Here is a 144,179-nt window from a genome sequence, read left to right as displayed (position 1 = left end):
CGTCTCTTTGGCACGACCTCTTAGTAACGCATTGCGTGCTTCTGGCACGCATTGTGTAAGAATTCGGTGTGATCACCACGCAAACAGCCTTCACTGAAAGTCAATTAGGATCCGTTCCGTGGCGGACACACGCATTGTCAGCTTCAAAGACGTCACGCTGTAGGTGTTGTTTCATCGATCCCGTAAGTGCAAATGTAGTTTAATCGATATTCTGAAGAAAGATCTGATTATTAGCCATAACGTTGTAACCAACCAAGGCAGACTGTGTAACGATAGTATGTGCTTCTGTCGAGTCCATATCCCTGTGTAATATCAACTTTATTTAAAAAAAACACGTATTATTTCCAACGTCATATCACGGAGAAGCACTACATTACCCATAATCCTCATGTCTATCAGCGACGTGTCTGATTGGTCGAATTGAATGAATGGTGCTTTATTGTTAAAATTCAACAATAAAAGTGAAAGTTGAAAGTTGGCTTGAATTTTGACTTCTTTTTTTTCTTTTTTTCATAATTTTCACCAGCATCTTTCTGGTCCACATCACATCACATTTAATGTAATTTTTAATTCAATGAGTGAAATTTAATTTTTTATCTGAAAAACATTATTATGAATTCAAGGGTCAGAGGTCACTGATTAGTGTTAAATTAATAAATCACTTAGACTTTGATGCAGGAAGCTGAGATGAAGATGAGCTTTTAATATTTGTCCCAGAATGTCTAGTAGATTGTGTGTGCAAAAATTCAGAGCTCTGTGACATTCAGAAGGGTCAAAAATAATGCTCCTTTCTCTGACCTCATATTAAAGGAGAAATGTTTCAACAGCAATTCTTTAATAGCTTACAGATGCTTTGGCCTATCAGGCTGAATTTTTAATAAGTGTATCAGGGGGCTAGGGCCACCCACTATGTGCAGATTCAGGCCCGTGTGACCTTCACAAGTGTCAAAAGTCACCGTTTTCTTGGTATTTGACCTTTACGACTGCTCTTTTTTAATATCTCACAAACGCTTTGAGATAGGACCCTGAAATTTCAGTATGTTGCTCGTGAGACGGCCTCTTATCATAAACTTTTGGTCCCGTTGCGATCGGACCCCCGTGAGGCTACTTGGCTACCAACATTGAACCTGATCCTGTCTTAATTGTGCTAGGAGCTTCCGACTCCATATCTGCACTAAGACGGACACAAAGGCAACTTCTTTCCTATGGCCTAATTACAGCCAAAAAATTAATTTTGACGTTCTGGAAGAATAAGGAGTTTCCTACGTTTAAGCTGTGGCTCCAAGAAATGACCGACACCCTCCATCTTGAAAAAATAAGGTGCACTCTGAGGAGCAGAGAATCGCAATTTAACAGGGTTTGGCTGCCCCTCGTCTGTTACCTGAGGAATAACCTATAGTGGACACTCCTTGTACAATTGTCTGTCCACTATTATTTATTTATTTCTTTATTTATCTTTTACCTTTGTTTTTACTTCCTACTGCAACCTTTACTGTCACATACAATGTACTGAGCAGAGGGATGGAGGGGGGGTGGTTTATTAGGCGTGTATTTTTCTTTTGTGTTTATTTATGTTGAACATTATCTCCAGAAATGAGGCCCAACGTATTGCCCCCGACCCTGGTACAAGTCCACTGAATCGTCTATTCGTGCCGGAGGAGGTCCGGTCCCAGGTGTTGCAGTTGGGCCATTCATCCATGTTCACCTGCCACCTAGGAGCTCAGCGGACACTGCAGTTTCTTTGACAGCACTTCTGGTGGCCTGGCCAAGCGAAGGACATGGGTGAGTTTGTGGCGGCCTGTGGGGTGTGCGCCTGGAGCAAGTCATCCCATTGTCCCCCTGCCTCAGGCCCCTGCCTGTCCCCAGTTGTCCCTGGTCCCACATAGCCGTGGATTTTGTCACTGGTCTTCCTCTCTCTGAATTCTCTGAATAGCTGCCAAGACATCAAGAGAAACAGGTGAGCCAATCACTTTCAATGGAAATGCTGTGATGTTTTTTCCCAGATCTGAGTGCAAACCTGGTGAAGCGCAGAAAGGAATACAACCACATTAAGAAGGCGTTGCATGCAAAGAAGCTCCAATTCAGCCTCCTCCATCCAGCGATTTTGAGAGTCGTCCTACCGAATGGAGAGAAAAAGTTCTTCAAATCACCCGAAGCAGTGGCATCTTACGGAGCATTAGAGTCTGGTTATTTGCTGAGGATACTTTCTGATCATTCTCCACTCACTCTATCTATAGTAATGCCTGAGAAAATGCCCAACATGTACAGGTGCCGTTTGAATTTGACCCTCCTTAAAAAATGTGACTTTTGTAAATTTGTCAGGGATCAAATCAAACTATTTTGTGAAACAAACTGTCCTTTCTCCCCTAATAGTTTCATACAATGGGAAACATTAAAAACTTATTTAAGAGGACAAATAATCTCATATACAAAAGGGCTTAAAAAATCATACGTAGCAGAAATGGAAGAATTAGAGAAAGAAATTCTTGGGCTGGAAAAAGACTTTCAACAACATAGGGATAGGAAGATATACAGCTTATTGGTCAATAAAAAACTCAAGTATAATACATTATGCACCTATAGGGCTGAGAAAAATATTTTGAGAACAAGACAAAGGTACTATGAACTGGGGGAGAGAGCTCATAAAGTCCTATCTGTCACACCACGGTGAGGGGTGTCTTGTCTTGGGTTTTTTGTCTCGTGAACTTCCTGTTTTATTTTGAAAAGTAACTCTCCTCTCGTTTCAGGTCACTTGCCCTTCCTCATGTGCCATCTGTCTGACGTCTCCCCTAATTCCTAATTGTTTCCACCTGTGTTCCCTCACCTGATGTGTCTTATAGTCTGCGTCTCCCTTTATTCTGTGCCAGAGTGTTTGTGTTTGATACGCACCCCAGCCCTCGTCCACAGCCTTGATCCAAGCCTCGTTTTTCCAAGTTTGTATTTCTAATACTTTTCCTCTTAAATGAGTGACTTTATGTTTGTAAATTTTTCCAGTAAGATTGTAGATAATTTATTAGTCCTGTTGTTTGCCTCTGTTGGAGTGATTTTGTGTTACTAGTTTTCATAGCCGAGATTGCCAGAGTAGTTAAGTTAGTGTCTTTTGTTTGCCTCCTTTGGAGTGATTTTTAGTTTCCTTCTTTGTTTCTTTGAGGTCCTTTTGCCTCACGTTACGTAGTACTGTTTCATAGCCTACAGAGTATTTAGATGTTTCAAAGCCTATTTGTTTGTCACATCGTTTAAGAGTGTAAGTGAAGAACACAAGTGTCACAATAAAAGCCTGCTCTAATTGCTCCAAATCTGCTCCTGAGTCCTTCCTAGTCCAGGCCTGACACTATCCTGGCAATTAAAGAGTTCAAAAACATTTAACCAAATTGAAGATGAACGTGGCTGTTACACAGAACCCAAAAGAAATAAATGAAACTTTTAAGAAGTTCTATAGTATTTACATAAGTCAGAATAACCAGAAGATCTGTCCATGATAGATACATTCTTAAATAATACTGAGTTACCTAAACTGAATCAGGACGACCAAAGGGATCTAGATTCACCATTTACCTCAAAAGAAATCATGAACTTTCTATCTACACTGCAACCTAATAAATCACCAGGGGAAGAAGGGTTCCCCCCCCCCCCCCCGAATTCTACAAAGAGTTTAAGGATTTGCTTATACCTATTCTTATGGATCTAATTAACCTAGCATCTAAAACACAAAGCCTCCCTGATTCATTTTCAATTGCTATAATTACAGTGATCCATACAAAAACAAAGACCCCTTAAAATGCTCCTCTTTTCGACCAATTTCACTCTTGAATGCGGTAATAAATTGATTTCTAAAGCTTTAGCAAACAGGCTGAGTAAATTCTTACCAAAATTGATAAAGCTAGACCAGGTTGGTTTTATCCAGAAGAGATCCTCCGCCAGTAACGTGTAGGTTACTTAATGTTATTCATATGGAAACCTCCAATACTGGACCTAGTATAGCTGTTACCCTGGATGCTGAAAAGGCCTTTAATAGGCTTGTGTGGCCCTATTTATTCAAGGTTCTATCTAAATTCGGATTTGGCTCTTATTTTATTAATTGGGTCAGAAAGTTTTATAAGAAACCACAAGCCAAAATAATTACTAATGGACAAATGTCCACTGCTTTCCCACTGAATAGATCGAGCAGACAAGGGTGTCCCTTGGGCTCTTTCATTATAGCTGTTGAACCTCTGGCCGAGACAAGACTCAGAGATAAAGGGTGTGAAAGTGGGCCAGACCATACATAAAATTAATCTTATGGCAGATGATATCATTTTGTACTTAACATATCCATTTGATTCCCTTGCTAAATTAAAAACTGTTTTGCATACATTTGGATCTGTTTCTGCATATAAAGTAAATTACGACAAGTGAAATTCTCCCACTCTCAAACTTTGACTATGTTGAACATCAGCAAAGAGGCCCGTTTAAATGGTCTCCAAGTAAGATAAAATACCTTGGAATTACGGTGGATAAAAACCTTAAAAATGTGTACAAACTCAATTACTTACCACTAGTTAGTCAAATAATAGAGGATTTACAGAAATTGATCAATTTACTTGTTACTTTGATTGGCCGAATAAATTGCATTAAAATGAATATACTACCAAGGCTGCAGTACCTCTTTCAGTCCTTACCGATTCCAGTGCCACTCAGCTTTTTTAAAAACCTTAACAAACATATCAGACAATTTATATGGAACGGTAAGACTCCAAGGGTCTCAATAGAAAAACTTATATGGGACTATAAACTGGGGGGTCTTCGACTGCCTAATCTTGAAAAGTATTATTTGGCTGCCCAAATGCGACTTATTTCTTTTCTTTTTGAAGGGAAAAATGTCCCACCCTGGGTTTCAATTGGAATGTATGCTCTTAAAGAAAATATCCCTGCAGACTTTATCTACCCAGTCTTGATTCATATCATCAAAACGTGGCATGAAGTCTGGAAAAATATTGGACTAAAAAATATATTTTCAACCAAAACACCATTGACACAGAATGACTTCATACCTATGTCAGTGGATAATAAGATCCTGGAAATGTTGTATCAGAAAGGGATTCGTCATTTGGAGGACTGCTATGAGGAGGGATCCTTGATGTCCTTTGAGGACCTAAGGAGTAAGTATGATCTGTCCAGCAGAAACTTCTTTGTTATTTACAGTTAAGATAATTTCTTAAATCTGTTTTGGGATCTGAAATGACTTTAACCATGCTCAATGATTTGGAAGAACTGCTTCATGAGGGTAACGCTCCTCGTCTTATCTCAAAAGTGTACTCTCTCTTGCTGGATGGTGCTCCAAAACCAGGTTTACATAAATCAAGGGAGAAATGGGAGTCCAACCTGTGTGTGACAATGGGTACAGAGCTCTGGTCTGAATTGTGTCAAAAAAGTCTAACTGCCACTATTAACTCCAGATACAGGCTGACCTATTATAACTTTCTCCATCAATCCTATCTTACGCCACAGAAATTGCATAAATATAAAGCTGAGATATCCAGCTTGTGTTTTAGATGTGGTATAGAAGAGGGCTCATTCCTGTACTGCACTTGGTTATGCACAAAACTTAACACTTTCTGGCATGATTTTTCTGAAATCATGACAAAACTCCCATCATCATCTCCCATTAGATCCTTAAACCTGCTTATTAGGAGATACTACAAATATTGATGCACGATTAAGAAAAGCTCAAAAGAAATTTCTCTCACTGGCCTTGTGTGTTGCCAGAAAGTGCATCGCCATCACGTGGAAGTCTGACTCCCAACTTTTTATAGGAAGATGGGTTTCAGAAATGAATAGCTGTGTTCCACTTGAAAAGATTACATATACACTCAGGAAAGACTATAATACTTTTACAGAGATGTGGCAGCCTTATTTGGCATATGTGGACACATTGTCGGCTTCTATGGTGGACGGGTTGTAGATTTGCAAGCTCTTTGCCGTCAGTGCTTATTGTTTGTCTATCTTGCCTCTTGACTTTTTTTTTTTCTCTCTTTCTCCCAACCCTAACCCAACCTACTTATCCTCGATGTCTTCCGGCTCCATGGCCTCCCCTCTGACATCGTCTCGGATCGTGGTCCTCAGTTCACATCTCATTCGTTAAGGTATGAGAATGTGTTTGAAATATCAGTTTGAGAGCACATATTGCAAATTAATTTTTCAACAAGCTTCGGCCTCTTGAACCATTGAGTGCCTACTTCCTTTATCTGATTCCCTTATCTGGTACTATTACAGTGATCAGCTAGCAGGTATCAGTCCAGCTAGCTAGCATCGGTGTACTTCCGGCGCCGCAGCGAGTGGCAGCCTGACACAGCAGCTCCTGATCCCTCTTTCCTATTTTTAACTTTTGATCTGTTTTTTTCTAACTCAAGCACTACGCTTCTTGTATTTAAGTATTAGCGAAGATAGACAGTTAAATCTAGTCTTAATTCTTAGGGCTCTTACCAAACAGTTGTGCAGCAACCAACAACGTGCAGGACTACGGACACTGCGACCACCAAACAAAAACAACAAGGGGCCATGGTCTACTCATGAGGAAGAGCTTCTCCAGCACCAGGGTCGACCAGTTGCATGCCTGATGGAGATCCCGAGGGAGCTGAGGATAAGGAGGCGAGGGACCAGAGCAGGAGCGATGATGAGGAATAAGATGATGGAGAGGAGGTGGAGATACAAGCCCCGTCTTCCCTTGGTTATCATGGGGATCACTGCCTAATAAGATGGACGACTTTCGGCCCTAATTAGCGGACAGCATGAGTACCAGGAGTGCAGTGTGTTGTGCCTGACGGAGACATGGTTAACCACTTCAACACCACAACAACAACAGATGTTTCCGGAGGACTACGGTGACGACATTGAGGGTCTCACTCAGTGTGTCACCAGTTACATAAAGTTCTGCGAGGAGAGGGACAATAGGGACATCAAAGCCCAAACCCTCCAGAAGAGGAGAGCTTTCATGGCAGGGGACAATGTGGATGCACAGAAGGAAATTCAGAAAGAGCTGAGGAGGGAACTGAGGAGGGCTAAAGCCTGCTTAGGATAGAGGGGAAGCTGCAGCAGAACAACCCCCGAGAGTTGTGGGTGGGGGTGAGAAACATCACAGGCATGAAAAGGTTGGGAGGAGCAGTGGAGGGGACAAAGGAACGTGCCGACGAGCTAAACCTGTTTTTTAACAGACTTCTCTAGTGCTTTCAACACAGTCCTGCCAGTCTGGCTGGCTGAGAAGCTCTCAGTGATGCAGTTTGATCAGGACCTGGTGGCATGGATCACACCTCACGGACAGGCCGCAGTATGTCAGGCTGCGACACTGCCTGTCAGATGTGGTGACAAGCAACACTGGCACACCCCAGGGAACTATTCTTTCACCTTTTTTTTTCACCCTCTAAACCTCTGACTTCTGCTACAACTCCCGGACATGCCACCTGCAGAAGTTCTTTGACGACTCCTCCATTGTTGGATGTATCACAGACAATAAGGAGGAGGAATACAGGGAACTAGTCAAGAACTTTGTAGGATGGTGTGGCAGAAACCACCTTCAGCTCAACATCGGGAAAACCAAGGAGCTGGTGGTGGACTTCCGGGGCAGGAAGAGCCCCCCAACACCTGTTTCCATAAACGGGGAGGGAGTGAAGATGGTGGACACCTACAGGTTCCTCGGGGTGCATCTGAACAATAAACTGGACTGGTCAGACAACACTGAGGCCCTCTACAGGAAAGGACAGAGCAGGCTGTTCTTTCTGAGGAGGCTCAGGTCTTTCAATGTGTGCACTAGGCTGCTACAAATGTTCTACCACTCTGTGGTAGCCAGTGTCATATTCTTTGCAGCAGTGTGCTGGGGAGGTGGCATCGGGAGCGGTGGTGCCATCAAGCTAGGGAAAGCCAGCTCTGTGGTGGGAATGAAACTGGACAGTGTGGAGGCGGTGACAGAGAGGAGGATGAGAGGAAAGCTGCAAGCTGGACAATCCCTCTCACCCTCTCTATGCCAAGCTGAGGCAACTCAGGAGCACGTTCAGCCACAGACCCATCCAACCATGTGCCTCAAAGCACTTGGGAGGCTCTTTCATACCATCAGCAGTCAGACTACACACCACCACAGCTCCCAACACCTCCTTTCTCTACTGATTAGGACTCAGCCATACACTTCACTGTCACTTAAGGACTGATTTTTTGTTCTGTTGTTATTTATTATCTCTGCAACCCTGCACATTGCACATTGTTGTTATTTAATATCTCAGGAACCCTGCACGTTGCACATTGTTGTTATTTAATATCTCAGGAACCCTGCACATTGCACATATTGCACCGGCACATTTATTATATACTAGTTATAGTATATAGTATGTTTATCTCTATTCTAATAGTTTTTATTATATTTTTTTCAAATTGTTATTTTATTTTCTCCTTATTATTGTCTCTATTTTTTGAGACTTACTCTTGTGCTGCTACTTATTTCCCTCTGTACAGCTGTGTTACCTGTGAATTTCTCCCAAGGGGGATCAATAAAGGAACATCTTATCTTATCAGTCCAGCTAGTTAGCTAGCGTCAGTCCAACTAGCATCTGGACATCCACAAAAAAGATATGCTAACTTTTCTTACTCCTTCCCGGCAACTGCAGGGCAGTCTCCTCCGGCCATGATGTGTTTTTAACAAATGAAATGTGTACATCTTGTATGCATTCTGCAAATGTTGTACATTTGATTTGATCATTTCTTAATCCTATCTCAGCATGGCACATTTCAGGAAATTAGGTGGTTAGTGGATGCTGGTAAATACTGATGATGATGACCACGACAATGATGACTAATATTAATACTGGTATTTGTGTGTTGACACTGATAAGAAGCCAAGATTCTAAGATGACAGTATGTATGGCTCTCTACAGCCTGCGATTCAACCTTGAATGTGTGTGAGTGAATGTCTGTTTGATTGTGCTGCGATTCAGCAGCTTCTTTCGTCCTCCTCTCTTCACACATGCAGTACATACAAACAGCTAGCACCCACACAACACACACACACGCCCACAGTCAAATACATAACAACAATGTGAAGGATAGATTTCAAACAGACAGAGAGGGGCAGAAAGAGTGACACTGTTGGACAGAGAGCTACACGTTCTGCTCTCCCAATAACATTTATATGCATGATAATCACTGTAAGAATGAAAATATAAGGCGGCAGTTGGCTTAATCATTTGCTGGATTTACCCTGCAGTAGGCAAGTTTAAATGTGGGTTTTGTTGTTATGGTCAGTGCATATACAGAACACCATCAACATCTTGTCAGTGAGAAGATAGAGAACAGTGTGCTGTAGCACTTTCCCCTGGAAAATGCAGCTTTTATTCTCATCCATTTGATATTTTGATAAATCCCCAATATGACTGCATTTGGAAAAAACAAGAACCTTATTGACCAGGGCCTATGGGAGACCCTGGCGCAACATGAAAATGAGACTCCCCTCTTCCCATCACCCAAGCAGTGAAGCATTTTTAAGGGTTTTATTTAAAAACACATTTCGCACACAAACATGCTGGTAGTCTGGTTGAGAGAGGAGAGTCCACAGGAACTGGGAAGAGCCGGCCTTTAAACTCCTGGCTTCGAGGCAGGAACCAATCAGCTCCATGGAACACACACACACACACACACACACACACACACAAACAAACAAACAAACAAACAAACAAACAAACATGCTGGTAGCCTGGTTGAGAGAGGAGAGCCCACAGGAACCAATCAGCTCCATGGACAACCTTCAATCACTCAAACACACCTGCAACCAATCACACACACACACTCTCACTCAGGTAACAGAGGGTTATTTAAGCAGAGAGACAAAACATATACGACCTCTGGGGTTGTAACACTCAGTGATAATTGATATGATAATTCAGTTCCAGTGATTTCGACAACTCTTTTTCTGTGATGCTATCAAAAGCATCTAAATGAGGTGAAAAAGGCCAAGGGACATTTAACCAAATATTAGAATTGCTGTATGTATATTTTTGATTTGGTCACATTTTCAGAGGACCTGTAACAAATACATTATTGAACTAAACTCCATGAATGTTTTTTGTGACAAAGCAGAATGTGTCCCACTCATTGCCATCCACAAGCTTCTGGTAGTCCTCTTGTTGAATTTTTAACCACTCATCTTGACAGAACCAGTGAAGTTCAACTAAATGTGTGAGCTTCCTGCTACAGACATTCCAGGACCTCAATTCTATACTGATTTAGCCATTCCTTTACTGCTTTTGATGTGTTTGAGATCACTGTCCCTCTCACCCTCTCTATGCCAAGCTGAGGCAACTCAGGAGCATGTTCAGCCACAGACCCATCCAACCATGTGCCTCAAAGCACTTGGGAGGCTCTTTCATACCATCAGCGGTCAGACTACACACCACCACAGCTCCCAGCACCTCCTTTCTCTACTGATTAGGACTCAGCCATACACTTCACTGTCACTTAAGTGTCACTTAAGGACTGTTGAACGGCTCCAGGGCGGCATTCCGAAGGGCCGCCATTCCGAAAGTTCACTTTCATGTTTCGGAATGCCGGCCCTTAATTATTTTTGAAAGAAGGGCACCATTCCGAACCTGAAACCCTAACCCTAACCCTAACCCGGTCGGAATGGCGGACCGTCGGAATGGCGGTCCTTCGGAATGGGGGTCGCCCCCCTGTTGGAACACCCAACTGCTCTGAAGACCCAATCTTCTGGCAAATGATTTAAGGTTTTCCTGGAGAATTTGGAAATAATTATCCAAATTCCTCTCCTTATTTAGAGCACCAGATCCACCGGTAGCAAAACAGCTCTACACTATAATACTACCACCACCATGCTTGACAGTAGATATGGTGTTCTTGGGGTTAAAAGCCTCACCTTCTCTCCTCAAAACATATTTGCTGATCATTGTGGCCAAACAACTCAATTTTTGTCTCATCTGACCATAGAGATTTCCTCCAGAAGGTTTTTTCTTTGTGTCCATGTGATCAGCAGCAAACCTTTTAGTCTACTTGCCAGGGATGTGAACCCAGAAATGTTGAGTACACCAAAGTTTTATGTTAGAAATGTACAGTATGGGTCCCCAGCATTAAGAAACTGCCGGATGCTAACTTGCATATGTTGGGCAATTAGCATAAGTAGCATAATTAGCATTAATTAGCATAATCGCCTATATGGGCAATATTTCAGCAACTGCTTGGCAGATTTGGACAATATTGGGAGTGGTTTTGGGGGTTATTGAGGATGCTGAATCCCTTTCTGACATTTTCAAAATTCCAAATGGCAGTTTCAACTCCAGGTGGGCCAATTTTGATGAATTTTGAGTCGATTTTGAGGTTATAAAGGACGCCGCATCTATAAATATAAATTGTAGGATATTTATGAACACAATTATCCAAATGATGCAGAATATGTACATTTTAATTTACATAACATTATACTCTGAGGTGACATTGGAGGTAACAAAGGCAAGTATCATATCAAACTAGAATACTATGACTATGGCTAAATAATATAGAGAAAGGAGTATAATACAAGTTACAGGTAGAACACAAGAGTCCTGGAACAGGTTTTAAAACACAAGTATACCCAAAATTATCAGAGCAGAAAACTCTATGTGCACTAGTTACACAACGTGTTACAGCTAGAAAACTTTCATCAAGCAAGAGCGCCTTGCACTTCTGCTACTCTGCACTATATAACCATATCTTCATCATCAACGTCATCGTCTGCTCTGTCTTCATCTTCTTCTTCAGACTCTACATTCTTGTCGTCCTGCTCTTCTTGCTGTGAGTGTGTGAGCGGGTTGCAACATATACTGTCATAGCCTTTGCAGAAGCAGTAGCTGGTACAGGCCAGGCCTGCAGCTGCGCAGCTGCACTTTGTTGTTATACATGGTTTTAACCCAGCTTTGCAGCTACAGCTGATAATGTCCAACAGGTCCAACAATGCCTCACATATGATCTTCCCATTGACCTTCACTCCTTTTGTCTTGAATTTCATTGTCACCACCTTATTTGAGATGGGTGCATGAAATCCCCCAGGAAGCGATGAAGAGAACAGTGTTCTCATGTCCTGCCCGATCTTCAATGCATCTTGCACATTCACCTTTCCATCCGCCACCTGGCCATTTATGATATGGTAGAGGGTAGTAGTCTCTGTGGTGAGTGGGTGAGAGTTTTCTCATAGCACTCTCAGGATTTTAGCCCGGTCCTCTGCGTCCAACTCCCGCCGTCTTTTACCCTCTTCTCTGTGTCTGTTGAGCTTCATTGTCTTTTCCAATGCTTCAGCATCGTCGTACATCTCATCCAATGATTTGGAGAGATGGGAGCAGATGCCGAAAGATTGGATCCACACTGCGACCTGCTCAGGGTTGGTGGAGATGCCCTTCATGACTCCTACTCCCTTCCCTTGCTTGATGCATGTCTGCTCCCCAAACATATCTCCACTCACTGCAGCTGCACCATCTGAGTGGCGGCACACATGGCTTCCGGCAACAAGGTCATCCTTGGCAGTAGCAGGAAGGTGCTGCATGTCGCGCAGATGCCACGTGATCTATCTTGAGTAGTTGTGATGACCAGCAGCAAAGAAATAGGGCAGCATCTCTTCAAGGCATTGTTGTTGTAGCAGCCAGTCACCCTCTCTTTCTGCTCGCCAGAACCTGTGAGCTATTAGGGTTGGGGTGATGAAGCAATCCACCCATAGCCGGCCTGTGGGGCGCTCTCTCGCTTTCTCCAGAAATGCTGTTATCTGCTCGTGCATCTTCTCTCCGTCCACTCAGAAGTCATGAAGAAGAGCAGACACAACCATACGGAAGGCTCGCATAGCCTTGGGCCAGGCCTTCCCATTGAAGATGGATGTCAGGCCTCCAAATGACGCACCTATTAGCTCCTCCACACTGGTTGAATTCATCAGTTCTCCGATTGAGGCGATGAATGACATGAGAGTGTGCATCATCCCAGGTCTGAGCACCACTGATGACCATCTCTGCGGATCACTCCACTTGATCAGGCAAGCGATCACATACAGCTGCATGTCAAACGTTATATGACTGTGACACTTATCGTCTTCAGCTTAGGAGCACTGTCATCACCATTGCGATCTTGCACAACATTGTAGGCCGACCAGTCCAGGGGAAGAGGGGAAGAGTGTAGCTGAAAGAGCCAAGCAGCGTCCTTCTTCTGTGCTCTTGAAACACTCTGTTTGATGGCATCTTGGATAGCATCAGTTCTTGGGATTTTTTTTAGAGCTGGTGGAGTCATCTTTTTGGGGCCTGTATAATGTTCGATGACAAAACTGCTTTTATCTGCAAGACAAAGTTTCCCAGCTTCGAGCTTCGTCAGACGGGGTAGTTTTAGCGACATGACCCCACCACCAGGAGTGGCTCCTCCGGTGAACAGGATACCTGCTGGATTCTGCACAAATTGAGTGGCCATGGCATGAGTCGTGCGGTGACCATTGGGTGTGAAGACCACAAGATCAAAATTATCACCCCAACTGTGGATAGGGCCAATGCGCCTCTCCAAGCCGACTGCACGCAGGTACTTATCTGGGTCCTCAGAAGCATATTTGGCAGCTGACTTCCGGAACCGTAGGACTTCATCATAGGTAGTGACAATGCCATGATCATTTAGGTTCTGAACCAGTTCTGAGCTACCATGCTTATGGTGGAGTTTTACAGCAAGCCCCAGAGTTGTCTGATTCCAGCTTCTACTGATGTGCTGCTGGATGCATTGAGCGAGTGTAAGTGATGGTTTAGTCACTTTTCCTTCCGTGGACACTAGACTGGAGACAAGCTTGAGGAGGGTTGGACTTGTGTCTTGAACGACCTTGTCATGTCGGAAGCTGCCAAGGTCATATTCACCGGGCAAGGGAATATTCCGGACCTCCGCCCGCACTCTCCTAACAAGCTTGGTGACATCATCATCATCATCATCAGTAGAGGTTTCAGCTTGGTTTACTAGTTTGAGTGACTTACCAACACATTGTCTAAAGCCAACAATAGTCAGGCACCCTTCAACCTTCAGTACAACTATAGTGTCACCATAATAATCACACAAGTTGGATAGCATCTGCTTCCTGCAGAGGTCCCCGGAATTAGCGACATATACATCATGTAACTCTGACACAGTCCATGTCACCGACTTGTTCGCATTCATGTGGTCAATGACAGCAGCTAAGCAGCTATCATCTTGTTTACAACTAGCACTTCCACTATCAATAGGCACCTTCCTAAAGTCATTGTGGCACTTGGTGTGATACTGGGCATCAGCTGCAGGCAGGTCCACAACGGCATTCACCCGTAGCTCCACTACCCCAGCCCAGTCATCCTGGTGCTCAGCACATTTAGACAAGATGACGTCTTTGAAGGATGGAATACCTGGTCTCTCTACAGTTTGACATTGTTTGACTGGCTTCCACCTTTCAGGGTGTTTGGGGTCTTTAGGTTCACAAATGAGACCACAGAACAGAGAGTGTTTTGAATACTCAAAGGCAGATACTTGAGAGCGAACAATTCGCTTTCCTGGCTGACTATGAGTTGAGTCCGACTTGCGTTTGGTCACATTTCTAGACACAGAGGTATATGAGCTATAACATGATTTGTGACATAGTCATAGTCATTAGTGTATCATCACCTGAAAATAAGAATTGTTGTGTTTTAACTGTAGTTGTCCTACCGCTTGGAAAGGGAGAGGTGAGGGGCGCAAGTTGCAATCTACAACTTCACCACTCGATGCCACTAAATCCTACACACTGGTCCTTTAAATTTTAAACCCTGATTAACAAAACTAGGACTACATAACTAATCTGTGATTAGTCTGTTAAATTACCCTAGTTACCAGGGTTAGTCAAATGTTATTGAAATAAATTATAACATATCCATTCTGCATGTTATTTCCTTTCTCCTGTGGGAATGCTGCTTTAGTGGCTAGCTAGCTAGCTAGTTAGCTAGCTAATGTCTATTGTCATGTCAACTTTTCCTGTAACATGATTACAAGTTTAAAGTTATAATTTATTTCTAAAACAACATATTCACTTAGCTAGCAAGCTAACTGTGGATCTGGAGAAGAATTCACTAGGTTTTCCTATAACACATTAGCAAAAAGCTAATAAAAATAAATAAATAATAAAATAGTATAATAAAAATGCCTGTTATTGGAGAGGGAGTGATACAGATAACTTACAGATAAGCCTACATGAACCGTCCGCCATCAAGACATCCATCAGTACAGTAACTGTTAGGCATTCCAAATGATGGGGTAGGCTTTGTTTGGTAGTTATGGTAACATTAACTGTTGATGTCTTAATTACTATTTATTACTAATGAAATATGCACTACATACACACTCTAATCGTGGTTATCTGCTTCTATTTGATCAACTTACTTGCATTGAGATGATATGATCCAAATATAAAAAGCTCTTTTTTGTCCGTCTTTCCATCCAGCCAGTATTCCGCCCGACGCAGTAACCACAGCGGCAATGACACAAAGTTGCGCAGCCAAAAAACTCGAGAAGAACTGAAGAAATTTGAAGAAATATTACGTCTCAACATTCACACCAATGACATTGTGCTCTCTTGATTCTGAAATGCAGGTCCAATGTATTAAGCATATAAATAACCTCAAAATCGACTCAAAATTCATCAAAATTGGCCCACCGGGAGTTGAAATATGGTCACTTTGGGTTTAAACTGCCATTTGGAATTTTGAAAATGTCAGAAAGGGATTCAGCACCTCAATAACCCCCAAAACCACTCCAATATTGTCCAAATCGGCCAAGCAGTTGCTGAAATATTGCCCATATAGGCGATTATGCTAATTAATGCTAATTAAGCTAATTATACAAATTGCCCAACATATGCAAGTTAGCATCCGGCAGTTTCTTAATGCTGGGGACCCATACTGAACATTTCTAACATAAAACTTCGGTGTACTCAACATTTCCGGGTTTACAATGGGGCTCTATGGGCTGGCAAATAGACTATTTATCGAGCTACAATTTGAGAAAGATTAGAAAAAAGCTCCCCCCCCCGTTAGCTTTGCCGTTAGCTTTAATCATAACGATCGCTTCCACATTGTGGCTGAAAACTAAACCTGCATGAGCCTCGGACCCAGCTCTGTCCCAGCCGTTGTCTGAGTAGCACCAGACCGCGACACAAACGTGCCCCGTAAACCGTAATCTCTTGTTTATGACAGATAAGACTACACAAATACACACATTGTAACTTGTATATGATAATCCATCATATTGATTTAGCAAAGGCTTCGTTGAAAACAAATTGACAAGACCGGGAGGAGGGTTAGCAAAGCAGTTGAGTAGTGACCGGGCAAGAGGTTTTTATGGAGAAATAAATCCAGACAGGATGTATGAAACCCCAACACGAAGCGGAGGGGTTTCATTCATCCATTCATTCATCTTACTTGCATTACTTGGTGTAAACATGATAGCAATTTTAGCTTACAATGCTAACATAGAGGCTAACGTCTCCATCGAACAAGTAAACAAGTGTTGACAATAATGCAGAGGCAGAAATTGTTTCGACGCCGTCTAATAACACAGAAAAAAAACTAACTGCAGCTTTTACAGTCATAAGCCAGCATCGGCATAAGAGTTATCTGTGCCACAACATCCACAATAAAGACGAAAGATTACCTGCTCAGGGCCAAACAAACCTCTTGCTCGCTTGTAGTTTCAAATGCGGAAGTGGGTTGGGACAAGACGTGACCAGGAGCAGGAGAGTGAGCGAGGGGAACTCTGCAGTTTTGCAGGCGCTAGAGAGAATGGATTTATTTGGTTCCTTTTGCTCTTCAGATTGTGTAGGTCGTACTATTGGGCCATAACCACCATCTAAATAATGTTAATAGTAATGATCAATCTCTCAAATCGTAGACCATAGCTTTAAGGTGCCGTGTCTAGAGCAAGGCCTTCTTTTGCACAGCAGCCTCTCAGCTATGCATAACACGCATGACTGTTGACACTGACACCTGTCTTGCAGCAGCTTCTAATTCATTGCAGACTTGTTTTTTTGGTAATTTTTGGTTGACTCCTGACCATCCTGACCAATTTTCTCTGAGCAGCAGGTGATAGTATGTGTTTTCTTCCTGATCCTGGCAGTGACACAAACAAACAAACTGTGCCATGCAGTTTATACTTACAAACAAATGTTTGCGCAGTTGATCTTGGGTCCTGCAACTGCTCTGATACGCCTGACTTGCTCAAATCAATAATGTGCTCTTTCAGATCAATGCTGTGCTCCTTAGACTTTCCGATTGTAGTGTTTGAGTCTAATGGGTGTATCAAACAAGCCCAATTAAAATGGGCCCAGAAAACTCATCAGCCGTTATCAATCATAATCTTTCAGTATTTAAGAGGCCATGCTACATACCAAATTTGATTCACACAACTTTCTATGTCATCAAAATTGGTCATTTAAGTTGTTTTATGTATATTTTTGACCCAGCAGATTTGGTCAAATTTTCAGAATTCATTATTGAACCAAACTTCATGAACGTTTTTTGTGACAAAGTTAGTATGTGTTCCACTCATTCCATCACAGAAAAATGAGAGTTGTAGAAATAATTGGAACTCAAGACTGCCATGATATACATGTTATCTACAAGTGTATGTAAACTTATGATCATGACTGTAGCTAGTGTGCAGATACCTACCTGCTCAGACCAGATCAAGAAGCATCTGGTATAAAGACGTGGTATTCTGTTTTTGATGAATGAACAGAAAATGAACAGATCCTTTTGCCAGCAGTGTTACAAAAGTAACGCAGTAATATGTTTCTTTTAGCAGTAACTGAGTAATATAACTCATAAAACATGACTTTTCCTGACCCTAACCAAGTGGTTTTTGTGGTCTTGGAATGTAATATTGGGCTATACAAATCAACTTCAAACTTTCATCAACTTTAAAGGTGACTAAACCAACTTTATTCATAAAGGCCAGTTTACTCATTGTGAAAACACGTACATGTTGTCCTCTGTCTCTCTTTATTTGTTTGTCTGTTTGTGTAGCATTGATTTTACTGTGTTAAGCGTCCTTGAGTCTTGTAAAAGGCGCTATATAAATCCAAGCTTTTATTATTATTCTCTGTGGCTTGGGAAAGAGCTTTGTCAAGTATGACCCAAATAAAGCCCTTACATTTTCATGATGAGTTCAGAGACTGCAACAGAAAGCCGAAGTTACAAAATTGGGATGTCAGTTCAAAAGACATGGACATTTTCAAGACAACGAAGACCTCATGAACAGAGGCTATCAAGTAAGGAAGTGTAGAATCTACCTCTAGTTTTTTAAATTATTATTATTGTGCCTAGCCATACTGGGGAATAAAGGTCAAGTTATCTGTTTTTACTTTATTTTAAATCTGTTTTTGTGTGTTCCCCAAGTAAACCACTGGATTTTCCGTAAGAACCATGATCTGTCAATCCATGGAAATGGTTGTATTCTTTCAAGATTAGCCAAACTGTGCGGTTCTCCACTGGCTCGGCTTGGTTCTTATTATTTTAATAACAAGATTATTTTATTCTTTCCTCCATTGAACAGAGGTTGTGCAAGGACCAGAATGATATAGTAATTAGTTTTATCTTGCTGTAAATTTATCATATATTCACTTGTAGCGATTCTGCACCTTCTGCACATGGAAGCGCTATACTGTCTTATGTCACAGGAAGCTTAACATCATGACCCTGTTAGATCACAAAGCATCCTACTGGTGTCAAAGGAAAAAAGTGGTGATCAGATTTGTCATTAAAAGCAATGGCTCACACTACTGCTATTGATAATACATTGCACCAAAACATATTTTTTTCCAACTGTGCTACAGTTATTCTGAGGCCACAATAGCATCAATCTGCTGTCAACCTCATACATAAGAACCTCTTGATCTCACTAGACATTTTGTACAGTGGCATTCTTTGCTAGTTCCAATGACAAACAATATGAAATTACACAATATACTGTGCAGAACTAGTTTTCTTCTTGATCATTTCTTTTATACTGTTGGAATATGGAGGAGCAGGGCGGCTTGGGAAATGCTATGCACCATTTAGATTTTTCTATGGCTCCACTCAATATTATGGATTTCACTATCACGTCATTGTTAGTGGGAGTTAGGGATGGGCAATACCACAAAATTTTGTTTAATCTGATACCAAGTAACAGAAGGCTAATATCACTGGTATCAATACCGATACTTTTTTACAAAAAAACAGGACAGTTTTATAATAACAAACCGTTGGGCTCTTGGGGAATCACCGAGGTAAAATGCCAAAATAATTAGTTCTATAGTCTATGATAGACTACATGTAACCTAAATATAGGAATCCTATACCTTTCACCGGTATATTCAGCCATTTTCATGTTTCAGATTTGAGGTATGTTTTTTTCATTCAGTTTCATCAATGTAATTCCTTTAGATAGCAAGTTTCAATGGGGTGATTATACTATTTGGATGTCTGAATATAGTATGCTATATTTAATAAGTTTGACTAGGATAATTTTTTCACTGTATATGTCTGGATGTTCCCTGCCTCTGAAAAGACTGCCAGTTTATTGTCTGTGGTTTTGGATGCTGATGAGGCATTTCCCTCCTCCTCCCTTCTTTGCTGCAGTTCTGAGTTCTCTTTCTCATGTTTTTTTTTGTGTGTTTAAACACAAACAAAAGTTTTTGGTGTTGCCACAGTAGTGAACAGCCATATACACACACAATTTGCAATGTTTTCATTTACAGCTGTAAAGTAGCTTCAAATAATGCTCTTTCATTTAGCCATCACTGCCAGATGTGGGATTAAACTAGTGGTCAGGGTGCGCACCCGGGGCGAGCTGCGTGTGTTACAATTTGTAGGTGTAGTTGGACCCAGAAGCGGACAACAAGGCAGGGAGTAGTGTAGCAAGGGAATTTATTGAGGCTTCACAGTATGCAGGTATGAGTAGTGACAGGCTCTGGCTGGAGAATCCGCTGGAGAGGAGGAGGAGGAGAGGTAGTCACAGTGGCACTGGAGGATAGCGTGGAGTGTGGAAACTCGGGACAAGGCTGTTGGCTGCAGAGGTGCTGAAGGCTGGGTAACTGGAAACGGAGCCACTGGTAGATGAAACAAGGTAGAACACAGATTGCCAATCTGCTGGTTTAAGGTGTGAGACATGAAACGTGGGATGTACCGGAAGGGATGCAGGTAGCTTGACACGGATGACAGTAGGGTTGATGATCCTGTCCACCTCGAAAGGACCAACAAAGCGCGGAGCCAGCTTGTGTGACTCCACCTGAAGAGGAAGGTCATCTGAAGGCGGAAGACCCATAACAAAATCCACTGCAATATGAGACCAGGGACAACTGGGAACAGGCGGGGGTTGGAGAAGGCCAGCGAGAGGACGATAAGATGCCTTACTCTGGACACACACTGAACAGGCAGCCACAAACTCACTCATATCCTTGGACAGGCTATGCCACCAGAAATGCTGGCAAAGAAACTGAAGCATCCACTGGACTCCGGTTTGACAGGTTAATTTTGACGAATGGCCCCACTGAAGCAACTAAGACCGGACCTCTTCTGGCATGAACAGGCTGTTAGGTGGACCTGTGCCAGGGTCAGGGTGAACACGTTGAGCCTTCTGTACAGCCGTCTCGATCTCCCAGCTTCGACGATCCGGGGATTAGGCACGATGGTCTCTGGGTGAACTGGGAGTGAGTCGGGGGTGTAGAGATGAGAGAGAGCATCTGCTTTATTATTACAAGCCTGGCGGGAGTTGAGCCTTCTGGCAGAATGCAGGTAAGAGAGGTTTTTGTGGTCAGTCCAGATGAGTAACTGCTCCCAGGTGCCCCCCAGCCAATGTCGCCACTCCTGAAGAGCCAAAACCACCACCAAAAGTTCCCGGTGAATGGTGGTTGAGGTTAATTGGGTGAGAGGAGCTGCGACTCGGCTGTAGTCGTGGATAAACCTTCTGTAGAAATAAGCGAACCCCAGGAAACGATGCAGCTGCTTACATGACGTACAGTAGATGTGGGCCACTCCTCCACTGCCCGGATCTTAGCTCGATCTGGCTGAAGTCTCCCCTGAGCCACCATGAATCCCAGGAAACTAACCTCAACGGAGTGGAATTCATACTTCTCTGACTATATAAACAGTTTATTCTCCAGGAGTCTCTGAAGCACAAACCTCATTTGCTCAATGTGATCGTCGTGGGTTCTGGAGAAAATCAGTATGTCGTCCAAGTAGACAAAACAAAATGGTTCAACATGTCAAAGAGTATTTCTTTGAGGGCTTGAAAAACTGCTTGAAAAACTGCTGGGACGTTTTTAAGGCCGAGAGGCATCACTTGATTCTCAAAGTGGCCAAGGGGGGTGTGTCTTCCACTCGTCGCCCTCCCAAATGCGGATGAGATGATAGGCGTTGCAAAGATCCAATTTTGTGACGATCCTAGCATGACAAAGTGGCTCGAAAGAGGGATCAATCAGAGGAAGGGGGTACTTATTTTTCACCGTGATGTCGTTGAGGCCTCGGTAATCAATACAGGGGCAAAGGGTCCCATCCATCTTGCCCACGAAAAAGAAGCCAGTTCTGAGGGGTGAAGTGGAGGGCCTGATCAGGCCAGTAGCCAGGGAATTGTTGATGTACTCCTCCATGGATTCTCTCAGGGTGTGACAGGTTCTACAGGAGACTGGAGGGGAGCGGAGCAGCAGGGAGAAGATCAATTGCACAGTCATATGGGTGGTGAGGTGGCAGAGACAGAGCTAGCTCCTTACTGAACAATTTAGCCAGGTCATGGTACACTTGTGGCACTAGGGACAGGTCTGGATGCTTAAGAGGCATTTACTGTCTTAGAGGCATCAAGGGCTTCAACAGGGATTAGTGCTTGTTTGACCAGGGCAGAGTCAATGAGGCTGTCATCAGCACCGGTATCCACAACAACATGAATGGGAAGAGACTCACGTGACCATTGGAGGGATGCAGGAAGGTTCATGTAAATATGAGAGCTGGAAGTGGAGGAAGTCTTGCTCACCAGTGCACCCTCTCTCACTGCTGGACCTTTTGGCATAGCCGGGCAGGAGGCGAGGAAGTGTCAGGGCTGGCCACAGTAGATGCATAGTTTATTCACCAACCAGCGTTGACGTTCCTCAGGGTTCAGTCGAGTTCCCTGGCGTAATGAAGTCAATCTACTAGCTGTCTCTGCACCCTGTACAGGATGATCAAACACCCTCCGCATCTCATAAACAAAAATGGCGTGTGAATCAAGAACTGCTGAACCCCCCTCCCATAAAGCTGTTCCCCACTGTGCTGCCTTTCCTCTCAACAAGTTCATAGTATAAGCTATCTTGGACTTATGTATTTGATTTACAACCTTCCAGCTACACTACTGATGAGAACACTGTATCAAAAAACGACCCAAAAAGCAAAAAGCTCCTTGGCCATGGGGGGAGGGGGAGATCGGGCAGAGTTAACAACAGGGGGATTACTTATAGCAGAGGGGGGTGCAGGTGGTTGAGAGTTGAGTTGGTGGCTGAGCTGAGAGACATTGGAGCATAACGCTTGGAGAGACTCCATTACCTCCCGGAGCATGTGCTCATGCTTGCCATTGAAGATGCCTTGTGCGTTGAGTGCCTGGTGGAAGGATTCTTGATCGACTCGGTCCATTCTTTCCCAGATGATTCTGTTACGCTTGTAGGTGTAGTTGGACCCAGAAGCAGACAACAAAGCAGGGAGTAGTGTAGCAAGGAAATGCATTGAGGCTTCACAGGGAGAATGCAGGTATGAGTAGTGACAGGCTCTGGCTGGAGAATCCGCCGGAGAGGAGGGGGAGGAGAGGTAGCTCAGGGTGGCTCTTGGTGGATAGCATGGAGTGTGGAACTCAGGGGAAACTCATAGCAAGGCTGTTGGCTGCAGAGGTGCTGAAGGCTGGGTAAGTGGAAACGGAGCCGCTGGTAGATGAAACGAAGTAAAACACTGAAGGCAAAAGAACAAAAACTAAGTTAGATCTCTTAAAAATACACAGAGAAAAACATGTGAAAACTCTTAAAGAGATCTGCACTAGCAGGGGCCACGCAGTACTGAGGAAATCATCTGGCAGCAGGTAGAGCGGAGACCAGGACTTATCGGTAGGCACTGGTTGTCAATCTGCTGCAGATGTGTGTGTGTGTCAGCGGCTCTGGTGAGGGGAAACCCCGCCCAGCCTCTTCTCCCCTCTAGATCAACAATTACATGGGTCCCTGTAGACGTACTATTATAGTCGTTTTGTGATATAGACTTATGAATGTGTGTGTGTGTGTGTGTGTGTGTGTGTGTGTGCCTAAATATAAGGAGATTTACAATGACCAACAGTAAAATATGTCACTGATCCTGAAAAGTTTGTTCAAAAATGGTTCAAGAATGACAATAAATCTGGTTGTATATTTTTACAGACTGTGTGACAAACTGACTGGCCCAATAAATAAAACTGGCACATAGATTAACTATTCATAATGGTAGTCTCTCTCTCTCTCTCTCTCTCTCTCTCTGTGGCCTTATTCAAAGTGCTCTAATTAATCAGCCTTAAATAGATGGACAGACCTACATTACTGACACAACTCCTAATACACCATGTACTATTTAATACACAGATGGCACCACAGGCTGTGGGTTGTGCGTGCGTGTGTGTGTGTGTGCGTGCGTGTGTGTGTGTGTGTGTGTGTGTGTGTGTGTGTGTGTGTGAGAGAGAGAGAGAGAGATAGAGAAAGGAGGGAGAGAGAGAGTACTGCAATCATAAATAAAGACATCATGGAGAGGCTGTACTAATACAAGTTAAACATGGTTGGGCAACTAAGTTGTGTGTCACTAATGCATTGCATTGACATTTTTCTCAGTAATGATTATACAAATTATTGACTTTGATTAAAAAAATAAAATACAAATTACATATACAAATTATTGATTTGACTTTCATATGAATGAAATCCCATTGATTCAGGGGGATACTCATCAAGGTAAGACACTCTGATCACTGATGCCATAATACAGTTCAGCATTGCCAGAAACATGAGCAGTCAGATAGTCAGACAGGCTGGAAACAAGGCAACACTTAAGTCAGATTATCAAAATCACTTATTTTGAGGTAAAATTGGAAGTGAGCGTCCGAAATGTTGCTAACAATCCCTCATTAAAAAAAACTTTGCATGCTCCTCTAAGTACAGTAGGTCAAATGTTACCCAATCATCAGAATTTATGTAAGCTAAGTACATTTCTGCAAAAACACAGTTAAGTTAAAACTGACTGTTTCTTTATGGTGCCACTTTACATTTGTTCAGGTTGAATTCTCTATTTCTCTTTTGTCACAACTGTGCGCTTATGCTCTGGTTAGAGTTAGAAACAAACATCACTTGGTTATGGATAGGAAATGGTTAGGAGATTGTCCTTAAAAAAAAAAAAAAGAAATCCAGTTTTGACGCCACAAAAACGTATGGAAATATCCCAGGGTCTCCTGAAAAATATCCAGTAGTGTGACTCAAACTGCATCAGCCATTTGGCAGCCTTGTTGGTTTGTAATAATGCCTCCACTGTCCCCATCACCTTCTGACATGACTGATGATTAATGAGCATATAATGTGAATGTGATATGCCACATTTGGTACAAATGTCAACCTTGGATGTATTTCCACCCCATGGTATGGCAGGCAGTACTGGCCAAGCCGAGTGCTAGCCAGTTATCCGTCCCTGCTATCAAACCTACTACACCTGTAGCTGCCTTTCCTGACCTTCAGCCAATCCTTAGTGTCCAGGCCTGCCCTGTTCTATGCCTGGATTCTTCTTTGGTCTGGACTTTCTGCCTTTACCTGTAAGTGCATGTCTCGTCCTGACCCTATACCCTTTACCATTTAATCACTAAACTTTTCCTGTCTGCCTAGTTGTCTACATTTGGGTCAGGACCAAATGAAGGCAAGTCTCCCTTTACCTCTGTTTTGGTCTCCAATAACTCCTGAAAAAATCTGCTATCCATCTATTTGAGCTGCAAATTGTTCCACGTTGTTCACCAGCTGGTCACTAACTTTGTTTGCTTTTAGGTTTATCAGAGCTTTTCAGCTAAAAAGAAACCATTAGGACAAGGCTATAAAACCAAAACAATTAACGAAAAGTCACTAAAACACTACAGCTGTAATACAGCTGAGAAAGATTGCAGAGTAATAGAAAACCCTTAGATCCATTGTTAATCTAAAAATGTTGATGACTGTAACTTTAAGCTTTGTCCAGGACTATTTTCTTAAGGCTCTCTTTAACTCATGTATATTGTTGAAGCTGGGTTAAGGTATAGAATTATGGAGGACTAAACATGACTTAAGTATAAATAAATAAATAAATAAATGCATAAATAAATGTATAAATAAATAAAGGAATAAATAAATAAATGCATAAATAAATAAATACATGTATAAATAAATACAGGAATAAATAAATGCATAAATAAATGAATAAATAAATAAATAAATAAATGTATAAATAAATAAATAAAAGAATTAATGAAATAATAAATAAATATATAAATGCTTTATATTTATTTCTACATTTCTGTTCACCTACATTTATTTATTTCTGTATTTCTGTGTCCATATGTTAATGAGGTAGGAGGTCCTAACCTCAGTCAACAGCATGATTGGTTTCAGGAGTGTGCTCGATTCGGGTCGACTACTTCTGCCTTACTAGCGGCGCTGATGTTGTTGGCTACCAGCCCGCCCGCTCAGCTAACCCTTAGCTGCAGTTCTGGTTTAGTAATGGCATTTTTTGTACGAGCGATTGCGAATGAATTACGATCATTAGCGAACAATTTAGAGAACCATGCAACCAACGACTATGTTCAGTTTCGTCTGGATAGATTGATGGATGACTTGGCTCAGCTCAACGCCGATATGGATGTGCAAACTGAGCTAGCAGTGTTAGACGGTCTGGAAGAAGTCGCCCGCCAACTTTACATCCTGTCAGAGACAGAAGAAGGGACCCTTGGACGTCCTCTATCCCACCTTGATAGCATAGACTACGAGCTACAAGGACCAAAACCCCGGTTTTTACAAAAATAAGCCGTCCTCTGAGCTGGATGGACAACAATGATCGCTATGCACAGCCGGCAGCCGGGCGAGTGCGCGGGGACCGTCTGCAAATTGCAATACAAGAGCAAGACGCTGCAAACAAAAATCAATAACTCCACTGTTATGCAGTATTGAGACTCCAAAATCCCTACACACATCAAGGGTCTCCTCATGGTCATACTACAACAGCTGTTTTGGATAAATGTGCCTTTTGCATAATTTTGGTGATTTTTTTATTGGTATTAATCATTAAAAACTTCCAATATTAATCAATAGCTTCATTGTTATACAGTATTGAGACTCCAAAATCACTACACACATCAAGGGTCTCCTCATGGTCATACTACAACAGCTGTTTTGGATAAATATATATCTCCATGGTCCAAATCGGATAACATATGTTTTTATTATTATTATTATTATTGTTGTTGTTATTATTATTATTAGAAGCGAATGTTAGAGAGAGAAAGATTAGAGAGAAATGAAGAGAGAAAGACAAAACCAATAGGCTACATGTCCAAGACACGTCATAACGTCCTCTTGAGGGTCAGGTGGTCTGGTTATATAAGTTGTTTTTTTTTTTTTTGTTTATTTATAATATATTAATTGATTATTGGTTGTGAATGCAGGAGGCATTCACAACATATGTTGTGAAAAATAAAAATAAAGAATTCCGTGCGTAGAAGAACATATGTTGTGAATGCCTCCTGCATTCACAACATATGTTCTTCTACGCACGGAATTCTTTATTTTTATTGGTTGTGAATGCAGGAGGCATTCACAACATATGTTCTTCTACGCACGGAATTCTTTATTTTTATTGGTTGTGAATGCAGGAGGCATTCACAACATATGTTCTTCTACGCACGGAATTCTTTATTTTTATTTTTATTTTTTTTATTATTATATCTTCCGGGTCAGAAAGTTTGGCCCTTAACTCCTTCAACATTTTTCAACGTATTCACTCCATTCAAAAACCAAAATATTCATCTCAATTGGGAATCGACCGCGTCTATTTTTCTCATTCATATCATTCATAGTTTCCGAGATATTCAGCGTTTTCCGGCCATTTTTTCCCATTCAAGCAGATTACGGAATGTTCAAAAAATCCCACATTTCACACTTTTTCAAGCATTTTCAAAACTCATCTAGTCATTCACACTTCAAGATAGAAACTCCATTCAAACTCTGAAATATTCCACTATTTGTCTACATTCAAGCCTGTATTCATCTTTCTCACAGCATTCATACTTTTTGCACAGTCGCAGTTCAAACATCGGTAACGTTTCAGATTTTTGCATTGGTGTGTATTGGGTGGATCACACTTTTTCAAGCATTTTCAAAGCTCAGCTAATCATTCACACTTCCAGATAGAAACTCCATTCAAACTTTGAAATATTCAACTATTTGTCTACATTCAAGCCTGTATTCATCTTTCTCACAGCATTCATACTTTTTGCACAGTCGCAGTTCAAACATCGGTAACTTTTCAGGCAGTTTCAGATTTTTGCATTGGTGTGTATGGGGTGGAATGTTGAGAGCCAGAGTGGAGGAGCCAACTGACAGAGTGTGAAGCACCTCAAAAAAATTCAGAAAATCTCGTCTTCAACTCGCGCTTGCATCCACAATTTTCACTCCAGCAGAAAAATAACCACATCAGCTTGTAGGAAAATTCGTGCCGGTCGCTAGAGTGGTTCTCTGGAGCCAATCGGACAAAAACTCTTGGCTCAGTGGGCGTTTAACTGAAAGCAACACCGACCAACTGCCGCATCAAGTCCCATGTAATTGATAGGAAAAAAATCTGGAGGCAGGCAAACACATCCACTTTTCTGAACTGCTCCAGAAGACACATTTTTGACCACACACACACAAAAATTTCACAAAATGTTGACAAGACTCTCATAGTTTCGACCATATCATTATTTGAGTGATAGCAGTTACTGTTTTGGAGGGAGAAGCATGTTAATGTGAGGTAAACCTCAGCAGAAATCACTATTAAATCAACTCCCACAGTCCGTTGCCGCGACCACCCTGGTTACCGTCACTGTGGCAACCGAGATAGAGAGACAGATTTATCAATGAGTCAGTTTACTACACCCGGTGTATTACATAGTATATTTCCCAACATTTCAACTATATTTAACTATTATCTTTTCATTCATTCAAGCCAGAATCTCTATCTAAATATTGAAATGTTCCCAATCACTGACACATTGACATTTATTTAACTTTTCAGTCCCATTCGGAGTATTTGATCCATTCTCACTGTAACATCTCTTCATACTCCTGTTTGGCTCACAGTTTATATTCTATTTTTAATCCTTCATTCTCACCCAACTATTAGGAAGCTTCATTGTCTTCAGACGAGACTTCAAATAAATTCAAGCCACCAATTCAGTTTGGCCTTAGCTTTTCAACAAACCCTAAATTATTTTACAGTTTTTAGATATTCTGGACATTATTCAAAGTTTTCAAAGCCAGCAGTCCGCATTTGGCGTCAGCTCTTCAAAAACCTTAAAATATTCAATATATTTCATATATTCTGGACATTATTCAAAGTTTTCACAGCCAGCAATCCGCATTTGGCGTCAGCTCTTCAAAAACCTTGACATATTCAACATATTTCATATATTCTGGACATTATTCAAAGTTTTCAACGCCAGCAATCCGGATTTGGCGTCAGCTCTTCAAAAACCTTAAAATATTCTGCATATTTCATATATTCTGGACATTATTCAAAGTTTTCAACACCAGCAATCCGCATTTGGCGTCAGCTTGTCAACAGGGTGCATTCACAACCGCAAGTTCTTCAGGACTTGCCTTCTCTAGTTGGTTGTGAATGCAGGAGGCATTCACAACATATGTTCTTCTACGCACGGAATTCTTTATTTTTATTTTTTTTATTATTATATCTTCCGGGTCAGAAAGTTTGGCCCTTAACTCCTTCAACATTTTTCAACGTATTCACTCCATTCAAAAACCAAAATATTCATCTCAATTGGGAATCGACCGCGTCTATTTTTCTCATTCATATCATTCATAGTTTCCGAGATATTCAGCGTTTTCCGGCCATTTTTTCCCATTCAAGCAGATTACGGAATGTTCAAAAAATCCCACATTTCACACTTTTTCAAGCATTTTCAAAACTCATCTAGTCATTCACACTTCAAGATAGAAACTCCATTCAAACTCTGAAATATTCCACTATTTGTCTACATTCAAGCCTGTATTCATCTTTCTCACAGCATTCATACTTTTTGCACAGTCGCAGTTCAAACATCGGTAACGTTTCAGATTTTTGCATTGGTGTGTATTGGGTGGATCACACTTTTTCAAGCATTTTCAAAGCTCAGCTAATCATTCACACTTCCAGATAGAAACTCCATTCAAACTTTGAAATATTCAACTATTTGTCTACATTCAAGCCTGTATTCATCTTTCTCACAGCATTCATACTTTTTGCACAGTCGCAGTTCAAACATCGGTAACTTTTCAGGCACTTTCAGATTTTTGCATTGGTGTGTATGGGGTGGAATGTTGAGAGCCAGAGTGGAGGAGCCAACTGACAGAGTGGGAAGCACCTCAAAAAAATTCAGAAAATCTCGTCTTCAACTCGCGCTTGCATCCACAATTTTCACTCCAGCAGAAAAATAACCACATCAGCTTGTAGGAAAATTCGTGCCGGTCGCTAGAGTGGTTCTCTGGAGCCAATCGGACAAAAACTCTTGGCTCAGTGGGCGTTTAACTGAAAGCAACACCGACCAACTGCCGCATCAAGTCCCATGTAATTGATAGGAAAAAAATCTGGAGGCAGGCAAACACATCCACTTTTCTGAACTGCTCCAGAAGACACATTTTTGACCACACACACACAAAAATTTCACAAAATGTTGACAAGACTCTCATAGTTTTGACCATATCATTATTTGAGTGATAGCAGTTACTGTTTTGGAGGGAGAAGCATGTTAATGTGAGGTAAACCTCAGCAGAAATCACTATTAAATCAACTCCCACAGTCCGTTGCCGCGACCACCCTGGTTACCGTCACTGTGGCAACCGAGATAGAGAGACAGATTTATCAATGAGTCAGTTTACTACACCCAGTGTATTACAGAGTATATTTCCCAACATTTCAACTATATTTAACTATTATCTTTTCATTCATTCAAGCCAGAATCTCCATCTAAATATTGAAATGTTCCCAATCACTGACACATTGACATTTATTTAACGTTTCAGTCCCATTCAGAGTATTTGATCCATTCTCACTGTAACATCTCTTCATACTCCTGTTTGGCTCACAGCTTATATTCTATTTTTAATCCTTCATTCTCACCCAACTATTAGGAAGCTTCATTGTCTTCAGAAGAGACTTCAAATAAATTCAAGCCACCAATTCAGTTTGGCCTTAGCTTTTCAACAAACCCTAAATTATTTCACAGTTTTTAGATATTCTGGACATTATTCAAAGTTTTCAAAGCCAGCAGTCCGCATTTGGCGTCAGCTCTTCAAAAACCTTAAAATATTCAACATATTTCATATATTCTGGACATTATTCAAAGTTTTCAACGTCACCATTGCGCATTTGGCGTCAGCTCTTCAAAAACCTTCAAATATTCAACATATTTCATATATTCTGGACATTATTCAAAGTTTTCAACGTCACCATTGCGCATTTGGCGTTTGCTTCTCAACAGGGTGCATTCACAACCGCAAGTTCTTCAGGACTTGCCTTCTCTAGTTTTTATTATTATATCTTCCGGGTCAGAAAGTTTGGCCCTTAACTCCTTCAACATTTTTCAACGTATTCACTCCATTCAAAAACCAAAATATTCATCTCAATTGGGAATCGACCGCGTCTATTTTTCTCATTCATATCATTCATAGTTTCCGAGATATTCAGCGTTTTCCGGCCATTTTTTCCCATTCAAGCAGATTACGGAATGTTCAAAAAATCCCACATTTCACACTTTTTCAAGCATTTTCAAAACTCATCTAGTCATTCACACTTCAAGATAGAAACTCCATTCAAACTCTGAAATATTCCACTATTTGTCTACATTTAAGCCTGTATTCATCTTTCTCACAGCATTCATACTTTTTGCACAGTCGCAGTTCAAACATCGGTAACGTTTCAGATTTTTGCATTGGTGTGTATTGGGTGGATCACACTTTTTCAAGCATTTTCAAAGCTCAGCTAATCATTCACACTTCCAGATAGAAACTCCATTCAAACTTTGAAATATTCAACTATGTGTCTACATTCAAGCCTGTATTCATCTTTCTCACAGCATTCATACTTTTTGCACAGTCGCAGTTCAAACATCGGTAACTTTTCAGGCACTTTCAGATTTTTGCATTGGTGTGTATGGGGTGGAATGTTGAGAGCCAGAGTGGAGGAGCCAACTGACAGAGTGGGGAGCACCTCAAAAAAATTCAGAAAATCTCGTCTTCAACTCGCGCTTGCATCCACAATTTTCACTCCAGCAGAAAAATAACCACATCAGCTTGTAGGAAAATTCGTGCCGGTCGCTAGAGTGGTTCTCTGGAGCCAATCGGACAAAAACTCTTGGCTCAGTGGGCGTTTAACTGAAAGCAACACCGACCAACTGCCGCATCAAGTCCCATGTAATTGATAGGAAAAATATCTGGAGGCAGGCAAACACATCCACTTTTCTGAACTGCTCCACAAGACACATTTTTGACCACACACACACAAAAATTTCACTAAATGTTGACAAGACTCTCATAGTCTCGACCATATCATTATTTGAGTGATAGCAGTTACTGTTTTGGAGGGAGAAGCATGTTAATGTGAGGTGAACCTCAGCAGAAATCACTATTAAATCAACTCCCACAGTCCGTTGCCGCGACCACCCTGGTTACCGTCACTGTGGCAACCGAGATAGAGAGACAGATTTATCAATGAGTCAGTTTACTACACCCAGTGTATTACAGACTATATTTCCCAACATTTCAACTATATTTAACTATTATCTTTTCATTCATTCAAGCCAGAATCTCCATCTAAATATTGAAATGTTCCCAATCACTGATACATTGACATTTATTTAACGTTTCAGTCCCATTCAGAGTATTTGATCCATTCTCACTGTAACATCTCTTCATACTCCTGTTTGGCTCACAGCTTATATTCTATTTTTAATCCTTCATTCTCACCCAACTATTAGGAAGCTTCATTGTCTTCAGACGAGACTTCAAATAAATTCAAGCCACCAATTCAGTTTGGCCTTAGCTTTTCAACAAACCCTAAATTATTTCACAGTTTTTAGATATTCTGGACATTATTCAAAGTTTTCACAGCCAGCAATCCGCATTTGGCGTCAGCTCTTCAAAAACCTTCAAATATTCAACATATTTCATATATTCTGGACATTATTCAAAGTTTTCAACGTCAGCAATCCGCATTTAGCATCAGCTCTTCAAAAACCTTAAAATATTCAACATATTTCATATATTCTGGACATTATTCAAAGTTTTCAACGCCAGCAATCCGCATTTGGCGTCAGCTTCTCAGCAGGGTGCATTCACAACCGCAAGTTCTTCAGGACTTGCCTTCTCTAGTTTTTTTTATTATTATATCTTCCGGGTCAGAAAGTTTGGCCCTTAACTCCTTCAACATTTTTCAACGTATTCACTCCATTCAAACACCAAAATATTCGTCTCAATTGGGAATTGACCGGGTCTACTTTTCTCATTCATATCATTCATAATTTCAGAGATATTCAACGTTTTCCGGCCATTTTTTCCCATTCAAGCAGATTACGGAATGTTCAAAAAATCTCAAATTTCACACTTTTTCAAGCATTTTCAAAGCTCTGCTAATCATTCACACTTCAAGATAGAAACTCCATTCGAACTCTGAAATATTCCACTATTTGTCTACATTCAAGCCTGTATTCATCTTTCTCACAGCATTCATACTTTTTGCACAGTCGCAGTTCAAACATCGGTAACTTTTCAGGCAGTTTCAGATTTTTGCATTGGTGTGTATGGGGTGGAATGTTGAGAGCCAGAGTGGGGGAGCCAACTGACAGAGTGGGGAGCAGCTCAAAAAAATTCAGAAAACCTCGTCTTCAACTCGCGCTTGCTTCCACAATTTTCACTCCAAAAATAACCACATCAGCTTGTAGGCAAATTCGTGCCGGTCGCTAGAGTGGTTCTCTGAAGCCAATCGGACAAAAACTCTTGGCTCAGTGGGCCTTTAACTGAAAGCAACACCGACCAACTGCCGCATCAAGTCCCATGAAATTGATAGGAAAAATATCTGGAGGCAGGCAACCACATCCACTTTTCTGAACTGCTCCAGAAGACACATTTTTGACCACACACACACAAAAATATCACTAAATGTTGACAAGACTCTCATAGTTTCGACCATATCATTATTTGAGTGATAGCAGTTACTGTTTTGGAGGGAGAAGCATGTTAATGTGAGGTGAACCTCAGCAGAAATCATCGACTCTCACAGTCCGTTGCCGCGACCACCCTGGTTACCATCACTGTGGCAACCGAGATCAACTGGGCCAACACAGAGAGACAGATTTATCAATGAGTCAGTTTACTACACCCAGTGTATTATATAGTATATTTCCCAAAATTGTAACTATATTTAACTATTATCTTTTCATTCATTCAAGCCAGAATCTCCATCTAAATATTGAAATGTTCCCAATCACTGACACATTGACATTTATTTCACTTTTCAGTCCCATTCAGAATATTTGATCCATTCTCACTGTAACATCTCTTCGTACTCCTGTTTGGCTCACAGCTTATATTCTATTTTTAATCCTTCATTCTCACCCAACTATTAGGAAGCTTCATTGTCTTCAGACGAGCTTTTCAACAAACCCTAAATTATTTCACAGTTTTTAGATATTCTGGACATTATTCAAAGTTTTCAACGCCAGCAATCCGCATTTGGTGTCAGCTCTTCAAAAACCTTAAAATATTCAACATATTTCATATATACTGGACATTATTCAAAGTTTTCAACGTCAGCAATCTGCATTTGGCATCAGCTCTTCAAAAACCTTAAAATATTCAACATATTTCATATATTCTGGACATTATTCAAAGTTTTCAACGTCAGCAATCTGCATTTGGCATCAGCTCTTCAAAAACCTTAAAATATTCAACATATTTCATATATTCTGGACATTATTCAAAGTTTTCAACGCCAGCAATCCGCATTTGGCGTCAGCTTCTCAACAGGGTGCATTCACAACCGCAAGTTCTTCAGGACTTGCCTTCTCTAGTTAATTGTGGTAATTCGATTAGAATCGAGCGGGAATTCTCATGCACCTACGAAGTGATCACGAGCAGAGCATGACCTGAGCAACTGATTAATACCAATAAAAAATCACCAAAAATATGCAAAAGCCTATCTATCCAAAACAGCTGTTGTAGTATGATCATGAGGAGACTCTTGGTGTGTGTCGTGATTTTGGAGTCTCAATACTGTATAACAGTGAAGGTATTGATTAATATTGGAAGTTTTTAATGATTAATACCAATAAAAAAATCACCATAATTATGCAAAAGGCACATTTATCCAAAACAGCTGTTGTAGTATGATCATGAGGAGACCCTTGATGTGTGTAGTGATTTTGGAGTCTCAATACTGTATAACAGTGGAGTTATTGATTTTTGTTTGCGGCGTCTTGCTCTTGTATTGCAATTTGCAGACGGTCCCTGCGCACTCGCCCGGCTGCCGGCTGTGCATAGCGATCAATGTTGTCGGTCCAGCTCGGAGGATGGCTTATTTTTGTAAAAACCGGGGTTTTGGTCCTTGTAGCTCGTAGTCTATGCTATCACGGTGGGATAGAGGACGTCCAAGGGTCCCTTCTTCTGTCTCTGACAGGATGTAAAGTTGGCGGGCGACTTCTTCCAGACCGTCTAACACTGCTAGCTCAGTTTGCACATCCATATCGGCGTTGAGCTGAGCCAAGTCATCCATCAATCTATCCAGACGAAACTGAACATAGTCGTTGGTTGCATGGTTCTCTAAATCGTTCGCTAATGATCGTAATTCATTCGCAATCGCTCGTACAAAAACTGCCATTACTAAACCAGAACTGCAGCTAAGGGTTAGCTGAGCGGGCGGGCTGGTAGCCAACAACATCAGCGCCGCTAGTAAGGCAGAAGTAGTCGACCCGAATCGAGCACACTCCTGTAACCAATCATGCTGTTGACTGAGGTTAGGACCTCCTACCTCATTAACATATGGACACAGAAATACAGAAATAAATAAATGTAGGTGAACAGAAATGTAGAAATAAATATAAAGCATTTATATATTTATTTATTATTTCATTTATTCTTTTATTTATTTATTTATTTATACATTTATTTCAGCATTTATTTATTTATTCATTTATTTCAGCATTTATTTATTTATTCCTGTATTTATTTATACATTTATTTATGCATTTATTTATTTATTCCTTTATTTATTTATACATTTATTTATTTATTTATTTATTTATTTATGTATTTATTTATTTATTTATTTCAGCATTTATTTATACATTTATTTATGCATTTATTTATTTATTTATTTATACTTAAGTCATGTTTAGTCCTCCATAGAGAATAGCCTATACAGTAGAGTTGTGTAATCTAAGCTCTGACTTCTACTTCCCTTAGTAACATGCACAGTATAGAACAGGCTCAAGACAGCTTTGACAGAAACCAAACAGGCCAAAGTGAGTCACCATACACCATCAAGTTTAGTCTTTATTTGTTATTAATGCATTTCAACAAAGCTTGGGAATACAGCACATAATAAGATTTCATATAAATCACCTTTTTCTGCTTAGCAAATTCATCTCAGATCATAGTTCTTAATCACCACTAAGCTTTAACAGTGATCAGCGTTTACATGAAAAGCAAAGTGTTATGCGTCTGGCCTGATATTACTGGATTCTACAGAAGTCAGTGAAGGATGTATGAAGTAATTTTTCCTTAATATATCACAGTGAATCTAGATGTCTTGCCACAGTTTAATGATTTCGTGAAAATCAAAGATCATTTGATTGAGAAAAATTGTACATGGAACGATCTGACTTATCCTTTCCTTTGATCCAATTTGTGATCTTTTAAGTTTCCTGACACAAAAATTTCCTCCAGCAGACAAATAACGCAACAGGGTTAGAACATATGCAGTTATTCCAATAGAAAGCAGGTTTTCTATTGCTACACATCATAATGCCAATTTTCTAATATATTAGGAACAAGCCCACACAGGTTACAGAGGTTAATGAACAGTGTCGTGTAAACAGCCTTTTCAGAATGAGACCTCAGCCAGAGCACAGGGTCTGTGAAAAGTGAGGGCCACCAGACAATTTGTCTATGTAAATGTCCCAAGTCCCATTTCAAGAACAACAAACAGTCAGCTTCAAAAAGCAGTACAGCTCTTGATGCATAATCATATTGAGATGCCAGTGCTGCCAGAGAATCAACAAGACACTGCCTGGAGTCCAACTGTAGAGCTGCAAGGGAAAACTGGCTCTGCTAAAATCAATATAAGGCCACGTTCAAATGCAATCTTTTATATTGAATAAAAGGGAGAAAGAGATCTAAGGTTACATTAGCCAAAATGGTGTCTCTTAAAACACATACTCCCATTTCACGTCTTCATATTGCTCATATGTGAAATGAGTGTCCAAATTATTTGGAATATCTCACTGTGACTGACTCACTTGCTCTAAAGCAATATGGTGCAAGAACATTCAGGGTCCAACTTCATTTAGCTAGATATGGCGGATTATCTGCTGCAAAATGAGGCACACGGTGCAAAAGGTTGTATTTAGACTCCGAATGAGTCATGGTTTGTGTTCCTCTGCTGCTGGACCCTTTGACTCCGCCATTTCAAAATCATCTGTCCCATCGACAACTCTGTTTGACTGGATATGAAAAAACACTGATATTTATGAGGAGGAGGAGGAGGAGGAGTACTGCTTTGTGTGACCTGGGATGGGTCATAAAAATTGGCATTCTGATCAATAGCGGGTGGGATGCAGGTGGAAAAATATGCATGACATTACCTTCAGCGATCCTCCAGCAGATAGAGAATGGTATGTATATCTCTCCCTTAGCACGAACAGTGAATAAACTTTGATTCACTGAACATTGATTGATCAGTTAATAGTTCTTTGTCAGGATTCATACAGTAAAACAGTATGGCATGAAGCAGTAGTCCATCAAAGCTGTCTAAAAATATTTTTTAAAAATTCAGAAGATAAAAGTTTAATTTTGTTTTCTGTCAAGTTAAGAACTAAAGCTTTTAGTTTTGCTGCTTAAATATGCCATGGTATTAATAACAGTGACATTACTGCATTAATGGAAACGTAAGCATGTACAGGCATTGTGAATCCGCCTGTGTAGGCGCATCTTACTATCTGAATAATGTGCTCTTTAAATAGAACGAAAAACACTCTGCCATTGACTTTAGACCAACTTTTTGTTGGTCTGTGGCGCAGTCACATGCGCCTGAGCTCATTTTCAGACCGGCACACCCAGGGGTGCACAGATGGCTGGAAGTACATTTGCTATTTACACAACGTGGGCAAGACAACTGTATTGGTCTGAAACTAGCGATGACAGGCATAAGATAGAGACCAATGTCTCTATTTGTATTTCTACATGTGGTAAATATAAAAGACATATGGGGCCAGAACAGTGACAGTAATTGATGGCATTGAAAATAAAATGTATCATTGCAAACAAAACCTGAACTAATAAAGGAAACACTGGCATTGAAACATTTGTATTTGAAAGTTGTATTGGCACTGAACCAAATATCAAATTTTTTATTCTATTTTGCTAGTTTTGGAGACAGGATTTTTCATGATGTCAGGAATATTACAATGTCACCGATTTTCAATTTCAACTTTTTTTCACTGTTGTAGCATGGATAGGAGGGGAGGGGCAAGGAGAGTGTGATTTGCATATCTGCATACTAATGATGTCTGTGTCTCTCTGCTGTTGTTCTTTCACATAGAACTGGGCTGGATTGAAGTTAATCTTTAACTTTATTCTGGTCTGGCAGTCTGCTTGAAAAAGTTCTGATGTTAGCTAATGTCAGCTGTCACAGCTAATGTTAGCCATTGTCAGCTAACATAGCTAACGTCAGGGTCTATGTGATAAACAACGGCAGAAAGAAATAGGCTTACTATACCCACATTGATGACGACTTTGAATCATGTCTTCAGGAGATTAAAGAAATAGCTGTGAGTCTGAACCACACACCACTTTCATGAGTTCACCTGAAACTCCCAAGCACCGGAAGTTTTTTCTCTTAAAGGTAGACCTGGACATTAGTCACAAACAGTCACAGTGTAGCTCTGTAATGTCTGTTTTCAGTGGTCTATAAGCTGTAGAATTGCTGGTAAACATGCAACCTCTTGGGCCTCCCTCCTGGTCTTCTGCTGCTCCTGTTGGGGTCAATCATCCTCAGAGCCACTGCACTTGTTAGGTAGAGCGGATAGGCGGACTGCTGCGGGGCTGCCCTGCTTCTGCCCTGTCACTTGGCCTGTCTGCTTCACATAACAGTCTACAGACACTGCAGCTGCAACAGCCATAGTGGAGGTTTGTTTACTGGGGCAACTACGGCTCACGGTCCGCTGCATCAGCTTCACCAGTGGCTGTTTCTTTCAAACAACCACAAGAAATACACAAGCACAACCCATTAACACCAGTCAGCCACTGAACATACAGTTAGGAAATAGCACACTAGGTAGCCAATTCTTGTCTCTTTTGTATTCTGATTAAAAACGGTAAATTCATCTTGGCACACTGAGCTCCTGATCTCTGTAAGCATAGCTGACACGTTGTTTTTTCCTAACTGTATGTTCAGTGGATGTCAGGTGGTAAATGGTTGTACTTGCGTTTTTCTTGCGGTTGTTCAAAAGAAACAGCCGGCGGTGGAACTGTTGCAGCTGCGCTGTCTCTGGGCCCTTTAGGTAGAGCTGACAGGCCGGCCGGTGGAGCAGCAGCAGGGCCGCTCCACCTTTTGAGCCCAGTGACACTCTGAGGAGCAGAGGAGGTAGTAGAAGACTAGTGGAGAGGCCAAGAGGACATAAATGGGATCCATAATAATGCTGACATTAGCTATTATGGTTGACGTAAGCTAGCGTTAGCTGTGATAGCTGACATTGCCAACGTCAGACCATGTTCCAGCAGACCTCTTGCAGACTTAACATTCTTGCTGTTTGGGAGTTTCAAGTAAACTCCTGTAAGTGATTGCTGTCATTAGATTTCAGATATGCAATATCTACTTTTCCAATGAGTAACTGATTACAGTTTTAAGTAGCTTGCCCATCACTTCAAGTTTTACATTCCATGATTGTAATGGGAGGCTATTGAACTTTTGTTTATATGGTATAGTGTATGTTGTGTTTTAATTTGTCTGAAATCAAATTACCACAAACGGACACCTGGGGCCTGCTAGGATTATTCCAGCCCCTTATCAGATTAACCCAGCTATGCCAGAATTACCTCAAAGCTCAGTTTACATGTTTTGAAACTGCTGACCTCCAACAAGGATTTGGGTGCTATTAGTAATATCTTGTACATTAAATGCATTTTGACATGGTTAAGAAAATCAGAAGAAGCCAGAGTCTGTGGTCTTTTTAAACCTTCTACAGCCATTAGTTCAGGCCTCATTCACTTCTGAAGACATCCTGACAATCCTGCAGCTTCAAAACTACAGACATGCTAACGAAGCACTTAGTTCCTTTGTGGGTGTGCTTGTAATTCTGTGCCCAAAAGAAGCAGAAAGAAATCTATCACTGAACATGATAGGTGCATGTAGTGCTCCATCAAATCCTGTTGAATTACAAAGAGCATCATAATCAAACATAAGCATGCTAGAGCATTTTACGGTAGATAATGGCAGTTAAAGTTTCACAAGGCAATACGGTTCACCGCTTAAAAACACCCTTTTAAACCCATTAATCTCAATCAATAAATATTGCCACAACATCCCCACAATAGATTTACCCTCCAGATTCTAGTGCAATCACCCTCACACTAAACTCACACACATTTAGTTGACTTGAAATTAGTCATAATTCAACCTCTCACTGCCTAATCTTAAATTCAAGTGCAAATGTAAAATAGCATGACTAAACCTGCTCAGGAAGCGATTTGCCTGCCAGGCCACAACTTCCCACACAACATTTCATAACTACCTCAGACTGTAAAAATAATTATTATTGTGTGACTGACAATTAATTGTTAACCTGCCACCTTCCCTTTGTCACATCTGTAATAGAATAACAATTCTGATACTGTATCACTGTGATCTAATTTAAAGGTGTTACATGTATCATTTTCAACATCAGTAAATGATTACCACGTTCATTTTTAGACATTAGTATAATTACCATACATCAAGACCACTGCTGGGATGATTGGCAGCACCACCAGCCTCCACGCTGCATTGTACATTGTGTGCCACTGACTTGGATTTGGAGGAAAATATTCTGAATTGCTTTACTTTCAGCACAAACAAGCTAAATCTGTCAACTTTTCTCGTTGTGACAGACCGTGGTCTTCAGTAAAGCCAAAGATGCTACAGCGATGAGGAGAGACAGGATGCAAAGGGGATTATGGGATATGAAGTCTTTTGAAAAACACGGGCACTAAAAATAACATAGGTGTGAGACAACAGCTATCAATCATCTCTGCCAGGGTCTTGTTGTTTGTGGTAATTAAACCAAGCTACCTGACGATAACTCGATGTCTATCATATGTAGAACCTCTAAATGACTGTAAGACAGCAATTACAATTAGTATTTGGCTGTATATATAAAATGAAACTCAGCCATTATTTACACATCACTCAGCCAATACTTTCCACATATGAAACACAGAATATAGCATGAATATGTAAGCATATTGCTCAGTAATTACATTCACAAATTCAAATCTATTTGATAAATAAAACATTTAAATTAAATGATATTTCGAAATCCTTCCATTATTTGTTCGCACATTCATCACATGTAAATATTTTGCTCTATAATATCTCAATGTTGATTATTGACACACTGTTAAATACACTGTAAAGTTGGATGTGATTATAAAATACATTGTACATTGTAAAGTTTGACCTTAGTCAGATTTTAAAAATCATTTTTTTAAAGTACATATATGAATTCATATATGTGTCCATAGTTAGTTAGGCATTACATCAAATTACACTTCCTTTACCGTATAATGCCTGAGACACATTTACATGGTTGGATCTTTAGAAACTAATAATACAATGTTGCAGCACGACCCAAATTGTTGGCTCCAACGGTATTTGTTTTTATGTGTTATTGTGGTTCAATTTTAATATTGTAAAAATGTTAAACAAAGGTGATCATTCCAAATTATTTTGAATATCTGATGTGTGAATTCTGTTCAGGGATTCCCTTTTAGTTGTTTATATCCTGTACAGTACATTCAATAGAATAAAACAAAATGGATTCTTCATATTTAATCTTTAGAGAATAATGTCACTGTGTAACTAATAAATCAACTGTCTCCCAAAATTTGACTGTTGTTAATAACCCATTGACACTGTGCATATCTTAACTAAGTGTTCAATCAGTGGCCGTATTTCCACATAATTTCAACCTGATGATTTCTGTTTATCCTGAGTCTCACACTGTCTCAAACTTAAACTGACTATATACGATATTGTGTAGGCTATTATAAGACAACAATTAACTAGTCTTTTATGCAGCCTTTATAAAGTCACAAGAAGGCAATGGCAGCAGCTTGATGCAAGATTAAAAATTTACAGGAAAAAAAACGGTAGTTGTTTCAGCCATCAGTTTCTACAGAATAAGATATTTCTACCTGTCTGCAACCAACTCAGTTTCAGGAGATGAAAGCTCCACCCAAATGGTCAAACAAACCCATTTTTTCACAAATCAACCAGAAGAGGATGACGATGGTGACGATGATGAAGACGATGAAGAAGAAGGGGAAGATCTATAGGTCTCGCCTCCTCCCAGTTCTGTAAACCTTACCGATGATGATGTAATTTCCTTCTCTTTCTCCTTTCTGCTTCCAGTGCAGACAGACCTCTGGGCTGGTTTAAACTGCCATGTCACCTTCTTTGTTGTTGACGACTGCTCTACTGTTGCCTGCTTCATTGGCGTTGTGACAGGCTGAGTTGCCATGGGAATAGCCTGGGTCACTGATATGCTGTTGGTAACCTCGGTAGCCCTCTTTGCTTTGCCATTGTTGTTTCTATCCTGTTCCCTGAAGAGCTCACTCAGCACTTCAGGTTCAGTTGTTTCTCCAAACAAATCCCAGCCCAGTTCAGTAGGCAGCCGCTTAGGCCGTGCTATACCGGCAGAATTGTTAGCAGCAGCAGAGATTCTGCAAGAGCGACTGGGATCCGTGTCAGACAGGTCTGAGTCCCAGTCACTGTCACCTGCCACCGAGCCACAACCCAGTACTGACACATCAACAGCGCCAGATCCTGAACTCTCCGAGTCTGACTCCCTGGAATGACAAAACAGACAGAATCTGAAATATTGCACTGCAGTAATATTTAAATGCAGCGACCAAAGTTATCACTAGCATCTACAGCTTACAACCAAACATGGTTTAAAACAATTTTAAAAATTTCACTTGTATCTTCATCCTTAAATGTATTTGCTGCTAGAGCATTGCTGTCAAAAATGCTGCAGAAATCTGAACTCTGACATAAGCAATCTTTATTCTTTGTTTTTAGAAATGACAAGCATGATTGGTAGTGCTGTATTTTGAAGAAGGGAAGAGAAGGGAAAAACACTTCCATTTAAAAATACTATAATGACTTTAATGGAAATGAGATGAAAAGGGATGGCTATGAATAAAAGCATGCCTAAAAAATGAAATTCCCAAAAATGGCTTAACGGGATATTACAACATTTTAACCTGGCCATCATTGTATTCAGATTCAGGTGTCCCTCTAGATGTTCTTTCCAACAGTGACCCCAGTCTTGGGCTTACTTTCCCTCTTCTGCTCAGAAAATCCTGGGCTGTTTTTCAGTTTTCCAGAAACTTTCAGGGTCTCACTGTACTACCACTTTTTGCTTTAGGGGCCCTTCGATCCATATAAGCTCAAAAGGACTCCTTCTTCAACTTGTGGGCCTCCTCCTATGGAAGCCACCAACAGGTTCATTAGCTTCAACCATGTAAGGGACTGTGAACCCTCTGGCCTAACCTACCCTGGGATGCAGGAAAAACTAATCTGGAGGTAAGAGTTGAATCCTTGCATATTGGTACCTCAGCTGGATTGCATCAGCAGCAATGTAAAAACTGTACTGGACTGCCATGGTGAAGAGGGAAATGAGCCGATGAACAGCGACGTTCAACCCTCACTTATGGTCATGACCTTTGGGTCATAACCAAACTAAGTAAATGACCAGGCTGTAAAAGGGTGGTGGTGGTGGTGGTAACCTTTAGAGATAGAGTGAAGATGAAGAGTTTAGACACCTGAATGCAACTAAACTGCTGCGCTGTTGTGTTGAAAGGAGGTTTGGGTATATTATTAGGATGTCTTCAGGACACCTCCCTTTGAAGGTTTTCCAGGCACACCCAGCTGGGGAGACCCTGTGGAAGACCCAGAACACACTTGAGGGATCACATCTAGGCTGGAACCTTCCTGGTATCCCACAGGTAGAGATGGCTAAGGAGAAAGATGTCTGGGCTACCTAACTCTGTCACTGTTACCTAGACCGGGATAAGTGGATGGATGGATGGATGGATTTTCAGCTGAATAAACAAAATTGCTTTAAAATGCTGTAAATGCTGGTAACAGTTATTTATCTGACCCCATACTGAATTACAAATAATGAAATGCACCAGAGCTACAGTAAAAACACAATAATGCACATACCTGCCAGTATAAGATGTGGTCCCTGCAGGGCCAAGTAGGAGGCATGCTGGAGCAGCCAGGTAGACAAAGCTGTCAGTGCACAAAAAGTCTCCTTCCTCTGGTTTATGTGGGGCAGGGTGAGTCGGGTTGGTGTCCCGTTCTGTATTTGACTGGTCCAAGCATGTTTTCATGCTATCTGAATGTTGTGGTACACTGTCTTGGTTTGTATGATGAGTGAGAACTTCTGTCACTGTGGTGACTTCACCCTGGGAGGCAGGTCTTGCAGACACGGCAAGGTAAACAAAGCTGTCTGACTGAACAAAAGGATCTAAGTCACCACAGTCCAGTCCTGAGCTTCGGATTGGCTTCTGATTAGGATCTAGAGGGTGTTTGATTGGTTGTTTTGAGGGAGACAGAGGAAGGGGGGAGTCACTTCCCATGAGGGTCACTGTTTTCCTGGGTGGTATTTCTCCACATTGTGGGGCATTTACAGTCATGGAGTCCCCGATGTCTGTGCGGTCAAGCATGGTCCTAATGATGGAAACTGTTCCTATCTTACCGACTCTCCTCACATTCTCATCTTCTGGCATCTTTCCATACCCTGCTTTCTGTCTTTCATCATCTCCTTCTGTGTCCTCTGTGTTGAGGAGAGATGGGTAGCACCACTGTAGCTCTGCACTCTCCTCCCTCCCCCATTCTTTTAACCCTCCATCGTCCCCGTCTTTCTCCAGGGATGTGTTGCTGCTGCCTAGGTCGGAGCCACTGATTGGCTGGTCACTGTCAGAGCCTGCCTCCTCCTGGCTCTGATTGGATAAGGAGAGGAAGATGCCACTGGAGTCTGACTCCAACGTAAGGTTGGAGTCTGGAGAGTTGTCCTCCTTAGTGGAGCTAGAAAAAAGAGACAAGGCAGTCAAATTACTGCTACATCCCCCATGTGTCTGCTAAACACCTGTGACTTCGACTGCTTTCTCTGCACTATAACTATAGTTACCACAGATGCCTTTAAATTTAATAACGTTCTTTTTTAAGAGCAAGGCCATTGCTTTGTTTTTGTCTCTGAGCCCTATGGAGTACTTTCACTTTTTTAGGATCTAATTTGAATGTTGGCATAGTTTGGAGATGAAGGGGGGATGGAGAGTTGTGATGCTGTCCTTGAGATGTCAGCACATCATGGGATGGTTTGGTTTATGTCTTCATTTTTTTTAACTCAGAACAACACACACATTAATGACAAGTGAATTAATTAGTATGAAACATTTTTCTAATCTAGTGTTACAATGGTCAAGAAAACAAATGTTACCCTGAATTATTACAACTGTGTTATAAATACTGTAAATCCAAATACAAAGCTCAACAAGATATTTACATAAAAAGATATTAAACTTACTAAAGCCATATACTGCATTATATGTCCTGCCAGTAAAAAAAACACAAATCACTAATTTTGTAAAGCATCATTTCCGCCTGTCAAGTCCACATGGACCTTATTCCTAAACTAGCCAATGCTGTAGCATGAGTATGGACCATATGAACAGAAATGCTGCTGTACACCATTAGCAAGTAGGAACGTTCATAAATATACAGTAATTGATTATTATGTTGGAATTGCAATAGCAGCCAGCGTGTCTTAGTTTTTATTGCCTTGCATGGGCATTAAAAATAATATAAATCCAGTGTCTGTCCTCATCCACAATGTATTGCTACATGTACGGAATGTGCAAGTTCTTATCTATTGGGCAGACACCCTGTTCTACCAGTATGAGATAATACTGGCAAATGAAAAGCAATGAAACAGTACGACAATGCATTTGGTTGTGCATCATTACAAATATTTGAATGTGCATTCGAATCTCCTGCTGAATCACCAATATGCATGCACAAATTACCTTATTAACAAATTGCAGTGCAGTGCAGTGTAATTATTGCAGTGGCAATTCAGATGGATTATACTTTTAAAAAAAAAAAGCATTTTATTTAATAATTAATTAAATGCTAAAGGACATTGTAGCAAATTGATAAGTTGTGAAAACAACTTTTAGAACTTTAATTGCACATGGTGTGCCTCAAATGTAGGTTAGTGTTAGGCCAGTACCATTTTGTTTTTATCAGTCATGGGTCAGCCGAAAGAAGTTTTATGCATTTAATATGCATTTACTTACATATAAAATCCAAGCATGGTCAATATAAAACTGCAAGAAATCTTGACACAATACTTCATGGTACACAGTCGCAAGTCAAATTCAGGTGCTGTATATTTCATTGCTCTGAGTGTATATTAAAAAATATAAAAAGAAAAGAAAGTGAGAAATGAAAAGACAAAATCACATCCAAAAATTATATTTTGTTAAATATATGTTTTGTTTTGTTTTTTTAAATCAGCTTTGAAATTCTCAGAAACATGTGCGATGTTAAATGTGCGATGATCCATGTCAACATGAACTTAAAATATCCAGGTATCTCAATAAAAGTTATACATTCCCTAACTGACCATAAAACCAGTACATACCAATATATAGTTGTCAAAATATGGCATGGAACTGAATTGAAGATCCAGAGGCATTGTGGCCTAGTGCATTTATAACCCCATTTTTTGCTTAGATTTTAAGTATGTCTTGGCTGAATTCAAAACTAGATTTGCTTTTGCCCTTTGCAATGAACCTTTTGTCACCCAAGATGTATGTCAACATCTGGTGAAGAACAGCTCAATGTCAGTGCTGTCGACCACTTTGTGGAATTACCTTGTGCCAGCAGTGGAAGTCCCAGCAAGTTTTGTTGACCAGTCAACAGGAGATCTGTCTGTGTCTGTAGCTGGTGAGCCCATAGTGCTGAGCTCCAAACTGACCTGAGATCTGCTTCCCACTCCTGTAAAATAGAACACAGATTCAACATAATAAAACAACAGAAACATGAGATATAGTCAATACATGACACCATTTATTCCCTGGCTGGTCAAGCATTTGGGTATTTGATCACAGCCAGATAATCAATGTTTCCATCGTCTAGTCTAGTGGAAGTTGAAACATTTGTTCATTTTTGTAGCTGAGGCCTGTCTGCAGGATTAGAAAAGGTTAGGTGCAAAATGGGTAGAGCTGAGACAGGATATGTAGACAGCTCCTGCCACGCCTCACATGACAATCAAGCAAACAATCCTCAGTCCAAACTTCTCTTTAAGCCTTGATATCCTCTTAGGGAACACTTGTTCTGTTCCTGCTGCTACTACTCATAATGCATCCCAGAATGCATATCCACCTTCATCTCAACATCCACCTATAGGCTTTGAGTCTACATTCCACTTGGGGGAAAGTTATTGTCAGTCCTTTCCCCACTCCCTGCTGTACTGAGCTTTGTGTTTCTTTGTATTGAGTGACAAGGTTAGAGACTGGAAGACAAACATCAATGTTCTACATTCTACTTTCACAAAACTCCACATGAGTTGGTCAACTGAGCTGTGCTATATTTACTGATGTTTGGTATCTTTTCACAAACCACACTAGAAATAATTAATGTGATTCAGCCTTTGAACACTGGTAGACCTCTTACAGATACATCTCTGCTGAGTATTTGATACCTATTTTGGCAAATTTCAGTAATGAACTGGGCCTTATGACCGATAAGTATCCTGAGGCTGAGATGATCTATGAACTATCTGAGAAAGCCATGGTGTTGTTGAAAGGTAATTATTCTAGGTAATTATTCTAATATACTCATTTAATATTATGTGATTTATTCTATATACATATTGTGTTATTATTGGACTTTCATTGTATGATCTCTGTATAAAATGATGTGTGGAAAGAGATTGAGCTGAGTGTCTTGGGAGATAGGACTGAACTATAAAATTATATTTTGAAACAATTGGCTTCTGAGGGAACCAGGAAAGGTGAGCCAAAACAAAATCTGGATTGCACTGATGAGAAACAATGCACAAGGTTTGAAATGTTCTTAAGTCAAGCTCACCTGTGGAGTGGCTTGTTCTCAACAAAAAACTTTTTGGTCAAAACAGTAAACGAACAATACATTTAGTAAGATTCAGCGCCCTTTGATCCTGTAAGAGGTTCTTTGTTGCCTTTGTCATTGTTTCTTTCTCGGGTCATATTACAGTGCTGCCCTGATATTTATGAGGAGAAAGCACTGGGAGACAATTGTCTATGCCTGGCAACTGATTAGTACATCAGTTCAGAACAACAGTTGCACTTTGCTGGTACTATTTCACTACCTGTTATTTTGATACATGTATAAATGAAATAATTCACAGTCAACATCCCTGCCAAACTCTCCGACAGTCACAAATAATACAGAGCAACTGCTAAAATCAGGGTTAAGAATGTACAGTATAACAATAGAGCTGTTTAGACAATAATAAACAATGAAGGCTATAATAAACAATGAAGGCAAAAATTGGACTTAGCAGGTGTCACTGCAAAATGTTATACCCATTTTAAAGGAGAAAGCATCTGTTTGTTGTTCCAAATTACATTACAGAAGTACAAAATATGAATGATAATGCTGTATAAAATGTTACTTGCTTAAATTTTTTAATCTTTTTACTTATAGTGGGGCGGCTTAGCTGAAAAATCGTGCACTTTGTGATAAAAGCATGAAATTTGGTACAGTTAAGGCCAAAGGCAGTCTGAAAAAAATTGGATATTGGGCCATCGTGAATTTTCAACATGGCGGCCATGGTGGCCATTTTAAAAATGGCCGCCACTGATAACACTATTCAGATCAATTTTCTTATTTGCATGGTATAAAATATGATGTTGATGATCTTGTTAGTTAAATTTATTTACCATACCTAGTTAAAGGAAGTTTATACATGAAGAATACATATAAATCAATAAAAATTCAAGATGGTTGCCGCAATCAGCATGAACATTGTAATAAAGTTTTGTATATTGCATATGATATGGTCGATCTCCATAACAAATTATACATTTTATCATGCAGAAATAAAATCTGCAATGTGTAATAAGCCCAGAATCTTCCTTTGTTCTCACAATTCAAGATGGCCACCATTTACTTGCAGATATCACACACAAATGTAAGCGGTGCTAGTTAAACGGAATTTAGTTTAATTTCAATCTTTTTCCTCAAACTTCACAAATACCTTAGTCTCAAAAATAGTGACATGTTGATGTCACCTTCAAGTCCTTCAGTTCATTGGAAAGATCAGATGTGACTTGACCATTGCAACATGCCTTGAGTTCATATTTGTCATATGCTCGGCTCTAGGTAGGCTTACAACTAGACAAATAAAACTTATTTTAAAACTTATTTTGTTATTACAATTAGCTCACAACTAGATAAATAAAACTTATTTAAGAAAAACCCTTATTTTTCCCCCATTGACACCCTGTTCCACATAAATAGTTAACATGCTAACGTGCTAATACCACGTTCCAAATGGTGGATTGCTTTTAATATAAGACTACTTGGTAGGAAGATACCGCAGAACCATGTCTGCTTGATTTAGGCTTGAAATTAGATAAATGACACTTATTTTAGAAAAACCCTTATTATTATTTTCCCATTAATATCCTGTTCCACATAAATAGTTAACATGCTAACGTGCTAATACCACATTTCAAATGGTGGATTGCTGTTAATATAAGACTACTTGGTAGTAAGATACCGCAGAACCATTTCTGGTATATTTAGGCTTGAAAATAGGTAAATTAAACTTATTTTAGAAAAACCCTTATTATTATTTTCCCATTAACACCCTGTTCCACATAAATAGTCAACGTGCTAATACCACGTTTCAAATGGCTCTCTCCCCCTCCCCATTGAAGGGGTGTGGCCTTCAAGTCATTTCACAGACTAATCAGAAATATTAGAATTGTCTTCTGCCCCACATGACATTCTACAGGAGGTAATGGCAACTATTGAAAGGTCTATAATCCTGCTCTATGATCGACCCAGCACATCCACAGACATAGACCAAGCTAGGAGGAAGTTATTTGTAAAGAGGCACAATGTGCAGTCAATCCCTCCAACAAAGGGTGCCCTTTAAGGAGCATGTTAAGAGGGCAGTCTATCAAGGAAGCCATGTATGGGGTCAGATGCTGGTGTCAACACCAGAGCTTCCTTCTCCTTGTAGATGGGGCTTTTCAAAGGCATCTGAGGGTCATTATGAACCATTTTGGACATGCCTGCCTGATGCAGGCCAGTCCAGCTATGAACTTCTCCTGCAAATGTAAGAAGGGTTGTGTTAAGCAGTGAAAGTGCAAAAAAGCTCCCTTAGACTGCACAGCTCTCTGTTACTGTGAAGGGGATTGCTGAGAGTCTTCCACAATTGACCCCATGTTTGGACAGTTACTACTGTCAGTTAGGCCTATCTTGCATTGTGAGCTTCCAAATAGGCTAAATACTAAAGTTGCCACCTGAATTCCTAATCATAAAAATGTGTGATTTGACCCCAATATCATTCATATCACAGGAATCCATGCAACTTTGAAGCAGTAACGATTTTCAAACCAGTCATGGCAGCCATCTTGAAAAATAACAGCCATCTTGAAATTTATTTGTATCATTAATGTACAAACTCCAAAGAGGTAAATAAATTTAGCTAACTATATGATCAATATCATATTATAATCAACACACAAAAGAAAATTCACATGGAAATGGTAGTCAATGGCGGCCATTTTGAAAAATGGCTGCCACGGCCGCCATAGTGAAAATTTGTGATGGCCCGATATCTAATTTTTTTTGGACTGTCTTTGGCTATAAGTGTACCAGATTTCACGCTTTTATCACAAAGTGCACGATTCTTTGGAATTATGCTGTTAAGCCACCACTCTATTAATTAGATATCGATATCAGTAATCTATGGTAGTCATCTTTATTTTCATACATGCAGCTTGAGATAACTGCTAGGATGTCTGTGATTACGATGACGTGATGGCTGATATTTGATAGCTTGTTGTGTAATAACTGTGTAAACATTTGTGGGTAAGGCAATCAAGCAAACTATGCAACCTCCAGCCACCCCCGAAGCCCAAATTCAATGTCTTTTGTTTGGTTGAAATTGAAATAAATATGATCAAGATATCTTGACTTTTTGCCCTAGTATGTATAGGTCAAGCTCCAAAAACCCTGGATTGTACATTTTCTACATGGCAACTAATGTAAATATTTTCTCATGCCATGATCTAACTGAGATCATGTAGTCTCCATGACAATTAAACTTACCATAAATAGCGCAATCAAGTCCCCTTTAACATACATTTTTAATGGAATTTCTCAAATCCAGTATATCCAGTTGAATTGGACCAGGGTTTGGTGTTATGAAATTACAAAAAATAACTTCATTGCAGGTACATGAATAAAAAAAAAATAAAAAGGAAAAATAAGGGAAGAATGAAAACAAAAATGCAGAAACTAATATCTACCTGTCATGAGAGCAGCTTTCTCTCTCTGTGGCCCAGGGTGTGTTTGGTACATGTCAGCTCGTTCTCTCTGTGGCTCAAGCAGCATTTGATATACATCCTGTGTGTCCCTCTGGGGCTGAGACAGGTCTAGATGTTCCAGGTCAGAGTCCAGCTCCCTGGCTCTTCTTTCTAACTCTGTCAAGCTGAGCTCTGAGGCTGCTGACGATGGGGGGTGGGAGCCTCCAAAGCCAATTGGGGGCCGGAGAAGAGGCCAGCGTTGCAAGGAGCCTGAGAAGGAATCTGTATCACCTCCACCTCCATCTCCCCCTTTATCCCAGCCGTCATCCCATAATGTGGTGACCATCTCAAGGACAGCATCCCAACTCTCTATCCCCCCGTCATCTCCAAATGTCCCTCCTTCTCCCCCCTCCACCTCACCTTCTTCTGTCTTTAATTTAGCAACCACCTCCTCCAACTCTTGTCCATACAGCTCTTGTACTCCATCCTTATTCATCATTCCTCTATCCTCTCCCTTTTCACACTTCATTTCTACATGACTTTCATTTTTCACATCTTCCTGTTTTTTGTCATCCTCTTGCACTTTCCCCTCAACCTTTCTCACTGACTTTTCTTGTTTGGTTTCCTCCACCACCCACCCACTAACAGTAACCCTCACTTTCTCCTTATCCACTCTCTCTTCCTTTTTGTCTTTCTCTTCTCTCCTTTCCTTTTCTCTCTTCTCTTCCTTCTCCTTCCTTCCCTCCCACTCAGTCTTCTCCTTACTCAGCTCTCCTTTTTTCTCTTTGCTTCTGGATCTCCTGGGTTCTTCTTGCTCTCTGCAGACTCTCCAGTGTTCTAAGTTCTGCTCCTTCAGGGAAGCCCTGCCCACCAAAGTGCCCCCCTGTCCTGGTTCTGGATGAGAGGGTTCTTTAAGTGAGCTTCGTCCTACCATACTTATAGCAGTAATTATATTTGTTAGCGGGTTCTCTGAGAAGTGGCCTGTATGTGGTTGGAGAAGGGCAAGCGGGCGCCTTTTCTCCAATGCTGATAGAACAGAGGGAAGTGGAGGGAGAATAGGGAGGTTGTGGACTGCCCCACCCTGCCGAACAGTCCTTTTTCTGACAATGATTCGGCGAGGCCAAGTGGACTCGATGCCCTCAGCAGAGCCTGTTGTCTCAAGGTCCCCAAGCCCTCTGCTTAGTCGGGGGCTGACCACACCTGGTCGGAGCCCTGTGGCTGTGCCAGGACGATTCCTGGAGCTGGACTTGGATGATTTGGACTTCTGGGATCTGGAACCTTTCTCTACATGGCTAGAATCAATTTTGTCCAAAGTCTTTTTCTCAGCCTGATCTGCAGGGACAGAATCACTTTTATCCCCAGCTACAATACTTATCTGAGCTTTATCAGTTGTCTTGTTGCTGCTCTGGCTTTCACAGACAACTCCAGTCTCACTATTACTCCTTGTCCCTGTCTCATTACCAACCTCAGCTTCTGACACTGCCTCAGGATTAGGTGTAGGAGCAATCTTTACTTCTGTCTCAACCTCAGCTTCAACTCTGGACTCTGTTGGTGAACCAAGTTCATTCTTAACCTCAGCTACACTTCCAGTGTCTGCTCCACTTCTGTTCTCCACCTGTCTTGAACTAGCTTTAGCCTCAACCTCTGCATCAAAGTCTGGCTTCATCCCTGTACCAGTTCCAGTTCCAATCCCAACTTTATCACCCTGCCCAACCTTGTTCTCACTGTCACCCACAGTTGAAGGTATTGCCTCATCAATACGTTCTGGTTTAGCCATAATCCTTCCACTTTTTTCCCCACTCCTTGTACCTCCCCTACGTCCCTCCTTGGTCACACCAGGAGCCATATTTTCTATCTCCACCCCAGACTGCACCATCCCTTCCAAATCCCGCCCCCCTGGTCTTGTTTTCACCTGGGAGCCCATTCTTGCTTCAGACCCGTTTTTTATGCTAGCTCTAGATCCATTATCATATTTGTTCCAACTTTCAGGTCGGTAGTGTTCTTGTATTCCAACCCTAATATCAACCTCTGCTATTTTTCCAGCTCCAACTTCACTAACTAACCTTGGCCCACACCCAGATTTGCTGTCAACTAACACCAAACCCACACTCCCATTGTCAAACTTAGAAACCATTCCCCCACCTACACTATCAGGGCCAACCTTTGACCCTGCTCTACTTCTTCCTACAGCACCAGTGCCCATTCTTGGGGCAGCACTGGGGGAGGGTGAAGGTGAGGGCTGAGGGAGCAACAGGGGTGTTGTGTCCTGGTCGGGCTCTAAAAACACTGAGTCTCTGTCTGAACGCAGAGGAACTGGTCGACCATACCCAAAGGTACCAAAAGTTGATGTTTCTCTCCTCTCCCTTTCTCTCGCCCTCTCCCTCTCTAGCCGCCCCCTCTCCCTCTCTCTTTCCCACTCTCGCTGGGCCCACCCTCTCTCCATCTCCCTCTCCCTCTCCCTCTCCCATTCTCTTTCTCGCTCACTGCGGCCCCATCCTCCTCCTCGATCCCTCAGGTCCTGTTCGAGGTCATGAGCAGACAGTTGGACTAGGGGGGAACGGTAGGGGGATCGCCTAAGCTCATGGGGTGGTGACAGCCTGAGGCTCTGGGTTTGGGAGTAATGCCGTGGCTGGATGACGTGGGGAGGGGAACAGCGTAAACTTTGAGTCTGACTGGGACGAGGTTTGGCAGGGGAAAAAAATACCGGAGTATGGTAACCCGAAGAGAGAGGTGATCCAGAGAAGGGGGAAATAAGGGGGGAAGTAAGGGAGGAGGACTGACCTCCAGGGGGATGGTAGTGCCCTGGATTCAGATATCCACCTCCTCTGTCCATCATTTCAGTTGTAGTGAGCTCCAGACACTCCAGGTGTTTTGGAGGTGTCAAGACTTTCCAGGAATGTCGGCCATCTCTGCTCTTTGTGCTGTCTCCATGGTGATGGTGGTGGTGATGGTGATGTTTCTTGGATGAGGAGGAGGACACTCCCGGTGCTGAGAACGAGGATACAGAGGGAGAAACTGATCGAGTGAAATGTCCTGGAGAATGGCAGCCATCACCATCAGCATCCTGACCCCCAAGTTTCAATGAATCATAGATAGCTCTTTCATCCAGTCGGCGCACAAATGAGGGGTTTGGAGTTAAAGAGCGGGGTTGTGGATCGAACATGTCAGCCGGAGACCTGCTAACTCTCAGGGAGCCACTTGCAGAGTAACTAAAACTCCCCTCGCCTCCACAGTCTCGCCTTATAGACCCTCCAGGTTGATGGTGTTGGCTGTCTATCTGTTGATTGATGCACATGGTATCGTAGATGGACCGTTGGGGTATGTAACCATCTCCATATCCCCCATCCACTCCCCCAGCTCGCCCTCCCACTCCCCCATCCCCAGCTCCATGTTTCTCCAGGCAGCAGGAGCTCTTCCTGAAACACCCAGGACGGCTAAGAGGCTTGCCCATGATTGGTCGGATGGCTGATGGTGGGAGGGGTTGGTGGGAGGCACGACTGAAGTTTGAAAAATGAATTGTGAATTTGTTAATTCCACTAATTCTGAAAGAAAATGCTTTCAGAATTCACAAGATCCATGGCAGCTGGCTTTGACAGGACCATGACAAACTAAAAGAAATGGAGAAATGTCAAACTCAAAGTTTTGGTTATTCCTTTCTGGTAAAATACTGTAGCATATTCCCTCTGTTTTAATGACAAGTCAGGACAGTCTTGTGATCAAAGTATGGCATAGCAGCAAAAAACTCCATCTGTCAAATGCTCCATGACATGAAAACATTGTAAACAACATAATGTCCAAATGAAATTGGAGACAGAATTGTACTTTAAGAAATAATCCAACAAGATTTTGAAGAAAAACATGAAAATAGGACAAAATATTTCCAGTTTTTATGTCCATGGGGGTACTGTTCTCAGCTCATCTTCCCTCCCACTCTCTTCTGAGCATGACTGCATTTGTATTTATTTTGGTTGTTTATTGTTCTGGCTGTCTGTTCAGAACCAATTAAGTCTTTATACAGTGGAGGGTTAGTCAGTCAGACCCAGTGCGACAGAAAAAAAGAGCACAGTGGATGGAGGATTGAATCCATTCAAAGCTTCTCCTCTCATTTTGGCTGTGTTCGTTGATTATTGTGGTCTGTCTGTGGAAAACAAAGCAAACAACAAAAGATTTGAACTGAAGACAGCTTGATAAAGTCTCTCCATAACTATAAAAGTGAGTGGACATTAGCATATTTCAGTATAAAGACATTAGTTAATAATCGCTGATATTCTTGCATGTCAAATTAAAGGGGCATTCCACCAATTTGAAACAAAAAGCTCAGTTTGTCACAAGAAATTACCACACCACCTGATGAGATAATAATCCTAAAGGTGTCATCAGAGATACTTCAGATTGGGCATGAGACTTAATATTTTTAATTCATTGTCTCTTGTGAGTCTTGTGAGTGCTGGGGTGTGTCTTTGATTTAATCTAACAGTGCCTGCAGGGCACTTAACAAACAATTGATAGGAAAAGTAGCCAACAGCTGTCTAAAAACTAGTAAACCAAATGCTCAGTCTATTAATTAGAATATTAGAATCACATTAAATTATGCTCTCAGTTCACACAGAACCAACCACATGACCCCTATTCTTCAGTGGTTTACCAGTAATGCTAATAGGAGTAACCCTTTTCTTGAGATCCAGAGGGACTTTCAAAATTGTTGGTTTTCAACCTTCTTTTTCAGTGGTTTCTCTAAAGGGTATTCACTTTTTGTTATTGGGAAGTGAAGCCATCACTTCAAACTACTGTGAGACAAATATACAACTTTGTGCGTTTCTGCCAAGGACAGACTGAGCACTGAGCTATAGCTTATATAACTGTAATACAGTATATATAATTTAACTTATATATATATATATATATAACTGTAGCCCTGGTTTGCAAATTCCAAAAAGAAAACAAAAGGCAAGACAACAGAAGATAAAAACCTTAAATGTACTTTTTGTTAACTTGTCTTTCTCCCTCTCTTCATTCCTTGAAATAATACCCTCTATAATAACCTCTTCGGTCAATTTCATAAAAATTATAAATGAATGCATATACCAATACTATTGCCAAAGGGTGAAATAGCCAAGAAAAGAAAGTGTAAAACTTCCAATGTTCTTTATGCTTTTCTCTCAAGGACGTGCTAAACAGTAAGCTAAATTATAGAACCGTTTGCTCATTTCTGTGGTCAATTTCGTAGAAGTTATGTCCTAGAACAGGGGTCTCAACTCAAATTATCTTGGGGCCACTGTTGGTATTGTCATCTTGTAGGAGGGCCACTACAAGGTTCAAGTGAAAGAAAGTGCAATGTTTCAGAAAATGTTGTTTTTTATTACTATTGTTAACATAATAAAACAAAAATGCTTTTAAAAGCTAAGAGAAGTATACATCTGAATGCTACATATGCTAGAGTATTAGGGCCAGGGTGAGAAAAAGTGAGGAAGTTTTTTTATTTTCATTATGCATCTAAAAAAAAAAAAAAGTTGAAATGTTGAGAATAAAGTCGAAATACAATTTCGTGAATAAAGTCAAAATGTCGAGAATAAAGTTGACATTTAAAGATTAAAGTTGACCTTCAAACAGCGCATATGACTGCCTCAACAAAATGCCTTGTGTAGATGAACTGGTGAAACTGTACTTCAGAATTGGCTTTAGTAACAAAGAAATTATTTCTCTTTTAGCTCATAAACACAGTGTAGTTGTCAGTATTAGAATTTCGAAGAGATTGTGCCAAAAACGTCTGTTCAGAAGGAAAAACCACACAAGCATGGAAGAGGTGGCCACATTCGTGAAAGCTGAAATTGAAAGGATGTAGTAATGGCAAAGACCGGATGCTCGGGCAGCTCGCATAGCTTTCAGTCGCTCCCAGGTCACTCCCCTAACTGGATTTGAGGGACCAGAAGAGTTGACTTTATTCTCGACATTTCAACTTTATTCACAAAATAATATATATTGTCCTCCTCTCATCTTTTTTCCTAATCACTGGCCCTACTCTTCCGTAGAATGCACATTAGTTTTTAAGAGTGCAAATATTTTTCCTTATGCATAAATTACTTACACCTTGAACTAGGCTTTTCGCAGTAGTCTAAGTTCCCGGTGGTCCTAACTGAACACATTATATTTCCTGTGATGACTCTATTTCAAAATAAAAGTCAACTTGAATTTTTAAATGGAATTGTGTTTTATTGCAGTTGCATATGAAGATGTAGTTTAAGTTGTGGAACAACTAAATAATAATAATAATAATAATAATAATAATAATAATTTTGCAGCCGGGCCAGCAGTTTAAGCCCCCAGTCCTAGAGCCTATAACATATCAACAGTCTTCCTAACCTAAAATGGGACAAACACTTGTGACACACAGTGGCAAGATAACGAAGATAAAAACCTTAAAGGTGCAATTTGTAAGAAACGGCCAGAAGGGCGCAGAATTACTGCTGACCGCTGCTCAGTATACTCTTTTTCTATAGTTATTATTGGCTGTAGTGACTAGCTGCCATTAGCAAGTATCTCAGGTAGCCGTGACTCTAAGTGGCCCTCTTAGTTGACTGGAGTCTGCATGCACTGCAACCTTGGATGACGGCTCAGCTCGACCAGGGACAGAGGTGTAAAGTGGTAGAGGAGTGAGAGAGAGTCAGTTGCGGGAGAAAACGACATTTAGTGAGAATATTTTCACACCTTACTGGTAAATTGAGGATTTATTTCAGCCAATACAGAGGTCCTGTGGAAAGACAAACCAAGACTGTTTTGGTGAGTTTTATTTAATTTATGTTGGATTTGAATGAAGTGTGTATTAACAAGCCAATTAAGATCTTTTTAGTTTGGTAAAAGAGAGAAACATTAATTCTGAGGGTATACAGTTGTATTTTTCTGTTAAGTAAGGTAAATATGTGTACAATTATTTCCTTTCTTGACACTTTGTGAGTTTATTTGATTACTGCGAGTTTGCTACTTAGTCTGATAGCCAACATAGTTTCAGCTAGGAGAAATAAAAGCTGCAAGTTTGCTTCTTAGTTAGACTATCACCTCTTGCGATACAAAGTGGTGTTACGAGACAGGATAGGCCAAGGTTTGCTGGTTAGCATGCTGACTTCAGTATCTTCAACACAGTACATAGAGGTCTTTGACATAACGTTGACACTGTAGTTTCTTTGTGAATTCTTTTTTTAAACAAAAAATCTGGCCAAGTTTTACAAATTGTACCTTTAAAGGTACAGTATGTAACCAAAGTAATGATTTTACCTGTGGAATTGGCTAATAATTAAAGCTATGGTCTACGATCTGAGAAAGATTTGAAAAAAATCATCCCCCCCCACACACACACCCCTCTGTGCTCCTTAATCCCTCCCCTCCGAGCCTCCCGCAATACACCCCCTCCCGCAACAAGAGCAATAAGCTGGCCAGCAGAAACCAAATACGGCGCCAGCTTTGAATGCGGAGTAACGATGTCGGATTCACAAGTAAAGTTATTACAATGCAAGTTGAAACTAAGGTAAATCTTGTGAGTCATTACAATGTCCACAGCCAAACTAGCGTAACGTCATTAGCATGTTACAGCTACGTTACATTACAGCTACATAATAAGTAACTATTTATCAACAGCTAAGTTAGCCACTTCTAAAAGTTATTGAGGGCCAAGAGACTAACAGATGCTGCCATTAGCTTTAATCATAACAATTGCTGCCACATTGTGGCTGAAAACTAAACCTGCATGAGCCTCGGACCCAGCTGTGTCCCACCTGTTGTCTGAGTAGCACCAGACCGCGACACAAACGTGCTCCGCAAACCGTAATCTCTTGTTTATGACAGATAAGACCACACAGATACAAAAAAGTACTTTATTATTTCGTTAGGAACTTTGTTGCGGAAGGACATCAAAAGTGCAGGAGCAGCAATACAATACAACAATCCACACATCCCTACATACCACAGACATACTCAACACAATAATAACACACATTCCTACAACCACACATAAGTACAAGTACTCGCAGCAAAGGTTAAAAGAGACACATACAAAGATAAAATTAGTTAAAAACAGGTTAATTGAAAAAGAAAAAGAAATTATGGTGGGAGTTATACACGTTACAAACATCATAACGCGTATATGATAATCCATCATATTGATTTAGCAAAGGCTTCGTTAAAAACAAATGGACAAGACTGCGAAGACGGTTAGCAAAACAGTTGAGTAGTGACCATGGATGTATTATTAGTGGATACCGGACCGGAAAATGGCGGCCGTTGATTTCAACGGAGTTGCTCGCCTGGCGCATAAGCCGAAAAAGTTTCTGACTTCCGGGTTTACTTCTGCGTTATGGGGCCCATAGAGCATGCACAGTTGAGTCACCCCCCATGATGCTCTAGGGCCTCCCATCATGCCCTGGGGCAATGAGAATGAGCAAATTATGTTCTGGACAAGCGCTGCGCGCTCATGAGTGCTTGTGGATGAGTTTGACCAGTAACGACAGATCTACACAATCAAATGATGGATTTATAGGGCACATCAACCGATGATATTCTCAAAGTCATGGTTATAGACTATACATGGTTAATTTTGTTGTTTTACTTTTTCTAAGTAAGGATAAAACGTTGTTCTCCGCTGTTTTCCTAACCCTCCTCCTGGTCGTATGCATTTGTTTCAGCGAAGTCAATCAGTGGACTGATGGATTATCATATACATGTTATGTTGTGTGTATTTGTGTAGTCTGATCTGTCATAAACAGCCGATTACATGTTACGGGGCGCGTTTGTGTCGCGGACTCACGGTGCCACAGAGATGGGAGCTTTTTCTTTCTTTCACCGAGACGAGAGAGCTGAGCCTGTGGCCAGAGCGACTGTCTGTTTAGTGTTTCATACTGTACACAATGACTCAACTAAATGCACACACTTATGGCACTATATTCTACACATGTAAGCCACAGTAATTATGGCACATGTTCCACCAAATACTAACAAAGTGATACACCATGTCCAATCTCCCTCTATTCAGGATCCTGACTATCTCCCTTTCAGGTGGAGCTGGTGTGATGTGTAAACAATGTTGTGTGTGAATCCAATAAACTGCAAATATCTCTACCAAAGTGCAAGTGCCATTATTCATGTGCATTGTTAAGTTGATTGTGCATATATGTATAAAAAATAATTGTAAAATATTTCCAAGGCTCAAACAAATCTGTCCCAAGTAAAAATTGTTTAATTTGTGATTACAGTCTGCAAAACTGAGAAAAATAGTTTGTAAGAGCCAAGTGAGAGTATAACATATGTAACTGCATGTTGACTGTTGTTTCTTACTTTCTTTAAATAGAGAATGCTTTGACATTACGTAAGTAAAATGTGCATTTCTTAATTAATTAATTTTATCTTATATTTTTCTATTTTATTATTCATCTTTATTATTTATTGCGTTGTAGTATATACTTGCATCATCATCAGTATGCTCTGCTGCAGATTGCATAATTCCAGGCCATCAGACTGAGACGGTTCAAACCGTAATAAAAGGTCGTTATGATAGGATGAAAAGGATATTGAACATCAGTCAAGGTGAGACCGAGACCCTGGTGACACACATCACCGAAACTATCACATGCATGGTAAATAACTTTTCGACTTTTACACAGCAGTGGCACTGGCAGTAAGTGAAAATACGGTCATTCAGCAGGTAATTTAAGGCCAAAATACCTTTAGAATTGCATTTTAAAATACATGCCATTAAAATATGAAACTTGTATCACAACTCTGTCTCGAAAAAAACTCACTCTGGAGTCATTTTATTCACTTTTCCGACCACATTTAGCCCCGTTCAGAGCTGTCATTAAGCCAACAGGCATCCTCGCTCCCGAGACACAGCACGACCGCGCTTGGGAGTGCACGCACACAGCTGTGACATCACCATGGAAAATTATACTTGGGGGGGCTTTTCTGGCCTTTAGAAAACTTTTTGATGGTTTAAAAGTCCATGACTTAAAAATATGGAATATAAATATTAGCAATTAACAGTGGTTACAGCTGGAGGTGTCCTGAGAACAGTTTTACAGGCTTCTCTTTTACTATTGCGGTCTATGGGAAAAATGCTTTCTGGGCCCCATGGGATTTTTTGTTGCAATACCGTGAGTGGCCACTGGGAAAAATCGGCTTGTCTGCTGAGAGGCGTCGTCATATCCAGGTCTTATAATAGACCCAGGGTAGTGACTGGGCAAGAGGTTGTTATGGAGAAATAAATCCAGACAGGATGAACGAAACCCCAACACGAAGCGGAGGAGTTTCATTCATCCATTCATTCATCTTACTTGCATTACTTGCTGCTTCATAGCAATTTTAGCTAACAATGTTAACATAAAGGCTAACGTCTCCGTCGAACAAGTAAACAAGTGTTGACAATATTGCATAGACACCGTCACCGTCTAATAACAGAAAAAAACTAACAGCAGCTTTCACAGTCATAAGCCAGCATTGGCATAAAAGTTATCTGTGTCACAACATCCACATAAAAGACGAGAGACTACCTGCTCAGGGCCAAACAAACCTCTTGCGCGCTTGTAGTTTCAAATGCGGAAGTGGGTTGGGACAAGACGTGACCAGGAGCAGGAGAGTGAGCGAGGGGATTGGATGGAAAAATTGACCAATAGCAGCCATGCGGCATTGGTCAATTTCTTTGCAGTTTTCAGGCGCTAGAGAGAATGGATTTATTTGGTTCCTTTTTGCTCTTCACATTGTGTAGGTCGTACTATTGGGCCAAATCAATCAATCAATTTGGTCAGTTTAATATAAAACATATGTTCAGACATATATCAATGTAAAGATAAAAATCTGTTCACAGCCAAGGCAACATAGGGCAAAATCTTCCAATATGCGTTATGTTTTTCTCTAAAATATGGGCTTAATACTAAGCTGAATACAGGTGGTCAATTTTGTTGAAGATATGTCATTGAACATCTTAAGTTCTCACTATATAAGTTTGAAAAACTTGTTACAGCCGAGCCAACAAATGTTAAAAACCTCAAATTCACTCTATGTAGAAGCTCTTTGTCCTAAGGATGGACCAAGCCAAATCCCGAAGCCCTCAATTTTCTGGAAGTTATATATGAAAACACAAGATAAGAAGAGTACCAACAAACAACAAGAAAAGCCAAAATCATCAAACAACTCAGCAAAGCATTTTGAAGTTGGAGTGATGTTTAAGCAGCCTTAAACCTCCATGCAAATTTTTTGCCAAAAATAATGAAAGATGACATCAATATATATTGCAGAGCTTTTCCTTCATTAGAAGAAATCAGAAGCTCAATTTTTCAAAATGCCAAAGTATGAAGCTGTGAAAATTTGGTTTGTTGTTGACATTCCTCCTTTGAATGTACCAAAACTTGTGCATCTAAAGCAACTAGCCCACTAACTCTAGGTTTGAGAACAACTGTATTTAGTATGATGATTGGCTCAAACTGTTAGCTTGAAAGAAGTCACCAACATTAAGAGAGAAAAGCAAAAAAATTTATCACAGAAGCGGGGCATCCACCACACATACTGAGAGATCTGTAACCTCAGGATGAACCAGTTCAGAGGGGTAAAAAAATCAAAAGACAATTAATAATCATTAACTGTTTTGAGAACTTATTTAGACTTGTATTTTCTCACATAAAGTAAAGAACAGATTGACATGCACATATAAAATACATCTTTTGAAATCTTTCCATGGTAGTCTGGAAGTATTCAGACTAATATCCATCTCAAATGTAATATTAAGAAGTCAGAAGTGTCTAATTTGCATGTATTAGTAATGCCTTCCTCACAAATTAGTTAAGCTCCATCAAAGGAGCCTATTGATAGTTGTTAGCCATTCCTAGTCTCTCTATATCTTTCTCTCTATCTCTATCACTTCAGTGTGCCCTCGTTCCTAAACATCTGCTTCCCCTCTCTTTCTCTCTTTCATCAATGCTGCTGCCCCTTGTTCTATTTTTTCCCGATCAATAGAAAAGCCAGAACCTCATCCACACGGTCACAGTCATTAAAAGGCATCAGTCAATCCAGTCTGTCAATCTCAGTCCCATCCTGGAAATGTCTTGTCATTCTGACTCAAATCAGCATCCTCATTTGTTTTTCTTACCGGCATCTTAGCCCCGTCGTTTCCCTCTATCTTTATCTCTGCCGTTTTTCTCTTTTTCTGTTGCTTGTCTCCCTCTCTCTCTCGCCCTTCTCCCTCTCTCTCTCTCCGCTGTGAATCATGCCTTCTGTCAGAGGAAGGTTTTTTTGACAAGCGCTCTCTCTGCCAACCAACACACCAACGCAAACCCTCCCCCTCCTCCTCTTCCTCCTCTCCCTTTCACTCTCTCTCTCTCCTTTCTAGCTTTTCTTCTCCTGAATTCAGCCTCCCTCTACCTCTCACCCCATCCTTTTCTTCCTCCACCTCTCTTTCTCTCTCTTCCTCCCATTTGCACTCAACACAGCTTCAGGGCTTTAAGAGCTTTGGAGCTGCAAAGAGACCAACTTCTCCTCTCCAGCTGTCTCTCTTTTTTCTCTTCCTCCATCTCATCTCTCTTTCTCATCTCTCTGTACTGCAATTTTTCTATCTTTCTCTCTTCCCTTTCTCTCATTCTAGTTTTAGTTTGACCTGAGTGGGTTACCCTTGGGAAATCATCACCATCAGACATTTTATAAATGAGGCGACAAAGGAGAAGGAGAGGAGGAGGAACATACCTATCTATCTATCTATCTATCTATCTATCTATCTATCTATCTATCTATCTATCTATCTATGTTTCACTCTCCCACACATTCTTTCTTTGGTTCTCTCTCCATCCCTCTTGTAGCCCTCTCAGTTTGCCCTCTACCTCCCACTCTTCACCTAGGCGTTAATGCAACATGCATCACTGTGGAGGCGGCAGCGAGAGTGAGAGAGACAGAGAAAGAAGGAGCAACAATGGATACTCACATACTGTACAGTGCAGTTTGAAAGCATCATCATCACCAACATCATTCGACCATTAAAATCTGTGTCCTCATTAAGAGATGTATTGTAATGATAGTAGTATCATTGTGTACCTTTTTAGATTCTTTCTATCTGAGTGATGTAACAGCAAGCTTTTATATTTGCTGCACCAAACTATATTGAAATCCTCTGGTGCACAGACAGTGCAGTGATGTCTTTTTTGTTTCCATTTTGTGTGGAATAAACAGAGAGGGGAGAACAGAGCAGCAGCGGCCACCTTGTTTGGCCAAGAAAAAATGACAGAGACACAAACTTCATCCAAATCAAATAATTCAAGGCAGAAGATGTCACTTTGCTGCCCACACTGTTTGATTGACACACTGAGAGGTGTACCTGAGCTGAAACAGAGCAGTAAACACTGCATAATAGACTGCATACCTCTCACCAGGGCTGAACAGACCTGTATATTGATTCATTTTCATAATAGAAGACAGTATTAAGACATTTGTAATCTGCATCTGGATTTATAAATGTGTTGCAATTCGAGTTCAATCAACACTGGATTAATGACGTTTATACCAATATAAATATTTGAGTTTAAAAGTCAGATTATGATGCTGAACATCCACATTTCCATGACAACGGGGAAGCACCATCTGCTGAGTGATTGTGTGATAAGAGATCCACAACAGCTACAAGTTACAATTTACTTTTCTTTACTGCAATTTCTTGTTACTTATCATCTGACTTATACTCTGATACCAATATGCAGTATCTGTGATAAGCTATAGCTGATAAGTTTTGGCCAATATATTGGCTCTATTCAAAATACACATTAGAGGTACAGCAGTTTATATCAAAAAAGCCATGCTTACCAGAAGTGGAATAAAAACAGCGATATCTCTGGTTCTGCTGTATCGATTTTGATCATTTGTTTTTAAACTGCCCAACAGTGTTATAGGAGTGCAATGCTAGACCAGCAGACTGCTTTTCAGTGGGAAGCCTCCACTTGAGCCACAAAAGGCTTTAGGGTTATGCCACCAAGTGGCGGTTGTATGTAAGCAATCATTCAAAAAGGGAAATCTGAAGACGGTGGACAGCAGATACACAAACCATTGTTATGTTAAAGCATTGTTTTTTCACACCACTCTCGCTAATATAACCACTTCTAAATGAGAACATGCCTGATAAAAAGTTGCAAAAGGCATTTTTAAAGAGGCGGCGAGCGAAAATTAAGGAGAAACTGCACTAAAACTCCAGGGTTTCAATTGCAAGCTGTACCATTCACCCAGTCTTGTTGAAATTGGGCCAGTCGTTTCTATGATGTTTCATGTGATTGACAGAGACAAAGACTGACTCACACTCCCCCTTATTATGCTTGTTCGCAGTGTGAGCTCAAGCAGTGTTGACTCTGTGTATGTGTGTTTGTGTGTGTGTGTTGGAGAGAAAGACAGACGGGAGACAGAGAGAGGGAGGCAAGCAGAGATAGAGAGAAATATCTCAGTCAACAAAGGAAAAAATACATTGTAAAACAGTAAATTTGCTTGAAGGTCTGCACAACCTGGTGTGCTCAGACTGGACAGCTGAGTATGTTGTGTTCGATAAGACCAACATCTGTAAGAAAATGAAGCCAGAAAGTAAGTAGTTTAAATTTAAGTTTAAGCTTGTTTTTATGTGTCTTCCTCTTTCCTGGGGTTTTATTTGCCATTGAGGGTAAAAGTAAGGCCTTAATCTGAGGCCACAAGCTTTGGGTTGTGATCCAGAGATACGAGCAATGTGAATTTGAGGTACTTGCACTTTCCCTGAGTACTTCCAATTAAGCCTACTTCATAATTGTACTTCACAACAATTCATAAGGAAATATTTTACTATTTCTACACAAGATTTTATTACAGCTTTAACCCCATGATTATATCCATTTTATCATGTCCTTCTGGACAAGTTTCTCTCTGTAGCAGTATACAAATCTCTACACTTCTGGTTAAGTAGTTTAAGAAGACCTTGGTACTGAACTCCTTGGTACTGAGAGGGCACAGGCAAACATAGGTGTCAAATCAGAAAACTATTGTGTTGTTATAGTGGGCATGGACAAGCAATGTGTATTGTCATTTCATTTGGAGTACTTGTTGCATTTTTCAAGTAGTGGCAGATGTGTCAGCAGATTTTAAAAAATGGCAGTCAATTAACAAAGTGCAGAACTTCCTCTGTTTGGTTGCCAATGAAAGGATCTCAAGAGGAAAGGATATGCTTTATTGCGTTTGTGTTGCGTTAAAGATGGTGTCACTGTGTCACCTTGCGTCACTATGACAATCAGCTCAAAAGCATGACTACATTCAGAGGGTATGATCTGTGGTAGACAATGAAATCGCAAACAGTACCTGGTGCTAAAGCGTGCAGAGGCTAGCCAAGTCGTACCATTCATGCTACTTTAACCAAAAAGCCTAAACTAAGCTAGCCTGAAAGCTACGTTTTTAAATGGTCTGCCAGTCCACCAATTTTGTCCAGACTGAATTATGTGGCTATTTTAGATGGATTGCAATTCAATTTTGTACAATGTTCATCCTGATCCCCTGACATTTCCTTTAGCACCAACAGCAGGTTGGAATTTCAGTTTGTTCAGTGACCTGGTTTATGACTAAATAGAAATCGAATATGGCCTCTGCACTAGCCTCTGTTCATAGTGCAAATTAATTTAGCATGCTAACATAGTAAACATACCTGCTAAACATCAACATGTTAGCATTGTCATTGTGGGCATTTTAGTTAACTATACAGCAGGTATACTGCTAACTATAGCATAGTGACATACAGCCTCACAGAGCAGCTAAGCATGGCTGCAGATGCTACTCTTGTTTAATCTAGGTGCTGTATCGTAGGCAACTGGACTTGTTTCAGTTTCTTGAAGAAACTGAAACAAGTCCAGTTGTGTACGATACAGCACCTAGATTTACCATGACCTGGATGACTGAGAACCTGCATCATCATCCTACTCTTGTTTAAAGTATAGAACCTTTTTTTTATTAAGTTTGGTTTAATAAGAAGCCTGTCTCAAATTGGTGTTCTTTAATTATATTTTTCCATTTTCAAATTGTAATCACAGCAACACCCCATCTCCAATGTAAATATATAGATCTAAAAAAAAGAGAAAGATACTATGATAAGGAATATGCACTACACATTTGGCTAGTCCATTTGAGAAGCTGAACGTTTTCAATAGTCTACACTTTCACCATTCACCCATTCACAAAGTGATGGCAGAGGCTGCTGTGCAGGGTGCCAACTGCTCATCAGGAGCAATTTGGGGTTCAGTATCTTGCTCAAGGACACTTTGACATGCTGGGGGAGCCAGGGATTCGAACCAGTGACCTTTGGACTTCTAGACGACCCAGGCTACCTCCTGAGCTACAGCCCTACATATAATAAGGTTATGTTTTGGATGTAAAAACATTTCAGTATGTAACTTAAATTATGTTTTTTAAATTTTCCACATGTACAGCTTTATTATCTCCATCAGGACAAACCCTCATGCTGTATGAACAGACAGCTGCTCCACTAAGTCATTGCTCTCGTCATTGGTAAAGAATTCTGAAAGACAGTCAAATCCTACAGACTGCTCCTGGTAAACAAATGAATCACCGAAACCAAATGTTCAGAGTCTCTTTCAGCTAAAACAGAAAAAGGTGGCTGTGTTGAGAAAGCAGATAAAACATACAGTACTGGTTAGAAAAGTAGTCAGAAGCACCACAGTAGGCTTCTGGCACAGCATATGGTGGCCTGCAACTGACACAAATACCACAAATCACTTTTTCACTAAAAGTGCAGTGGGCTTGCCAAGTAGAGCAGAGATCCAACAGAAAAGTCTTGTGAGATGTAGAACATTAAATTACCTGCTATTTTGAGGTCAACAGTCCTGCTGAGCTGTGTAGACTTTTGAAGTTTACAGTATTTTAACAATTTATCTCTATGGGTTTATCATTATGTTCTCATAATGATAAATTATCACACAACTCAGTTTCTTTTATGAACCACAAACTCTGCTCTCATCATCCTTGTTTTAAGCAGCAGCAGGCAACTATTTTCAGAAAAAAAGCTCAGTTAAACCCACTGAACAGCCCAGCACCAAACAGCAGAAAGACAAAGTTTGAGACTAGCTGTTGAACATAGTGGAGCATTTAGCATTTAGCAAGTTATTTTCCTCAGGAGTTGGTGGAGACTAGGGATGTCATGATATCAGATTCACTGGACAATTATCGTTGCCAAAAGAATTCACAGTAACAATTTCATCACGATAACTCTATAATAATTTTTTTTTTTTAAATTGTCTTTAACTTTATTTTGTTTTGTCTCTTTTTTGTCAGATAAATTACACTCAAGATATAGTGTAAGGAGGTGGAGAGAGATATGTTTACTTAAATACAATATTCATAGTAGTAGCCACACACTGTGGTAATAGCTAGCTTGTTAACAGTTACTGCAGCTTCTTCTTCCGTTTTATGGCAGTTGTCAACCAGCGTTAAGGTGCATTACCGCAATCCTCTAGGACAAAGCAAGAACAGACATAAATCAAAATTATTTAAAAGGCATTGGATAATTTACACAGTATTATCATTTGTGTATTATTAACACAACATCAAGTTATTTTTTTTAAATGTCATTGTTATTGGCAATACCATCTGTGACACCCCACTATTATGGAACCCACTTCTCTTCTTGCCAGACCTACTCTGCCTCTGATTGGTTGGCTTTGTTGGTTGCTTTCTCTATGCTTGACTCAAACTATTAACTCACACTCTAGCTCTGGTAATGACTGTTTTCTGCAGTTTTTGAGCTGAAGGCCTAGCTTTGCAGGTAAACACTTGACCTATTCAGCTTCTTTCCTGGTCTACTGCTGCTCCTGTTGGGGTCACTCTTCCTCTGGAGTTGCTCTTCACTGTCAGAATGTCTCTGGGCTCGTTAGGTAGAGTGCTGCCACCAGGTTGCCTGCCTCTGCTCCGCCACCAGGCCTGTCTGCCCTTCCAGAAGAGAGGCATTAGACATAGCAACAGACATTACCAGAGCTACTGTGTGAGTTTACAATTTGAGTCAAGCATAGAGAATGTAACCAACAAAGCCAACCAATCAGAGATGGAGCGGGGCGGATCTTGACAACGTGTGGGTGTATAATAACACGTCACTGCCACTGCAGCATACTAGTTCTTTGGCTCTGGAGCTGTGTGCTTTCTGTACTGAGTTAGCAAAATAAATAACAGGCAAAGGGGCTGTATACTGTGAACATTGCTGTTGTCGTTAGGCGTATTCAACCTGTCAACCTTATTCATATATAAGAAAACACCTAACATTATAGCAATGAATCTGGTTATTGTTAGCACTCACAGCTGTCAAGGTAGTATGTTAGTAATTGGAAAGTGGCGGCATTTCTCTGCTGTCCTTGTGTGACTAGCTCGTTTAGCTTAAGCGATATATTCGTGCCAAGCCTTGTCAAAGATTCTCGACATGCGCAATGAATGGACTTGTGTAGTGTGTGCAGGTAGGCAGGAATGTATCCAAACAGCTCATTTAATCCAAATGAAATGATCCCAAGAAGGGATCGGATGGGCTTATATGAGGCCTGCGACTACCATGATTTATTGATTGCTGTCAGGATGTCAAGAGATTTTCTACATCTAATTTACCAAACCTAACTTTAAGCCCAAACCTGCAAAAGCACAGGCCAATGACAGTTAGCTGAGTCATGACTAATGTGTTTTAGAGTGAAAAATCTACACAAACTAATTTCATGTAAAAATGGCTCGCTTTCTTTAATTTACAATGAGTGTTGATCTATAATTCAAAATGAAAAGTCAGTATTTAAAGTAGTTACATTTTTATCATAAAGAATGACCTATACTTAAACATGATACAAACAAACAATTAATAAATGAATTAATAAATAAATGAATAAATAAATAAAAGTTTGTAAATAAATATGAACCAGATCTTTTTCGATACTGTGAGCAAGATAAAAAAGTAAAGCCAGAACATAAGGCATTTAATTTGATATTAAAATTGGCATTTATAATTTAAGTCATTAACTTAAGTCCTCTCCTCTCCATCTGTATACATTATGCCTGTATACATGCCCCATCTCTGCATGTCACTGACTTACTTCTTCCCCGGAGTCCTTGTGCTTTCTAGTCCTACAGGCTCCCTTGGATCCTGGCCGCGCCCGGGTCGTGGATCATGGATGCGCCCACTGCTATGGCCCTGCCTGATCGTGGATGCGCCCACTGCTATGGCCCTGCCTGATCGTGGATGCGCCTACTGCTATGGCCCTGCCTGATCGTGGATGCACCTACTGCCATGACCCTGCCTGACACCCACCACTACTGTCGCTAATATTAGTCACATCTCTGTTACATACGTTCCACTACTATTATCGTACTGCATTGCTACATACCATCCTTGCCATTGATCACTACTACTGTTATCACTAGTAATCACATTTCCATGTGCATTTCATCATTATTGCTGTAATACATCTTTGTGTACTTTCACTCCTGTCAACCATCGCTTATAATTGAATACATTGTGATCTCGTTGATCTGCTCTGTACATGCGACATCTATTGCACGTCTGTCCGTCCTGGGAGAGGGATCCCTCCTCTGTGGCTCTCCCTGAGGTTTCTTCCGCATTTTTTTTCCCTGTTAAAAGGGCTTTTTTTTGGGGGCAAGTTTTTCCTCACTCGAATCGAGGGTCGAAGGACAGAGGGTGTCGTCTCTGTACAGATTGTAAAGCCCTCTGAGGCAAACTGTGATTTGTGAATTTGGGCTATACAAATAAAATTTGATTTGATTTGATTTGATTAATTGCAGTATCCACTGTGCTTTAAAGATGCAAAAGAAAATATTTTCATATATCTTTTGCTCAACAACTTCGTAGGGTGATAACATTGGTTAGTTTTTGTGTTCACTGCCACAATCCCAACAAATCAATGAATAAAGCTATAGGTCAGGCTTTATAGAGTGCAGAGTGCAGCATGAACTCAGGGATATGCTGAGGGTGTGTAAGGACACCTACAGGAGGAAGCTGGAGGCCAAACTCCAGCAGAACAATGTGAGGGATGTGTGGACTGGAATGAAGCAGATCACTGGGTGTAAGGTGAGCGGCAGACAGTCATCAGGCTGCCTGGAGAGGGCAAACGAGCTGAACAGTTTCTTCAACAGGTTCAGTTCACAGCCTTCTGTCGTCTCCCCGACACCTCCAGACCCCCACACACCCCCACTGCCCCGAATGCTTCCTCCCCTCCCCCCTCACTCCCCTGCTGTGAGCTCTCCTGTGCAGCACCTCTCCTCCTCCTCCTCCTCCTCCACTGAAGACACCGACACCAGCACCCTCCCCCGCATGACTGTAACTACAGGACAGGTTAGGAGACAGCTGGAGAGACTACACCAGCGGAAGGCTGCAGGCCCTGACGGTATCAGCCCCAGGATCCTGAAGACCAGCGCCAGCCAGTTGTCTCCTGTCCTACAACACCTCTACAACCTGAGCCTGGGTCAGGAGAGAATACCGGTGCTTTGGAAGACGTCCTGCCTGGTTCCTGTGCCAAAGAAGTCGACACCATCAGGCCTCAATGACTACCGACCAGTGGCCCTCACATCTTACGTGATGAAGGTGCTGGAGAGACTGGTCTTGGTTCATCTGAGGCCGCAGGTGAGAGCCCTGCTAGACCCTCTGCAATTTGCTTACCAGCCCCACTTGGGAGTTGATGACGCTGTCCTCTACCTGCTGCAACGAACCCATTCGCACCTGGATGGTGGTGGCAGCACTGTGAGAATCACATTCTTTGATTTCTCCAGTGCTTTTAACACCATTCAGCCACTGCTACTGGGTGAGAAGCTGCGGGTGATGGATGTCGACACTTCCATTGTCCATTGCCTAGATTATTGACTACCTGACAGGCAGGCCACAGTTTGTCCGTATGGGCAATGTTCTGTCTGATGTGGTGGTTAGTGATACAGGAGCTCCACAGAGGACTGTGCTGTCTCCTTTCCTGTTCACCTTATACACCACTGACTTTCAGCACAACACCGGGTCGTGTCACCTGCAGAAGTTTTCTAACGACTCGGCTGTTGTTGGGTGTATAAGTGAGGGACAGGAGGGGGAGTACAGGGCACTGGTGGACAACTCTGTGGAGTGGACTGGACAGAATCACCTGCGGCTGAACATCAGCAAGACCAGAGAGATGGTGATTGACTTTAGGAAGAAGAGGAAGACGGCTTCCCAACCTCTGCGCATTCTGGGACAGGATGTGGAGGTGGTGGAGGATTATAAGTACCTGGGTGTTACCATCAACCACCAACTGGACTGGAGATCTAACACTGAAGCTGTTTACAAGAAGGGGATGAGCAGACTTTACTTCCTGAGGAAGCTGAGATCCTTCAATGTGTGCAGCAAGATGTTGGAGATCTTTTATCAGTCTGTGGTGGCCAGTGTACTTTTCTTTGCTGTGGTTTGTTGGGGAAGCAGCATCAGAGCCAGCGACACCAATAGACTCAACAAACTCATTAAGAAGGCTAGCTCTGTGATTGGCTGTAAACAGGACACTCTGGAGGCTGTGGTTGAGAGGAGGACACTGAAAAAACTGTTAGCCATCATGGATAATCCAGTCCACCCTCTCCACCTCACACTGGTCAGACAGCGGAGTACCTTCTCCAAAAGGCTGCTTCAGGTTCGCTGTCGTAATAACAGATACAGGAAATCTTTCCTGCCACAAGCCATCACTTCACACAACAACTCTCTCACCTCTGCCTGACAGAGAGATCTCTGATCTCTACTGTTTTAACTATGTTTATAACATGTTTACATCTGCACATTTTAGGTTCTTTCAAGTCTATTTATCTATTTATATTACCTGTGGTTCTATTATTGCACACTCATATGTACTTTTTGGCTCTGTTATTGCACACTCATAAGTATTTGTTGGATCTGTTATTGCACATAGGAATTGTTTATCTCTTGTATAGTTGTATAGATATTATTGTTTACAGTATAGTTTGCACTGTGTATATACACTGTATATATCTTGATTATATCTATGTTATGTACAGAGTGTTTTTCTTTTTCTTTTGTTTTTTCTTTTCTTTACCATTGCTGCTGTGACAAAATAATTTCCCAGTCTGGGATCAATAAAGTAATTCTATTCTATTCTTTCGTTGGGTCAGATTGGTATTGGCTGCATCATTATAAAATACTCTGCTATTTTGAGATAGTTAAGATGAGCCTTTCTGTGCACACCTGTGAGCAGAGTGATAATTTCACAATCAAAGTTCCCTCCTGGTGACAGGATGAATGATGAAACAATGCCTAGAAAAGCACTAACCATGTTTCATGCTGTGTAATGGGCTTTTTGTTATATAATTGACTACCCCTGCTGTAACTATGGTCTTTAATACTCTGTATCATAGCTCCCTCCAGTGGTTGCTCACCATTGGTGCTAACTTTTATGAAGAAACTTTACACTTTGTCGTCACATTCAACTGAGAGAAAATAGGGACAGTCTGCAGAATCACATATGACCGCCTATGTTTGCACAGGAAGCAGCTGCACAGTCAGCATGCTTGGCTGCATTTTGACTGTATGAGTGTGTGTGTGTGTGTGTGTGTGTGTGTGTGTGTGTGTGTGTGTGTGTGTGTATTTGACCACAGAGGCATGTCCATGCACCTTCTTATCTATAGGTTTTACAGGGTGGGGCGATTTCATTTTGCTTGTGGGCTTTACAGTAACAATGACCTTTAGACAATACTTTTATAAACTGTGTTAGGATTGCATTGATATGAGTTTCTGATTAGCAATATTTACATTTTGTTCTTTGAGTATTTTTATACTTGAAAGGTTTCCAAACTTACAACTATTCAGTCTTTCTAGTCTAGAAAAACTGTGAGAAGTTAAAAAAAAAAAAAGATTACAATTGAGAAGAGGCGGAAACACAAGACAACCAAAAGCAGTGAGTTTTAATTGTTAACAGAAAAGGGGGAGGGGGGAGGAAAAGTTATGCATTCCACAGTTTGGAAGGAGAGGAGAAAAGCAGGCTAAAAGAGTATCTGCTGAATATTTATAATGTGTGCAGCTATACTGAGTATAGATGAAAAGATCCAATAAAAAATATTTGAATGATTTGTTAACTTCACTGCTCAAAAAGAGTAACAACACTAGACGGTGCTGTCAGTAGTGGAACAGGAAAGCATGACTGCACGAGACAGAAGTTTAAAAAAAAGACATAGACACTAGGGGAAGTCTGACCAAAGTACTCGGCCTCTTCCTGCCTGACGATCAGCTCAGGAAGTTGAGGCAGACACAGAGGGGAGGGCTGACACAGAGAAACATATTTTCCCTTTGCTTTTTAGTTTTTCCTTATTCAGTCTTGCTCCGATCTACGGGAGGAAGAGAAAGGGGGGCAGAGAGAAGGCGGAGTTTTTTTGATGGAGCTGAATAAGAGACAGAGACTTAGAGAGCAGACCGACACAAAGTCTGTGGAAATATGATGGAAGCCAGCATTGTTTCCAAGGACCCAGGGTGAGTTTGTGGGGGTCTGTGATAATGTGGCTGGGTGAAAATACAGTACAGGAACTGTATTCTGCCGAGGCAGGAGGGTGTTGTAACTGTTACAGAGGGGAGGGGGAGCCGGGGGGTCGAAAGTCATGGCAGCCAGAGAAGGAAAAACAGATGTGATGACTCACTGACTAATAAATAGGTCAGTAGCTTCTCAGTGTTTTCTCAGATCTTAATTTCATGTTGCCCCACCAAATGATATTTCTAATACATTAACTGCACAAAGAGAGTGATAAAAGTTGTGTTACAGAAATGCTGATATTTGGAGTTTATCTCCCTTGTATGTTAGATTGTGAGTGGTTGAAAGTTGCCATAGACCACTCAAAAAATGCAGAATTTGTGAGCATGTTTGAATTTAAACGTACACAACCAAGAGTTTGAATGTCAGATGAACATTTCCCACTTTACAGTATATCTGCCTACAACCTTAACATTTTAGACTATGTTTTGGTGATGACACATTTATTTTGTGTCAGTTACCATGATGAACTGGCAACACTGAATCTACAATGTAATGTCTTTATGTGTTATTTATTATTATCTAAAGCTTTAGATTGTTAAGGCTTTATTGCTGCATTTGTTGAGCCTTACAACATTTTATCCTTTAAGAAAAAGGTTAGAAAATTGACATAAAAACAAGTTATAGGCTTTTTACTTTGTCCATTTTGTTGTGGAAAAGCTAGTGAGTGCCAGGACAGGTGTTGCTTTTTTGTCATACTCTCAAGAGAAGGTGGTTATCCTAAAGGTCATCTTAGGCCAAACAAAATAGTCAGATCCTTTACACAAATAAATGTATGCTGCAGCATAAAAATACTCAATGTCAATATTTGAAAATACTGAATCGAAATAAAAAGCAATGCAAATAATGCCTCATTAAATACATATTTCAGCCACCTGCAACCCGCTATTAATCAGAATCATATTTTTTATGACCCACCTCCTGATCCACGGACTGAGATCTGAGCACACACAGAGGGACGTGGCTTGTGTGACAGGACTTGGAATTTGGACTTGGTTGGCTTTTGCGTTTTGGAGAGTGTTTTTTCCAAGTTCTGAGCACAATGGAAGATAAATACCAACCCTTTGTGCTGTGTGCCTCACTCTGCGCCCATATTATCCGCTGTTTAACTAGCAAAGGGGAGTTGCACTTGCGCCATGCATTTTAGACCAGGCACCATAGAACTTTGAAATTGGTCCCATTATTATTATTATAACATCTGACTATAATAATATGTGGTAAATATGAGCCTATAATGTTTGTCAATCAATGGTTATGAATATAATAGTCAAATATAATAAATTTCAGGATGTCTGTGCAAAGTGGTTTGAGGACAACTGCTATTTCTACTGCTATCCCAGATTTTGCAGACCTAACAGTTATCTTTCCCCATCCATGCAAGCGAGCATGACATGTTTAACACAGACAGGACTTCTGGGGCGCGTGCTGTACTCATGTGATTTTCTCAGGTTTTCAGGATATTTCTTCTGTATTGGGATGTTTTTGGGTTATTCATATTCTGGTTTGTATGTCGTTTAAAATCTTGAGATATGAAATCATTCAAGTAACAAATAGTGTTGAGGCTGATTCACCAAAATTACAAAGAAAAACACATTTCTCAGTTACTATAGTAGTATCTATCCATGCAGATAGTTTCAGAGATAGTATCCATGTAACTATGAAATCAACAGACATTAGTTTTAAAGGGACTACTTCAGAGATACTTTTACTTTTCTGTATATTACTGTACTCTTTGATGTTTTTACACCAGTGATTTACTGGCTATTAGAGCCCAAAATGGATCATGGGACTGACTAAAAGGAGTACTTTTTTTTCCTGCTCCAACACAAGTCTCAGCTGTAAGTAAAAAAACACATACTGAAGGCTGAATGGGCACACACAGCATATTACATCATTCTGCTTGTGCTAAAACACAAAATTTGCCATAAAACGTACAAACTTCTGTAATTGGGTTAGCGAGCTCACCCAAGCTTACAAAGGGGATAGCAAACAGTCTGAGCAGCAATGGAAGCAAATGTATTAAATCTAAAATTGACTCATGTAGTCACATTGTTTTCTTATTAGATGTCTGTATTTTGCACCAACTGCAAACACAGCATTTGAACTGACACTATTAAACTAATTTAATATCAACATGCTGTAGTATTAAATGAAGTGCCGACTCCATCTTGGTTTGACCTGCTTAGAGATCAAAGAAATATAGAACCTGTTGTCAGCTATTTAAAGTACAGTAAAAAACCACCCAACCACAACAGTGGTGCTCTCTGCCACCTGAAGGCAAAGTAAAGTCAGTCAGTTGCTAGTTAGAGCTTGATTCACACTGCAGCAAAATGTAGGCTAGCAATTTTTGCAACCAGACAAGCTGTTTAACACGTAGCATTTTAAATATATTGCATCATTGTCAAAGTACTGTTATTGTAGCATCTACCTATCTAGTTAGGACTACCTTTCCTATTCCCACATAACCACACTGGTTCCTCTGACAATTACCCTCTTCTCCTTTCCTGATGATAGACAGTCAGCTAAGAACAAGAGACAAAAACAGCCACTAGCCTAGGCCATGATAATTGGCTGTGCCAATACTGTATACATTCTGACCATTTAAAGGATAAGAAAAGGATACTGTGTATTTTCATGTTAAATCTTGTGAAAGGAAGACAACCAACAATGACCCGAGTAGTCAATATATAGTGTGTTCAGAGAAAGGAACGAAATAAATCAGACCTCTGTGGCAGCTGCAGGCCTGTAAAAACTCTGGAAATGGAAAGAACCAATCAGATGCCTTCATGTCTCGTCCTGCCCGCACCCCCCTCTGGATCATGACGTCCTCGTCACGTACTCCGGAGCAGTACAGCGTTTATGTTTGTTCACATAACATAAGTACAGTGCATAGGCTACTTGACTATTGTGACGTAAGCTATAGGTACAATAGAAATCTACTGTAGGCTGTTGTACATATGAAATGAAAAAAAGTACTCTGTTAATTAAAACATTTTATTTTTTAATTAATATTTGGTGATTTCTGTACATACAGTGCTCCCGAGACAGCGCTATACTGTATACTGTCCACTACAAACATGACGCTTCCCTCTAGCGTTTAATCTTCAAAGAGCAGCGGTTAAGATCACTGGCTTGCTGTCTCCCCCGGGACGACGACGCATGTTGGCCGGCGGAACACCTCTGGAGACAGGGCTGCTGCCTCTGAGACGACCCGCTCCTTCCGGAGCTTCACTTCTCTGAAAACATCGAGGCAAATTACTAAACAGCCGTCATTTGAGTAAACTAACCGCACGATGGGGATCTATACGGTTACTTTCTCGCATGAAAAAATATTAAAACTTAACTAGAAAAATTGTATTTCCTGCGAAAATACAGTGTGAATGCTGACGGCTGAAGTGATTTTGCAAAATCTGCTGAATGTGCTGGAAAACGCTTGCCTAATGCATAAAAAAATGCCTAAAACTATGAGAATGAATGGTCAAGAATTTGCAGAAAAAGCTGATTTTTTCAAAAGCTGAAAAGGAAGAAAGGCTGAAAAGTAATAGGTTGAAAGAGCTTAAAAAGCTGAAGATTTTGATAGTTGAACGGTTTCTATAGCTGAACATGAAGCTGAATGTTTTGATAGTTGAACAGTTTCTCTAGCTGAACATGAAGCTGAATGTTTTGATAGTTGAACAGTTTCTCTAGCTGAACATGAAGCTGAATATTTGAAAAAGCTGAAAATGTTGAAAAGCTGAAAATGTTGAAAAGCTGAAAAGGTTGAAAAGCTGAAAGTAATAGGCTGAAAGAGCTTAAAAAGCTGAACAGTTTGACAGCCAAACAGTTTCTGTAGCTGCACAGATGCTGGAGCAGTAGCAGAACCAAAGTTGAAAATGTCCCCATAAGAATGAATGGGAAAACACCTCCCAAACACCTGCAGGTTTAGAAAAAAGTGTAATGGTTATGGCCAAAATATGTATACAGTGAGTAACAGGAGACATTGCTGAACCATGTGATGTGTTTTTTATTTCTGTAGAGTGAAAAATGAGGGCACAACAGCGAGAGACAAAACCGGTACCGTCTGGTCCACTCCAGAAATTTAGGCTCAAAATTAACATTGCGCCTTATGGGGGAGTTGCTGGAGTGCTTGTCGCTCGAGGGCTTCTACAGCCAAAAGTTTAAGTTGCACATCTGAAATAAGATGATCATATGAAAGCCAACAAGATTTCCTACATTTCTATGTATATATTGTCTATGTGAAGTAAAAGATGTGGGACCCAAATCAAGCTGAAGAGAGTTTTTTCTAAAGTTTTTGCAGCTGCTCTCCACTCTAGCGATGATGTCGCCCACTCTAGCTCACGCAATACACACCCATTATAAACCCAGAAGAGGAGCTAAAACTCCTTCAAACTAAAACTGTGATAATTTCAAAACCGTAAAAGATTTTCAAAAACTGAAACACCCGTTCAATAGTTCAAGGTTTTGTGGATAGTTTAAAGTTGGAATGGTGTCTCTAGCTCAAAGTATGAGGGAGCATAAGAGGTTGAAAGTGGATGAGTTTTGAGGATTTTCCCATTTGTTTCCATATTAAATTTTTTTTTGAAAAAGCTGAATATTTGAAAAGGTTGAAAAGTTAAAAGGTTGAAAATTACAAGGCTGAAAGAGCTTAAAAAGCTGAACATTTTGATAGTTGAATGGTTTCTATAGCTGAACGTATGCTGAAGTAGTAGCAGAATGAAATTTGAAAAAATCCCCATAAGGATGAATGGGAAAAAATTTTGGTTTTAGTTTTGAAAAAGCTGAATATTTGGAAAAGTTGAAAAGTTAAAAAGTTGAAAAGAACAAGGCTGAAAGAGCACAAATAGCTGAACATTTTGATAGTTGAACGGTTTCTATAGCTGAACGTGTGCTGAAGTAGTAGCAGAGCGAAATTTGAGAAATTCCCCATAAGGATGAATGGGGAAAATTTTGCAGAAAAAGCTGAATATCTCAAAAAGTATAAAAGATAGAAACGCCAAATTGACACGCCATCATGTCCTTAATGAGCTGAACATTTTGATAGTTAAATGGTTTCTGTAGCACAAAATTTGTAGGAGTAGTAGCGAGCCAAAAAACGTACAGAAGAAGAATAAAAAGAAAAAGTTTAATAAATTCCAGAAGAACAATAGTGTGAATGCTTTGAAGCATTCACACTAATAAAGTGACATATTAACAGCGCTACAGCGGAAAATAAAACAGCTTTGCACCTGTTTTACAACTACAGCTGCCAGTCGCCACGAAATGCATTCTGGGAAACTTGCATACTGCAGTGTGAACGGCGTCGGTCTGCTGAACTAGCATACTGAATCCCACATTCAGTATGCAGTATACAGTATATACTAACACAGTATGTAGTAGGCAGTACGGTAGTATGCGGTTTCGAAAACAGCCAATGTTAGCAAGAGAGAACAATGGCAGAGAAAATGGAGCCAAAAGTAGCACTTCCAGGAGTGATGCAGAGGTTGCTGTCTTTCTGTTGGACAGGTAATTATTTGTTTTGCTTCGGGGGGATTTGTTATTTTCGTGAAATATGTAACGTTAGCCAACTTAGCTACTTTTGTAGCTTGTATTAGCCCAATGCTAACAGCTCTCTTTTTTTAATTTTTTTATTACACACATAAACAAACATATATACATTCATACAATAAACAGACAATAAACAAACAACAAAAAACATATATATATATATATATATATACATACATATATACAGATATATACATAGATGGGGTATTAGCAAATCATATAATTGTTTTTAATAATTTATAATATTCCAAGGTTCTTATAGCTTTTCTGTCTTTCATATTTTTAAGTAGCTGCATGTAATATCTGGTTTCTATTTTAAATTCATAAAAATGTGTTTTTTTAGATGACCATTTGAGTTATGGTTCCATTTAACTACTTCACTGAACTGCTGCACCTTTTATATAATGTCTGAATTGCAGATTTAAAATAAGAGCCAAAGCCAAAAAAGTCCAAGGTATTAAACAAGAAAGAGTGTTCTATGGTATCAAAAGCTTTATAGTAATCTATGAATAGTATATGGCTATTGTCATCAATAAATTCATGGTAGTCAATTAAATCAAGAATAAAAACGAACATGTCTACCACTCATAAATCCAGACTGGCAATCATCAATAATTGTTTGCAGACAAGGTTTGAGCCTTTGAGCAAAAATAAGTGATAATAACTTAAGATCCTGATCACACACACGTTTCTGTTCTTCATCTATTCGTTTTACATCCCTATCTATAGAACTGAAAAATGAGAACAAGTCACATAAATTAACTTTTTTCTTATACAGGTTTTCATAAAAATTCTTGACAAAATTAGATATTTCCCTGGCGTTGTCTGTAATCTGGCCATTGGTATTTAATTTAATTATTGAGGAGGTTTCTGCATTTCTTTTTTCCAAATTGAAAAAATATTTTGTGTTCTTTTCACCTTCCTCCATCCATTTTCTTCTAGATCTTACAAAGGCCCCCTTTGCTTTATCTTCATAGATCTGATCTAGTTGTAATTGTAATGTAATCAAATTTTCTCTATCTTGTTGATTTATATCTGGATTTTCATATATCATAATTATCTTTTTTGTTATATTATCCTCCATTATCCGTTTGTCTTTTGCCATTTCTTTACCTCTGTGGGTTGCTAGTCTTCTAATTTGATATTTCAGAAATTCCCATTGCTCTCGCAAGGAGTTCAGTGCTTTATTTTTGTTTTAATTGTTTATCTTCTAAGAGAGTGTTATTTAATTTCCAATAACTTGTCCTAAGCCTTTGATCCTGATCTTTTGTGTTATTAAGATTAACTGAGATATATATCAATTTATGGTCTGTAAGTACAGAGGGCTCAATATAAACATCCATAACTTCTTTCTCCATAACTGTAGATATCAACCAAAAATCTATTCTTGACTGTTTGCTCAAGTCTTTTGTTTGCCATGTAAACTGACTCTTGTCAGGATTTCTATACCTCCATATATCAAAGCAATTTAAATAAGAGCACAATACATCAATTTCTGCAGTTTTATCAACTCTCACCGGACGTGGTGGCAGACAGTCCAAAAGTGGATCTTTAATGGAGTTCCAGTCTCCTCCAAGGATTAGTTTGGCACTGGCCTTAGAAATGAACAAATTTCTTCTTCAAATAAGGCTTGGTTTCTGGAGCTGTTATTTGTACCATAAATATTACCCAATACGAAAATGGTGTCCATAAATTTCACAGCCAAAACAATCCACCTTCCAAACACATACATTTTATTCTTCAAAACTTTTCCTTTAAAATTCCCTTTTAGAATGGCTACACCTGCTGAATTATTGTTGCCATAAGACATCCAAATGTCCTCTCCCCATTGCTGCTTCCAAAATTTGTAATCAGTCACTAAAGCATGGGTCTCTTGTAACAAATAAAAATCAGCTTTAAATTATTTACAGAAAAGAAAGACAGCTTTCCTCTTTAAATTGTCTCGGATACCCCTAACATTCAATGAGAACAGTGATAGGGACAGTGTCGCTCACACACACACACACACACTCCGAGAGAGAAATAAAAGAAAAAAGAAAGGGATTTTTAACACCTACTTTAACGGCCTATTTTAATGTTATACCTGATTTATGACAAGTCTTCTCTTACTTGCTGTCATCCATCATATCGCAGTTCCTTCCCATCGATTATGGCTTTGGCCCCCCTGAAGAAAGCTTTCTTTCCCTCGTGCTGCCTCAATGTGGGGCCACAGTTTGTTTCTAGTCTCTTTGTCCCTTGATGTCAAGTCCCCTCCGAATCTGATTTTCCTAGATGTGAGATAGTCCGCGTTCTTGGCGCTTTTCCAAACCATCTCTCTGGTTGCTCTGGAAGTAAAACGTGTGATGACTGGTCGTTCTTTATCGTCGGTTCTTCTTCCTACCCTGTGGCTGACGTCTATGTGGAGATGGAGAAGATTCCCCAGCTCTGGAGCAATTGCCCGGCAGATGTCCATCACCCGCTGCTTGACGTCTTCTCCCTCTTGCCCTGGAAGTCCGTAGAGTCTCAAGTTCCAGCGCCTCTGGTAACGTTTAGCATCGTTCACCTTGTCCTCCAACTCAGAGATCCTTTTTTCATGGTCAGTAGTTACCTTCTTCACAGTGGTTACATCTCTTTTCATATCCTGAATTTCTTTGAAGAGGAACTCTGCATTTTCCTTCAAGGCTTCGATACTTGCTGCGTTGTGTTGAATTAACTTCTCCAGGCCATCTGCTTTCTTTTCCAGACTGTCAGCTCTTTCGTCTATTTTTTTTCCCAGCAGCTTTATGATAGTGTCCTGTACCTCAGCCAGAGTTGGCTCGGATCTCACTTTCTTCGATTCGGGAGTGTTCGGCATGGAGTCGGGTAACGGCACACATTCAGGGCTTTGAAGGTGTGTATAGGAATGTAAATCCGTATGACTGACTTCCATCTCTGCCCCAACCGCAGGAATATTGCTACTTAGGATAGTGAAGAGGTTTCTGTCCACCTTGACTGTACAAAGTCTTCCTCTATCATTTCCTCTTCTCCCAGCCATGATGGTGGCTGTCGGCGTCCCAGGTGTTGTCACTCACCAGGTTAATTAACGCTGGCAGAGATTGTCTTTTTCTTTTTTTTTCCAGAGGCTTGCCTTCGCTAAAAGTTGAGATAATCTGTTTCCAACTCTCAGATTAAGTCTTGATGTTGTTTAGAGATGCCGCTTATAGTTGGTATAACCTATAAATCAATCTTTAGGTGTTAAAAATCGGAGCTCTCTCAGTCGCGTGCCTCTACAGCCTGATTTATGCTTCTGCGTCGCGGCGACGGCGTAGCTACGTCGTCAACGCAGACCCCTACGCGGACCCTGCGCCGTAGCCTGACGTGCGCCTCCAAAAAATCCTGACTATGGGTCACGTCGACGCGTCGAGACGCGAACAGCAAGGACTGTGATTGGTCCGCTCAGAACGTCATTTCCAGCAGTTGCTTTTCCGGTCAACAGTATAACAACACCGCCATTTTTAAAGTTTTTGTGGTACGAGCGGCACGAAAAAAATGGACCAGGCACCCCCCTAGCGGCTTGGCGGTGAATTGCAGAACAACGCGTTCCCTCGACACAGAACTAAGAATGCTCAATGATGGCGTAGGGTCGACGACGTAGCTACGCCGCCGCCGCGACGCAGAAGCATAAACTAGGCTTACGACGTTGCTAACGGCTCTCCTCTGCCCTGCTGACGGACTGTCTGATGCACGTTCAAGTTTGTGGGGGCGGGGCTTTGGACGGAGCACTGACGGGAGGGGGAGAAGGGGATGGAGCTTTGAGAAGGTGCCACTTTCAAATCTTGCTAGCTCTCCAACATTACCAACTATACCTTTAACATGGCCTCACTATGTCTAATGTGCAATGCATCACTTGACATGAAAAACCCACAGAGAATTATCCCCAACTCTTTCAAGACCCTCTCAACTCTTTTCATACATTCAATTGTTTTTTAGCTAATTGTTTTGGTGTTACCCACTGCATTCATCAATGTTGTTTCCAGCAGTTAAAGGTAGATGTTTTCGGTGAAAAAGCTGAAAAAATGTTACAGCATCAGATAAAATGCAGTTAGTGTTGTGCCCTGAAAAGGGGAGTGAATGAATGAAACGTATCAGACACGATGCTTCTCTTCTGGCAGCTTCATTCAGAATTTATTATTTACAAAATTATACTCACAAATAGTATCAGGTTAGAAAAACATAAAATGTTCAGATAATCAATAAACAATGTTTCAAAGATCAAAATTATATGTAATTGCAATAAACCAAATAATATCCAATAGTAAGCACTTTAGCCTTTTTGACAGTTAATTTATACTATAAACAACAACATCCATTACTAACCATACACATAAACAGTTAGTTATGCACACAACATGCGCTGTGTCTGCGGTCACATGACGCTCTGTGCCGGCCAGGGGGCAACGGAGTTTAGTTAGCTACTAGTTAGCATCTCAATTAGCGCCACTCCAAAACCCGAACATTAATGCCCAGAGCCCAGTTTTTCAAAAGTAATACAGTGGATTTTCGGATCACGGATTGGATCAAATCTTGGAAAGATGTTTTTCAAAGGCGGGATTCGGCGGAAGAGGGATTCCGGATAAGATCAGATCATGTAATCCTTACATTTGATCTGGATCAAACCTGCCCTTTCGGTTTCTCAAAACTTTGAACTCTATTTGGGATCTATTTGATCCCAAACAGTTTTTTTTTTAAGTGAATGATAAAAAAAAAAAATCAATGTTTACTGATGATATATACATTTCTTCATATGAATACAAATTATTCATCAAGACAGTGACCATGGATATAAAGAAAATCTATGAAGCATGTCACATCTAATGAGATGTTAAAGAAAAAAAAATGAAAAAGATCTCAAAGCTATCAGCTGTCGAATAAATGTCACTGTTGCTCACAGCTCTATGATTCCACAGTATATCAATGACAACAAAAAAATATACTCAGTCATTCAGTAGACTAATTAAAAGTAATTTCTCACAATTGCATCTCTAATTGCATGTCCAGTGTGTCCTTCATTTGGTAAGAACCCTGGTGGCTGTTGTGGTTCTACATCAGGCTCAGGTCGATGGCTGGTGGCGATGTTATGTAAAACAACACAGGCAAAGATTATGTTGCATGCTACCCTGGGTTGTACGCGCAAGTAGTTTAGACACGCAAACCGTCTCTTCAGGACTCCGTTGCTCAGGTGTGTCTGCTCAGGTGTGTTTGCAACTGGAAAAGGGGTCATTAGCCATGGTAGGAGTGGATACGCGCTGTCTCCCAATAGTATGCCATTTGGTCGGTGGGATTGAAACTGTCTGTATAGTGCACTCTCTCTTAGAATGCATGCATCATGAACTGGCCATTTCACAACACAGTTGGTGATTATGAGGTCGGCGTTTCCCACAAGTTGGATGTTGATGCTGTGCCTCCCCGTTCGATTGACATACTCCCACTCCCTTTCACAAGGTGCTTGGATATGCACGAGTGCAATCAATAGCACCAATAGTGCTAGGCATGTTCCCCATTTGAAAAAACTTAGACTTAGTCTGAGCTGTCTGGTCATCCTTGGGACAGGAAACAAATTGATTGATCAGACTGCCCAGTGCTACTGACACCCTCACCACATTACTCACAGTTGATTTTCTCACTCCCATATTGTCACCAATTACTTGGTGGAAAGTCCCACATGCTGAACGCAAGCGCAGAACGATTAAGCACTGTTCCTCCACGGATAAAGCATGACTCCTTTGGGTTTGGCGTTGGAGTGTTGGCCTGACAAGATCTGCAATGTACTTAATGTCATCTCTCCCAGAGCGAAAACGTGCATACAGTTCTTCTGATGTGTATTGCTGAAGTGGTTTGGCATGCTCAGCATACACCCTTTCAAGGTACCTTCTCCTACGGTAACAATGAACAATACCCGCCATGTGGATGCCTCTGTATGCTAGGAGAAATGGGTGCAAAGACATGATGTGTTTAACTGGTCTCACCCATTAACAAGCAATGAGCTGAGTGGTGTAAGCCTAATTGAACACAAGCCTAAGCAATCATCCTCAAGGCTTTATAAGGTCAGTGTTGGCTACACCAAACAGTTGGAACCATGGACTCAAAAGGCCTAATTTCAGTGTGGCAGAAACCTGTGCACTGCTGGAAGGTGTTCAGGGCAATTTTGCATCGATAGTAGGAGGTTTCAGCTCTGCAAAGGGTGGAGAAGTAACCAAGAAATGAAAAGACAACATTTGGGAGGACATTACCAATCATGTCAATGCCACTGGGTCTGGCCAGAAGAGGACAATAAAACAAGTGATGTTGAAAAAAGTGCATATGGAGATACAACTCCTAAAGGAAGAGATGAAAAGAGCTGGTATCTGTCCTGTGAATGATTTTTGAGGATAGTATTTTTTGTTTTGTTTTGTTATTTAACGAAAGAAAAAAAGAAAAAAAGAATAAAATAAGGACTGTAAAATGTTTGTTTATTACACTGTTTCTGTTTCCTAAAATTAAAACAAACAATGGCTATTTGTGACCACCGGTATTTTGCCTACCTGTTGTTCTTTGCTAAGCCAGTAGGCTACACTGTTGGTTCCATTTAAGGCTCTGGTAAACAGGATTTGGTAATCTTGAAATGTGGTATTTGGATCACAGTGATCCAATCCAATGTTCCTTTAAAAAACTGGCATAAAAGTAAGATGGATCAGGTGATCCTGGATAGCAAAACATGGGATTTCCAAATCCAGATCAATTTGATCCAGACTAAAATGTTTGAAAAACTGGGCCCAGAACACCACACTCAGTCGGCACATCAACAAAACATCATCTCGAACATATTTTACCCTTCTGATAACATCAACTCTATAAATACTCTATACATTCTATACCTGAAAAGGGGAGTGAAATGAAACGTATCGGACACAACGCTTCTCTTCTGGCAGCTTCATTCAGAATGAGGCACCATGGACAGAGCGCTCCCCCTTTCGACCTCTGCAGGCATAATAATCGATCACAGGGAGTCAAAAGGATCAACAGATGAGCACAGGTTAATTCAACTTCTGACAGGCATAACTAATCGATCACAGGGAGTCAAAAGGATCAACAGATGATCACAGGTTAATTCAACTTCTGACAGGTAAGTATCTTTATGCCATTAATTTTTAACTCTGTTAAATAAACTTCTTTGACAGGTAAGTATCCTTATGCCATTCGTTTTTAACTCTGTTAGTTCAACTTTTTAACATGCATATGGCTGTATTCATTGCTTTTTAAACAACTGTTTGTTTTTTTTACATAAAATCAATCTATCACTCACTCTGCTGCTAAATTAGATGTTGTCCCGACATCTCAACATTTATGAACCAAGAGTCCTCAACATAATGATAAGTATGGATGTACTGCTGATACATGACCCTACTGAATTTGGTGATGTTTTCTCTTCAGTTAGACAGTCTCTTTCTGTACTGACCAGTCCACACCTGTGTCATGCCTAGTACCTCTGCATAAGTATAGGTTGGTAAATGTGATATGGATTTGTCCACATTGGCTGAACTTCCCTATACAGTACAGGCTGATACTGGTAAAGCATTTCATTTGCATGTGCTGCACTATAACATGTTGGAGTCCCAAGTTGGTCATAGGTGAAGATTTTAGGAGCTCTTCTTTCTCTCCTCTGCAAGTCATGTCTTTATTCCCTGTCGTCCTCACCTGAATCTGGATACAGGAATTCTGGAATCTCGTCCTGTGTTTCTCCCTCTGGTTGTAGATCCTCACTCTGATCATCTTCTTCTTGCAGCACATTCTCCTGCTGTATCTCAGGCTCATTTGTGTTTGTTAGGAGTCTTTCTTCAAACACTGGCTCATCAGTGCTCAACACTGATGTTTCCTGGTCATCCTCTTGTGTGTCGTCATGCTCCATGGTCATTTCTGCGCTGGGCACTTGAGACTGTATTGCTGGCTTGTAATAGTACCCACTGTTATGTGTGCCCAGGTAGCAGTACCTGTATGTGTGTCCTTTGTCTCCGCCCTGCTCTGCCAGAGCTCAGGTGATAGCAATCACCTGAGCAGGTTAAAAGGAGGCAGCAGCGGGGCGGCTCTCTCTCTCTCGACAGGTGTGGTGCTGGAGGAGGGAGGCAGCGCTGGCCGCGCAGTCCTTTTGTTGTTGTTTGGTTTTCAGTTCCCTGGTCTGTTAGAGTGCCAGGGCTTTATTATTTTTAACTTTGGGTTTGAGTTCCTGGTAGTCCTGTTTTCGTCCCTTTTTTGTTTTCTTCCTATAGGTTAGTTGTTTTTGGTTAGGTAGGTGTAGTTGGGAGGGATCCCGGATGCGACGGTCGTGGCAGGCTGGTCTGGGGTCTCCTCTCTCTTTTGTTAATTTTTGCCGGGAACTCCTGTCCCTTTTTGTTTTGTTTGGGGTTATTTTTCTTATCAGGGTTTGAGTTCGGCTACGGCCGTTTGTTTACTTTCAATAAACATCTACATTTGAATTGACTGCATTGAGTCGGCGTCCTATATGTTACTGGCCTTCTTGTGTTCGAGCCTGTGTTTTCTTGTTTATTTTAGGGCCGTAACATATTTGGGGGCTCGTCTGTTTCATGTTGGGTCTTCTCGTTTGTGGACTCCAACCGTGAGTGCCGGTGTTTGTCTACAGGTTGTGCAAGTAGTACCTGAGTGACTTTGTGGTGTGCCTTTGTTGTTACCGACACGTGGTTTTCTTTGGCTTGTTTGTTGTGATTGTTGCGCAAGCTGTGTCGTCGTGAAGAGTGTGTTGGCACTGTCGTTCATGGTACTGTTTGATTTGCTGTGTGCTTACAACCTGTGGTCTGGTGTGTTTTGGTCTAGCCGGTGTGGGTTTTTTTTCCGCGTTATTATGGAGTTTAATGCCGAGGAATTTGTCGCTCATCCGACACTGGAGGAGTTTCATTCTTGCACTAAAGAACATTTAATTTCTTTGGCCAGTTTCCTTGAAATCCCTGTGTCTAAGCAGATGAAGAAGCAGGCTATTAAAGCTGAACTCCCGTCTGTATTGTTTAAAAAGGGTCTTCTTCTGAGTGAAGCGACTGTGAAGGGTGCGGGTGCAGGCTCAGATGTGGGTGAAGCGGTCCGTCTCAAGGAGTTGGAGATTGAGATGCACCGTTAAGATTTGAGAGAGAAGGAGTTGAGTTATGATATGGAGTTGCGGAAGATGGAGGAAGAAATATTTGCCGTATTCATCATCTTCTTCTTCCTCTTCCAGATTTTCATTTTCTGTGGCTGTCTTTGTCAATCTTTTCTTTTGCTTGGATGACTCTTTTGGCTGGGTCTCTAAGGGTAAGTGATCACACGGTAGCAACAGATTGCGATGTATGACTCTTGACCTTCCTCTTCCCTGCTCAGGTTTAACTTCATAGACTGGGGTGTATTCTCCAACCTGGCATGTTACAACATGAATGTTCTCTTCCCAGTGATTACGCAGTTTTCCAGTGCCTCCTCTAGGTGTCAGATTTCAAGGACAAGGACGCGGTCACCTGGGCGCAACACTGAGCTTCTCACTTTCACATCATAATGTCTTTTGCTTCTCTCGGTTGACTTCTTTGCATTCTCTTGTACTATTCCATATGCTTCCTGCATTTCTCGCTTCCATTTCTTCATGTATGCTCAATGGTCTGTTTTTCCTGTCTCTGAGGTGAGTCCAAACAGGAGATCAATGGGTAACCTTGAAGACCTTCCAAATAGAAGGTAAACAGGGGAGAAGCTTGGTACCTCACATCATGTGCAGTTATATGCATTAGAGATGTTCAATACCATTTTTTCCCTCCCGATACCGATTCCGATACTTATGCTGTGGGTATCGGCCGATACGAGTACCGATACCAATACCAGTGTGTTATAAAAAAATATATATATCATACTACGCCTGCATGACTGTGATATGATTATCATTGTGGTTAAACCCTTTGTATGTAAATGAAAGCCAATTATTTTTAAATAGAACAGTATAAAGCCAAATTCAGCACAGAGCAGACAGGAAGTCAGACACGAAATAATAACATGACATCCGGTTAATTTTCGAAATAAAACACTCCGCGTTGATACAAGCACAAAAACCTCAAATAAGAGACAAATACAACAATACCCAAATTGTTGGGTGCATCAAGTAACTCAGAGACATCTCTTAACTTCTCATGTGGTTAACTTTTTAACATGCATATGGCTGTATTCATTGCTTTTTAAACAACTGTTTTGTTTGGTTTTTTTTACATAAAATCAATCTATCACATTAGCAGCGAGCTGGTGAATGTAATGGAGATTGTAGCAGCTAAAGAGACAGATTTCTTTGTCTGGAGATGGTGGAGAACAAAACTATTGACTATTACCCAAGTATTTTAAATATGTGTAAATTAGGGCTGTCAATCGCTTAAAATATTTAAGCGCAATTAATCGCATGATTGTCCATAGTTAACTATTGATTAATTTTTTTATCTGTTCTAAATGTACCTTTTAAGGGATATTTTTCAAGTTTCTAATACTCCTATTATTATTGTAACAATCCAAAACAATGACAAATACTGTCCAGAATATTCTCCAGAATAACCTCAAAAGTACTGCACGCTCAAAAATATGCTGAAAGCATAACATGGCAAACTCAAGCCCAACAAGCAACAACGGATGGGCATATTGATCTGAATGTAACATTACTTAGTAATACTGACACAATGTAGTGTCCAACTTTACACTTAAAGGTTAACTAAACAATGTTAATCAGCCTGCAAGCTGTAGTACCCCTTTAGCTATCGCTGTTGAAAGTTTATTGCATGTAGAGCTGTCCAGGTGTCTCCGTTGCAAACTGTCCTGCGTGGTCTGCCTTTGGCGATGGGGAGGAGGGCTCTCTGCATCAGCTGTGTGCTTGGCCAGTGAGTGGTATTTGAGGTAAACTCAATTCACATCGACAATAAATGCAAATAACTTTGTTCTTGTCAAGAGAACCATCTGGCAGGACTTTGAACCTGAACTTGCCATTCAAAAGAACCTTTTCTTTATCCAATTCTGGTCAAGGAGGTTTGTTTCTGTTTGCCATCCACAACGTTACCGCTGGGGTCGGCAGCAATAATAAATAATTTGGATTCCAACTGCAAATTTACAACTTTTAAGAAGCCTAACCACGCTGTACTACTTTTATACTGTTAATTTGAAAGACACTACAACTTTGATTCAAAGTAACAACACAAATTTTTCTATACATCAAAAACCAAACTTCAGTTAAAGCTATGGTCTACAATTGAAAGATTTATCATTATTATTAACATTATTTAGATGGTGGTTATAGCCCAATAGTACGACCTACACAATGTGAAGAGTAAAAGGAGCCAAATAAATCCATTCTCTCTAGCGCCTGCAAAACTGCAAAGAAATTGACCAATAGGATCCAATAGGGACCGGATGGCTCCTATTGGATCAATTTTCCGATCCAATCCCCTCGCTCACTCTCCTGCTCACATCTGGTCCTGACCCACTTCTGCATTTGAAACTACAAGGAGACAAAAGGTTTGTTTTGCCCTGAGCAGTTCAGCGGCCTCTGCTTGCCCCACCGACAAAGAGTCAAAGAAAGCGAAAGTCTGTCACTAAAAAGACACAAAGCGGAGATGTGAAATAAAGAGGGCTCAAACCCGAATAAATATTGGGTCATCATTTGAACGGTGGCGAAAGGTCCGTGAAGATATGGACCCGATGCTGATAGAGCGGAGTTTATGTTGAACAGGTAATCTTTCGTCTTTATTGTGGATGTTGTGACACAGATAACTTTCATGCCGATGCTGGCTTATGACTGTGAAAGCTGCTGTTAGTTTTTTTCTGTGTGATTAGACGGTGTCGAAACAATGTTTGTCTCTGCAGTATTGTCAACACTTGTTTATTTGTTCGACGGAGACGTTAGCCTCTATGTTAGCATTGTAAGCTAACAACAAGCTAACATTGCTATCATGTTTACACCAAATCCGCCTATTTATTTGCTTGTGGCAGCTAAATGAAGCAGCAAGTGAAAAGTAAATGAAACCCTCCGCTTCGTTTGGGGTTTCATTCATCCTGTCCGGATTTATTTCTCCTCTCGCCCGGTCACTACTCAACTGTTTTGCTAACCCTCCTCGCAGTCTTGTACATTTGTTTTCACCGAAGCCTTTGCTAAATCAATATGATGGATTATCACATACGCATTACGATGTGTGTATTTGTGTGTCTTATCAATTATAAACAAAAGATTACGGTTTACGGGCAAATTTGTGTCGTGGTGCTACTCAGACAACAGCTGGGACACAGCTGGGTCCAAGGTTTCATGTAGGTTTAGTTTTCAGCCACAATGTGGAAGCGATCGTTATGATTAAAGCTGATGGCAGCATCTGTTAGTCTCTTGGCCCTCAATAACTTTTAGAAGTGGCTAACTTAGCTGTTAATAAGTAGTAACTTATTACATAGCTGTAAGGTAACGTAGCTGTAACATGCTAATGACATTACGCTAGCTTGGCTGTGGAGCTTAGCTTTGGACATTGTAATGACTTACAAGATTTACGCTAGTTTCAACGAGCATTGTAATAACTTTACCTGTGAATCTGAAATCGTTACTCCGCATTCAAAGCTGGCTCCGTATTTGGTTTCTGCTGGCCGGCTTGTTGCTCTTGTTGCGTGTTGCGGGAGGGGGTGTGTCGCGGGAGGCTACGAGGGGAGGGCGATACGAGCTCGGAGGGGAGGGATTAAGGAGCACAGAGGGGAGGGGTGTGTGTGGGGGGGGGGTGCTTTTTTCAAATCTTTCTCAGATTGTAGACCATAGCTTTAATAAGCTAGCTTCATATATTTATTTTTAAGCTAGCTAATGAGTCCAATGAAACTTTACAAGGAGATGATGAGTGGCCAAGGTAAAAGAAGAGAAAATAAGCGAAATGAGATAACCACTAACGCACCGAAAAACAAGACAGTTGAGCACAACTGTGCTGATATGAGGAATTTCTGTGCATTGGTGACCAACGCAGATCTAGTGCCTCTTCCCAACACTCCAATCAACAGCCTGGCTGCCAAGAAACCACACAACAATGAACCAGAGCCCTCCCTGAGCGGCCTGCAGAGGACCATCCTAAAAGCAGTAAATGATAGAGCTGATGAACTGGCACGAATAATCAATAGCAACTCAGCAGAAATTAAAGACCTTAAAGAACCTCTTGAGTTTGCACATGGAGAAATTCAAGACATTAAAACTGAAAACTGTATGCTTAAGGGAAAATGTGAGAAACAACAGGCTGATATAGAGCTACTGCAAGAGGGAGCTGCAGAGGGAGAACGTTATAAACAAAGCTGGTGCCTTCAACTTTATGGTCTGCCTGAACGAGACAATGAGGACGTAAAATTTGGGAACAAGAGCTGCTGATGGAATGAAATGAAATCTGGAGAAAGGCAAAGAATAACACCTATCTATGGGAGAACTCCTGTCATCAAAAAGGCTCACAAGGATGTAATCAAAGCTTACTTGGTTGGAACTAAAGCTTATCTGAATGGAAAAGAAGTCTGACGTGCCGCTGGGCATTAGAGTTAATATGAGATAGAAATCTACTGTAACTCATGAAGCCTGTTAGTCCAGTTTGTTTTTCATTCTTAAAGGTATAGTTGGTAATGTTGGAGAGCTAGCAAGTTTTGAAAGTGGCACCTCGTCTAAGCTCCATCCCCTTCTCCCCCTCCCGTCAGTGCTCCGTCCAAAGCCCCGCCCCCACAAACTTGAACGCGCATCAGACAGTCCGTCAGCAGGGCAGAGGAGGCTAACGTTACATATTTCATGAAAATAACAAATCCCTCCGAAGCAAAACAAATAATTACCTGTCCAACAGAAAGACAGCAACCTCTGCATCACTTCTGGAAGTGCTACTTTTGGCTGCATTTTCTCTGCCATTGTTCTCTCTTGCTAACTCTGGCTGTTTTCGAAACCGCATACTACCGTACTGCCTACTACATACTGCGTTAGTATGTACTGTATACTGCATACTGAATGTGGGATTTAGCATGCTACTTCAGCAGACCGACGCCATTCACACCGCAGTATGCAGTATGCAGTATGCAAGTTTCCCAGAATGCATTTCGTGCTGACCGGCAGCGGTAGTAGTAGTAGACAGGCGCAAAGCTGTTTTATTTTCCGCTGTAGCGCTGTTAATATGTCACTTTATTAAGTTTTAATATTTTTTTCATGCGAGAAAGTAACCGTTTAGATCCCCAATGTGCGGTTAGTTTACTCAAATGACGGCTGTTTAGTAATTTGCCTCGATGTTTTCGGAGAAGTGAAGCTCCGGAAGGAGCGGCTCGTCTCCAGAGGTGTTCCGCCAACATGCGTCGTCGTCCCGAGGGAGACAGCAAGCCAGTTATCTTAACCACTGTTCTTTGAAGATTAACCGCTAGAGGGAAGCTTCATGTTTGTAGTGGACAGTATACAGTATAGCGCTGTCTCGAGTACTTTTTTTCATTTCATATGTACAACAGCCTGGATTTCTATTGTACCTATAACTTTCGTCACAATAGTCAAGTAGCCTATATACTGTACTTATGATATGTAAACAAACATAAATGCTGTACTGCTCCGGAGTACGTGACGAGAACGTCATGATCCAGGCTCCAGCGCATTGCATTGTGGGAAACAGTAGGCAGAGTAGACTGGTCGGATGCATCCTGGAAATATTTTCCGAATCAGTACGACATCCGGGAACTTTTCGCATACTGCATATTTTGCTTTTGTTTGTATATTGCATACTACATACTACATTTTGGCCAAATCAGTACGTACTAGCAGTATAGTATGCGGTTTCGAATACAGCCTTTGCTTCTTCTTCTTCTTCTTCTTCTTCTTGTTTTATGGCTGTTGGCAAACAACTTTAAGGTGTGCATTACCGCCACCTTCTGACCTGGAGTGGAGTGGGGCGGCTGTAGCTCAGGGCAGGACGAGACATGAAGGCATTTGATTGGTTCTTTCAACTCGGACCGAGAGGGAGGGATTGGTCAGAGTTTTTACAGGCCTGCAGCTGCCACAGAGGTCTGATTTATTTCGTTCCACGGCATTTTAAATTGGTTCATGGGGTAAGCACCTACTTTTTGAAACTTAGCTAAACTTTTTTGTGCATATTTTTATATATTCTCAGGTCCCCTATTACCATGGTTAAAGCTATAGTTGGTAATGTTGGAGAGCTAGCAAGATTTGAAAGTGGCACCTCCTCTAAGCTCCACCCCCTCCTCCCCCTCCCGTCTAACTACCTCATGTCTCATTCATTTGCTCATTCATTCGCTCAATGCTCCGGGCAGGAAACACAGATCCTATAAGTTAGATAAGCAGTATATACCAACAACCTATAACGTTACTGGCTTACACCGACAGAGAAGCTAATGTTAGCATTGGGCCCTTCAGCTCCCTCAGTTGTCGCCACCGTTCAAAAGCTGAACCGATATTGACCCTGCAGCCTTTTCTGCCTCTGGCTTTCTTTTCTTAGCCCGTCTACTGTGGCAAGCCGTTACAGCCGTTGGCAGTGCTACTTTTGGCTGCATTTTCTCTGCTATGTTCTCTCCTGCTAACTCGGTATGGAGTGTGCTAAATATTTCCGGCAACGGTGACAGTGATGAGTGCCCGCAGGGAAGAGGGAGGGACGGAGGGGGGCATGGGCAGGACGAGACATAAAGGCATCTGATTGGTTCTTTTCAAATGGACAGAAAGGCGGGGATTGGTCAGAGTTTTTACACAGAGGTCTGTTTTTTTTCGTTCCTTTTTCTGAACACATTATGTATTGACTACTCTCAGGATGGAAGGACCATTTCACCCAGTATAACAAAAAGGGTTTCTGAACAGGATTACCAACTATAGCTTTAAAGTTCTTAAACAGGGGGTACTTTTGGTAATCTCTCTCTAGTTCAACTAATGTGGTAAAATTGTATAAATTCTTTGAATATGGAAAATACAGTAAAGTACTAGTCTATTATAGTTCATAAAGTTTCAATATATACAGGTGTCATTTTAGATGGCCAAAAGCCCCTTATGATAGAAATTACATCGAGGAAGTTCACGTCGCCCGGAATGGCGTCACCGGGGCCCCACCCTGGAGCCAGGCCCGGGGCTGGGGCTCGCAGGCGAGCGCCTGGTGGCCGGGTCTTTGCCCATGGGACCCGGCCGGGCACAGCCCGAAAGAGCGACGTGGGCCCGCCCTCCCGTAGGCCCACCACCTGCAGGAGGGTTCATAAGGGGCAGGTGCGGTGTGTTTTGGGCAGAGGTGGACAGAGTACACAACTTCACTACTTGAGTAAAAGTACAGATACTCCTTGTCAAATATTACTCCAATACAAGTAAAAGTAGTTTACTCAAAATATTACTTAAGTAAAAGTACTAAAGTATTTGTTTAAAAAATTACTTAAGTAAAAGTATTTAAAAAATATCTCAGGAAATACAGGAAAGGAAAGTAGCTTAATGTCATTATACAATACACTGATGCGATTCTGCTACAGACGTGTTTATAGCTCAAAAATAAGCAAATAAAGGCAAGAAGCCTCAGAACACAGACTCAGCTGCATTCATCAACAAGTGAAATATATTGCAGACAGCTGCGGTCAGTTCAGTATATTTTTGCATCTGACATCCATGCTTTCTCTACATAAAAAAGATGTAGATGTAGGCACTACAAGAACTGATATTGACATTTACAGATAAACAACTTATTGGCTAGTTTACTTTACTTATATCATACATCACAGCCAAAAATGAGCCGGATAACCCACATCAAAGACAGCCGCACCTCACTAACGCGTGCACACCCACTCTCTCTCTCTCTCTCTCTCTCTCTCTCTCTCTCTCACACACACACACACACACACACACACACACATACACACACACACACACACACACTCTCTCTTTCACAAACATTAAGCTAGCTAACGTTAGTAGCTACTTTACATACCGCGACGTGCTTTTTCAGGTTGGAAGACGAGTCTTTGTAGTCCGTGATATAATTGGTCCGCGGTAAGAACAACAAACATTTAAACTGAAACGAATCAGTTTTTGTGACAAAAATCTCAAACATGGGTTTGAGATAAGGCCACGGGTGCTCATGACGTAGTACAGGTACGGCAATACGACTAAGACAAACCATACGCGAATCAGCAGAAACAGTTTATTTTCTCTGAATTTTGCAAAAAAAAAAAAACATCAGCTGACGTAAGATCAAAAGTAGCGAGTAACGAGAGCATTAATAGAAATGTAGTGGAGTAAAAAGTACAATATTTGTCCTTCAAATGTAGTGGAGTGAAAGTAAAAGTATCCCCCCAAAATAATACTCAAGTAAAGTACAGATACTCAAAAACTGTACTTAAGTACAGTACTCAAGTAAATTTACTTCGTTACTGTCCACCACTGGTTTTGGGTGGCTGTCCTGGGCGGGTGCCCCAGCGACCCAAACCCCGGACGGTGACTCTAGCCATGGGGACATGGAATGTCACCTCGCTGGGGGGGAAAGAGCCTGAGCTAGTGCGGGAGGTTGAGCGCTACCTACTAGAGATAGTCGGGCTCGCCTCCACGCACAGTCTGGGCTCTGGAACCCAACTCCTTGAGAGGTCGGGTCGGGGAACGGCCAACCCGAGCGGTGTTCTGTTGTTGGACTTCTGTGCTAGTCATAGTTTGTCCATAACGAACACCATGTTCAAGCATAAGGGTGTCCATCAGTGCACGTGGCACCAGGACACCCTAGGCCGGAGGTCAATGATCGACTTTGTGGTCATGTCATCTGACCTCAGGCCGCATGTCTTGGACACTCGGGTGAAGAGAGGGGCTGAGCTGTCAACTGATCACCACCTGGTGGTGAGTTGGATCCGCTGGCAGGGGAGGAAGCTGGATAGACTTGGCAGACCTAAACGTACTGTGAGGGTCTGCTGGGAACGTCTGGTGGAACCCTCTGTCGGGGAGGTCTTCAACTCCCGCCTCCGGGAGAGCTTTGACCAGATCCCGAGGGAGGCTGGGGACATTGAGTCCGAATGGACTTTGTTCTCCGCTTCCATTGTTGACGCGGCCGTCCGAAGCTGTGGCCGTAAGATCTCCGGTGCCTGTTGTGGCGGCAATCCCCGAACTCGGTGGTGGACACCGAAAGTAAGGGATGCTGTCAGGCTGAAGAAGGAGTCCTATCGAGCCTGGTTGGCTCGGGGGACTCCTGAGCCAGCTGACGGGTACCGGCAGGCCAGGCGTGCTGCAGCGCAGGCGGTCGCGGAAGCAAAGGTTCGGGCCTGGGAAAGGTTCAGGGAGGCCATGGAGGAGGACTACCGGTCGGCCTCGAGGAAATTCTGGCAAACCATCCGGCGCCTCAGGAAGGGGAAGCAGCCCTCCACCAACACTGTTTACGGTGGAGGTGGGGAGCTGTTGACCTCGACTGGGGATATCGTTGGGCGGTGGAAGGAATACTTCGAGGATCTCCTCAATCCCACTGACATGCCTTCCATAGAGGAAGCAGAGGCTGGGGACTCATAGGTTGATTCATGCATCACCCAAGCTGAAGTCACTGAGGTAGTTCGGAAGCTCCCCAGTGGCAAAGCACCGGGGGTGGATGAGATCCACCCTGCGTACCTCAAGTCTCTGGATGTTGTGGCGCTGTCTTGGCTGACACGTCTCTGCAACATCGCGTGGCAGTCAGGGACAGTGCCTCTGGACTGGCAGACCGGGGTGGTGGTCCCTCTATTCAAAAAGGGGGACCGTAGGGTGTGTTCTAGAGCATGACATTTTTCGGGAATTCCCGCGGGTCACGTGATTCCCGTGGGATTCCCGCGGGATGGGAGTCAAAGTTTTATTAATCCCGTGATTGGGACGGGATGGGAATAAAAATCAACGGGAGCGGGCAGGAGCGGGAACGCCATTAATAGATGATGATTTTCAGCCGTGTTAAACAACCAAAAGGACAGACACGTCCATTTTTGTAGTCATCTTTCAGTGAGCCAAAGCTATTTTGACTTGCGTTAGAACTACACATCCAACAGTGCTTTGACTTCCGGCCGGGCCGGCCACTAAAAAACGGAGTGGGATGGGAGTGGGAGTAAATTTGAGTGGGAGCGGGATGGGAGCGGGAGTCATTCTACAGGAGTGGGACGGGATGGGATTTTTTTTTTTACTCCGGCCCGGGATTGGGATGGGATGGGATTTTTTCTCTGGGAGTGGGATGGGACGGGAGTGAAAATCCACTCCCGTGTCATGCTCTAGTGTGTTCCAACTATCGGGGGATCACACTCCTCAGCCTCCCTGGTAAAGTCTATTCCAGGGTACTGGAGAGGAGAATTCGACCGATCGTCGAACCTCAGATTCAGGAGGAACAATGCGGTTTTCGTCCTGGCCGCGGAACACTGGACCAGCTCTATACCCTCCGCAGGGTGCTCGAGGGTTCATGGGAGTTTGCCCAACCAGTCCACATGTGTTTTGTGGACTTGGAGAAGGCATTCGACCGTGTCCCCCGTGGCATTCTGTGGGAGGTGCTTCGGGAGTACGGGGTCGGGGGCCCTCTGCTAAGGGCTGTACGGTCCCTGTACGACCGGAGCAGGAGTCTGGTTTGCATTGCCGGCAGTAAGTCAGACCTGTTTCCAGTGCATGTTGGACTCCGGCAGGGCTGCCCTTTGTCATCGGTTCTGTTCATTATTTTTATGGACAGAATTTCTAGGCGCAGTCATGGGCCGGAGGGGACCTGGTTCGGGAGCCACAGGATTTCATCCCTGCTTTTTGCGGACGATGTTGTCTTGTTGGCTCCTTCGAGCCAGGACCTCCAGCATGTTCTGGGGCGGTTTGCAGCCGAGTGTGAAGCAGCTGGGATGAGAATCAGCACCTCCAAGTCTGAGGCCATGGTTCTCGACCGGAAAAAGGTGGCTTGCTCCCTCCGGGTTGGGGGAGAGATCCTGCCTCAAGTGTAGGAGTTCAAGTATCTTGGGGTCTTGTTCACGAGTGAGGGAAGGATGGAACGTGAGATTGATAGGGAGATCGGTGCGGCGGCCGCAGTAATGCGGTTGTTGTATCGGTCTGTCGTGGTGAAGAGAGAGCTGAGCCGCAAGGCGAAGCTCTCGATTTACCGGTCAATCTACGTTCCTACCCTCACCTATGGTCACGAACTTTGGGTCGTGACCGAAAGAATAAGATCCCGGATACAAGCGGCCGAAATAAGTTCCCTTCGCAGGGTGGCGGGGGGCTCCCTTAGAGATAGGGTGAGGAGCTCCGCCACACGGGAGGAGCTCGGAGTAGAGCCGCTGCTCCTCCACATCGAGAGGAGCCAGCTGAGGTGGCTCGGGCATCTGTATCGGATGCCCCCTGGACGCCTCCCTCGGGAGGTGTTCCAGGCATGCCCCACCGGGGGGAGGAGACCCCGAGGAAGACCCAGGACACACTGGAGTGACTATGTTGCCGGCTGTCCTGGGAACGCCTTGGGATCCTCCCGGAAGAGCTGGAGGAAGTGTCCGGGGAGAGGGAAGTCTGGGTGTCCCTGCTCAGGCAGCTGCCCCCACGACCCGGCCCTGGATAAGCGGAAGAAAATGGATGGATGGATGGATGGATTTTAGATGGTTGATGTTTTTTGAAGATATTTCTCTCAAAACATCTATATAAAAAGGTAATTTTGGAGTTAATATATTTGTCTGTAAACACAAGTCTGCGAAACAATGTCAAGAGAAAAGCCTTTTTTTTGTTTTCTAAGGAGGCAAAAGCAGATTTTATTTTTCTTCAAGAATGCCATTCCTGTTTAAAGGATGAATCATTTTGGAAAAGTCGATGGGACAAGGACTTATGGCTGTCTCATGGTTCCAAGAAGTCAGCAGGAGTTGCCGTTTTAAAGGACAACTTTAAGGGTATAGTTTTTGAAATAAACCTGATGAAAGGGGACACTGGATTTTCTTGGTAATTGAGGTTCACAGTAATATTTTTTTGCTGGGAAACATTTATGGTTGTAACCTCAGACTCTTTAAACTGCTCTCTACTGGAGGAACTAGAAAACATGAATAGTCAGCTAAGACTATTTTGGGAGGAGACTTGAATATGGTTTGGTCTCACCAATTGGAGAGACATCCCTCAAGAGCCGGAGATTAAGAGAACCGCCTTATTCACTTCAATCGATCGAAATTAATGTACATATGGAGATATCGTAACTCTACTGACCAACAATACGCTTGGAGCAACAAAAATCTTTCTCTTTTGTCTAGAATTGACTTTTGGTTCATTTCAAAGGATGTGGAGGAACAGGTCTCAGAAGTAAATATTTGTCCAGCTATAATGACTGATCATAAAACCATTCGTATCAAACTAAATCTTACTAATGAAGTCAACAGAAGAGTTTTCAATCATTGGAAATTCAATAGTTTATTGTTATGCAACAAGGAATTTTCTGAAATTATCAAAAAACTAATTGAACATTACTGGACACTGATGTAGGCATCAGATAACAACCAGTTTGGGAAATATTGGGAATTACTTAAATATGAAATTAGAAAATGCAATTCAATTAAGCAAAGACTTAAATAAAAAGAAAACATTGATTATGTGACATCATTCATGAATCTCAAAATGGTTATTGTGCCTGGACGTCACAATTCCAATCATATTAGATTAGTCCTAGATTTAGTTAATTATAGCAGCTTTATCCCTTGTGACCCGGTAATTCTCTTTCTCGACTTCCAGAAGGTGTTTGATACAGTCAGTCATAAATTTAACTCAAAGTATCACAACTAGCAGATGATACAACACTATTTTTAAAGAGTACTGAAGACATTCCTATGGCTCTATCTGTTATATCTATGTTCTCTGATGTTTCAGGTTTGAAACTTAATTTGAAAAAATGTGAAATTTTGCCCAAATAATACTGATCTTACTGAAATATGTGACATTCCTGTTAAAGACATTGTAACTTACCTAGAATTTAGAATTAGCACCTGCATTACCTCTGACAAATTGTTAAGGACCCGTGATTTGTATTAACAACAGTAGTCATGCACTCAGAGACTGTCGGGGGTTGTCAAATCGCACAAAATGCCTATTTCTACATTATATTGCTTTAAAGTGTTTACCTTTGCTGAGAGTTGGAGACAGAGTAGGGACATTGGGAATTATTGGAAATTTGGGTTAACGTGTTGGTTTTTTGTTTTTTCATGGAAATAGATGACGGTAAGAAAAAGTATAGAAAAACCCCAACTTTATCCTTAAAGCTTATTTTGATCTTATATTGAGACTGTGCAACAGCAGAGTGTCTTTCTGTGTTGTGCCATAAAGGAATCTGCAAAACAATGTAGCAGATTCCTTAGTCAAAATGATGACTGAACGGTTTCAGTTATTCACAGTAATAAAACACATCATGTGTCACAAACTGCATGCAGAACACAGGTCAGTGTTTCTGCAGTAACAGAGAATGTCAAGTCCTGGTGACCAGATGCTTGAGTTCGGATGCAAACTGAAGATATAAACGAATCCTCTGCATGTTATTTCCATTGCTGACCATTTACTCTCTTCCCCCTTGACAGCCACTCAACCCCTCTGGCAGGAGCACTTGACACTCCAGCTGTCCCCTCTTTTGCCTCCATCCCTCGATCTTCTCTCCTCTGTCCACCCTCCCTGCCCTCATCCCTCCCTCCAGCCCGGCCATGTCGACCCAAACCACCAACTCCTACGGTGACACCTTCCCAGCTCCCCTCTTGTCCTCCTCTCCCTCCTGTCTCCAGACCTCCCCTATCACTCTCCTCCAATCCTCCCTCTGTCCCTCTTCCCTTCTCCTCCAACCCTCCTCCCCCATCTCTTCCCCCACCTCTCTCCCCTACTCTGGTCTCTCCTTCTCCCCAGCCCTCTCTCCAGCCAACTGTCTCCTCTGATCTTACTCCCTCCTTTACTCCACCTTCTCTTCCTCCTCCATTATCTCCAAGAATGTCGCCCCCCCTTGTCATCTCACCATCCTCCCCAACTCCTCCATTTCTGAATTCTGTTGATCGGCTGGTCGGGAGTGCCTCAGTATGGCTGCCCAAAGGACTCAGCCAGGACCAAATCACAAGTATAATGGAGAAAGAGACGGCTGGGGTAAGAGACACAGACATTTGCAATCGTTAATTGTGTCAAATCTTTGTATTAGATGTGAAGTAATGCGTCTTTGAAAAAATGCAATTAAGCTTTGGATGACTTATGACAATCATTTGGGTGGTATTTCAAATATTTGTGGTATTTTTGCCTTGAAAATAGTCCAAATAAAACTTAGTGGGTGACACTTTATGTAATTTCCTAATAATGTCTTTGGAAATTTCCTAGAAATAACTTTCCAGGAAAAATGTTTAGTTAATTGTTTGTTTACAAGCAGTTGTTGATTTTCCTAACTGGTAAATTTAAAAGAATAGTTCAGCATCCTGGAAAATCAATTATTAACTTTGTTTCCACAAGCTAAATGGGAAAATCAATACCAATCTTATGTCTATGTGGTTAGTGTCACATAGTGTCTACAGCCCATGTAGTGTGTGCAGTACCTTAGAAGAGCAGTTGGGTCAACACAGCACTGATGCAATACTGTGTTCATTTTACCCAGTATGAATCAGTAGGAAACCACCCAACATATGGGTTGTTTTGATCTAGTAACCCAACATTAAGATTATGTAATGAAGAATTCCTGAAAATAGTCTAGTGTATAAATAAACTTCAGATTGCAAAGGGACGTGCACATGATTATAGAGGGGCAGGGGCTCAAAGTCAGAAAGGGCAGTATGTGCGCGCCAAATTTTTTTTCAGGCCTTAAAACACAATATGTAGATTAATGTAAAATTAATAAACAAAATACTTATAGAAAGCTAACTACTTAGCTGTGTGTCCTGTGTAGCTGTGAGTGATATGCAATTGCCATTTCTTTTGTGTCAACAAATTATTGTCAACAAGAGTTTATTCACATTATCATAATACTGAGGTCTGGAAGACATGCAATTCAGCTGCAATTCTAAAAAGCAATAAAACACTGGTTTATTATTAGGCTATTTATTCTTGAAGATAAAGACTTTAACATTGAACATTGAACAGTGAACATTGAACATTGAAAAAAATACAAAAATAAAAAATAATGGAAAAAACTTAAATGTAAAAATCAGTGTCCCTCCTTCCTCCCTTACAGCAGGTTGCACATTAACACAGCTTGCATAACAAAAAGAAAATCATGGGAGGGCAGGTGCAAACTAGAAATACAGGCTACACATCTAAAAATGTGACAAAACCAAATTACTACTGTGACTGCTACTGTGAACGATAGCAGGAACAGCAATGCTTACAACAGCAAAGTCACAATAAACTCAATATCTGGAAGAAGTTTAAGATTTGTGGCAAGATAAACAGCCTACACAGCTGTCATATTAGATTATTCTTAACCCTTATTAACAAGCAGTTAGCTTGTTACTTGTCACTCTGAGATTATCGAATTGAACTTATCAAAATAGATGTTCCTCGTTTCGTTGAATGTTTTACATTGTAGGAGAAAGTGCATCTCTGTCTCAACTTCAAGCTCTCTCTCTCTCTCTCTCTCTCGCCCCTCTGTGAGAGACAGAGCGGAGCCGCAGCGGACAGAGAAGCGGCTTTAGGCTCAACACACACACAACACCGTATTACAAGTAAATGCGCACAGTAGATAACCGTGGCGTTTTCATACCGCCGTTTTTTTTACATCCCTATGCACAACAGGAATTTATTTATTCATTAAAAAAACACACACAAAGGGCACTTTTTAATACGAGGCAAAAAGGGCAGGGGCTCAAGCACCCCTTGGGCCCTATGTGTGCATGTGCCTGAATACGGATGTGTATTGTCGGTAAAGTGCAAGCTATTATTTATATAGACAGATCAATTAGAATAGAAGCATGTCTGTGTGTCTGATACGTCAGGAGCACATAAGATGGACGACTGAAAAATGCAGCTGGATCACCTGCCATGTAGACAAGCCTTAAGTATAGAGAGCAAAAGACACATTCAACTTAGCAAAAAGACTGGAAGCAGGGAGAAACAGCTAGACTTCTCTCTCCAAATTTCAGAAATACTACTTGTCTCCCAGTTGGACTGTAGTTCTGTATTTGATGCACAGACATGAGATTTATATCAATCCTCTCATCTCACTCTTAGAAAGAAAGAAAACAAGTGTATATCCTAAATTGTCTAACAACTTCTTTGAACATAACAACATAAGATTCCTTTCCAGGAATCTTATGAATTTACAGTTACATGTCGTTTTATTTGTAAGAAATTTTAGGAAACCGTAGGATCTGTCAAATAAGGTGTTGCCATGTATTGACACAAAATATTGGCAGCTGTAGATAAAAAATCAACTTTTAAAACCCATATTGGCTGACTTTTAATATAGGCTTGTGTATTATTTTGCTGTGGCTAAACCTGTATTCAATAAACATTTGACAAAATACGGTATATCTGAAATTTTTGTAGCAAAATACAGGGTTTACTTTTGTGTCGTTTGTGTTACCTACTGCATTTCTTGAATCTCATTGTCCTGTATATGTTCTCCATTCTGACCTCAAAGTTTTAATTGCTAATGTTGACATTTGCAGGCGTTCCTGGTTCACAACAAAGATGACAAGGGCATTACACTGTCAGTCCGCCTGCCAGATGAACAGGGGGCGCCGCTTGTAAGCAACCTGATGGTCAAACAACACAATACATGTACGTGTTACACACCAGTGCAGCTCCTGCCTCTACCCAGGGGTGGACTGGCCATCTGGCATACCGGGCATCGTCCCGGTGGGCCATTGACCCAATGTGGGCCAGTCCAGTCCGCTATGTTTTTTGGGTTTTTTTTTCCTTCTCTAAATTCCCTCCAATTGGGCCGGCCGATTGGCTACAGAGGGCTAGCAGTGTGTTACCAGCATCGACACATATAATTGGTCTATTGTTTGTCATTGTCAATCAATCATGGGCTGACAGGCTCAGAGAGCCTTGACAGTGCTGTCAATCAATACAAGAACCAGGGTGGGGCGGGACCTCGATGGGCGGGCCGTGGGCAGGGCGGGCTGCTGCTGAGCCGTTAGTAACGTTAGTGAGTACTAGTAGTGAGCGTCTTTGAAACTGTCGTGTCCGCTACTTGAAAATGGATAAGAGGAAGAAACGCCCGGGTGGTGCTGAGAAACAGCGATTAAAAAGTTGAAGTCTCTGGAGGTGGAGGCTTCTACCTCTACTATTACAGCTTCAGATAGTGGAGATACTAAATGCAAGGTGTGCATGGCTGTGTAAAGATAACATGACAGAGAAATTAGTGATTCATTCTTCTTGTTGTTTGTCTCAGTTGTTCACTTAGACGGTTCCTGTCTGTTTTTTGATGACATCTTCAAACTGATCTCCTTTTACTGTGCCAGCAGGTAACACACACACTTACATACACTCATGGACACAAACATGTATACATATACACAAAAATGCAAAAAAAAATAATGTAACACCATGTGTATACTGATAAAAAAGTAGACCAAGACTTTTGGACCTCCACACGTGTGGACATATGCTAATTAACACACACATACATGCATCTACACATAGACACATTACACCATGGAAATGACACACAAACGTAAACGTGTGCAAACACACACAGACCGAGCCACAATAGCAGAAAGACTGTGTTTTGTCATATTATCAAAATTCTCTGCTTACACTTAATGGTGGCTTTTTGTAATTTAATCAAACAATCAGGGACAACCTGGCCATTCCACTGAGGTTACCCAAGGCCATTACCACGGCAACTAAGAGAGAGGAGCTGGAGGTCATCTCTGCTATGGGTGCAGGTAAAGAAATCTACATCATTGGTGCATTGCAGTTGGGTCATTGTTAGCAAACAAAAGGAAACTGCTATAAAAGGTAGAATATACAGTGAATTGCATCAACAGCACTAATTAACATTATTTTTTAAATGAAAATATATATGAACACTTAGCCCAGCTCTGTCCAAAGGTAACAAAATCTACCTACCATTACATCTAATCACTCACCAATAAACACTCTGATTTGTTTACAAAAAAGTGTGCCTTTTCAGGGTTTGTAAAGTACTATTTCTTGGTAGGGTACAGTGATTCCGTGAGTCTCTACTGTTAACCTACCTACCTCACAATGACAGCAAGACTCCATGAAGTCACTGAGGTCACAATTGAAAAAGGAGTGGCTGTAAAGCGGTGAATAATTTTTTTGGAGCGTCACAAAAGGGGGTCAAAATTAGTTGGTTTTATCAGAATAGTTCTGAAAATGTTAAACCATGCTTTTTTTTATTATGCTGTTAAATAAGCTGTGCCCAGTCATTTTTGCATAAAACTTTATCAGCAGATGAGGGCCAACAGTTATTATAAAGTCTGACCTTATGCTAAAAGCATAACAGATATTCCAAGGTCAGTAATGAACCATTAAGCTCAGTTGAACAGTCAAAGAATGTTTTCATAAAATTATGTGAGGCAGACTAATACAGGGCAAACCAAAATTACAAAACATTATCAATATTATGTCAAACAATATATATATATTATAAGTAAGTGATTGATATCTGATGAGTAAAAATAAACTTCTTTAACACAAAGACTGCATGTGTTGCAGATTTCTGGATATCAGATCTGAACCAGCAAGAAAAGAATCAGGACCTGGTTTTGGATCAGAACCATAGCAGATTCTACTTGTATGTGAACCCAGTGATTGTGGATGAAAGCTCCAACACAGACCTGAACCTCTCTTTCATCTCCAAACCTAATATCATAACCAATCAAAACACCACCTCCTCCCAGCAGAACGGAGACACTCCACAGAAAGTCAGCCCAGAAGTCAAAGGTCTGAATAAAACCACGTCCAACCAGGAAATTAAATACAAGCGCCCCCCACCTCGACCCCCCAGCATGGGGCCATTGTCTGGGGTGGGCCTTCTATTCTCATCTCCACCCTCGCCTCACACTTCATCTTCTGTAACTACAGCAGCCAAGAGAAAAGAGGAAGCAAGGGGAGGAGTAGGAGAGAGAGAAGAGAGGAAGTCAATGACAACATCACCTCCTCCTTCAAGGCCTCCTGTCCCCCTGCAGAGCAGAGCCACTCCCCCTTTGCCTCCTGCTCCTCTCCGTGGCACCTCCTCCAGGAAAAGCACCAACCGAGATGTGGGAGAGGGGAGGGAGAGAGAGAAGGGACAAAATCCTGCAAAGAAAACTGAGCAAGAGGGGAGAGGAGAGAGAGGAGAGGAGAAAACAGGAAGTAAATCAGGTCTGCTGAGTGAGGGGGGTGAACAAGAGAACAGTAGACAACATCAAGAGGAGGTTAAAAACTACAGAGAAAAGAGAGAGAATGAGGATGAAAAGCAGGAAAAAGAGATGAAAATGGATAAAGAGGATGACAAACAAAAGTCCAGCCCCCAGTGTCCACCATTAGTGAAGAAACCGTCCCGTCCAGTTCCTCCACCAAGGAGGAAACCATGTTCTACAGACACACCTTTGTGCCCCAACCAGGCTGGCGGAGAATTAGCCAATAAGTGTGCTGGGATGAGAGTACCACCTCCCCACCCAATGCAGCGGCCAGATGTGTCACTGTACTCACCACAGGGGGGCACTGTGATTGGAACAGACCCCGACTCCTGCTCTACCAGCAGCACAGAGGAAGAAGGAGAGCTGAACCAGGACCAGGAGCAAAACCAAAAGTAGGTCTGCGTTGGCAGGTGTAGAGATGCAACTTGCTGGTTCAGTTGACTGTTTGCTAAGTCCCATCTCTCTGAGATAATGTTGCTATGGCTGTCAAGCTGTCCAATCACATTTCCTACCCAATGTAGTACAAAGCTTAACCAAAGATCTGTCTCTAACTGGGTTTCCATCCAAATGTATCAAATTTAAGAGTGGATTTTGTGAAAATGCGCAAAAAGCAAATGCAAATTTACGGCCGTTTCCATTCGTTATTGTTTTGCGATTATTGGGAGAGGAGGAGTGCGCCGTGAGATTACATCATAAGAAAGCGTGAATGTATCCATGACAACAGTTGACACTCAGCTGACAGCTGACATTCAACATCATGGACAATTTACTGGTGAACCTGTCGGCTCTTAGGAGAACATTAGCTACACTTTTGTCAGTGTTCACAGCCTACAAAACCCTCCTGCAGGAGAAGGAAAAGAAGATTTTTAATGTTACGAGTGCTGTCAGAGTTTGCTGGAGGGAGACCGCGTCGTTCTCCATTTGTTTGGGAGCGTCGCCGGGTGAAGGACTTTTGGGATGTCGTAACACAACGTCACATCCGGGTTAGTCATGGTTTATTCGCAAAACCTGTTTCCATAACAATAAGTCGCATTTTCCTTTTATCGATATGCTGACAAATCCACCCCCTCCAAGCGTAAAAATAAAATAATCCTTCTTGGGGAAAATCTACAGTCAAAATAACCCAAAAAGCAGCTCTGAAGCTATATTTAACAAGATCTATGGCACTCTTTTTTTTTCAGAACCAAATAACTTATGATGGGACTACATTAACACTACACAGAATCAAAATTTGGCTGGAAGACACTGAAAACTAGTGGAGATGTGAATTTTTGAAAAATAACAGATTTTGTTCTTGTTCTGGTAAAAAACGACTTCATTAATTTTATTACTGTAACATTTCAGGAACAACTATTTGAATGATTGAATGTTGTTTCTTTAGTGTCTCTTGGATGTTCAGGACAAATTTTAACCCAATCCAGTCAAAAATAAGTGATCGATGAAGTTTAGAATACACTTACACAGAATCACTAAAATGCTAAAATTTAGCTCAGGTGGCCAAACTTAAAGAAGTCATGACTTTAAAAGTATTTGGAGTACAGTTATAGGATTTTACAAGGTCACATGAATTTAATATAAGTTTTAACTTTTTTTTTTTTTCAAGAAAATCCATATCATGAATTGTGAGGCCCTCATCAACAAACAAATTGTGTTGAATTAAACCAGTGTGCATAAACTGTCAACCTTTTTACCAAAAGCACAACAAACGTATAGACCAAACTTGTAGTTGTTAAAGGTGTAAAACTACCATGAAATGTCAAAAGGTTCAACTATCAGTGCAGTTGTCTCGTGAAAAAATTGTGTTGCTTGTAGTTTTTTAATATCATAGAAAAGAACTTTGTAAATATTTCAAATCATCAAACATTTTTGAGCTTTTCATTCAGATCACCACTGCACAGAAGTTCTCCGAGAAGAAGACTGGACCTCATAATCAATTGGTACCAGAATGTTGGTCAAATGGTTCAAAGTCATGAGTCATACTTTACTGAAAGTTTCTATATTTGGTTTCTAAAGGCTTTATGTGTCACAGTGAATCAGACACTGCAGTGGAGAGTATTACTTGTCAATGATGTATAAGAGATGAAGAAAAAAAACTACTTTTTATTTCCTTCCAGTCGCCCTGCAGAGAGCCGCAGCCCCAAGGCACCAGTAAGGAGAACCCCCACCACCGTCATGTTGGACCGAGCCCGCTATCGCCTGTCCACGGTCCTCACCGGTCTCATCAGCCATGAACGCCGCCTGACACAGCGCATCGTAGAGCTTGCCAGGGACCCTCTGAGCTACTTTGGTAACCTGGTGAGTATACCCACGGAGAAAGATCAAAAATCACCTGATACATTGCCTAAGAAAAGTATTCACCCCCTTTAATTGTTTGCCCTTTTATAAATGAAATCATAGTCAATATAATTTGGCTTTTTTACCAAAAAAATAACTCTTTATGTTAACCCTCTATGGTACGCATTATGATGCGAGTTAGAAAAAAAATGTTTGTAGTGTTTTTATGTCTTAAAATAGACTAAATAAACATAATCTAAAGAAATTTTATAATTTTTTATTTTTTTGGAAGTTTTTGGGGTTCGTTGCCTGTGCCCAGTGCCCGAAAACAGATTCCTACAAAGGAATTTTAATTAATTAAAAATATATCATGTAAAATAAGTGATTGTATAAATATTCACCCTCTTTAAAGTGACTGTCCTAATACAACAGAGGACCAGCCAATTGGTGCTAGTAGTCTCACAATTAGTGAAATGGAGATCGCCTAAGTGCAGTGAATGTGTCTCAAGTGATTATAGTATAAAGACACTTGTGTCTGGAAGGTCCACTCACTGGTTAATCAGTATTCCTGGCTACAATTACAGCATGAAGACAAAAGAACACTCCAAGCAGCTCTGAGAAAAGGTTATTGATAAGTGTAAGTCAGGGGATGTATACAAAAACATTCCCAAGTCACCGAACATCCCCCGGAGTTCAGTTAAATCCATCATTGAGAAATTGAAGGAATATGGCATGTGTAAATCTAAAGCGGGCCATCCTCACTAACTGAGTGACAGTGCAAGAAGGAGACTAGTTATGGAGGCCACCAAGACACCTATGACTACTCTGAAGGACTTAAAAGCTTAAGCAGCTGAGATGGGAGAGACTCTGCATACAACAACTGTTGCTCGGGTTCTTCACCGGTCATAGCTTTATGGGAGAGTGGCAAAGAGAAAGCCACTGTTGAAGAAAGCTCATACTCCGAGGTCAACTGGAAGAAGGTTCTTTGGTCTGATGAGACTGAAATGGAGCTTTCTGGCCATCAGAGTAGACACTATGTTTGGTGATACCACACACGGCACATCACAAACACACCATCCCCACCATGAAGCATGGTGGTGGCAGCATCATGCTATGGGGATGCTTCTCAGCAGTAGGCCCTGGAAGGCTTGTAAAGGTAGAGGGTAAAATTAATGCAGCAAAATATAGGGAAATCCTGGAGAACAACCTGATTCAGTCTGCAAGAGAACTATGACTTGGGAGAAGATGTTTTTTCCAGCAAGAAAATGACCTGTAGCATACAGTGAAAGCTACACAGAAATTGTTTAAAGCAGGGGTCTCAAATTCAAATGAGCTGAAGGCCAGTGCTGGTATTGTTATCTCATAGAAGGGCACTCAGCATTCCGGTAGTACAAGAAAGTGCAATATTTCTGAAAATGTAGTGTTATTTCTAGGGCCCGACCGATTTATCGGCAAGCCGATTAAATCGGCCGATTATAGCCCGTTTGAGACTAATCGGTAATCGGCCAAAACTCGCCGATTGTCGCCGATATTTTCAGAAATAAAATGCAGGGAATAAGACTTGGTTTTACTTTAAAAATGTTCCCCCATTTGAAAAGATCCCCGACATTAGGCTATTTATCCTGTAGAGGGCGCACCGACCTCATGACAGACTCCGCTGGAGCAGGCAGCGGAGGGACGCACGGAGGAGAGCGGTCCGCCTCAACGGTAAATAAACAAGTTTGTGAAATAAACAATAAGTCAACAAGTTTCAATGCAACCCACTTCACGATGTTCCCCGCTGTGTTGGTCTCGATCACGCCGAGTTAACGTTTAAGCACTATGTAATATGCAAGCTAAAGTTAGAATTAGCCATCTGCTATTAGCCTTGCTACACATATTAGCCGTGCCAGTAACGGTAGAATAAACATAACAGTACACATAACGTAAGCGACTAGCTACTTCTCTCACTGAGGCAGCTGCATGTCTCCAGATAAGACCGGAGCAAAATGAGTAATGTGAGTTAAGACGGGGAGGCACCGACCGGCGGAGGGGAGGGAGGGAGGGGGGGCGAGTAGGCCAGTAGTTGAAAATGCTTTTCTGGTCCGAGTTTGATTCATGATAAATCCGTGGTATATTACTGAGATGATCAGTCGGTCTTCCTGTCGGCGTGAAGAGCAGTAGCTAATGGTGCCTTGTTGTAGGCCTAATGTTGGATGGTTGTCATGTTAATACGCTGCTTGACTCAGCAATAAAAAGGATTTGAAATTATTTTTCTGCCTTTAATTCTTTGTAGAAGTGTCTGAAAGGCTCAAAAGCAGCCATTTGTTAAAAAAAAAAAGTAAATATGTAGATATATTACTTAAATTAATAAAATGTTAAAACTTTATAAAAAAAAAAAAAAATCGGCCGATTAATCGGTTATCGGATTTTTTTCCCCCTAATAATCGGTATCGGCATCGGCCCCAAAAAATCCATATCGGTCGGGCCCTAGATATTTCTATCATTAACAGAGTAATACTAAAATGCAAAACCTTTTTTATATACATTTTTTTAACAGTTAGTGCAAAAGTTGTGTCCATATAAATAAGTTATTTAAAATAAACCTTGCACTGAACTTACAAATGCAATCCCTGAATACATTTGTGCTTTATTACATTTGCATTTCTGCTCATATTTTCTCCATACAACAAAAAAATGCAAACATTTTGCAACACCAAACATTTTTTACAGTTTTTAAACAATTAGTGCAAATCGTTTTTCCTTATATCTTAATAACATATTTAAACCTGGCACTGAACTAAGAAATGAAATCCCTGAATAGATTTGTACTGTATTTCGTGCCAGACACTTGGCAGTGCCTCTGCTCACACAGCTTATCCACATTTACCTCACATACCTCAGCATTTTATTTTATTTACCTCAGTATTTTATTTTATTCTATAACTACCTAAGCATTTTATTGTATATATTACTTTATTATTTTTTGTATATTGTATACAGTACTTTGTTATTTTTTTGTATATTGTATATAGTACTTTATTGCTTCTTATTGTTTCTATATTTGCCCTTGTATTTTGACTGTATTTGTACTTGAATGTACCAGCTGCTATGGTTACCTTATTTCCCCTTGGGGATTAATAAAGTTATCTATCTATCTATCTATCTATCTATCTATCTATCTATCTATCATTTGCTCTGCTGGACAGTCACGGTTGAAACCCTTAGTACAGCTTCAACCCTTAGGACCTGTACTTGCATTTATTAAAATTCATAGTTGAGAACAGTTTCTCACACATATATGTGTTATATGTGCTTCTAAAAAGGCACATTACCCAACTCAACACTTTGGATAGCTCTTGGAAGAATGGAGGCAGTTCTCTAAGAAATTGTGCAGTCATGTCTGCTTTTCCTTGTGCCTCTCTGAATTTAGTTTTTACCTCACTGTTGCACTGCAAGCCATTAAGTTCCATCTGCAACACATTTGGTACACTCTCCACATCAGCTGAGAAGGGTTCTGCAAACAGCTGGAAAGTGTCATGATTTGCCTTAAAGTCAGCAAAACACTCATCAAACTGCTGCTGTAGGTTTTAAATAGCAGAGGCATATCCATCACCACTGAATGCTGTGCCCTCTTCCACAAGAGATCTGCATGCTGTGAAATGACAAAGGGTTGTTTGCAGACAGTTTTCCACAATCTCAGTTTTGTAGAGAAGGCTTTCACACTTTCATAAGCCTCTGTGATGAGCTGACCAGGGCCCTGCAGCTTCAGGTTAAGGATGTTGAGCTCCTCTTCAAGACAGTTCCCCTGCTGAGCCAGTGCACCTCAGTAAAGTACATCACCATATGCTAACTCGATTTCTTCTAAAAAGGCCTTGAACTGGCGGTGCTGTAAACTCCTTGACCTGATACGTTTCAGGACAACAGACATGACATGTTAAAATTTCACGCATTCTCTGCACAGTACCTGTTGATGTACAGTGCAGTGCAGAACAACTGCCGGCTCTCCGTTTTCCTCCTCTCACTTTCTTTGTACCAGCGCTACCAGTCCATTTTTTTTTTTGCCTGTCATCAGTGGTAATGCCTACCAGTCTATTCCACTACGAACCAGCCTGTTCAATCCCACTGTACAGCTGCTGAAATATATCCTTATCTGTGGTATGGCCACACATTGGACACAAACTATAAATTTTTTTAAATAATAGCATGAGCTAGATTACATTATATTTTCGCCATCAGGTCGCAGGCCGGGTGGAGGGGGAGGGGGATGGAAATGGCCTGTGGGTGAGGGGTTTTAGACCCCTGGTTTTAAGACAATAAGGTAATTGTTCTTGAGTGGTAGAGTAAAAGCCCAGACCTCAATCCAATAGAGAATTTTTGGCTGCTCTTGAAAAGGGCTGTTCATGCCAGATCTTCTTGCAACCTGACAGAGCTTGAGCAGTTTTGCAAAGAAGAATTAGTAAGAGTAAAATTGCAGTGTTCAGATGTGCAATCCTGTTTGAGACCTATCCACACGTGCTGTGCTGTGCTGTGATTGCAGTCAAAGGTGCATCTACTAAATACTGACTAGAAGGGGTGATACGTATGCAACTTTTGCAGTATTTTTGAATAATTTACATTTCTTTGTAGAAATTTGTTTTAACTTTGACATTAAAGTGTTTTTTTGTAAATTTTTGTCAAAAAAAGCCTCATTATATTGACCATGACCATTTATAAAAGCAATTAAACAGGAAAACATCCAAGGAGGTGAATACGTTTTATAGGCACTGTGTATTTGGATTTTTCAGGATAACAAAATCAACAAAAGTCTAAAATACAATAGGAATCAGGTTTATCATTCATGTTTTTATTTAGGTGAAAGAGCACCGTGCATTCACTTTGGAGACAATGTCAAACCACTCGTCCTCCACTGAGCTGTTACAGGAGATCAGACAGATGGTGACTCAACTGAAGAGTTACCTGCTGCAGAGTACAGAGCTGCAAGCCATGCTGGAGCCTCAACATCAGTATGCACAAGACAAGCTGGGTAACTATAAAACTAAGAAATCTATTGAAAAAACTTGAACAAAACATAGTAAGTAAAACATAAAATGTCAAATAGGACTAGCTGTATGGGAGTTTTTCAAAAGGATATTTGGAGCTTGGCCCATACTATGGACCAAATCTCAGGATATATATCTGCTTTGATATTGTCTTTTCATTTTTTTTTTTTTTTAAATCTGTCGCTTATTATTCCCAGGAATGTTTGACAGTGCAATACTAAAACTGCTGCCGAATCATTTTAGTTTAAACAAAAAAAAAACCTCAAAAGACTCTAGAAGCATTTTAGTACATGTTTTCCAACCTTGATGAAAATACAGTTTACATTGTATCTCCTTATTTCATTTCCATATTATGAAAATGAATAATTTAAACATGTTATGTCATAAGAGAGAGAGGAATTTATCAGTTTATTTTAAAGGTCCCATATTATGCTCATTTTCAGGTCCATACTTTTGTTTGGGTGTCTACTAGAAATCAGCTCTGCTGGTGGCATTGCTAAGGGCAACTACTGTATAGTTTTGACATCACAACCTTACAAAAGTCCTGGCAGCTCGTCTAAAGGAAATCTCTCTTCCTACAGAATGGGACCTTTAACCTGTGCACTCCAATAGAATCAAATAGTCCAGCCCTGCAGTAGTTTGAGGTTATGTGCAGACCATACTGTAGAGAGAGGTATTGATTCAACTACAGGGCCATTTTAAAATGTGTAGTTTGTGGGGTTGTTGTCCTTTGTTGTCCATTTAGCATGACAGAAAACTAGAAACATATTGAGTGTTTTCTGTGTTTCCCTGCAGAGAGCATAGTAGAAGCTGCTCTGTGTAAGAGTGTACTGAAGCCACTTAGGGAGCCAATATACCAGAGTCTGGAGAAACTGCGAACCAACGACAACAGCCTGAAACAACTGGCACAAAACCAGGTAGTACTGGACATGAGTGCTTTTGTAGGAAAATTGTAGGACTGTATTCATACTAGTGGTAACAGCAGTTGTGATGCTGGTGCTGATGCTGTGCTGTGCTGTGTGTGTGTGTCAGTCCATTGTCTTAGGCAGCACCACCACAGCATTAGGTATAACCACTGCTGTCCCTGAGGCCTCTGCTATGGAGAAGATCAGCATCAAACTGAACAACCTACATCTGGAATATTCTCCCCAGAAAAAGATTGAGATGCTGCTGAAGGCCTGCAAGATTATCTATGACTCAATGTCTGTCAGCAGTCCAGGTCAGAACCCACAACAATCCTTTAACCTCTGACCTCTAATGTTGTTTTAATTGTATTATTTGTTTAGCACAAATGTAAAATAGGATGTCAACACACCATGCCTGACTACAGTAGGAGTCATGTTTCTTGTTTCCTGCTTGTGTTCCATGAGTGTATTAATAGAACTGATACTGGATATTATAAACATAATGCAGCTCTTTCATTTTTATTGAACTTTATGGTTCACTTAGTGGTGATACTGGACTTAACTGTATTTCAGAAAAACGAAATCATTGTTCAACATCAGTTTCTTTTATAATGATTACTATGAGAAATAGACTTTTGGGGCCAATGGCCACTATGCCAATGTCACTCACAGGCCAATGCTGTTCCTGGCCTCATTGTACTTGTGCTGCATCCAAATGTCCAGACATTCAGGCTCAGTTTAGGTTGTGTACTTCACTAATTGAATTACCCAAAGTTCATTGCAATATGGACATGTCATTTTAGAACTTATTACGAATGTATAAAACAATCACTTTATTTATTTTTTTATGTTTTTGATATATTTTTTATTTTAGTTATGGACTGAACATAGCACATGTTGACAAAACAGTCATCATGGTGTAAAAAAAAAAAAAAATCCAAAAGAAAACATTTATCAAGGTTTACAAGAGTGTGCAGCATTAGGAGTTAGTCAGATTCGGCCCTTTATGTACAGCACTAGAGGGTCCCAGATCTTATCATAGTATTTTAATGTATCATTGTTGTGATATCTGATCTTTCAAGGCTTAGTACATTCCCCATTTCCCTTAGCCACATTTCATAACTTGGTGCAGAGTCACTTTTCCACATATGCAGAATCATTTTTTTCGTAATGTTGTCTCGTTTAAGCTCTGACAGCTGGTGTTCCCACATGTTTTACCTCTCTAACCCTCATGAAAACCAGATTAGCGTCTAACGTTACCATGTAAACTAACGCGACCGGAAGTCACGCCCATAATTCACGCAAGGCATCATGGGGGCTAGGAATAAGGTGGATAGAAAATAAAGGAAAAACAGAACAAAAACGCTTCTAATATGAGAAAGGAACATTCTCGTTCGCACTCCCCCTCCCCATACCCCCCTCCCCTATCAAACTCCATCTTCTCAAGGTTAGCGTTAGCAACGAAAGAAATTGCGAACTCACGTACTATCATGTAGCAGATCCAGTAAACTTCTGGTAGCATATGTTGAGTCAATTCAAAAGAAACCTCACGTTTTAAGTAGCAGTGACGCTCATCTCATCTCATCTCATTTTCTTGTCCGCTTTTCCGTGAGGGTCGCGAGGATGTTGCCGCTTTATCCCCCCCTTTCGGGGGGTTGCGAGGTTACTGGAGCCAATTCCAGTCTTCATATGGGCGAAGGCCAGGGTATATCCCTGGACGAGGCGCCACTTCGTCGCAGGGCCCTTTCTGACGGCAGAGGTGGCCACACAAGGTGCCAACTGCACGTCAGGAGCAATTTTGGGGTTCAGCATCTTGCTCAAGGATGCTTCGGCATGTAGCTCGGTTCCGCCCAGGGGAGCTGGGGTTCGAACCAGCGACCTGCTCTGCCCACTGAACTACAGCCACTTCTGGTAGCATATGTTTAGTCAATTCAAAAGAAACCTCACATTTTAAGTAGCAGTGACGCTCATTAAACAAGAAAAAAGCCCTTGACTACCACAGTAGCAGGCTTATCAGTTAATCAAACCCATGCACAACTAAGTAAGGAGACCATTAAACATTACCGTATGACGGCAGGCTTGCTCATTATTGTCAATCAGTGTCATGTTCTGCCGCATTTATCTCCCGCTCCCAGTCAGACTCTCTCTCTGTTAGAAATTTACTGGATTTGCCCCAGGAGAATCAAAAGTCTCAGTGCAGTCTCCAACTGTGACGATAAACTTAGCTGGGTGACGAAATCCATACCCTCCTCTCCTTGCCTTGCACTTCTCCTTGATGGCAGTACATTGTTGACGCCTTTGAAGGATGTCAGCTGACAGATCTGGGTAGATGAACACTGGAGAGTTGTCATATCGTAGCCTGGAACTCTCTCTAGCTAGCTTCAGCACAAGTTATTTAACTGCCAAGTGGGGGAATCTCACTGTGATGGGTCAAGGCTTATGGTCCGTCGTGAGTTTTGTGCTCCGAAATGCACTGTCAATTTGAATAGGCATACTGAAATGCTCCCCACCTAAAAGAGTGGGAAGCAATGTTGACACAAAATCAGTCAGTTTGCCATTTTAAGCTTTCTCTTTGATGCCCACAATGCGTATGTTTTGTCGACGAGTGCGGTCTGCTATGGCACTTAGCTTAGCTTGTTGTTGCTTGGACTGGGAAGCTAGGCTAGTGCATAGCCTTTCTAAATCCTCAATACGTTTCTCGTGAGAGACAGCAGCTTCCTCCGTAGTGGTCACTCTGGCGTTGATATCCGACACGTCAGCTTTCAGACTGGTGATTGTGGTGTTTAACTGTAAATCGCTTGTCCACATTGTCGCTTAGGGTACTGATGGCAACTAGCACGTCTTGTGTTGTAGTGCTAGCAGCATTATCCTCACTAATCTCCTCGTGGCTAGGACTATCGTCGCCACCTTCTGAAGAGGTGGGAATGCCCTTTTTCTTCCCCCTGTTCTTTTTGAACAAATTTCAAGTCAGTGGGTTTGATAAGTAAACAAAAAAGTGTGAAAAAAGAGGTTTCAATTTGAAGTTTCTGGAGCTATTGCCAAAAACGTCTACTACATAGCACCCTCGGCTCCGCCCACCCCACAATCACTTTATTAAAATGTTTCTTAAATAATGTAGTCCAGAAATATTGTGTAATGTAACAATATTATTAAATTATATATGTAGAAGTACATAATACATTTTCAAATCAAATTCTCAGAGTGGCTGTATCTGTATACACCGATCAGCCACAACATTAAAACCACTAGCCCCATTCACACTGCCGTTTGCATGCGGGGATCCTGCGCCAATTCTCCACATCCGCCTCTGTGTGAAAGTCTCAGATGCGGCGAGGGGTGAAATTTCGCAGCACCTCTGATGCCCCTCCGGAGGTAGTATCAGAGGCGCAGTATTGGCGAACAGAACCAGTGTGAATTAATAAGCCAGTGGCACGGAGCAGGGCTGTGTCGATCTGACAGTCTGATAACTAAACATGTCCTTCACTCAACAAAATAAAGAGAAATGTCCCACAAAGCAACAATACAGGACCAAACAACAGTAACGTAGTAACTGGTAGTGTCTTTTTGTCTGTTCTAAATGTACCTTAAAGGGATATTTTTCAAGCTTCAAGTGGACAAGTGGATGATTGCTTTATGTAAATGTATGTTTATTATTATTGCAATAATCCCAAACAATTACAAATACTGTCCAGAATATTCTGTAGAATAACATCAAAGGTGCTGCATGCTCAAAAATTATGCTGAAAGAATAACATGGCAAACTTAGGCCCAACAAGCAACAACAGATGGGCATATTGACCTGAATGTATCATTCCGTAGTAATATTAACACAATGTAGTGTCCAACGTTACTTGTAAAGGTTAACTAAACAATATTAATCGGTCTGCAATCTGTAGCCACCCATTTAGCTATTGCTGTTAATAGTTTGCCGCATGTCGAGTTGTTCAGGCATCTCCGTTGGAAACTATCCTGCGTGGTCTGCCTTTGGCGAGGGGGAGCAGGGCTCTCTGCATCAGCTGTATGCTGGGCCAGAAAGTGGTATTTGAGACTCGAGGAGTGTGCCTTATTCGTGCGTCAAAAATTAACGCCATTATGCCATGTTTAGACCAAACATGAAGAAAATATTTGCGTCGCTTTACTCACGTGAGTTTGATCGTGGGATTATACATTTTTAATTGCGTCTAATGCAAATAAATAAATAAAAATAACCACGAACCACATCAGTATGAACCCAAAATGAAGAGATTTCTCTGTGATCTGACCGCAATAAATGGATCAGAAGGACGCCAAACTAACAACATCATAATGCCGTCTTTTAAAAAGCCTGAATTCATGCTTCCTCAGGTCTGTCTGCCAGACAACAAGCTATTTAAATATATATATATATATATATATATATATATATATATATATATATACATACGTGTGTGTGTGTGTGTGTGTGTGTGTAGGGCGGGCCCATGGTGCTGATGACTTCCTGCCTGTAATGATGTACGTTCTGGCTAGATCCAATCTGTCCAACCTGCAGCTGGATGTTGAGTACATGATGGAGTTGATGGACCCCTCATTAGCACTAGGAGAAGGTACGCACTGATGCAGTTTTAACCCAGTAAATAACATCAACATAAACAGTTGTCTTTGTTGACGCATCTTTATGTATATAACATTTTTGATCATCCTTTGTGTGTGTATAGGTTCCTACTATCTGACCACCACCTACGGTGCTCTGGAGCACATTAAGACTTTTGACCAGCAGAGGTCAGCAACACGGCAGCTTAGCAGAGAGGTTCAGGACTCCATCCACCGCTGGGAGAGACGACGCACGCTCAACCAGGAGCGTATGGCCCAAGGATCTGTGCGGGTACACACACACACACACACATACACACACACACACACACACACAGAGAGAGAGAGCGTTATCAACACTGTGATCTGGAAAGCTCAGTGATTCACATGATGAAAGAAACATTGATTTGTATTCAGTGCCACTTTTAGTACGCACTATGTATGATTAATATATGATTAAAAGGCAATATTCATTAACAAATATTTACAAATGAGGACATACTGATATATGTACAACATGTAGAGCTTGAATATGGAAAAAGAGAACTAAAAATAGAAAACCACAAGCATCCAGTTATCTTTGTGAAACTTTTTTGTATATGCGTGTTGTATAGGACTTTCTAACAGTGTGTTGTCCTGAGATTGGAACCAACCCAAAAACTCTGGGTGTCCTCCCCACCACGACAATCCAGCAGCTAGCTGAACAGTGTGCTACACGTTTTGAACAAGGTAAATGAGATACTGTTGCATGTCCTGTCAGCACTGGGTTTCTATGCTTTAATTTGTTTAATCAGCGCAATTATGATAGTATTTTATATATATATATAGGCCTATATATATATATATATATATATATATATATATATATATATATATATATATATACACACATACATACATGTATACACACACACACACACACATACACACACACACACACACAGTATATATCAGGGTTCTTACACTTTTTCACCAATGATTTTCCATGACTTCTCCATGACTTCTCCAAAACCTTTTACTGAATTTCCATGACCAAAAGAAATTATTTTATATCAATGGGACCACCGAAAACTAATTATCGTAACACAAAGTAAAATTAGGTTTACATTTGAAATGTATGGTGCCTTTCTAAAACAAAAACACACCAAACAGGCACACTTAAATGGGTTGTTGACAAATAAGCAAAAAATCATTCTTTTGTAAAACACATTCTTTGAAGAAAATATATATATATATTCATGTAGTTTGAAATCGGATATTTGAGATAAGTGATCACTAACTTTTTCAATTATTTCCCTGTTTTTTTGAACATCTTCTCTGACCTGCACCATAAATATGTCCTATGGTGTGACATAAAAAAAATTAAGGAAAAAAACCTTAAATACTACACAAATAGCATGAGACAGATTCATCTTAATTGTGAGACACTTATTTTCATATAGTGTTATTTATTTAATAAGAAATTATGAATAACACTATTTTTTCCCCATGACTTGTTGAACATTTTCAATAAATGCAATAAATACGAGTCCAACTTTGATGTCAACCTTTCAAAACTGTTGAAAAAATTATAATAATTCAAGGTGAATGATGATTATATATCCCCTAATGCAATACTCAACCTTTTTTAAAGATATTTTTGACATACAAATACATTTTTGGCTCTTTTATGTGTGTTACACCATAGGACATTATGTCACACTAAAGGACAAAACAGAAAATATCTTCTAAGATTGTACTGGTTTATTATTAGGGCCCGAGCAGGGAACCTGCAAGGACCCTATTGTTTTTAGAATGATTATTATTAGGGCCCGAGCAGGGAACCTGCAAGGACCCTATTGTTTTTCGAATGATTCTTATTAGGGCCCGAGCACGAATCTCGTGCGAGGACCTATTGTATCTGTAAGGATTATTTATTAGGGCCCGAGCACGAATCTTGTGCGAGGACCTATTGTATATTATTATTATTATTATTATTATTATTAGGGCCCGAGCACGAATCTCGTGCGAGGACCTATTGTATCTGTAAGGATTATTTATTATTATTATTAAGGCCCGAGCACGAATCTCGTGCGAGGACCTATTGTATCTGTAAGGATTATTAGGGCCCGAGCACGAATCTCGTGCGAGGACCTATTGTATCTGCTAGGATTATTAGGGCCCGAGCACGAATCTCGTGCGAGGACCTATTGTATCTGTAAGGATTATTTATTAGGGCCCGAGCACGAATCTCGTGCGAGGACCTATTGTATCTGTAAGGATTATTAGGGTTCTAACCCCGAAGGGGTAGAACCCTTCTAAGATTGTACCGGTTTATTATTATTAGGGTTCTAACCCCGAAGGGGTAGAACCCTTCTAAGATTGTACCGGCTTATTAGGGTTCTAACCCCGAAGGGGTAGAACCCTTCTAAGATTGTACCGGTTTATTATTAGGGTTCTAACCCCGAAGGGGTAGAACCCTTCTAAGATTGTACCGGTTTATTATTATTAGGGTTCTAACCCCGAAGGGGTAGAACCCTTCTAAGATTGTACCGGTTTATTATTATTATTATTATTATTAGGGTTCTAACCCCGAAGGGGTAGAACCCTTCTAAGATTGTACCGGTTTATTATTATTATTATTAGGGTTCTAACCCCGAAGGGGTAGAACCCTTCTAAGATTGTACCGGTTTATTATTATTATTAGGGCTCTAACCCCGAAGGGGTAGAACCCTTCTAAGATTGTACCGGTTTATTATTATTAGGGTTCTAACCCCGAAGGGGTAGAACCCTTCTAAGATTGTACTGGTTTATTAGGGTTCTAACCCCGAAGGGGTAGAACCCTTCTAAGATTGTACCGGTTTATTATTATTATTATTAGGGTTCTAACCCCGAAGGGGTAGAACCCTTCTAAGATTGTACCGGTTTATTAGGGTTCTAACCCCAAAGGGGTAGAACCCTTCTAAGATTGTACCGGTTTATTATTATTATTATTATTTGTTTTCTGCCGCTTGAGCTCAAATTCCCGTGAGCTGGAATGGCCCAGAAACTTGAAACTTGGCCCAATGATTGGAAATGATGTGCATCAACTTTTATTAAAATATGAGCGCAGTCGGCCAGATGGTGGCGCTGTAATTAAGGTTTTAAAAGGCGTTTTTCAGAAATTCACCACTCTCACACCGTAAGTCCGATTGACTTGAAATTTGACACACAAGTCCAGCTCGATGTGCTCTACAAAAAATATCATTGGACCATATAGGTCCGCCTAACTAGATTTTTTGCTAATTTGCATAATGTGAAAAACAGTAAAGTGAATAAAACTTTTGCAAAATTGACCCTATCAACACGAAATTTGGCATACAGCCTCGGGGGATGAAAAGACAAGTTTCTATTATAAATGAGCCAGATTGGTCAAAAAACATGGCCGCCACGGACCAATGAATGTTTGCAATGGGCGGAGCTTAGAAATGATTGGCCATAACTCCTACACCCTTTGCCCTATCATCACAAAACTTGGTGGGCAGGTCCACAATGGGACTGGAAATATGCCTACCAAAGCATTTTGAGCTCAACCTATAGGGGTCGCTGTAAATGCCACACATGCGTATCTCAAAGACCATTTGACGGAATTTCACCGAATTTGGTATGCATGCTCTAGGGGTGACTATTAACTAATATCTTGACTGCCATGTTGATAGATGAAAGTGGGCGTGGCCTGTTCCTCATTAACCGCCATTGTTTGCTTTTTAATCATTTATGGTGAGCCAGAAGGACCTACAGACATGAAACTTGGTAGGTCTAGTGTAAATGATGTCGAAATGCTGCTTAAAACATTTGATCACAATCGGCCTAATGGGGGCGCTATAGCAAAATGTAAATTTCGAAAGGCTCTCCCCACCAAGCCATAAGTGCTATTGACTCGAAATTTTTTTCGTACATGTCCTCCTGATAGACCTCTACAAAAAAAGCCTCTTCAGGGTGGCTGGTTTGGGACAAAAGAGGCTAGAACCCGCGGATTGCCACTTGCGGCTATATTTAATGTAGCTATTGCATTTAAAAACACTGAAAATTGTCAAGGGAATAAAAATTGTTTTAAAAAAAAATCTCACTTAATTGTTTAAAATGCTTCTTAAAGAGACCTTGTCCTCCAGTGTGACATATTTGTCCTTTGGTGTGACACCGAAGGACACTTCTGTCACACTAAAGGACATTTCAGCCTTTTGTGTGAGTTAATGACCATGCTATTCCTAGCTAACCTGTCTTAAGCAGTTAGCAGTTAGCATTTGTATATTTTTCCATAATTATGTAGTTTAACCAACAGTTTTTAATTGAAAAATATAATTTAGTGACATCACACCAAAGGACAACAAAACTGAACACTTTCATAGTGGTTCAGAAAAAGTTAAATATTTGAATAATGCTGAGACAAGAACTTCCCATGTACTCATGTCATTGGCTTCATAGGAGGCTTCAGTAACAGGAATTTGAATGGGGTCCTTCAATTAAATGAAGTTGTTTGTGGAATTGCCCAATTTAAAATCAGAATAAGGTGTCACACTGAAGGACATGTTTTTTTGTGACAAAATGTATCAAGTTCCTATGCATTTAGAAATATATGGATGAAAAAAGTGATTGCCATTTATTAAAATAAACACTTGTAAAATTATGCCTGACATATTTAGAAACATTTTATGCTTTTTTAAAAAAAACTTATAAAAGTTGTAATTTGTAATTTGTAAAACATAGGACAATTTTGAGATTTGACTCAAAAATTTAAAAAATCTAATAATAAAACAGTTTTTATAGCAACAGGTCCATGTAAAACAAAGAAATGTTTAACCATTTACTGTATTTTAATATACTAATTATATTCATTTTTATCTTCTGTGACAGTGAAAAATACATGTCATGTCAACAACCCAGATACATTTTCTCATATTTTAATTCCAACAGTTTTTTGTCAATGTCTCAAAAGATAAAAATGCCATCACATTTTCTGTCAGAGATAAACAGAGAGAAATAGTGCATTGGGGTAGGAATGCCATGTGCTAACTACTCATTACCCAGTAATCAGTACGTCATGGATCAGTGTCTTTTGCCAGCCATAATTGGTATTTATCCTTAAAAAGCCATGTATTATTGAAGCTGCACTTCCCTGGCATTTTGTCAGCATTTTCCATTTGCTAGCAGAAACAACTCCAGGCTAGTGGGTGGGCCTGCATACATTTTATTACGACACATCAGTTTTGTTTGGATTAATTGATGAAACTTTAGATATATTTCCATGACTTTTCCAAAACTTCTGAAAAAATATTATTTTCCATAAGTTTTCCAGGGCCTGGAAATTGCATTTTAAAATTCCATGACTTTTCCAGGTTTTTCATGGCCGTAAGAACCCTGATAGATTGTTGACAGACTTTGACCATTTTACACACCTCTGTATTTCCATGTGTTTTGGACACTGTGCACCGGAGGTTAATGTAACTTCCTGTGTTCATTATATGGCACTAGAGAAAACTGAGTAATTACAAGTAAGGTTTAGCATGTCAAAGATAGACACCGCACCATGAAAATGTCATGTAAATGAAATAATGATTGTTAGACAAGGCTTTTGGAAAGATCGGACCATTTACAGAGAATTTTTAACAACTTCCTGTTTCATGGTGAATGATTCCTTGCTACTGCATCAGCATCCAATGAGACTTCAGATTCTTCAGCGTATACCAACATCAAGGCCTTAAGGATTTTGCTAGCAGGAGTACATAGAAGTAAAAAACAGGCTGGAACCATTATCAAACGTGTAAAGTCTGGGGCAGAATCAACCATGTGTAGTGGCGTTCATCAGCTTCCTGTTTCAAGGTGAATCATTGATATTCACCGAGCCGCAACAGCCATGCCCTTCGCTGAAAACTCACAATCTTCACTATACAGCATCCTGTGTTTTCTTAGCATTTTTGAGGTGGCTGTAGTCATCTGGTGAGGAGTAGAACCTCATCGTTGAACAAATGCCATTTTTTGCTGCCACTAGGGGGAGCTTTGACTGCAAGCAAATACATATGTAAATGTAATCAAATGTGTGAAAATAGATCCAAGCATGGACAGTTGAGTTTTCCTGTGTAATGGTAAATCATTGATATTTGGTGGCCCACCACGGCCACACCCTTCAATGAAAATTCAAGCTTTTAATAACTATTCATGTCAAAGGTGTTAAGATCGCACTCACAAAATTTGAAGTCCTCTGTAGGAAGAGTTCATTAAAGTACATGTTAATCGCAAAAATATTGAGCAAACAAAATGTCTGACTTCCCGCTGGGATGAGGAGGTGCCACCAAGAGACTTTTATGAAGGTCTTGGTTCGATAGATATGTGTACAGAATTTCATGCATGTTCGTCAAAGTAGCCAGCAGGGACTGCTGTAGGAAGAATTGATTTGTTTTCCTGTTGCCACTAGCTGGGGCTATGACTGTAACAGAATATTGGCATATTAATGTGTTCAGGCCAGGACTCTTATCCAACATACAAAGTTTGGGGCTGATTTGACTATGTACATTGGAGTTAAAGCAATTTCTTGTTTCAAAGCGGCACATTCGCCTTCACCTCAAACATGTGAAACTTGAAAAGATTGGACCATTTACACAGAAGTTCAAACAACTTCCTGTTTCATGGTGAATTGTTCCTTGCTACTACATCAGCGTCCAGTGAGAACTCAGAATCTTCACCATATACCATCATGAAGGCCTTCAATACTTTTGGAAACATTATTAGGTGGATTTGGTCAACCTGCTAGTACATAAAAGTAAAAAAAAAACAAAAAAACATGTTATTTCTTGTTGCCACTAGGTGACGCTAGGACTTTAAGCGAAATTTAGTTTGCATGTTAATGTGTTCAGGCCAGGACCCTTATCAAACTTGTCAAGTTTGGTGCAGATTCAACCATGTATAATGGAGTTACATCAACTTCCTGTTTCAAGGTGAATTATTGACCTTTACCGTGCCACCACAGCCACCTCAAAATCAATGATACCTCACAATCTTGACAATACAGCATCCTGAAGGTCTTAAGTTTTTTCTCAGCATGTTTGAAGTGGCTGTGGTAATCCAGCTAGGAGGAAGACATCATTATTTAAAAAATGCAATTTCCTGCTGCCACTAGGGGACGTCCAAACTGTAAGCAAATATTGGCATGTAAATGTGTTCAGAATTGGACTCCTATCAAACATATAATACAGAATAATACATGTCAATGTCTTCAGGCCAGGACTCTTATCAAACTTGAAGTTTGGGCAGATTTGACTATGTACAGTGGAGTAATAGCAATTTCCTGTTTCATGGCGCCACATCAGCCTTTGCCATGCTGCCACGCCCACACCCTTCAATTAAAACTCACAATGTTCACAATACACCATCATCAAGGTCTTACTGTACATGTTTTCTCAGCCTGTTCAAGGTTGATGTGGTCATCAGGCTAGGAGGAGGACATCTTTATTTAAAACATGTCATTTCCTGCTGCTACTAGGGGGTGCTATGACTGTAAGTTAATGCTGATATGTAAATTTAATTACATTTTTTAATTTAAATTAAGTTTGGTGCAGATTTGATCATGTACAGTTGAGTTGCTTGAATTTCAAGAGGGTCCTCGCACCAGTTCATACTCTGACCCAAATAAAAGTTTGCTGGTGTCAAAAATGTGTGTTTTATATGGGGTTACTGTGGCACTATGATTATATTATCACTACCTCATCAGCATTCTCATGTCCCCTGTTTCTGTCCCCAGATTCCTACATGCTTAGTGTGTATATGGATGGCGTTCACCAGAACTTGTTCCCTACAGATCTGGCTGTCACTGTCAAGAACAGCTGTAAACCTGGAGCCTACTGTTTTGTCTATCACCCTATCAACATACACAACAACAAACCGGGCCGTATCTGCCCCTCTGGCCCGCCCCCAGCTCCACCTGCAGAACACGTTTTCCCAGTTGACATAGCAGCTGTCAATACAGTGGAGCCAGAGGCAGGAGAGGAGAGTCTGATTAGCTTGTAACTGCTCCAGCATCACAGTGGCAGCAACTGTGTTGCTTTACATCACCATGGCAACTGCATCAACCAATTTCTGCTTCAAAGGAAAAGTGGAACAAGATTTAGGAAGGTGTTGAATTCTCAGGTCTCACTTGAATTACTGATCTTATTGAAACTGATTTAGATTAGTAGATGCAGGATGTCACAATTGTTTTGATGAAACATGCAATATGACTCCTTCGTGTAGATATAGTTTTAGAGTATAGAGTTTTGAGTCTCAGCCTGAGACAGGCCTGATGCCACCAAATGGAGCAGTGCCTAAAAACGACCAACTGGGGTCTGGAACCCCAGGTACTGCAGGAGGATGTGGTTTTATAGAATGTAAAAATACATGTACAGTGCCTATAAACAGTATTCAACCCCCTTGGATGTTTTTCCCTTTTATTGCTTTTAAACTATAAATGAAATCATGGTAAATATAATTTGGCTTTTTTAACAAGAATTTGCACAAAAAAAAATCAGACCAAAGAACCTTCTTCCAGTTGACCTTGGAGTCTCCCACATGCCTTTGGGTGAACTCATTTTTAATATGAGCTTTTTCAACAGTGGTTTTCTCTTTGCCACTCTGCCATAAAGCTTTGACTGGTGAAGAACCTGGGCAACGGTTGTTGTATGCAGAGTCTCTCCCATCTCAGCTACTGTGGGTGGCTGTGGCTCAGGCTGTGGCTGTGGCTCAGAGGGTAGAGCCAGCTAGGGCATTAACAGAAAAGCCGATTTGTCGACACGTCGACGTCAGTGGTGCAAGTCGACGACCCCTGAGAGTGGTCGACAAGTCGTGGTTTTTTTTTTGTTTTGTTTTTTTGGGCAGTGAACAGTGACAACGAATTTGTCTTCAAAATAAGAGCTTTACATTGCATCCCATTGGATTTTAGAACTGGGTTCTTAGCACGGGGCTTTTCATTTCAAAAAGTAGTGACCGTTCGTAGCTTGCCGCTACACAACAAGCTGACAGCAGCTACTAGCTGTTTGGTTGTGTCCGGTAGCTGTCAGCTACAGAGACCGAGGAGACGCTAGCATCTCCCGGATCTCAGCGGCTTTCCAGTTGCTCATCTTGACGTCCGCGGCTGAAGTGATGGACTGATTGCTGTGATCAGCTGTTTCCTGGTTTTAAAACTCTCCGGCTGTGGGCCAGACACACATCCCATGTATGGAGGTGTTCCTCCGCGGTGTCAATGTGATGACGTCATCAAACTATGTGTCGACTCGACTTCGACTTTATTGACGGATAAGTCGACTTGAAAAAATCTGAAGTCACTAATGCCCTAGAGCCAGCGTCTTGTTATCGGAAGGTTGCTGGTTCGATTCCTCTGGTCTGCATGTCGAAGTGTCCTTGGGCAAGATACTGAACCCCAAACTGCTCCTGATGCTCTGGTCGGCACCTTGCCGCCATCAATGTATGAATTGCTGTAAGTCGCTTTGGACAAGAGTGTCTGCTAAATGCCCTAAATGTAAATGTAAGCTACTGAAGCTTCTAACATCTTCAAAGTAGTCATAGGAATGTTGGTGGCCTCCCTCACTAGTCTCCTTCCTGCACGGTCACTCAGTTTGTGAAGATGGCCGGCTCTATGCAGATTTATCAGATGTGCCATATTCCTTCCATTTCTTAATGATGGATTTAACTGAACTCGGAATGGTTTTGTATCCATCCGGAGTTACATTTTTCAATAACCTTTTCAGAGTTGATGGATTGTTCTTTTGTCTTCATGGTGTTATTGTAGCCAGAAATACTGGCCTTCCAGGCACAGGTGTCTTTATACTACAGTCACTTGAGACACATTCACTGCACACAGGTGATCACCATTTCACAGTGAGACTATAATATAATAGCACCAATTGGCTGGACCTCTGTTGAATAAGGTCAGTCACTTTCAAGGGGGTGAACCATGATTTCATTTATAAAACCAATAAAAAGGGGAATCATTCAAGGGGGTGAATATTCTAACATACACATATATGATCATGTTTCTATTTTTTTATACTCCATGATACTCGGTGTATCTATAAATTACTGATTACGTGTTCCAGGATTATATTAACAAGTTCAATCTGTAATTTCTACATATATTCACAGCATATAGATCAATTTTACTTTGTGAACAAATAGCTGCTAAAACATTTGTTTAAAGAGATGGAAAGTCCCTTGCACAGGTATAATAGCAGCTACGTTTATGGGCCAACACTTTCATTTTCATTCCAAAATCTCCAGTAAGCAGCAATAGGTTTCATTTTACATTTGTCTTTTATATACTGATACTGACTGTATTGTAAATAAACTGGCATTTATAATTTGCCAATGCTGTCTGTTGTTTAAGTCGACATTGCGAAACTAAGAGTTGCACTACAACTACAACAGTATATACATAACTCAAAAAAAGGTTGCAATATTGCCAGATTGTGAATACCCCACATGACTGATTTGACTACGTGACCACATACTGACTGTTCCTTTACTGACTGTGATAATTACAAGCCAAAAGGTTTTACATATAACGTGACAACCACAAATCTGTTCTTGTCAATGGCTTGTAACCAGAGCCGGCCCTTGGCATAGGCTGTATAGGCGAATGCTAAGGGCACCATCATCCACGGCCCACTGCGCAAAGAGACGTCCAAACGACGTCTTTTCCAAGTCATTTTTGCACGTCTAATTTTGGTCACCTCAAGGTGCAGACTGTTACTCCAGACGACGTCTTTCTTTCAACGTATACTTGACGTCCATTTATGACGTCCACAGTACCGCCGTGCAGGGGCCATTTCTAGTCCAAATATGGTCGTTGTGGACGTCTTTTCTACGTCAAATTATAACTCATATTACTCTTTTTTTTTTTTTTTACTGGTTTAGTTCCTATGCATAACCAAATGACGCTACAGTAAAATTAGCTGGTACAGGAAAACAGGTTCCTACCTTCTGGACACGTTTCTACAGTCACGTTATAATAAATCACAATCAAATCCTGACTGTTTTGTCACCAATTTTTAATTGCAGACGTCAGTTGACAATACAACAGCAGGCAGTATATACAAACGTGTAAAAAAAAAAAAAAAGGTTAGCTCCGACGTTCATCTTCGCTGTCATGACGCAGAAGTTCATCCATGTGTAGACTCCTCACTCACTTTCAAAAGAGGACCAAACACCACCTGACAAAAGGATAAGAAGGATTTAGAAACACCTTACTAACACTTTACAATACAGTACTCCACTGCACTAAATTGTTAAACATTTGGCTGCAAACCTACGTGGCTGTGTCTGAAGCGCCCCCCCGCCGCCTGTATATTGGTCTGTGCTGCTAGCCCCATTAGCTGTCCCGGTTGTTAGCAAGTGCTAATCTCTCTCTCTCTCTGTCTATCTCAGCAGCAGCACGTCAAAGAAAAAGAAATAAGCGCTGGAGCCGCGGACCCATAACCGGCTGTCACCGACAAATAAAGCCTCGACCGGTAACAAGAAAGATGGCTGTGTTGTGAGGTAGCTCGATGCCAACTTCGACTAGCGTTAGCGGTTAGCATCCGCTGCTAACACCCGGCCGCTCCCCAGCTCAACACAATGGCCCTCCTGCTCGTTAACACTGGAGGCCTGTTGCCGATAACGGTCGTGTAATGGCCCACGGCTCCAGCGCTTCACTCCATGTATTTATTTTTCGCCGGTTTCGTTGTACGTTAAACAAAATTGGTCGTGTTCAAAAGCTAACGTTAGCAGATGTAATGCTAATTGTAGCAACAACAGGTTTGAGGCATAAAGCTAAAACGGCAAACGCTATAAATGCATAAATGAACAAAAAATTAACTTATGGGTCTATGTGCTGACCGAACTTACCTGCAATTTAGTGGACGACGCTGATTTTCGGATTGCTGTGTAGGTTGTTGTAGAGGTCGAAGGTGCACAGAGCCGAGCGGCCATTTGCTTTCACCGTAGAGAAACACCTGGGCCAATGGGAGTGGCTCTTTTGATGTACGTTGATGACGCAATGCCTCAGCCAATCACCATGGCGTTGACTGTAACACCCCCCCCCCCCCTTCCCCCAAAGGCTACATCTTTATTGTTGTAATAAACTGAATAACGCTATTTTAAAAGAGAAAAACAAAAATGTAAACAAACAAAAATATTACTTTTATTCAAAAATAATGTTTAATCACAAAATATGTCATCATGCCCATACTACTACTACTACTACTACTACTACTACTACTATGATAATAATAATAATAATAATAATAATAATAATAATAATAATAATGTAAATAAATAAATTACATCATGTCAATTACCTGCACCTGTCTTAGACGTCGAAATAAGTGACCTAGCCCGACGTTCAAATGTTCAACTGCATATTGACGTCCAAGTGGGGTCATGATTAGACGTCCAAATAGCAGACCTAGTTTGCACGTCGTGTAGTGGTCCAGAATTGGTCTTGGACCGACGGACGCAATATAGACATGATCTGGACGTCTATCAGACGTCTAATGTTTGGTGGGGGGGGGTGCCGCAAACCGGGGGAGAAAAGAAAAGAAAAAGAAAAAAAAAAAAGAATGACTATTTTTTACCAGTGCTATTACTACTATTATTTTGAAATATTATATAAGCCCACAGCAAAATAACTTCATAGCAAAGCTTATTAAATAATGGAGAGGCCTTTTTTCTGGGTTCCTGGCAGGCTCATTGCACTGTACCTGCCCTCTGTGAGAGTGGGGGGCGGGGTCGAAAGGCGAGTTGCGTGAATCTGACTGGACCATGACCCCAAGGCCCAGAGATTTGTTAATACTGTAGCAGAATCACAATGTCCAAAAGATTGAAACCATCCAGCACCCAGGGAAGGAAAAGAAGGAAAGAAGAGAAAAACGTGAAAATATATATACACATACATATGTGTATATATTAGGGCCGGGACTTTAACGCGTTAATTAAGATTAATTAATTACACAGAAATTAACGCGTTAAAAAAATTTACGCATTTTAATCGCACTTATTTTTGCACCGCAGAACGTTTCTCACTGGATGAGTTTCAGGTGTACCGATTATACTGGAGCACAATTATTTAACGAGTTAAAAAGCCGCTGACACTGGCGCCCTGGCAATAGCAACATAAGCAAGACAGCACCGCTGTCCAGCTCCTCTCTCAGGCCGGCCTTGAAAGTCGTCAGATCATGTCTGTGACTGGACACATGAGAGCAGCTAGGGACGGCGCTCTGACCCGCCCTGGCAACATATAGCAACATAAGCAAGACAGCTGGACTTTCAGCGCGTTACACCAACCACAGCACGCTGTCCAGCTCCTCTCTCAGGCCGGCCTTGAAAGTGAAAGTGAAAGTTAAAACTTTACCGAAAAATCCTTGTCGCTGCTGAATCATTGTGGGTAATTATTTATTATTTATTTCACTCGTAAGGCCGTGTAATAAGCGGGATAATGTATAGTTACATTACATTATCCCTTACGTACATCAGGCTGAGTTCAACAAATCAGTTTATGCTACTGTGATTTAAGTAGTTAAATACAGTAATCATCATAGTGTAGTGGCAGGAAAGACCATTTACCAAATAACGTGTTACTTAAACATGTTTCATTGTGCTGTGCTCTAAAAATAAACTAACAAACTAGTGTAGAGTCCTGTATAAGGAATGTTCAGCTTAAATTTTCCCCTTAAATTTAGGTTCTCAGGAAAATCGCATCTTATCAGGTAATCGTTAATCGATCGATAAGGTCCATCAACTAACGATTAATGAATTAATCGATAATTTGCATCCCTAGTCTGTTGGTCTTGGTTAAGTACCACCTTGAAAAAAAAATAAACAATGTTTTGTTGCTTAAGCTTATGTATTCAGTCATTATTCAATGGTATACTAAAACCCATATGAAAAAAATTGTTTCTCACTGTTCTCAGGTCAAATATTTATATGCGATTAAAAATGCGATTAATTTTGATTAATTAATTACAAAGCCTCTAATTAATTATTAATTAATTTTTAATTAATTTAATCGAGTCCCGGCCCTAATATATATATATACATATATATATATATATATATATATACAGTTGCAATCAAAATCATTCAACCCCCACTACAAATTAGGTTTATTGGCAGCATGTACAAACTAGCAGCTGTTTGTAATAAACAAATCAAACAAGAACAATTTAAATAGCTCAACACAACTAATATTACAAGTGGTACCTCCAAATTCAACACAAAATACCACTATTAATGACTACTGCAGTCTCAAAATTATTCAACCCCTTCATGACAAGCATCTTATGCACTTAGTAGAGCACCCTTTTGCTGTTATGACCTGCTGCAAACGTGATGCATAGCCAGAAACCAGCTTCTGGCAGTGTTCCTGAGGAATCTTAGCCCATTCCTCATGGGCAAAGGCCTTCAGTTCACTTATATTCTTGGGTTTGCATGCTGCAACCGCCTTTTTCAAATCCCACCAGAGATTTTCAATGGGGTTCAAGTCAGGCGACTGTGATGGCCACTCTAGTATCTTCCCTGACTTCTTCTGAAACCAAGCCTTGGGGGACTTTGAGGTATGCTTGGGATCATTGTCCTGTTGGAAGGTCCAATGACCCCCAAGTTTCAGCTTCCTCACAGACGGCATGACATTTTCTCCCAGGATTTCCTGATACTTGATTGAATCCATCTTGCCCTCCACATGCTGCAGGTTTCCAGTGCCAGAGGAAGCGAAGCAGCCCCAGAGCATCACTGAGCCACCGCCATGCTCCACTGTAGGCAGGGTGTTCTTTTCAGCGTATGCTTGATTCTTCCTCCTCCAGACATACCGCTGATCCATAGGCCCGAAAAGTTCCAGTTTTGTTTCATCGCTCCACAAAACAGAATCCCAAAACCTCTTTGGCTTATTTATATAGTTTTGGAAATTGGAGCCGACTTTTCTTGTGCTTTGGGTCAGTAGTGGTGTACGTCTTGGAGTTTGGGCATGGAGCCCTTCAGCATTTAGTGTGCGCCTTACTGTGGAAACTGAAACCTCAGTGCCTGCTACCACCAAGTCTTGCTGCAGGTCTTTTGCAGTCAGTCGAGGGTTTTTGACCACCTGCCTCCTCAGGACTCTGGTGGCAGCCGTTGATAGCTTCCTCTCTCTGCCACGTCCAGGTAGTGTAGCCACTGTTTCTTTAACTTTAAACTTGCTAACTATGCTTCAAACTGTATCTCTAGGAACATTCAGTGCCTTTGCTATCTTTTTGTATCCTTTTCCTTGTTTGTGCAAGGCAATGATCTCTTCTCTGAATGTTTTGGACAATTCTCTTGACTTATATTTCACCCATACCCATATTTCTAACATGCAATGAAACATCACCGTCAACAGTCCAGGTATTTGAGGTGTTCTATCTCAAGCACACCTGATGCAACTAATGAAGCCCTTGATTGCTTGCATGAGGTGTGCTGAGACCACATCTGATTTGCAAATGTGTCTCTTATGAGGAATTCTATTCAGGTGGTTGAATATTTTTGAGACTGCAGTAGTCATTGAAAGTAGGATTTAGTGTTGAATTTGGATAAAATCCTTGTAATATTAGTTTTATTTAACTATTTAAACTGTTCTTGTGTAATTTGTAATATTATTATTATTATTATCATTGCAAACACCTGAAATGTTTTTAATTTTGCCAATAAACCTAAAATGCAATGGGGGTTGAATAATTTTGATTGCACCTGTGTATATATATATATATATACTGTATATTAATTTCACTGCACTTTACTGCATTTTGCACTCTGGTTAGACTGAATCTCATTGCATTTTCATTATTAGTCTATATTAGTCTTATGTATAGCACACACCAAGCATCTTTTTTTATTAAAATGTAACATCCAGTGGTCACATATACTTCTCTTCTCTCTTAAGATGCACTTTTAAAATATTGAATACATACATGTAGTTTCTGTGTGAGTGTATGCGATGCAAGGGGGCGCCAGCTAAAATCTTGCCTAGGGCACCAAATTGGTCTGGGCCGGCACTGCTTGTAACTGATCTATAAAGTATAAATCAATGACTTGTTAACCCTCTTAAAGAGTGCCTTGTTAGAAACCAAAAAGGATACAAACCAAGATTATGAGATTCATGCAAGAATACAAGGGTATATAGAAGACAGCAAAAAATGGGAGAAGGAAAAAGGAAAAAACGTTCTTTTTTTTTTCAGTCTGCGACACGGTGAAATGGAAAACCTTTTATCTACAGAGGACACTTTTCTGGACTTTTCTCATGAAAATGACAACATACACAACTTAATGTAATAATTATGGAGGTTCTGGCTTTTACAACATACTCAACTATCAGGAATTTAATGGGAATCGAATACTTGTTTCATAACAAGAATGTTTATTCATGTATTCTTCTCTCTATTTGGGCAAATCTACTTATGTCCAGGAAAACACATTTATTTTATTGACATTATCTAGAAAAGTGATTTGACATATCCTTGACAATTCCTGTTGATTTGTAGGTGTGTCAGCTGAAGGTATGAAACATAAGGGACCTTAATTAAGTTTAATGACCAGCTGGACCAGCAAGTAACACCTACAGTAGACAGAATGTGCAGAGCCCATTACTGCTTATGGATCTATTGTATACTTCAGCTCCCAGTAGCTAGTGTGCGTACAGATATCTATGGCTTGTCCTACAGCAGTGACTTGCTCTGGCTGCTCAGTCAGCTACAATGAATGGCACTGGTCTTGTCTGAAGAATGCATACTTTTCTGTCGCCATATTTTCATATACTGTATATACATTTATATAGTATGTGCCCATTGGCGAGGTCACATTAGTCTAATCAAGCATCCATAACGCTTCAAATTAAGTGCTCAGCAGATTGACAGTGTCTGAAACTATGTGACATTCCAGCAGATGGGGAATTTTTTTGCAATTTTTTTTTCCCTTTCATGCAGAGATTGGCAAAAGGTGTAGAAGTGAGAAAGCCTGTAAAATTTTAACTGCTGTCTCAAGCTCTCTTTGCCTTTGTCTATACTCCAAGAAAATCATCAGATGCTTTTTTTTGTGTACATGCAACCAAGTGCAACCCCATGAATGCCCTCAAGAATAGACTTTTTTAAATAAGCACACTTAAAGGTGTAGCCTTTATTTAGCATATTAGCTGTTTCACAAACTGTGGGCTCAGCTTGACCGGGCTCATCCGCCTCCCGTGAACACCCTCCCAGATCGACAGAGGTCAGTTTTACAAGGGGATACAGTCAAGTACAATACAGTAGTGTGATGTAAGTGATTTATGAGGGCTCGGAACAAGGCAATGTATCCAGAGCCACAAAGACACAGCAGGATGGGACATGAGGGTGTATAGTGGTAAAAGTGCCTGAAAGAGGTGGGCATATGCAGCAGGTGAAAACAACATATAGAGCCAGAATATTTTCCCATCTTACTCTTTGGATCAAGGATTAATTTTGACCAAACCAGAGGTGATTGCCGGAAGACAAACCAAGACTGTTGAGTGTTAGTGGTGAGTTTTAATTCCTTTATGTCGAGTTTGAATTAAGTGTGTTTTACAATTAGTTAAAAAGGCAATCAATCTCATCATAGTTCAGTAAAACAGAGAAATTTGAATTTAGAAGTTGGATGGTTGTATTTTTGTAGTTCAGAGAGGCACATAGGTGTAAGAATGTTTCCTTTCTTAACATTTTATGAGTTTATTGTTTTCATGTATAACACTAAAAGCGAGAGCTTGAGAAATTTAGCATACTAGCCACTTGCATGCATCTCCCAGCTGAAACTATGGGGGCTGTTGGTCTATCACTGCTTGCAGTGGTATTACAGACAGAACAGATTGGGGATAGCTGGTTATCCTGCTAACTTTATGTAACCCACATGAACCTACAGAGAACCCTATAGGTTAAACCTATACATGTTATTTAGAGGTGTAATTTAATGCCCGAACAGAGGGCGGCGCACGCGCCCTGTATCGCTATGTTAGCGCGCTCTTTCGTGTCTCTTCTTTTCTGGCTGAGATGAAGCACGCTACGAACAAGCTTAGATCTCCCGGCATGAAAATACTATGTCAAAGTCATTAATCCATGATTAATCACCTAATATCAACTACTAATAAGTTGTTTATCAGGAATTGATTTCAGTGTGTCAAAGTGAACGTGAGGAGCCGCATCTGTCTTGTGGACTCACTTGTTGTGAACTCCGGTAAGCAATGCATAGCCAATGCATGGCCACAGGGGTTACACCCTGCTTTTCCGAAACCCCACTGTTCCGAAAATAGACTTCCATTCTTCGTAATGGCGTGGTTTCCCATTTTTTCTAAAGACCCCGCTATTCCGAAAAGGCTATTGGGAGAACCCTGACCCTAACCCTAACCCTATTGGGAAGTAATTGGAACTTGAAAGTCGGATTCGGAACAGTGGTGTTTCGGAGTGGGGGTGTTTCGGAATGGAGGGGTTTCGCAATGGAGGTGTTTCGGAATGGAAGGCCGTCCCCGGCCAAGGTTGCTAATAGGCTAACCCTCAGTGTTAGCTTGTTGACATTAGTTGACCACATGATACCTTTGTTTAGATACTTTCCTTAAAACCAATCGGAGTTATGGTATTGATGCCTAATGTTTAACACTATGTTGGTACAGATTGTATCACTGTAAGTCACCTAGAAAGTCTTAAAAAATATCGCTAATGGTGCTAGCCGCGATGCTAATGACTTTTGTTTTCATACTGTGTAAACTAAATTGATAACTACAGTACAGTAATGATAGCGTGGTGCAGCATTAAAGGTGCATTACACCAGTTTCTTTTCATCTTCTTAAAATCATTTTGTTGAAAGGAGTATTCACTCACTGTGATATCTGTCACAGATGCAGTTTGATTTACTTCATTTTGGTTGCCGAAATGCATTTATTCAATAAACAGTGGTAATACAGTTCATCTTGATGTTTTAAGAAGTAAATAATTTTATTGTTTATTTGATATGGAAATTGATCATAGATAATTCTTTCCTTTGCACTAAAATACTTTGTTGCGAAGTATGACAATTCATTTCACAAGGATTGCAATACTGTATATCCTAAGTAGCTGGTTATACCTGAAAAGATACTTTGAATGATGGAAATAAGTAATGAGGTCTAGTGATGGATAGAAAGATAAGATAGTAATTTATGTGTGTAGATTGGTTTTTACCTTGGACTAGGATTGGATGATTCAGAATGGATGGATTATCATTGTTTTTTTATTTCCAATGTATTAATTCCATTTATGAACACGTAAACAGTTCAGTGATGAAGGCACTGGAGTTGACAGTATTTCAGATGAGGACAGGTTGTGTGAGGTGACGCAGTCTTTGTGTCTAAAGCTTGTTATTTTCACTGTGTTGCAGACCCCTTGTTAAGGCCAGCTGCTTCCTGTTTGCAGGTCATTTATTCCAACAAGGCCCATAACGAGGTCCTTAAACGATAACAAGCTTTCTATATGCTAACAAACTCTGCAGAATCTACACCATTTCCCCTTTTGTCTTCTTTTTCTGTTCAAATCCACATATAGAAAATATTTCATGTCGCAGGCTTAAGTATGAAATATATACAAGTGAATGGACTCAGTTCTACTAGAGACTTTCAAATCTAAGCATGCTACATTCTACAGATGCTTTATTCCACAGATGTTTCAGTCAGGTTTTCTTGGATGGAATGGTCATTTTATGAACGTAAACTGAGATGATGAAGATGATATAATGGAACTTCATTTTCAGTGTTGTGTCTGCTAGATATACATGCAAAAAAACACCTTTGTCTGATGACCCACAATTACCTCTGAGAGTGACTGTCAGCTGACTCTTGTCTAACTTCCTCACAGTGATTCTTTTGCCAGACATAACCAAATCTATACAATGATTCCTAAATTTCTTTATTTAAAAAATTAAATTCCCACAGTATCAACTAATGATATGGCAATGGAATGGTTAATTCATTCACTCATGATTTGCTGGGACAAAATCCCACATTGTCACATTACAGTGTGGTTATATACAGTATCTCTTCCACACATTCTGCAGTACCATGGAGTAATTAGTAATCAAATATCAAATAGCATCAAATTCAGAGGGTACTAAAGTCATTTAAAAATTGCACATGAATGTACTTGTATAAATGTATGCTCACTCTCTATGAACTGATCAAAGTGGAATGTCATATATTTAAAGCAGCTATAGGGATCATTCATTTTTGTTGATTTTTGCGGCCTCTGTGGACATGATGAGTTCCTATCATAAAGATCATGATCTGGCTAGTATTTGTTTTAATAGCAAGTGAAAGAAAGATGCAACTTATTTTATTCCTAATTCAAAAAACAGGATGCAAGCAGTGCTGCTCGGGAATGGAAAAAGGTGTCACTCTGGTGCTCTTCAGTTTAGGGATCTTGTTCGTTCAGAGTAGTGAATGAATTTGCACTCGTTTTGGGGGTTATCAGTCAAATATCCAAAGATGTGACTTCTTTATTCAATTGATCTCATTCTCCACTCCAAAGGAATACACAGAACAACAACTGCGTCTAAATGAAAAAAATTATCAGTTAACTAAATATTAATCCGATGATTTAAAGGGGACATATTATGCAAAACTGACTTTTTCCTTGCTTTAGTATGTATATTTGCGTATCCAGAGTGCCTCCCCACCCCCTAAGCATGAGTTTTGACAACTGAGTCAATATTTTGTACCTGGCAGAGTCAGGAATTGAGTCTCTAAATGAGCCGTTTGGATTTCACCCGGATTGTTACGTAACAGTCCGGGTGATTTGCATACTCCCAGCCCTTGCACTGGTTATCTCCTCCCACATTACGCCAGCTACCTGAACGAGGATCCGCCATTTTCTCGTCCTCGCTAACTTGTACGCGACAGCCTGACCGCTACCATGTACAACCCGAAAGCCAAGCACTGCTGCTTTGTCGTCGGATGCACGGATTCTCCTGTTTCGCTACATCGCCTCCCTACCAAAGAGGATATCAGAGCGAATTGGCTACTTTTTATTTATCAGGGTCCCAGCTTCAGTGAGCAGAAGCGTTATAATCTGTGCCAGTCTCTTCACGCCGGACTGTTTCAGCAACCAGGGTCAGTATAACGCTGGACTGGCAACAAGATTGTCCCTTAAAAGATGGATTCATACCCACTGTCAATGATGGAACTGTAAGTATTTAAAAAACAGCATAGTTTGTGTTACTTCGGCCGTTTAGCACATGAGCTAACGCTAACCGTGGATGTAAATATGAGGCTGAACTAACATTACATGTGAAGTTATCACAATGGGCTTACTGGCCGTAGGATTCACGATAATGTTAATGATACGAAACGTTAATTTGTCATATCAGCACTCTTTTAAAACATGACGGTGAATTGAGAAAATGAATTAGGATATTGAGAGGAGGAGGTGGAGAAGAGGAAGGCTTTATTATTTGGTGGACACAGTGTTGGGGTCACCAATGCCAAAAAGGCTCTAGAGTGGCAGCATGTGGCGGATGGTGTCAATGCTGTTGCCTCAGAAGGTCGGAGTGTGGCCGAGGTGAAAAAAAAGTGGTCAGACATCAAAGTGGACGCAAAAAAGCGCCTGGCGTCACACAGGCAGAGCGTCTGTGCCACGGGCGGGGGAACAGGCCATCCGGAGCTCACCCCGCTGGAGGAAAAACTGGCGGGGATCATCAGGGAATCCCTCCCGAGTGGAGTGGTGACGGAGGTGGAGGGGGACACCGATGCCGGCCCACAAGCAGAAGACCAAGGTATGTAATTTGTATTCCCATATTTGAAATGAGTGTAAACCAAATGCATTAAAGTCGTGTTCACACATTTATGTACAGAAACGATTGAGACTCCGTTCATAAAACAAGTGACTTTATTCAACATTTCTTGTAGTTGCTGCGGGTCCAAGCGAGGTCAGTGGCGCTGCAGCTGAGCCATTGTGCGCCCAGCGTCTCCACTGCACCTCGTGCATCCCAGCCCTCCAGCAGCCGTGTCCTGACAGATGCAGTCCTGCAGACGCAGAGAGACACCATCACTGCAATAAATGAAGTTGCTAGAGAACTGCGGGAGATAAAACATGTCCTGTCCGAGCTCAACACCACCATGAAAGAGTTTATCAATAAATGATTATTTTGAATTTGTTTCCATACAGTAGTAGCCACTCAAAATGTCCCCTGTTTCCATGATGGGACCTTGGCTGGCCCTTGGCTGGTCCTTGGCTGGTCCTTGACTGGTCCTTGGCTGGTAGCCTACAGGTCCATGAGGGTAATGTAATCCCCCGCGATGACATCATCAGTGAGGCTCCGCCCCTAAGCAGCCTGAGTGAAAACCAGCTGCAATGTCTCTTTTGTCCACGGGGAGGAGCAGTGATTTTAATGCTCTGCTCTCAGTAGTCTAAACCAGGGGTCGATAATCAGATGGACAATAAGTATTTCACTTTGATGTGACCAAGAATAAACTATTTTCATTTCTTTGTTGTCCTTGTACCGAGAGAATATCAGAATTTTATCTCAAAAACTGAATTTTTGAGAACATTTTGAATTCTGCTCTCATGGGAACAACTGGAGTCAATGCAATTATGACATAGCTAAACACCAGTTATTCACTTATGGAGCAAATCCATCATTTTTAAAATTACCAACATCTCCATGCTGCAATATGCGTATTTTCAGATTTTTGTCTTGATAACTGAATTTTTCACAGTGGTTTCAAATCTGCCTG

At 40.9% G+C, this 144,179-nt stretch overlaps 2 protein-coding genes, 1 long non-coding RNA gene and 1 pseudogene across 5 annotated transcripts; 1 reads left to right on the top strand and 3 right to left on the bottom strand.

The window, feature by feature from the left end:
• Window positions 1–35,809: 35,809 nt before the first annotated feature.
• On the bottom strand, window positions 35,810–65,269 carry LOC311273412 (uncharacterized protein). Of its 2 annotated transcripts, none has more exons than XM_084380486.1 (5): window positions 65,171–65,269; window positions 51,353–55,487; window positions 46,697–46,820; window positions 43,980–44,846; window positions 35,810–42,598 (listed from the first exon to the last, which is right to left on the bottom strand). In XM_084380486.1, the coding sequence occupies exons 2-5, from the start codon at window positions 54,798–54,800 to the stop codon at window positions 42,019–42,021; spliced, it is 5,019 nt and encodes a 1,672-aa protein (XP_084236612.1). In that variant the 5' UTR covers window positions 54,801–55,487; window positions 65,171–65,269; the 3' UTR covers window positions 35,810–42,018. The 2 variants fall into 2 exon arrangements, with proteins under 2 accessions (XP_084236612.1, XP_084236611.1); XM_084380485.1 differs by lacking the exon at window positions 65,171–65,269 and adding an exon at window positions 63,474–63,629.
• Window positions 65,270–74,650: 9,381 nt separating this feature from the next.
• rin3 (Ras and Rab interactor 3) lies at window positions 74,651–131,807 on the top strand. Its single transcript, XM_084382081.1, has 14 exons — window positions 74,651–74,846; window positions 102,931–103,477; window positions 105,982–106,093; window positions 106,713–106,785; window positions 107,117–107,208; window positions 108,005–109,082; window positions 110,805–110,985; window positions 115,798–115,969; window positions 116,781–116,902; window positions 117,018–117,204; window positions 121,342–121,473; window positions 121,585–121,751; window positions 122,074–122,188; window positions 129,213–131,807. Exons 1-14 carry the CDS (start codon window positions 74,812–74,814, stop codon window positions 129,476–129,478), a joined length of 3,279 nt encoding a protein of 1,092 aa, XP_084238207.1. The 5' UTR covers window positions 74,651–74,811; the 3' UTR covers window positions 129,479–131,807.
• On the bottom strand, window positions 85,418–86,366 carry LOC311273544 (putative nuclease HARBI1; annotated as a pseudogene). Its single transcript has one exon. The product of its transcript is annotated as a putative nuclease HARBI1 (transcript).
• A 665-nt stretch (window positions 131,808–132,472) lies between the features above and the next one.
• Window positions 132,473–133,497, bottom strand: LOC311274409. The gene is made up of 2 exons (XR_014624760.1): window positions 133,325–133,497; window positions 132,473–132,651 (listed from the first exon to the last, which is right to left on the bottom strand). It is a non-coding gene; the product is annotated as an uncharacterized lncRNA (long non-coding RNA).
• Window positions 133,498–144,179: the final 10,682 nt, after the last annotated feature.

The sequence above is a fragment of the Pagrus pagrus genome, assembly GCF_965226575.1.
Source record: "Pagrus pagrus genome assembly, chromosome: 18".
NCBI classification, from domain to species: domain Eukaryota; kingdom Metazoa; phylum Chordata; class Actinopteri; order Spariformes; family Sparidae; genus Pagrus; species Pagrus pagrus.
This window is presented reverse-complemented; position numbering and strand designations above follow the sequence as displayed.

Bases quoted from the DNA above. Each gene is read 5' to 3' on its own strand.
- LOC311273412 (XM_084380486.1), bottom strand. From the start codon at position 54,800: ATGGGCAAGCCTCTTAGCCGTCCTGGGTGTTTCAGGAAGAGCTCCTGC. The intron at 46,821-51,352 runs GTAGATATTAGT...TCTATTTTACAG, and splicing joins GAAAGCTGCTCTCATGACAG to GAGTGGGAAGCAGATCTCAG. The intron at 42,599-43,979 runs GTATGTGCATTA...TTGTCATTCCAG, and splicing joins ACCACATCTTATACTGGCAG to GGAGTCAGACTCGGAGAGTT.
- rin3 (XM_084382081.1), top strand. From the start codon at position 74,812: ATGATGGAAGCCAGCATTGTTTCCAAGGACCCAGG. The intron at 106,786-107,116 runs GTAACACACACA...TCAAACAATCAG, and splicing joins TCCTTTTACTGTGCCAGCAG to GGACAACCTGGCCATTCCAC. The intron at 121,474-121,584 runs GTACGCACTGAT...GTGTGTGTATAG, and splicing joins CTCATTAGCACTAGGAGAAG to GTTCCTACTATCTGACCACC.